Source organism: Pleurodeles waltl, chromosome 5, assembly GCF_031143425.1.
Source record: "Pleurodeles waltl isolate 20211129_DDA chromosome 5, aPleWal1.hap1.20221129, whole genome shotgun sequence".
Lineage (NCBI taxonomy): Eukaryota > Metazoa > Chordata > Amphibia > Caudata > Salamandridae > Pleurodeles > Pleurodeles waltl.
In genome coordinates this window covers 1,373,370,493-1,373,514,671 of record NC_090444.1, presented here as the reverse complement: position 1 = coordinate 1,373,514,671, position 144,179 = coordinate 1,373,370,493, and the positions used below count along the sequence as shown (strand labels likewise).

General features: G+C 46.2%; 1 protein-coding gene across 1 annotated transcript; it reads right to left on the bottom strand.

Moving 5' to 3' along the window:
* Positions 1-55,104: 55,104 nt before the first annotated feature.
* On the bottom strand, positions 55,105-131,668 carry HMGN3 (high mobility group nucleosomal binding domain 3). Its single transcript, XM_069235638.1, has 6 exons — positions 131,532-131,668; positions 107,734-107,784; positions 106,960-106,989; positions 95,539-95,589; positions 55,931-56,032; positions 55,105-55,476 (listed from the first exon to the last, which is right to left on the bottom strand). The coding sequence occupies exons 1-6, from the start codon at positions 131,544-131,546 to the stop codon at positions 55,441-55,443; spliced, it is 285 nt and encodes a 94-aa protein (XP_069091739.1). The 5' UTR covers positions 131,547-131,668; the 3' UTR covers positions 55,105-55,440.
* Between the last annotated feature and the right edge of the window lie 12,511 nt (positions 131,669-144,179).

Below are 144,179 nucleotides of genomic sequence, written 5' to 3'. Positions count from 1 at the left end.
CTTGCCGATTCAAATGCCACCATGTAACTGCCAAGGAATGGTAACGCACAGTGAATATCATGAATTAAACATGAGAAAAGAATTGCGCGTCTTGCCGATTCGAATGCCACCATGTAACTGCCAAGGAATGGTGGCGCACAATGAATATCAAAGGTTAAATGACTAGGAAGCGAATCGCACGTCTTGCCGATTCGAACGCCACCATGAAACTGCCAAGGAATGGTAGTGTACAATGAATATTATGAATTGATCACAAGGAAAGAATCGCGCGTCTTGCCGATTCGAATGCCACCATGAAACTGCCAAGGAAATGGTGGCGCACAATGAATATCATGAATTACGCACAAGGAAAGAATCGCACGTCTTGCCGATTCGAATGCCACCATGAAACTGCCAAGGAAATGGTACCGCACAATGAATATCATGAATTACGCACCAGGAAAGAATCGCGCGTCTTGCCGATTTGAATGCCACCATGAAACTGCCAAGGAATGGTAGCATACAATGAGCGTCAAGAGTTAAATCAATAGGAAACGAATCGCGCGTCTTGCCGATTTGAACGCCACCATGCAAATGCCATGAAAAGTCCAAACGCACATTCACATGCGCAAGAGCAAATTGTTTAGCATGAAGAATTAGGCCCAAAAATTCGAGCGTCCTCGATTACGGGGTTGAGGGCCCAGCCCAACCTCCGTCTTACTGCCCTGGTTAAGGATCACCACTGTAGTATGAAGGGCAGAGGCCTGGAAGATCAAGGTAGGCCTGCGGAACAGGAGCTCAGGAAGTTGCTGCTGCTCTGCTCCGGGGCCTCTGAATAGTGAGCACGTGGAGCTGGGCTGTCTCCCTTTTATAGAGTCTTGGCCCAGCCCACAACCACACCCAGGCATGCTGCAGGGAAAGCTTCTAGAAGGCCCTGGAAAGGGACCACACCCTGACTCACTCTGAAAGCCTGCAGCAATACATTGCAAATGAACAGTATTTATAAGCACCTTATGAATGAGTCTTCGGGATTGAATTCTGCAATGCAAAAGGTTAAACAATAACATATCAGCACAATGCATAAATTACATTATCTTGAGAGTGTTGGGTTTTTGCATTCTAGTCGCCCATAGAGCGCGCACTGTCCTGGTGTTGACAGTACTCCCCTCTCCCAGACGTGCTCTAGGGCCTGGTTTGTCTGGATTGAGACAATGAAAGCGTCTCACAAGTATTGGAGCATGAACATCAGATGCGGAAACCCATGAGTTACTCTCGGGCCATAACCTTTCCATGAGATTAAGTACCATAGGTTACGCCCTCTCTCTTAGAATCCAACACTTTCTTGACTTTGAATTCTTCTTCCCCCTGTACTAGAACAGGAGCTGGATGAGGGTGGACCTTTTGGACTGCCTTTTTTAAGAGGGAAGTATGGAACACTGGATGAATCCGTAATGATCTTGGCAACTGCAGTTTATAGGTCAAAGGATTAATTTGCTGAAGGACAGTGTAAGGACCTATGAATTTGGGGTTGAACATGTGCTTCTTCTTGAAGTCTATATGTTTTGTGGAAAGCCAGACTTTGTCACCTGGTTGATACTGCGGTCCCTCACAATGTTTCTTGTCATAATGCTTTTTGTATTTTTGTTTGGCTTTTTCTAAATGCTGCGAATCAATTTCTGGGTTTGATGCAAATGTTGAATGGTTTCTGACACAGCTGGAGTAAGAGAACTTTCTTGAGGAATTGTGATGGGCAAGGTGTCAGGATGATAGCCAAACAAACCAAAGAAGGGTGTAACGCCAGTAGAAGTGTGGAAAGAGTTGTTGTAGGCTAACTCAGCTAACCAGAGCATTGATGTCTAAGAATGAAGTGCTTTTTCAGCGTAAGCACGTAAGTATTGCTTCAAAGTCTGATTTAGTCTCTCCGTTTGACCATCTGTTTGAGGATGGTGGCTAGTAGATAGTGTAGATGTCACTTGGAGTGTTTTACACCATGTCTTCCAGAAGTTGGAGGCAAATTGCGACCCCCGATCGGAGAGGATCACTTTTGGCAGTCCATGATAACGAACCACTCTATTCAGTAAGATAGTTGCCAGTTCACTAGAGGTGGGCAATTTCTCACAGGCAACTAAATGTCCATATTTCGTGAGACTATCTACTACCACCATAATTACTGAATGCTGTTGAACCACTGACAGACCAGTAATAAAGTCTAAAGAAATGTGCTCCCACGGATGACTTGGGGTTGGGAGTGGGTGTAACAACCCTTTTGGTTTTGAATGACTTGTTTTAGTGCGAGCACAGACTTCGCAGTTGTTTACCATTGTTTTTACATCTTTTCTTGGGGTAGGCCACCAAAAATAGCGTTGGATTAATTCAAGAGTTTTAGGAATACCTGGGTGACCTGCCGTAGGTATACCATGCAACTAATGAAACACTATCTTGCGAAGTTTGGTAGTGGGCACGAACAAATGAGCGGCATGAAAGGGTAGTCCTTGCTTGATTGACCTTTTGGGATCTGCTTGGACCCACATCTGCCATTTTTCAACAGTGAATGAATTGCGGATGTCTTCAAAGAGCAATGATAGCGCTGGAGGTTTGAACTGCAGGCAACGCGGTAGACTCTTGGCAGGACAAGGCGTTAGCTTTGCGATTATCTTTACCAGGCCGGAAGGTTGCCACAAAATCAAGCTCGGCAAAAAACAGCATTCAGCGTAATTGCCGAGGAGTCAAACGTCCGGCGGAACTCATGAATTGAAGATTGCGATGATCAGTATATACTATGACAGTATATTTGGCACCCAACAAATGATGTCTCCATTCTTTAAAGGTGTCACAAATCGCCAGAAGCTCTTGTTCAGCAATGACATAGTTCTGTTCGGCTTCGTTCAACTTCCGAGACATGTAAGCTACAGGATGAAGTTGACCAGTGTCTTTGTTTCGTTGTGACAAGACTGCTCCGATCGCCACATCTGAAGCATCACCTTCCACTATGAAAGGTTGATCCGCATCTGGATGAGTCAAGACTGGGGCAGTGGGGAAAGCTTCTTTCAAAGTTGAAAAGGCTTGATCGGTTTCTGGGGACCATACAAATGTTTCTTTCTTTCTTAATAACTTAGTAATTGGAGCCACTGTCTGGGAGAAATGATTTATGAACCTCCGGTAAAAATTTGCAAACCCTAGGAAACATTGTACATCACGAACAGTCTTTGGGGTGGGCCAATCAGATACAGCTTTTACTTTCTTTTCTGCCATCACCATACCTTGAGGGGTAAGGATAACCCCTAAAAACTCAACTGTAGTAACATGAAACTCACACTTGGTTAGTTTGCAATATAAATGGTGCTTACGAAGGGCTGCCAGAATTTTCTTGACATGTTGAACATTTTCATTGTCTGAATATATCAAAATGTCATCGATGTAGACTATGGCAAATATATCAAGGTACTCTCTAAGAACGTCATTCAAGAAAAATTGAAATGCTGCTGGAGCACTGCATAGACCAAAAGGCATGACGGTGTATTCAAAAAGGCCATATCTTGTTTTGAACGCTGTTTTCCATTCATCACCCTCTCTCATTCTGACCAAATGATAAGCACCTCGAAGGTCAAGCTTCGTGTAGATTTTTGCTTTCTTTACTTGTTCCAGTAAGACCGGAATTAGGGGCAAAGGATATTTGTTCTTGACGGTAATTTTGTTCAAACCCCTATAGTCGATACAAGTTCGAAGTTCTCCATTCGCCTTCGGAACAAAAAACAAAGGAGAAGCTGCGGGAGACTTAGAGGGGCGAATGAAACCATTCTCTAAGAATTGATCCAAGTACTTTCGTAAATGTTGATTTTCATGTTCTGACAGGGCATACACACTACAGTTGGGAAGTATCGCACCTGGGACTAGATCAATTTGACAGTCATAAGATCTACGAGGAGGTAAGTTATCTGCTTCTTTCTCATCAAATACATCTTCATGAGATGAATACTGTTTGGGCAACTGAACTTCTTTCTCTGCGGCAATAGCTATGTAAGAGTTGCGAACTTCCGATTCTTGAGTCCTTTGGAGACATGGTTCTTTACATAGTGCAGATGAGAACACGACCTTTCGTTCTGCCCAATTAATCTCTGGCTTGTGATGAGTTAACCATGGCAAGCCAAGGATAATCCCATACTGGGGAGCATGGATCACGTCAAGGATAAGTTTCTCTTTATGTTTCTTTCTTTGATTTTTATCTTCACAAATCACCGACAAGGGGACAGTCTGAAGAGTTACCGGACCTCCAGTCAAGAGTTTTCCATCAACTGCCTGGATGATTTCTGGGGTCTTCTTTTCAATACATGGGATCCCCCATGCACGAACCAATTGGGCGTCAACAAAGTTCCCAGTAGCCCCAGAATCAACTAGAGCCTTCTTGAAATAGGTATTTTTCTTAACCTGAACTCTTATTCCCAGTTTGAGATGTCTAGATTGTGAAGGGTCCAAGGTGGCACCCAAGAGCAACCCTTCTCTGCATCTTCGGTGTTTTAGTTTTTCCGACTCGACTGATGCATTGGCTGCAACCTTCTGAACTGGACCTCGCTTGTTCTTTGGTTTGATTGCACAGTCTTTGACAAAATGACCTTTCCGCCCACAATAGAGACATTGTCAATTTTTTCTGCGTAGGTCCTTTTCATCTTTGGTCAAAGGTCTCCTGATGGTTTCAATCTCCATTATTTCAAGCGTTCTTTCTTTCGGAGTTCTTGAGTCTCTGTTATCGTGAACACGCCAGGAATATTTTTCAGTCTTTTTACGTGTTCCTTTTCGTTCAGTTAAACGATGATCAAGCCTCAAGACAAGATTTATTAATTCTTGACAGTCTGTAGGTTGCGGGTCGATTTGCGCCAAGATATCTTTTAACTCCTCTTTGAGACCCTTGTAAAACAAGGCCGCTTGTTTTTCCTGTCGCCAGGATGTCTCAGCAACCAGCCGATTAAAGTTGGCTAAATATGACACTAAGGTGGTCATTACAACCCTGGCGGACGGTGTTAAAGCGGCGGTAAGACCGCCAACAGGCCGGCGGTAAAAAAAATGGAATTACGACTGTGGCGGAAACCGCCAACAAAGACAGCCACTTTAACACACCGACTACCACGGCGGTACAAACAAACAGCGCGGCGGTCACCGCCAACAGACAGGCGGGAGACAATGTACCGCCCACAGTATCACAACATACCAATCCGCCAACTTTTCTGGGGCGGATTCACCGCAGACAAAAACACTGCAGAAACAGGACTTCGAAGGGAAAACGCTCACCTCTACACACCCCACGAGGAATCCGGACGCCATGGAACCAGAGCTGCAGATCCTGCCAGCCCTTATCTTCTTGCTCCCCTACCAGGAGCACGAACGCCGGCGGCGAAGACCACGTTGAGTACTGCACCTATGACACAGGGGAGTGGGGAGGGAAAAAACAGGGACACACACATGCAACACCCCCACCCCCACCCACCACAACACACACACTAATACAGTATGATACATTACAGTTACATCCCCAAACCCCCCCGGAAGAATGCAAAGGCAAAAGGAAATGAGTGTAACGATTGTAATATATGAAAATCCAGTACGCAAAAATATACATATATACACTATAAACAAAATATACACCAAGAATAGTAGTCCAGGTAGTGCTCCATTGAAGTCCGTGGAACACTGGGCCCACACGGTATGGCGAGGCCCACACGGTATGGGCGAGGCCCACACAAGATCCCCGACCATGATGGAGAGAACACTGCAGGGGCATCAGATAACAATAAAACAGGCACCTCAGGGGGAGGGAAAGGGGCGGCACCTCAGCCGGTTGAGTGCACAATGCCAAATCCACGAGGGGGCCACATGCCCACTGTTTAATCCTGGGGAGTGCAAAGCCACAGTCTCTCAAGTCTCTACAGTGGGTGGGTTGCCCACTGTTCCATCCTGGGGAGTGCAAAGCCACAGTCTCTCAAGTCTTTACAGTGGGTGGGTTGCCCACTGTTCCATCGTGGGGAGTGCAAAGCCACAGTCTCTCAAGTCTATACAGTGGGTGGGTTGCCCACTGTTCCATCCTGGGGAGTTCAAAGCCACAGTCTCTCAAGTCTATACAGTGGGTGGTTTGCCCACTGTTCCATCCTGGGGAGTGCAAAGCCACAGTCTCTCAAGTCTCACAAGTGGGTGGGTTGACCACTGTGCCATCCTGGGGAGTGCAAAGCCACAGTCTATCAAGTCTCTACAGTGGGTGGTTTGCCCACTGTTCCATCCTGGGGAGTGCAAAGCCACAGTCTCTCAAGTCTCTATAGTGGGCGGTTTGCCCACTGTTCCATCCTGGGGAGTGCAAAGCCACAGTCTCTCAAGTGGATAACAGTCTCCACTGGTTCTGGAGGGGGCTTGGTGCTCAGAGTGCTTCATCCTGCCAAGGACTGAGGTAGTGGATGCCTTTCTCCACTGGTTCTGGAGGGGGCTTTGTGCCCAGGGTGCATCATCCTGCCAAGGACTGAGGTAGTGAATGTCCTTCTCCACTGGTTCTGGAGGGGGCTTGGTGCCCAGAGTGCTTCATCCTGCCAAGGACTGAGGTAGTGGATGTAAAACTCCACTGGTTCTGGAGGGCGCTTGGTGCCCAGAGTGCTTCATCCTGCCAAGGACTGAGGTAGTGGATGCCTTTCTCCACTGGTTCTGGAGGGGGCTTTGTGCCCAGAGTGCTTTATCCTGCCAAGGACAGAGGCAGTGGATGTAAAACTCCACTGGTTCTGGAGGGGGCTTGGTGCCCAGAGTGCTTCATCCTGCCAAGGACTGAGGTAGTGGATGCCTTTCTCCACTGGTTCTGGAGGGGGCTTGGTGCCCAGAGTGCTTCATCCTGCAAAGGACTGAAGTAGTGGATGTAAAACTCCACTGGTTCTGGAGGGGGCTTTGTGCCCAGAGTGCTTCATCCTGCTCGTGGTGGCCTCAGTAGCGTCAGAGCTTTTGGTGCTCATGGGCCTTCGGTGCTTGTTGCGGCAGTGCCCTGTTCAACAGTGCTTGTGGCGGCGGTGCCCTGTTCAGCGGTGCTTGTAGCGGGGGTGCCCTGTTCAGCGGTGCTTGTAGCGGGGGTGCCCTGTTCAGCGGTGCTTGTGGCGGCTGTGCCCTATTCAGCGGTGCTTGTGGCAGCGGTGCCCTGTTCAGCGGTGCTTGTGGCGACGGGCTCCTTTGCAGTGACTCAGCTGCTGGCGGTCCTTCATGGCTCAACGGGGCTGGTGCTGGCGGTACTCTCTGGCCCAGCAGGGCTGGTGCTGGCAGTAGTGTCTGGCCGAGCGGGGCTGGTGCTGGCAGTCCTCCTCGGCCCAGCGGGGCTGGTGCTGGCTGTCCTCTCTGGCCCAGCGGGGATGATGGCGGTGGCCTCTTGGGCAGTAGGGCAGGTGCTGGCGGTCCTCTGTGGCCCAGCGGGGATGATGGCGGTGGCCTCTTGGGCAGTAGGGCAGGTGCTGGCGGTGGCCTCCTGGGCAGCGGGGATGATGGTGGCGGCCTCTTGGGCAATAGGGCAGGTGCTGGCGGTGGCCTCCTGGGCAGCGGGGCTGATGGTTGTCTTCTCCGCTGTGCTGCTCTTCCCAGACCTGCTTACTTTCTTGTGGCCCTTCCCCACCTTGGAAGGTGTCGCAGCTGACTCCACACTCACACCTGGATCCCTGGGAGCGGCTTTGGTGGCTGGAGTCTTCCCCCTCTCCCGCCGGGCACAGGCCAACTTTTGATGCTTCACAGGTGGGGGACTGTCCGTGCTGTGGCTCCGTGCCACACTGGCTGCCCTGGTGGCCGGTGCACTCCATATTCCGGTGACTACAGGCACCACTGGTCCCGGATATGTTGTGGCTGAGGTGCTAGGTTGGGACCTGGAGAGTCAGGCCCTAGGAGACGGACGGGGTGGGGGAGGTGTGGGAAAGAGGTCAAGGTTGGACAGGAAAGGTTTTTGGGAGACACTGAGACGGGTAGCTGGAGGGGGTTTGGGAGTGGAGGAAGAGGTTGTGGTTGTAGGAGGGGTTTGTTTCGTGACTTTGGGTGAAGGTGCATGCGCTGGAGGCTGTCGTGAGGTGGATGGCTGTTGGGTGGGTGTGTGCCTGCGTTTGTGTATCTTGGGAGGTGGCGTCACAGACACACTGGGAGAGGACACAGGGGACAGAATGGTAATGGGGGTGGTGAGTGCACATGAGCGGGGTGTGGTGGTGTGTGTGCTGGTGATGGCAGTAGTGGCTGTAGATGTAGTGCATGCAGGTGTGAGTGTAGACGAGACTGGGAGGGAGGAGGGAGACGAGGAGGAGGGGGACACAGTGGAGGCAGTGGATGTTGGTGTGTCTGCATGTGTCTGATGCTTGCGTGAGTGCCTGTGGGATGTGTGGTGCTTATGTTTGCCTGAGCTTCCCTTGTGTGTGGACGTGTGTGCATGCTGGTCTGAAGGTGTGCTTGGGATAGGCTGAGGTACAGGGGATTGGGTCTGGGTGGAGGAAATTGGAGGGGGGAGGCTAGACACAGGGACAATGGCTGCCATCAGTGCTGAGGCCAGAGTCTGAAAAGCTCGCTGAAGGGCCACCTGACCAGAATGAATGCCCTCCAGGAATGCATTTGTTTGTTGCAAATGCATTTCTGCACCCTGGATGGCATTCAAAATGGTAGACTGCCCAACAGTGAGGGACCTGAGGAGGTCAATGGCCTCCTCACTGAGGGCAGCAGGGGTGACTGGGGCAGGGCCTGAGGTGCCTGGGGCAAAGGTGATGCCCACTCTCCTGGGTGAGTGGGCACGGGGCAAAGGCTGAGGGGCTGCTGGGAGGGCGGTGCTGGTACGGGGGCGGCTGTACCTGTAGATGCCGGGGGCACAGATGTTGCCGCCACCACAAGGGAGCTCCCATCAGAGGACGAGTCCGTGTCACTGGTGTCAGCTCCTGTCCCCGCCGTGGAGCTCCCCTCGCCCTCCGTCCCACTGGTGGAATCCGACTCTGTAGTGTCGCCCTCCTGGGCCATGTGGGATGCAGCTCCCTCCTGCTCCGGTGCCACTGCTCCTTCGCCTGATGATACTAATGCACACAAGAACAGGGAGACCACAAAAAGGGGGGGACGACAGAAGAAAGACATGTTGAGTGCATGCATTACCGCTACCGTTGGCGGACACGACAGACACAGAAGCCCCCTGCACTACGCCGCGCTCTTGGGTCCACTGTTCAATCCCTGGGACAAGGCCTACAAGGCTATGGACGACATCTGCACACATGGATGACACAGGAGCATGACTAGGTGTACTTGGCACTGTACACAGGTGGGGTGCCACATGGCCTGCCTTACGGAGGGACCTTGCCTACTAAACTCGCCATGGCCTAGGGAAACCCACAGCCCACCTCCCCCACCCAGACACCTCCACTGCATGCAAAATCAGCAGGATGAGAGTGTACTCACCCCCTTGTGGCTGCTGTGATGTCCCCAAGTGCCCATCGAACTCCGGGTACGCCACCGCCAGGATCCTGAACATCAGGGGGGTCATGGTGCGTCGGGCACCCCTCCCACATTGGGAGGCCATCCCCAGCTGAGCCTCCGCCGTATTCTTGCTCCAGCGGCGAAAGTCCTCCCATCTTTTCCGGGAGTGGGTGCTCCGTCTGTGGTAGACCCCCAGGGTCCGGACGTCCTTGGTGATGGCACGCCAAATATATTTTTTTCTGGTGGGCGCTGACCTACATGAATTGTAAAGGGGGAAAAGAAATGTTATTACCAAATGCACCGTCACAGTCATTGGCCCCCATCCCTACCCTTGCCATGTGGCACATGCACTCATCGTCGTTTCATGCACGCCTCAATCTCCCGCCCCCATCTTTCATCCACCCCACTCCACACAGGCATAGCCCATACAGCATGCTCCCAGTGTACTTACCTGTTTGTCTGGAGGACCGTAGAGTAGCGTTTACTGGGGGAGGACCCCATCCACAAGTTTCTCCAACTCCTCCGATGTGAAGGCAGGGGCCCTTTCCCCAGACACTCGAGTCATTGTCTCTTCCAGACCGAGGTCACAGGAGCACTTGCAGTGTAGGTCCTCTCCTGTCGAAGATCAAGTATCGAGTGATTGAACAGATAGAAATTGGCGGTCACGTCCGCGGCGGTGCATACCATCACCTCCGGCGTACATCGTCATTATAGCTCCTGGGACCCACAGTGTCTGCTGTTAACCAATGCAGCATTGCTCCGCGGTCTTCGACCGCCTACGCGACGGTGTACAACGCCAGCGCAGTTACCTCACATCCCATTTCCCACTTTACAGGTCAGGCAGCCGCCATTTCAGGGGCCCACATGGCTTAAATTTTAACTGCGTCACACATACCTAGGCCTAGCCTCAATACACATACAGGCCACTTTTCGGATTATGATTCGTGTTCTGTGTAAGCTGTGGGTACGTACCTCTGAGTTGGTTGACTCTGTGCTAGCTGTTGTCCTTCATAGGCACCGTCCGCTGGGACATGTGAGGAGATGGCGGCATCCTCCGGTGTACAGACCGCTGGTGGACCTGTCGACAATGGAGGAAAGACATCACCTACAGGCTTGACCGTGCCACAATCCAGGAACTGTGTACCCAGCTGGAGCCAGACCTGATGTCAGCTGTCCGCCATCCCACAGGAATCCCCCCCTCAAGTGCAGGTGCTGTCAGTACTCCATTTCCTTGCAAGTGGGTAATTTCAAACAACAGTGGCCATAGCATCAGGGTGTCCCAGCCTATGTTTTCAAACGTGTTGTCCAGAGTATTGTCTGCCCTGCTGAAACACATGCACAGCTACATCGTTTTCCCTCAGGTGGAGGATTTGCCTACAGTGAAAGGTGATTTCTATGCCTTGGGACATAGCCCCAACATCATAGGTGCCATTGATGGGACACATGTGGCTTTGGTACCCCCCCCGCAGGAGCGTCCAGGGTGTACAGAAACCGGAAGAGTTATCATTCCATGAATGTGCAGATGGTGTGTTTGGCAGACCAGTACATCTCCCATGTTAATGCCAAGTTCCCTGGCTCAGTGCATGACGCCTACATCCTGCGGAATAGCAGCATCCCTTATGTGATGGGGCAGCTCCAGAGGCACCGTGTGTGGCTATTAGGTGAGAACCTGGAAGCAAGACAGTGAGAATGGTTGTCTGGGTCTGGGGATATCCCTACAGGTTAGTGTGTGTCTAACAGTTGTCCCTCGCCATTTGCAGGTGACTCTGGTTACCCCAACCTGTCATGGCTACTGACCCCAGTGAGGAATCCCAGGACAAGGGCAGAGGAACGCTACAATGAGGCCCATGGGAGTACTCAGCGGATTATAGAGCGGACCTTCGGCCTCCTGAAGGCCAGGTTCAGGTACCTCCATATGACAGGTGGATCCCTATTCTACTCACCAAAGAAGGTGTGCCAGATCATCGTGGCCTGCTGTATGCTTCACAACTTGGCTTTGCGATGACAGGTGCCTTTTCTGTAGGAGGATGGTCCAGAGGGCGGTGTTGTTGCAGCTGTGGAGCCTGCGGACAGTGAAGACGAGGAAGCAGAAGAAGAGGACATGGACAACAGGAACTCAGTGATCCTGCAATATTTCCAGTGAGACACAGGTAAGAATACAGACCTGCCTACTACATGTACTTTAACACTTCTACCTCTCTACTGTCTGTCATTTTCACCAAGTGTATGGCCACTGAGTTGTCACTTTCCCTTACGATTTCACAGATGTGGGTCCCACTGTATGACTTCTGCTTTGTTTCCTCATGGACTAGAGCTGTGTGACATAGGTATGTTGACATTACAATTGAAAGAGCATTTTGTAACTGTAATTGCTATTACACTAATTCGAAATCACAGACTGACTCCAGATTGTTTTGTGCTTCAAGGGTGTTTATTTAAGTGCTCAATATTGGAGGGGGTTGTAAAATGGTGAGGGGTGATGGTGGAGGAATGTTCATGGCAGAGTCCAGTCTATTAGTCTCACAGGTGCATTGCCCACATATGCATAGGAAGTGGAGCTGGGGCAGTTTGAGGATGGACAGGGTGACAAAGTGGGACAAAAGGATGACATTCAGGGTGGTCTCATTTCTTGGCGGGGTCTTGGCATCGTTCTCTGTCTTTGGCCTTGATCTCAGGGACCGCTTGCGGGGTGGTTCTCCCTCTGCAGGGGGTGGGGTGCTGGTGTCGTGGTCCTGTGGCGGGGCGTCCCGTCCACTAGCGCCGGCGGAGGTGGTGGCCAGTTCATCGCCCATGCTAGTGTCAGGGGCCCCTTGTTGTGCCACAGTGTCCCTCCTGGTGTTGAGTACTTCCTTCAGCACACCTAAGATGGTACCCAGGGTGGAATTGATGGTTCTAAGTTCCTCCCTGAAGGCCAAATACTGTTCCTCCTGCAGGCACTGGGTCTCCTGAAACTTGGCCAGTACCGTTGCTATCATCTCCTGGGAGTGGTGGTAGGCTCCCATGATGGAAGAGAGGGCCTCGTTGTAGGAGGCTGTACTGGCTTGTAGTGAGTACCAAGGGGTACTTACACCTTGCACCAGGCCCAGTTATCCCTTATTAGTGTATAGGGTGTCTAGCAGCATAGGCTGATAGATAATGGTAGCTTAGCAGAGCAGCTTAGGCTGAACTAGGAGACGAGTGACGCTCCTACAGTACCACTAGTGTCATATGCACAATATCATAAGAAAACACAATACACAGATATACTAAAAATAAAGGTACTTTATTTTTATGACAATATGCCAAAAGTATCTCAGTGAGTACCCTCAGTATGAGGATAGCAAATATACACAAGATATATGTACACAATACCAAAATATGCAGTAATAGTATTAGAAAACAGTGCAAACAATGTATAGTTACAATAGGATGCAATGGGGACACATAGGGATAGGGGCAACACAAACCATATACTCCAAAAGTGGAATGCGAACCACGAATGGACCCCAAACCTATGTGACCTTGTAGAGGGTCGCTGGGACTATTAGAAAATAGTAAGGGTTAGAAAAATAGCCCACCCCAAGACCCTGAAAAGTGAGTGCAAAGTGCACTAAAGTTCCCCAAAGGACATAGAAGTCGTGATAGGGGAATTCTGCAGGAAAGACACAAACCAACAATGCAACAACGATGGATTTCCAGTCGAGGGTACCTGTGGAACAAGGGGACCAAGTCCAAAAGTCACAAGCAAGTCGGAGATGGGCAGATGCCCAGGAAATGCCAGCTGTGGGTGCAAAGAAGCTGCTACTGGACAGTAGAAGCTTAGGTTTCTGCAGGAACGACAAGGGCTAGAGACTTCCCCTTTGGAGGACGGATCCCTCACGCCGTGGAGAGTCGTGCAGAAGTGTTTTCCCGCCAAAAGACCGCCAACAAGCCTTGCTAGCTGCAAATCGTGCGGTTAGTGTTTTTGGATGCTGCTGTGGCCCAGGAGGGACCAGGATGTCGCCAATTGCGTCTGGGGACAGAGAGGGCGTCGAGCAAGACAAGGAGCCCTCTCAGCAGCAGGCAGCACCCGCAGAAGTGCCAGAAACAGGCACTACGAGGATGCGTGAAACGGTGCTCACCCGAAGTCGCACAAAGGAGTCCCACGTCGCCGGAGAACAACTTAGGAGGTCGTGCAATGCAGGTTAGAGTGCCGTGGACCCAGGCTGGACTGTGCACAAAGGATTTCCGCCGGAAGTGCACGGAGGCCGGAGTAGCTGCAAAAGTCACGGTTCCCAGCAATGCAGTCTGGCGTGGGGAGGCAAGGACTTACCTCCACCAAACTTGGACTGAAGAGTCACTGGACTGGGGGAGTCACTTGGACAGAGTTGCTGGATTCAAGGGACCTCGCTCGTCAGGCTGAGAGGAGACCCAGGGTACCGGTGATGCAGTTCTTTGGTGACTGCGGTTGCAGGGGGACGATTCTGTCGACCCACGGGAGATTTCTTCGGAGCTTCTAGTGCAGAGAGGAGGCAGACTACCCCCACAGCATGCACCACCAGGAAAGCAGTCGAGAAGGCGGCAGGATCAGCGTTACAGAGTTGCAGTAGTCGTCTTCGCTACTATGTTGCAGTTTTGCAGGCTTCCTGCGCGGTCAGCAGTCGATTCCTTGGCAGAAGGTGAAGAGAGAGATGCAGAGGAACTCGGAAATAAATAGCCAGAAAAGATGGTTTGGCTACTTAGGAGAGAAGATAGGCTAGCAACACCTGAAGGAGCCTATCAGAAGGAGTCTCTGACGTCACCTGCTGGCACTGGCCACTCAGAGCAGTCCAGTGTGCCAGCAGCACCTCTGTTTCCAAGATGGCAGAGGTCTGGAGCACACTGGAGGAGCTCTGGGCACCTCCCAGGGGAGGTACAGGTTAGGGGAGTGGTCACTCCCCTTTCCTTTGTCCAGTTTCGCGCCAGAGCAGGGCTAAGGGGTCCCTGAACCGGTGTAGACTGGCTTATGCAGAAATGGGCACCATGTGTGCCCATGAAAGCATTTCCAGAGGCTGGGGAGGCTACTCCTCCCCTGCCTTCACACCATTTTCCAAAGGGAGAGGGTGTAACACCCTCTCTCAGAGGAAGTCCTTTGTTCTGCCATCCTGGGCCAGGCCTGGCTGGACCCCAGGAGGGCAGAAGCCTGTCTGAGGGGTTGGCAGCAGCAGCAGCTGCAGTGAAACCCCGGGAAAGGCAGTTTGGCAGTACCAGGGTCTGTGCTACAGACCACTGGGATCATGGGATTGTGCCAACTATGCCAGGATGGCATAGAGGGGGCAATTCCATGATCATAGACATATTACATGGCCATATTCGGAGTTACCATTGTGAAGCTACATGTAGGTAGTGACCTATATGTAGTGCACGCGTGTAATGGTGTCCCCGCAGTCACAAAGTCCGGGGAATTGGCCCTGAACAATGTGGGGGCACCTTGGCTAGTGCCAGGGTGCCCTCACACTAAGTAACTTAGCACCCAACCTTTACCAGGTAAAGGTTAGACATATAGGTGACTTATAAGTTACTTAAGTGCAGTGTAAAATGGCTGTGAAATAACGTGGACGTTATTTCACTCAGGCTGCAGTGGCAGGCTGTGTGAGAATTGTCAGAGCTCCCTATGGGTGGCAAAAGAAATGCTGCAGCCCATAGGGATCTCCTGGAACCCCAATACCCTGGGTACCTCAGTACCATATACTAGGGAATTATAAGGGTGTTCCAGTAAGCCAATGTAAATTGGTAAAATTGGTCACTAGCCTGTTAGTGACAATTTGAAAGAAATGAGAGAGCATAACCACTGAGGTTCTGATTATCAGAGCCTCCGTGAGACAGTTAGTCATAACACAGGTAACACATTCAGGCACACTTATGAGCACTGGGGCCCTGACTAGCAGGGTCCCAGTGACACATACAACTAAAACAACATATATACAGTGAAAAATGGGGGTAACATGCCAGGCAAGATGGTACTTTCCTACACTCGTGGAGAGTGGGTTCCCTTGGCCTGTCCTCCCCCTGTCGCACAGCAGCCCTCCCAGTTCCCCTGTGTTCCTGGGCCTCGGTCCCCTGGACCGTGTGCCCACTACCACTGCCCCCAGGTCCCTATTGTTGTTGGGGTGGTGGGTTAGCCTGGGTTCCCTGTAGTGGTGGACACACTGCTGCTTGACATGTCCTGGGGACAGAGGTATGGGCCCGCTGGGTGGGTGCAGTGCTGGTGTTTCCAGAGGGGGGAAGCTCTGTAGTGGCCTGTGACTGTGTGAGGAGAACCAACTGTCCTGAGGTCCCGATGGGCCGGGCTGGTCATCTAGATCCAGTTGGACAGAGCTGCTGTCATCACTGTGGGCCTCTTCTGTTGGTGGTGTGGAAATGTGTGGACCCTCCTGTCCGGTGACGTTGGGTATGGGTCCCACAGGGGTATAAAAGGATGTTTATTACATCTGTGTGTGCCATGGTGTGCAATAGGTGGGTGACCGTGTACCCCAGTGCTTGCATTCCTGTGTGGGACCTTGTGTGATGGTGGTTTAGGAGGGTGTATGGGTATGTGCAGTGGCCATGCTTTGGTGATGGGTGTCCATGCTTTGTTGTTGCATGCAGGGCTTGGTGTTGGGATGGGTGGGTTGTGATGTTGGGACATTTGTGAGGAGTTGGAATGATGGGCGTGAGGGTGGGGGTATGTGATGGCATGCAGGTAGGGTGGGGGATGTAATAGTTAAGATTTGACTTACCAGAGTCCATTCCTCCATCTACTCCTGCGAGGCCCTCAGGATGCAGAATCGCCAAGACTTGCTTCTCCCATGTTGTTAGTTGTGGGGGAGGAGGTGCGGGTCCGCCGCCAGTCCCCTGAACCGCAAGGTGGTGTCTTGAGACCACGGAACGCACCTTCCCCCTTAGGTTGTTCCACCTCTTCCTGATGTCATCCCGATTTCTTGGGTGCTGTCCCACTGCGTTGACCCTATCCACTATTCTTCGCCATAGCTCCATCTTCCTAGCTATAGAGGTGTGCTGCACCTGTGCCCTGAATAGCTGTGGCTCTACCCGGACAATTTCCTCCACCATGACCCTGAGCTCCTCCTCAGAGAACCTGGGGTGTCTTTGCCGTGCCATGGGGTGGTGTGGGTGATGTGTGGTGTGGTGTGTGTAGTGATAAGTGTGGTGATATTTAGTGGTGTGTTGTGTGAGGTGCATGGATGTTTTGTAAGTGATGATATTGTGTGCCTGTGGATGCTTGGTAGTAGTTTGTAGTGTCTCTCTCTGGCCTTCTCTCTGTAATTGTGGTCGTAAGGGTTTGTGGGTGATGTGGGTGTGTGTTTTATATTGTATTGGATGTGTGGGAGTGGTGTGTGTATGTGTATCAGGTGTGTGTATTTGGAATTGTCCAATGTGGCTGTGTTTTGTAAGAGTGTGTGTATTTTGAGCGCGGCGTGTGTACCGTCAATAGAATACCGCGATTGAAAGACCGCCGCGTGGATTCATGTGTCGTGATAGTGTGGGCGCATTTCTGTTGCCGTGACGGTGGAGGATTTGTTTTCGCTAGTTTATCACTGACCTTTGGTGTGGCGGACTTGTGTAGGTGTCTCAATTTTGGCAGATTCCGTGTTGTGGGTTATAATAGCTGTGGTGGAATTCCGCGGCGGTGTTTTGGCGGTCTTCTGCACGGCGGTAAGCGGTTGTTACCGCCATTGTTGTAATGACCTCCTAAGTCCTGATTCCCCTGGCGTAAGTCTTATAGTTCACGATCTGCTGACAGTGTTACAGTTCTACGATCAAAAACTCGCTCAAACTCACAAACAAAGTTTCTCCAGTTGTACAACAGGGGACTATCTTTACGCACAAGAGGAATAGCCCAGGTAGCTGCATCTCCAGACAGATATGATAACAAGAAAGCTACTTTGGACTGGGCATCGGGAAAAGTATGTGGTCTGCAGGTGAAGTGTAGTTCCACCCCAACCAGGAAAGATTGTGCTTTCAAGGGGTCACCTGAGAAACGTTCTGGGGGAGCTAAAGGAATGGCTGAAGGAACATTGAGGGAAATGTTTGTCGGATTATCTCCAGAAGTCTGAGACGAAGTACCTGGCCAAGACACACCTGTGGAACTTTGTTCCTTCTTCTCTACCTTATCCTGTAACTGACTCACTCTCTCAGCTAGGCTGTTTGTCATATCTTTTGATGATACCACTTCTGACTGGAGCTGGGTGATAGCCTTGACTAGCTCGTCCAGTGTGGCCATCCTGAGAACATACACAAACCAGGAGGATAATAATTTGTGGGCTCACTATTCTGTCAGAGTCACCAGATCCTCGGGGTCTGTGAACGTTCCCAACACTTCCACCACTAGACAGCTCCAATACTCTGATTAGATTTGTCACAGAGTCTAAGAGAGTCCAAGTGGGGAAAAGGGGATTAGGAAAGGAACAGCTGGGAAGGAGACCTGTAAGAAGCAAAAGGTAAAAAAACACACAACATCAAAATAACATCTCATGAAATCAGTACTATACTATGACTCTATGCATCATAATTCGGAAAACATGAACAACCTAAGAATAGTTTTAAAATGTCTAGACTTGTAGATGACTGAATACATGTGAGGGAAAGCAAGAGAGGTTAGATAAAACTTTCAGATTCAAGTACTTCCTTTAGCATGAGAATCAGGAAACAATCTGAGTAATTTCTGAACCATCATATGAATCTTATTTTAAGAATACATACCAGGAACACACAGCATTACATCTAGAACTCTGGGCTTTTTGTGTTCTCTCAAAAACGTTGGAAAGTGAATTGTGCACATTGCAGGTTTTTATATAAGTATTAAACACCATAGAAGGATTGTGCACCATGAATACACAACGTAGATTCAAGGAATAAATCACACGACTTGTCAAACTCGAATACTACCAAGTAAATGCCTTAGAATGGTAGCGCACAGTAAATAACATTAATTAAGCACGAGGAAAGAATTGTGCGTCTTGACGATTCGAATGCCACCATCTAACTGCCAAAAAATGGTAGCGCACAATGAATAACATGAATTAAACACAAGGAAGGAATTGTGCATCTTGCTGATTCGAATACCACCACGTAACTGCCAAGGAATGGTAGCGCACAATGAATATCATGAATTAAACCCGAGAAAGGAATTGCGCGTCTTGCCGATTCGAATGCCACCAAGTAACTGCCAAGGAATGGTAGCGCACAATGAATATCAAAGGTTAAATGACTAGGAAGCGAATCGCGCATCTTGCCGATTCGAACGCCACCATGAAACTGCCAAGGAATGGTAGCGTACAATGAATATCATGAATTCATCACAAGGAAAGAATCGCACGTCTTGACGATTCGAATGCCACCATGAAACTGCCAAGGAAATGGTGGCGCACAATGAATATCATGAATTACACACAAGGAAAGAATTGCGCGTCTTGCCGATTCGAATGCCATCATGAAACTGCCAAGGAAATGGTAGCGCACAATGAATATCATGAATTAATCACAAGGAAAGAATCGCGCGTCTTGACGATTCGAATGCCACCATGAAACTGCCAAGGAAATGGTGGCGCACAATGAATATCATGAATTACACACAAGGAAAGAATCGCGTGTCTTGCCGATTCGAATGCCACCATGAAACTGACAAGGAATGGAAGCATACAATGAGCATCAAGAGTTAAATCAATAGGAAACTAATCGCGCGTCTTGCCGATTCGAAGGCCACCATGCAAATGCCATGAAAAGTCCAAACGCACATTCACACGCGCAAGAGCAAATTGTTTAGCATGAAGAATTAGGCCCAAGAATTTGAGCGTCCTCGATTACGGGGTTGAGTGTCCAGCCCAACCTCCATCTTACCGCCCTGATTAAGGATCACCACTGTAGTATGAAGGGCAGAGGCCTGGAAGATCAAGGTAGGCCTCCGGAACAGGAGCTCAGGTAGTTGCTGCTGCTCTACACCGGGACCTCTGAATAGTGAGCACGTGGAAATGGGCTGGCTCCCTTTTATAGAGTCTTGGCCCAGCCCACAACCACACCCAGGCATGCTGCAGGGAAAGCTTCTAGAAGGCCCTGGAAAGGGACAACACCCTGACTCACTCTGAAAGCCTGCAGCAATACATTGTAAATGAACAGTATTTATAAGCACCTTAAGAATGAGTCTTCAGGATTGAATTCTGCAATGCTAAAGGTTAAACAATAACATATCAGCACAATGCATAAATTACATTATCTTGAGAGTGTTGGGTTTTTGCATTCTAGTCGCCCGTAGAGCGCGCACTGTCCTGGTGTTGACACTCTTTGACAGTATTCATGTGTGGCTAAAAGGGAAGAATCTGCAGCTGCACTTGTCACTTGACTGGAGACCATTGCACCCTCATTAACTGAAATCCTCTCTTTTGTCTCTGGGCAGATGTTCTGCCAAAATGCTGGATGGTGTCCCAGAGGGCTCTGCGTATCTGCCCAGAAAAGCAGTTGCACTAGTTGCTTTTATTGTTGCTGCAGCAGTGCTGCAGACTTTGCGACCTGCATAGTCCAGTTTTTTACTCTCCTTATTAGATGGAACAGATGATGATGGAGAAGTGGAGTGGTGCTTTATTGCCCCTAAAATTACCACTGAGTCTGGAGGAGGATCAGAGTGTAGGAACAACGGATGTTGATCTGAAGGCTAGTATTTCTTTGGACCCTTGACGGAGCAGGCTTAGCTGTGGCTGGTGTCAAAAACAGCTCCATGGCTGGCTCTAGGAAGCCATGGACCAGAGGTAGTAGTGGTCTTGAGGCTCTCTGTTGATGTAGTGTTTTGAATAGTACAGATGTGGAGAGTGTTCGTACCAATATCTGTATATTAAGTTTGGCCGCCCCTCGTACAAGGACCTCTTGGAAGGTAGAAATGTCATCCACTGGGGAGGTATAAGGCAATGGAGAGTAGGACTGAGTTGGAGAAAATACTCTTGTAGACGTGGAGTAAGTATCTCTAGATCTATGATGGTATCTTGTGTAATATCTAGATCATGTTCTTGAGAAACGTGACCTATGTCGCCATTGAGAATGGCGTGAAGATTTTGATGAGCACCTGGAACTATGGTGTCTGTCATAACGATAGCAGTGGCGCATTTGGGAGTGCGACCAGTGCCATGGAGTTGGAGTCTCCATAGGTGGAATTGGCGTCATTGGAAGAAGTGCTGTCTGTGGAGGTGGTGGTGGAGGAGGTGATGTTGGTTGTGGTGGTGCAGGAGGCAATGTCGATGGTGGCAGTGGATGGAGGTGGTGGAGGCAGAGAAGAAGGTGGAGTAGGTGGAGGAGACGAAGATGAAGATGGTACCCTAATGGGAGAAGGCAAATACATTCTTCAATATTGAGAATCTAGAGATGAATAGATTCTTCTCCTCTTCTTCCTTGAGTCTTGGTCTCTCCTGAACGTCAAAAAACTCCTTGATGTCAACATTCTACTACAAAGCCTCAACACTGATCTGCTCCTCGAGGTTGACCTCAATGCCGATCCACTCCTTCCTGATGACGAGACACTCCGACGTCAGCCGCAGTCTGCATTCCGAAGGTGTATGGGCCTGCAATGTCCGCTGGTGTTACCTCTATGGTGACTGACGTTGTTTTCTAGCTGTCGACATAGTTCTTGATGGCAAACAGGTAAGAGTCGTACTTTGCCTCCACGTCGACCCTTTCAACATCGATTGGGACCGGTGCCATGTTTGCGTGGGAAACCATTTTTTTCGGACCTCCCATGTCCTTCAGAGACTGATGGCAGAGGCGTCTCCTCACTCTGAGGTCCCACCTCCAGCCTGTGTTTGTTGCTGTTGTCTCTCCTCAGTCCCATGGAGGCAAATCTTCTCCCTTTCTTGTAAGGTGCATCATGAAAAGTTCTTGCAGTGATGGCATGAGTCAGGAACATGGGTTGCTGGAAGGCAGATGATGCAGACTTCATGAGAGTCTATTTTGGCCTTCTTCCTCCCACAGGCTGAGCACTTGTCAAGTAAAGAAGGTATTTTATTTGACAAAACACTTTACTTTTCTGTCAGGAAAAAAACCCAGAAAAATGCAGGGAGAGCTGACAAACATTGAATAAAAGTGTTGTCACCATATTCTACTGGAAAATGTTTATGAGGAAAAGTCTTAAAAGGCTAAGCACAATGATCCAAGATACTGTCAGCAGGAGCCAGAAAAAAGAACTGAATCAACTGCCACCTGCTAAACGTGATGGGATACTGGTAGTCTCTGGGTTCTTTCAGGCACAATCTCTTTTTCTAACTCATATAATGACAGCATATGGGTCTACAATGTCCTTCTTTACTTCATCTCTATATTCTTTATAAAAAAGGGTTTGTGAAAAACATTTATGCTGTTTTACTAAAACATCATGAAATATATATATATATATATATATATATATATATAACATTCTCCTGGCCCCCTTTTTAAGTATAAGATGAAGAAAAAATTGGGCCACTGTAGCCGAAAAAAGGCAAATATCTACAATTAAGAAGATATATTATGAAAAAGTGCTCTGTGGTCCACGCACGTGGGTGGGACTAATCAGTGCTTATGACTATCAATGGAGATCCCCTATGAGAGAACTACAGTTCTCAAAAGTCTCTGATACTGTTTCCTAGATTCCAGTTCCTTCCACTGGGCAGTTTTCAAAACGTTTTGCATTGCCATATTCACGAGGTTTTGCTCATCCACACCGTCTCTTCTGGAACACCCTTACTGCCTACAGTGACAGTATACCTTCTTTTGATGCTAAGAGTAAGTGGGAGATAAATCTTTTTTCTACCATACAAGGGGTAAATTTCCTAGGAAGTGGATCCAAGCGGGACAACCACAGGGCAGTGCATCAATTGGGAACTCGTTGCCTTCTCAATTTTTTTAAGAACAGATTGCCAGAAGGACTGCAGCTTCGGGCAAGACTTAAGTGATTGAGCCCAGTCCCTTCACATTATGTCCAGGAGTGTGCAACTTTTTTAGGGAACCATAGCTTCCAATTAAGTGAGAGTGTAATACCACCAATGTAGTATTTTCAAGAGAGTTTTTCTATTGCCAATGTGGCTACTTGTGGGACTCCCACCTACCCACAGTTATTTTATCTTCCCACTGGGCAATATCTAGTTTGGCCAATGCAACTTGGAAGGAAAGTTTCTCACCTGGCTGCAGTTTATTTAGTAACTAGTATAACCCACTCTCATAGCTGTCCTTTTTATATGTGTCTGGAGGCCCCAATTTCCCATTCTCCTTCCCACTCGTTAAGGAAGACTCTTCTATCTTGGCGTGGGGATAAATCCTTGTTGCCCCATAAGGGTGTGAATAGGGAAGGGAAGGGAAGGTGGACAGGCCTTTCCGTACATCTATTTTATCCTAATCTTCAGGGCAGATTCTGTGATTGTGGCGATATATAAGTTAAATGTCAGGCTGAGGTGTCCATGGGACCTCATATAGGTCACTCCCACTTAAATTAAGTCCATTCATGCACCAAATTTTGACTCTATCTCTCTTTGTCTAGTCAATGAAGAAACGGGGGTCTGCCACGTAATAACAGTTAAGGAAATTAAGGCCTAGATTTATCAAAAATCCCAAAAATCACAGAAGGCTAATGACATTCCTTTGCGCCATCCGTGCATCGTATTTATAAAACAACACACCATGGCGCAAAGGAAAGGTTAGCGTAAAAAAAATACGCTAACCATTGCAACACACTGTAAATAAAAATGACGCTAATGCTGCAAAAGTGGTGTTAGAATGCTTAACAGCACATTTTTTTACGCTAAGCGTATTAGCACCATTTTTGCAGCATTAGCTTAAAAAAAGCCTGTGAGTAAGGAAAAAACAACAAGGACCCAAGATGGAGAATGCAGGCTAGGAGAGACGCCTGAGAAATCCCAATCAGCCCAGTACAAGCCAGGATGGACCAGCAAAATCCCAAGAGAAGGAGAAAAGGAAGCAGAAGTTTTGCTTCAGTGAGAAGGAGAATGGAATCTTGGTTCGAGAGGTGACGGAACACCAACACCAGCTTTTTGTCACCTCCAAATTGCCAATAGGTTGGAAGGAGGTTACATAGCAGACAATAGTAGATAAAGTCAACAGTGGCAGAGGTGAAGAGGACTGTCACCGATTGCAAGAAGCGCTGGCACGATTGCAAGCACAGAATTGAAGAGAAACTGGCCAGGAACTGAAAGGCAGCACTGCAGAATGGAGGTGGAAGTCCCGCACCCCAGGAGGACCTGGATGGCTTGGAGGAGATGGTGGCACCGATCATCCTGGAGGAACTGGTCACTGGAATTGCAGGACAAGACAGCACAGACTTCTAAGACCTACCACAAATGCACGTTAAGTTGCAGTGGGGGACAATCTGGAAATTACCAAATGGCAGAAGGGGGAGGCACATGAGATCTCCCTGAATGCATGCAAAAGGGTTGCATTGGGACACATAGGGCCAGATTCAAAAGGCCCTATTGCCACCGGAACGTCACTGTTAGTGATGGTCCGGTGGTGCTATTCACGGCGCCATATTTACACTGTGTCGTTAAGCCACTTTTTGTGACTTAAGGCTACCTTGTAAATATGGCCCCTTCGTATGCAGCACTTTGTGTGGAAGGGGTGTGCAATGGGTGTTGCTGTGGGCATGCTACCCTATATTTACGAGTTTTTGTAAATCTGAGGCTGCACCAAAATCTAACACCACCCCAGGGGTGCTGCTAGCATGGCACAATGAGGAGAAATGCTTCCTCCTCGTTTCTTGCTGGTCCTATGTGTGCTGCACCCTGCAGCACACATATAAAGTGCAAATGGCCATAAAAGATAGTTTTTGTGCAGGAAGATTTCCCTTCCTGCACAAAAACAATCTCCACCACAGCACAGCCATCCTGCACCATGGCTCAAAGGTGTTTGTGTTGGCGCTTGGCAGCAAAAATACCACCAGGCAGGGGGCAACACAGTGGTGCGCCGTATACCATTTAAAACTGTGAATCCCTGTGTATTGAAAATGACAGAGTGTGGCACTGCCAAATGTGGCGCTGCATTGCACTCTGACATTTTCTATGAAACCTGGGCCATAATAGCCAAACACTTCAAAAGCGCACACACCTTCCCCCTATATGCACTGACCACACAGCCATCGCTTCACTGTTGCCACTGATCTACCTGCCCATGTGTCACACTCAGTCGGCAACATGTACCACACTTGTTGCACAGGGTGGGCCAACAAGAACTGCCACAAACCTCCATGCACCATTGGGAATGGACACAAAAGTGAACAAATACAACATATTGGGCACGTCTTTGAACATCATCTGTGCAGCTGTACAATTTGCTTCCATTTCACCATGTAGCAAGATTGTCTGTGTAGTGGGGATGGTTGGGGTCATGATCAAAGGGACACCTTCATGCATAACAACAGCAACAAATGGGCTTATTTTCGCACTAGGGGTCCAACTGTACAAGCCTGTAATGCAACATTAGCATCATACCAATTGTTGCTAATGTGGATGCAAGCTGCCCACTCCCCTTGTGCTGCATTAGCAAAGTCACACAATGCATGCATAGATCCACATTGTACATCCTTCCATCACTATATGCCTAGCCAGATATGACGTATGCAAGGAAACATCCCTTATGCAGGGAGGGAATAACTAATGGGGCTGACAAATCACTAAAGGTTGCACTATGCTATCTGATAACCTCATGTGTGAGGCCTGCCAAAGGCAGATGGTAAAGTGACACAAGCATTGTAAGCAATGGACCTCCCTGTGCTTTGCTGCACTAGTGCCATCATTTATGGTACCAATGCAGTAAAGCACCACTACAGGGACAAAAATCATTAGACTACTGTGGGAATGTCCACCATCGTGACCAGGAATGTAAATAACATGCTTCCATGGTGTTGGTGGGTGGGGCAAGGGGCCTGCAAGGAAAATGATGCTGTGGGATCAATGCACCAAATACATTGAATGTTTGCCCTATGTATGATGCACAATGCAAGACACCGTAAACAACTATAATCTGTAGAATTACAAACTTGTCACACACGCACTTGTCACTCCCACACCATCCTGAGTTATTGGACTACACTGAACCAAATCCAGATGTACAGATCTTTACAAAGGCATTAGAAGCTGGGTGGGCCATAAATGTGTTGCATGGGAAGATCACAAATAGATAAGTGGAATGCCTGCTACATGTAGTGTCAGGTGTGAGAGGGGCACATAGAAAATATGGCAGCATAAGGTATGCAAGGTGCTTTACCTTGGCATGTTAAGTATGGCCTATCACTATCCACCGCTGGAGTAGAAGTAAGAAAAATAATGTTTGGGTAGAGCACAATGATGTCTGTGTCTGGATATACTTGCACATTATTACCCATTTATGAAGAAACATGCAGTGCAACAGCTCAGCTTGCCCCGCTGTGTAGCATCAATTCAAATGTGCAGGGATGTGTACTTGTCACAGAGTCAATACATCCATCTACTAAACTTGGTGGTGCCTAAATATGTGGTGGAGAATACCAACTTTGTCACACAAGCTGCATGGTGTAGGGGTGTCCCTCTTGCTGGTCCTAATGCACATCTGCAGGAAGGAACACATCCTGCTAAATCTACTAACAGGAATTCTGTCTGCCACTTACAACGTTTGACCATGATAGCAACACTCATTGAAAGTAGTCCACAATAGGATTACTACAATGCCAGTCCTTAGGACCACAACTACAATGCCACCCCTGATGTAGTGCCACAACATGATGCATCCACACATCAACAAGCCCCAAAATGTATCAGGTCTGCCTTCCACCACACATGTGTTGTCAGAGTGATGGAAGTGGGTGGGCTTTCCACATGCATCCCCCTTCCCACTTAGAGTGTTCAGCATCCTGCACCACACAACATAACAGTGAACCACCTTATGTGTATGCGTGCAAACAGGAAGGTCTACCTTCCACCAAAACAACACTCAGTCCAGCAATGCAGCCATCCTTGCAGCTACACAACAAGGAAAACTGAGATGCACAGATGAGCGTTGCCCTGCAGGAAGGGAGAAAATGTGTTTGCACACATACACACAAGGTGGTTGAATCTCACAATGGGTGGTGCAGGATGTCGGACACACCACTCAAAGTGGCTAGGAGGATGCATGTGGACAGCTCACTCCCTACCATCACTCCAACAACACACGTACGGTGGCAGAAGAGTCAGTTACTTACTCAAATATCTATAAAACCAAAACTTAGTATTTTTGTATATCTCCACTTGTGAGGTGAGCACAAATCCAGAACAACGTCCATGGCATGCAAAGTTAACACAGTCAAGGCAACAAAAGGTGCACATATGTCGCAGACCATGATTAAACTATCAAGGTATGTGTAACACACGGAGAACTGTGGACTGGCAGATTGTGCAAATGGCGACTCCACAGAAATGATGATCAGGTAGCACAGTGTGCCATTAATGTGTGCCTTGATGTGGGGGTCAGCACCATATCACTGAGCTACCAGTAGCAAGCAAATGATGAACTATGTCAACAGCCACTACTATCAAAGATTGACCTTTCACTATCCCATTGCAGAGGATGATGCCTTACCTCCTGCAGACATGCCTGTCCTGGATCTTACAGATGATATGGATGACCAGCTGCCGACCATCAATGCTGACACTCTCCAGGATGTTCTGGATTCCTTCCAGACACCATCTTCAGTCACAGGGAGGACACACAGCGTTGCAGGGCCTCCACATGAACCACCCAATTACCAACATACAGCACCGACCAATCCTGCCATAGCCCTGTACTCTGAGGAACCAGATGCTTACCTTTCACCGGACAGCGGTAGGAGTCCAGTGGGAGCTGGCACAGCAGGTGCAGGTGGGGATGGAGATCATAGCTGGCAGCCTAGAGGAAGTGCAGAGGTGCCTCAGTCCTAATAAGAACAACTCTGCTGCCATTGGAGGGACCCACTCCCTGCAACGTGGACTCCAGCAGTCCCTAGCCAACATAGCTGCTGTCATGAGGCAGAAACTCGACCAATTGCCCTCCCAAAGAGCCAGCAGCATGATTTTTCTTTAACTGAGTTTTTATCAGGATCCACCAAGATAACACAAAGAAAAAATACATTGCAATTCCAAACTTTGTCATAAATAATTTACCTAGTGGTTCCCAGAGAAAGAACTCTAAACAGAAACACTAAGGCTTGGCAGCTATGCAAATTCATTCAATATGTGATTCAAGAACAGATTTACCCATGATTGCCTAAAAGGAATTCGCCCCAGATCGAGGAAAGTTTTTTACCACTTCCTATTCTACTAGCATATCTAATTTCTGACTTGCATCATTTTGCTCTGCCATTCTTGAGGGGTGGGAGATAACGCTGAACGCCAGTTTCTTAACAAGAGAGCTCTGGCAACCACAGTGGCGATAAAAATGAGTTTCTCCCACCTGGAAGGGAGCCTTGCCTCGGGTCGAAGCCTAAGCACAACAACTGGATACTGGGAGTTATGATAACCTGAGCCATAGTTGCTAACATCTTGAATATTCCATCCCAGTATTCCTGTATACATCGACATGTCCCAATCACATGTATCCAACCCGCCACCCCTACTGCCTTACAGCAAAAACAGAGATCAGGACAGCTGGGCACCACACGGGATAAGGCTTGCGGGGTTCGATATAACAGCCATTTACTGAAAAATATCATTCGATGCAAGTTCGCGCCTCTTTGAACTGAGAAATGTAGGTGATTAATTCTCTCCCAGCACTCACTTGAAAGATCAAAGTCCTCCTGATGAGCCCATTTTCTTTGTGCCTTTGCCCCAAGATCGACCTTATCCCTGTCTACCAATAACCTTCTCCACGACCCAGCACTCCTTATTCCAGGAGGATCCACCAATTCTGAGACGAACGCCTGGGCGTTAATGATTAACTTGATATCCAGATCCCTTAGACTGTATAGTATAGTATTATAGGATCCCACCAAAAGAAAGTAATTTTTGACAACCATCTGGATGTTTAAGGGAGTTTCCCAGTTGTCATTGATGCGAAAATCCCTGATTTTACTAAATCGTGCATGCCCCCACCTCCTTACTAAGTCTGCATTGAGCTGAGTGCCAGAGCGTAACATGAACTGTGTAAGGGGGGTGTTGAAATGCAAATATGGGATTGAATATTTTCTAAAAAAAAATCTGATTTTCTCTTAAAGAGCCATTTAAGAATCTTATAGCTAACTTTTTTGGGAGATTTCGTGAAACGTGCTGGATTCCAAATATCATGCTCCCTACATATTAACTCACGAAAGTCATTAGAGAATGTACAACCTACAGATTGTTCTGCTTTAAAACTAGTGAGATAATGCACAAGAAAGGCAAAGTAATAATCTTTAAAATTGGGCAAAGCTAACCCCCCCTTTTCTTTATCCACATATAATGTGCTTAATGCGGCTCGAGCTTCTGATTTTGCCAAATAAATTGACGAAACACAGACTCCAGGTTTTTGAAAAAGTTTTGTGTTAAAACACATGGGGTGGCCGAGAACAGAAAATTAAATGATGGTAAAACTGACATTTTGATAAATGCAATTCGACCTAGTATAGAAAGGGGGTGAGACCCCCATTGGGTAAGCAAAGCCAGAGTTTTCGAGAGCAGTGGGGCGTAATTAAGGTAATACAGGTCTCCTATATCGGCTGAAAAATAAATCCCAAGGTATCTCTTTGGCATAGTATTCACACAATGTCTTAATTCAGGGAGCAGTTTAATAGAAGAGGTGCCACATAGAATAATATCGGTCTTACTCATATTGATCTTGTAGCCACCAATTTGCTCAAATTCAGCAAAAAGATTAAAAGCCGCTTCCTGAGAAGTACGTTCTTCATCCAAAAACATAATGATATCATCAGCGTAGAGTTTAATCTTTCCTATTGACTTTAAAGGGGGTTGAATCTGACTATTTTGTCTAATTTTAATGGCTAAAGGCTCAATGAAGAGAGCAAAAAGTACAGGAGATAAAGGGCAACCCTGCCGAGTCCCCTGTTGTACTTGAAGTTGACCAACACACGCGGAATTAATAATATTAGCTTTAGAGTTTGAATGCAACCTTTGAATTAGTGTAGAGACTTGAGAGGGCACCTTATAGCTAGCCAATACTGCGAAGAGTGTATCCCATACAACCAAATCAAATGCTTTTTCCGCATCTAGTAAAAGAACGATGGCAGAAATCTTATTAGAGGTGAAATAGTCAAGAGCCTCAGCCAAAAAATGCGTATTGGTTGCAAGTTGTCGACCGGCTATGAACCCGTTTTGATCAGGATGCACAAGTTTATTGACGACCCCGTTGAGCCTATTAGCCAAAAGTTTCGTAATAATTTTATAATCTGTATTTAGCAAAGAGATTGGACGATAAGCATTAGGATCTTCCCTGTCCTTATTCTGTTTGGAAAACTAACCACATTCCCTGAGTGCCAAGGATTGGGAATCTGTTTGCCCCTAAGTAGGCCATTAATTAAAGACAAAAAATCATCAATGAATGTTTTAATGAAAGCTTTATAAAATCCAGCCAGAAAATTATCAGGTCCACAAGCCTTCCCCGTAGGGAGGTTCTTGACAACATCAAGGAGTTCTAACTTCATAAACGGCTGTATTAGAGCATCGCTGTCCTCTTCTGTAAGACTGGGAATATCCAGTTTCCCCAAGAATTCCTTAATAGACCTAGGGTCAATATACAGAGCATGGCTGTAAATTTGCCTATAATGCTCTAGCATAATTTCATCCACAGCTCTGGGGTCAGTATGTCTAACCCCAGTGATAGGGCATCTCAAGGCATGTATGATATTACCAGACATTCGATCCCAAGCCTGCCATGCCAAAAATGTGCCTGTGCTGTGAAATTACTCTCTTCATATACCTTTTGTTTATAAGTCTGATATCCTATATCAACCTTCTTAAGAAAATTGTTGGCCGGTACCCTTTTAGCTAACTCAAAAGAGTGTCTATTGTTTTCCGAAGGAGCATTTGCACTGCCTCTTCCAGGGCCCTGGTTTGTTGTCTCTGAGAAGATTTTTCTGCTGCCTCCTTGGCGATTACCAAGCCCCTGAAGAAGGCCTTAAACGAATCCCAGATTACAGCCGGAGTTGAAGATCCCTGATTACGTTTGAAAAATTAACTTATTTCATTCTTAGAAATCTGCACCCATCCCTCATCTTGAAGAAGCTGCTGGTTAAAGACCCGCCTTCTAGTCTGAAACTTGGGGACTTCCGAATAAAGAGACACTTCCAGCATCAGGGAGGCATGGTCAGATAAGCCAGAGTGCCGCACCGACTGGCTCTTGAAGCGCAATGTTTTAGATATCAGAAAAAAATCAATGCGGGAGGCGCTTTTGAACCGGGTTGAGATGCACGTATACTCTCTCTCATGGGTGGCATTCATTCTCCATGGATCACAAAGCATCAACACTTTGAAATAGTCTTTAAAGATTTTGGCAACTCTAGGCTTATTTTGTTTCTTAGCCCTAACAGTGGTATCCAAAATTGGATCCTGAAGAAAGTTAAAATCCCCTACAATAATAATTTTACCTGATAATTGCTAAAAGGACTGGAACAATCCTACATAGGGAGCTGGATCATCTAGCAAGGGTGCATAAGAACTAACGAAAACAAATCTTTCTTTGGCAATTAAACAGTGAACCCAGCACCCTCGTCCTTCGGGATCGCAAAGAAAGTCAAGTGGCCGTGCATTGAGGCCTCTAGCTAGAAAGACTGCAACGCGTCTATGGGCTGCTGAGGATGTGGCAACCACCTTGAAATCGACCATCTCTTTAAACATATGGAAGCCTGCAAATTTTTTAACTGGGATATGAGTTTCCTGTAAAAGAATAACCAAGGGATTTAGGGCAGCTACCCTTTCTTCGATTACAGACCTTTTCCTCCGATTATTTAACCTATTGACATTCCAGGAAGCTATTCTTAATGAAAAATTCAACCTTGCCATTGAGTTCTCATAGAAAATCGCTGAGGAAATAAATGATCTAAGCCTAGTCCAATTAACATCACTCCCTCTATAACCTTAACCATTCTGAAATAAACGTAGCTACTATTTAGTGTGGAAAACCAGGATCCTGCACCCCTACCAACCCTCCTGATACCCAAACCCCAACCCACACCCCCACCTTTGGGTGGCCTAAGCCTGGGGCCCTCCCGTCTGAGCAATCTGGGGCCACCCCCAAACCCCACCCTTCTTTAATAAGGTGTCTTGACATGGCACCCTACACCATAGACTCGAAAAGGACTGAAGTGTAAGTACCATAAAGACGCATTTGATTTACACTCTATGAAATCCATCTTTCTGAAGGAGCATTTCCCCTCCCAGTGCCAGGTCTATCCTCCTTCCCCCTCTCTTAATCATATTTCCTCCCCCCCGTCCCCTACACTCTGCCCGACTGCTTCTGAATTGAATGCAACAAAGTCTTAGCAGCATCAACTGTATGAATTAAATTAGAATGTCCCTGAAAAAACACTTTAAGTTTAGATTGCTGTACAAGTCCTGCCGGAGCACCGGCTTTTTGGAATGCTGGAATCATCCCTTTCAATTCTCTCCTCCACTGTGCAGCCGCCACAGACATATCTGAAAAAAGTTTGAAGGTGAAATCGCCAGGAACCGGATGTACTTTACTCTTAAATGCTTGTTGAAGAATACATTCCTTGGCCCGAAAATCACCAAAATTGACGAGGATAGTTCTAGGGTGACTGTACTGCGGGAACCCGATGGGCCTGCATGATGGTAAGATCCAAATGTTTATCGACTGGTTCAGAGAGAACATGCTACAGGATAAGGTCCGTGATTAAGTTTGTGAAAGTCTGTGTATTTTCACGCCCTTCAGGGATTCCTGTAAATCTCAAGTTTGATCTGCGTGAGCAATTCTCAGCATCATCTAGCCGGATCTGTAAGTCTAACAAATCAGCTTGACATTTTGTCAGGTACATTTTCCTCCAGGTCAGATACTCACTGTTCAATCTTCTTAATGCGTGAGTTAAGTTGCTGTATATTACTCGAAATTAAATTCAGTTGTGATTCCGTTCTCTGACTTGCCTCGTTTTGTGAGATTTTCAAGGCTTTTAACTCAGATAAGATCTGAAGGAGCAAATTTTCCGAAAGGATATCGGAGCTTGCCTTGTCTCTGGGTGCATGAGAGAACAAGCCCATTTGAGGGTTCAGCTAATCCTGGACTGATTCAGGGAATCCATTAATGGAGGAGTTTGGGGAGGGGGGGGGGGTAGCTGTAGTGCTTATCCCTGACGCAGAAACTGACTCGCAGGACTCGTGAGAGGGATCAAATAGAGAGCTGTTTGCCGGAGGAGCAGAGGCAGAGGCAGAGGCAGAGTTAGTAGTCAATGCAGGAGCACCGCCCTATTGGCCCTTCACTAGTCCAGAAAACAGAGGATAGAGCATTTTGGAGCCTGCGCCCATATCCAGAGCACGGCTGTGAGTAACTTCGGCGCTACAGCTCAAGGCTGATTGATTCAGAGGTGGGCTAGCCTTATTCATTGACTGTGAATTTAAATCCAAGTCCAAGTCCGGGCTCCTAGCCTCTGCCAGCGGAGAGTCAGAACCAGCATTTTGCGAGCTAGTCATGGAGGGCGGTAAGCTGCGAGGAGAAGTGTCCCTAAGAGCTAAATCGACAGTTGGTGGAAGGATGTTATTGGAAGACAAATCCACATTCAGGTGATTGTCGGATGGGGCTGGGTGCTTTGTTTTAACAGTACGAGCAGCTTTAGGAGCCCTAGAAGCAGGGTGTCCTTTTCCCTGAAGATAGTGCGTTGATCAGGGCATTATACAGCGCTGCTCCTTGCCCTTACAAGCGACATGCAGCCTCCTTACTCTCCCCACCAGCGCAACAGGCTTAAGAAAAAGAAACTGGCCTCGTGCCAATTTGCACTAGAAAAAAGTTTTTTGCAGGGGGGCAGTGTCCTTTTAACCAGCCACTTTCCCGCACTCACAATGTGTAAATGCGCAAAAAATGTACAAAAATGTACTGCACCAACACCAGACAATGCTCACAGCAAAGTAACTTATTTCATGTTCAGTTTGAGAAAGAAAGGGAAAACGTCCCTCAGTGAAAAAGAGTAATGCCGTCCATAGCCCCCACCTCACCTCGGTTTCCAGTCCTCCTCTCCTGAAAATGAAACTCCAAACATGCTGCCTCAGGCCTCTTCGGGACTACAAACGGATTCCCCTGACAGCCAGAAGAATCCGAGGGAAAATTCTCTCAAAACGGCAAGCGGCGAACAGCGGGGGGAGAGGAATTCAAACTGTCTTCCCGTGTTTCAACAACGCAGCGCCGGCATAAACGCGTCTGCCTTCAAGCATGCGTCCTTCCAGAGCCGGTGTTTAGCCGCGGAGCATGACGTGAGCTCCTATGCGGCCGGCCCAGAGCCAGCAGCATGATTGATGACAGGCTAGGGGCCATACAAACTATCCTGGAGTCCATGCAGCCAGATCTGGCTTCCCTCATTGAAAACATGGCTGCCTACCACTGTGATGCAGCAGCTGTGTTGCCAAACCAGCAGTTCCTCCTTGCTGCAGTGATGCCTTATGCATTCCCACAAATGGTAGCTACCGGGACCTTTGATTCCACATCTCTATCCCCCAATGTGTGTGTGTGTGTGTGCCCCCTGCACTTCAACAATAGCACCACCTATGGCACAGGAGGCACCACACACATCTGAGGATGAAGTTGTGGAAGGAACAACATTCACACCAAAAAAAAACTCCTGGTAGCTACTGTTTGTGCCACATGCACAGTTTCTCTTTAGTTCTGTGCTTAAGAGCATGCCAGTGTTGTGACAGCCGGCAACCTGCCCTCTTCATTCTACCACTGTTGACTTATCATATATGGACTGTGATTGTCTCAATCCCTACCTATTGTCAATTTGGACACCTCCTCACTAATGCTCACCACTCCTTCACATGTCTCATGACATATCTCTCACCCTTGGACTCTGACTGGACATTCAATTGCATGGGATCGCTCATGGGGTCAATGAACAGTATATTGTACATCATTGGAAACAAAACTTGCACATGTAAATAAATCACTATATTTACATGTGCCCTGGTTTATTTTAATGTCCATCAACCCCTATAAATGTATGCACTGTGTGAAGCTATATCGATGATTACAGAACCAAAGGAAGTGTGGCTTTCTGGCACACACAAAGGCACACTCTAGGACTCAAACATGATTAAGGTGACTGATAGTATTGTGGACTACAGCCACCTTTCTGAGGCTTCAAAGCATGCACATAGACATATGGCATGCATCGTTCAGAACACAAATGTCTGGAAAGTTCATTGGTGATTGTGTCAGTACAACATTGATGTGAGAAACAAAAGAGGCATATGCAAGTCTGTTAGGGGCAGCTGTTAGTGTGCCAGTATCCATTCCCCAAATAAGGTGGAGTTTAATGTGCTAAAGATTTCAGGAATTATTGTTACAGGCCTTAGCAATAACAATTGATGTTGCATGGTTACCTGTCTAAGAATTTGTATCTATACACAATCTGCGTGTCAGGAACTGCAATGCAAAGTGTCTTGAGTAGCTGACGTCATACCGCTGCCAATCAGAAAGCTCCTTAGTCACATTAAAGACCTAAGCTACACACTAACCTACACTAAGCTAACCTATACTAATTTAGCTAACCTATACTAACTTATCTTAACTTATCCCTACAGCTATCTATCCTAATCAAAACGTATCTTATACATGTAATGCCACACAATAAACATGTTCCCCCCCCCATCCCTCTTAAGAGACAATAGACAAATAGGACAACATGAACTAATGCTACATATGGGCTAACTAAATCTATTGCCTAAACAGTATTTATTTTATTTTTCATTTGTATATATATTTCTTTATGTTTTTTTCGATAGAGCCCCATACATAACCCCCAACACCCACCCCCCAAAAGAAAATACTCCCAACTATACTAACTATGTCCTACAACTAACCTAATCTATGCTACCTAACCTATGCCTACCCACCTAAGAAGGGCTTAACAATTCCAAACACACAATGAGAAGAAATCATAGGTTGATCATAAGCGAGTGATGACTCTTGATAGTGAGATAGTGCATTAGACAAAATATTCTTAGAACTAAGTATAAAACTGTTAGTGTAATCATACTTCAGAAAGTACAGTACCCCATTTAGTTTGCAAACTATTCCTCCATTGAGGATGTTACAGATGTTTGGTTCATATTTCACACGGTTCTCTTGTGCTCAGCAACAGATGCCTCCATTCAGTACAAGACGTGATCATGGCTAAAAACCCTCTTTCAAGAACAGAGTAATTCCATTCACTCTCTGATAAAACATGAGAAATAAGAGACAGGATGTTCTTGTCCTTCATCTTTATTTACTACGAAAACTATTCACACCGCTTTTTTAAGGGTATCTAATTTCACAATAAACTTCTAAGAAGTACTAGGATGACAAAGGCAGGGGCAATGACAAAGGCAGGGGCACCTCATAACCCAAATGACATTACACAATATTCAAAATGCTCAAACTGAATGAGGAAAGCCATATTTCCTCCTTTATATGTAGAAGATAAGCACCTCACAGATCAAGTTAAGTGAACACATGTACTCTTTGTACTGACTTCAAAATGTGTTTGATGAAATAAAGGATATCGATCCTTGATCGCAATTTGATTTAAACCACAGCAAGCGATATAAAGACAATGATCTTAATCTTCCTTTCGTACAAAGACAAACAGGTCCCAGCTGATGAGAAAAATAGTACAATTGACCCACTGCACAAATAAGCCTTTAGTATCTTTCTCGATTTCCAAAAATAAAGAAATGCACCCAAAAGGAACAATAGTGCCAAGTTCACTTGCTTTGTGCAATCGTCTTGCCAATAAAAGGTACTTTTCTAAATGAACTATATGAATTAATGTAAAAATAAAAACACAGACAAACCACATAAGAGGAAGACAAATCATGGCAACCCTGTTTTAAAGTGAGATGATTTTAAGGAAATACAAAAAATGAAAATTACATTAAAAACAGAAAAAACAGAAAGAACTAAGGCCCAAATTTAAGAAAAGTGGTGCTGCATTATATGCAGTGCCACTTTTCTGCGTCCATCAGCACCCCCCTAATGCCACCCTGTGTGCGCTGTATTAAACATATGGTGCACCATGGCACAGGTTAGAGACAATAGCGTCAACATTTTTGACGCTATAGTCGTACACTGCAGGATTAGCGCCCAAAATTGTGGTGCTAATCCTGCACGGTACATAGGGGCCCATTATAAATAGTGGTGTGCCCCCTTTTAACGCCTGCTCTGTGCAGGCATGAAAAATAGGTGCTAAAAATGGTGCAGTGGAATCTCATAGCTTCCACTGTGCCATTTTTGTGGTCCCCTAGCGGGGCAATGCCCCCTTGCATACATTATGCCTGGTGCAGGCATAATGTGGCGCAAGGGGATACTGAGTGGTGCAATGCATGCTTTGTGCCACTTTGTAAATCTGTTGCTGCGAATTTGGCCTGGAGACACATTAGCGTCATAAAACATTACGCTAATGTGGCGCAAGGAGGTGCTAGGCCCTCTTAAATTTGGGCCTGAACATTTTATTGTACTTAGAAGTTAGAATGGACATTAGATATGCTACCAAATGTATGTTAGAAACAGGAAACAGCAGTGCATCCCATATTAAATCAGCTATGGAAGAAAGGTTTTAAAAATGTCAAAGCATACCAAATTTTACTACAATAACTAAAATGAATGACTTCTCAGTAATGGTTTTCTAATGAAATTGTTTTTCTGTTGGTATAACACAAACAAATTAGTATACATACACACTTTCCATAAAAAGGAGGTCAGGGAGGATATTTAGTCCAAAGAGCAAGAAATGTGTTAGAAATAGGGTCTCTAGTTGGCAGAGGTATACACCCTTTTCCAAGTAGGGACCACAATCCTAGTCAGGGTGAGTCACACACAATCCAAATTATCCTGTGCTCACCCTCTGGTAGCTTGGCACTGAGCAGTCAGGCCTAACTTAGAAGCCAATGTTTAAAATATTTGTGCAATAAATCATACAGTAACAGTGAAAATACCACAAAAATACACCACACAGTTTTAGAAAAATAGATAATATTTATCTGAATGAAATAAGGTAAAATACAACGAAGTTCTAATGAGCACCAGTTGAAATATCACAGTTAAAAGAGTTTCAATCATTAGAAATAAACAGTTGTTACACACAGTACCTGGGATGCGTAAAAAATAACGACGCACGGGGACCGCAGAGGAGGAGATGCATGGATAAATAAGGTGTTGCGTCGGATTGTCTAGTGCGCCACAAACAATGAGTTGTTTCTTTCCATGCTGCAAGGGGTTAAGTTATTTTTCATACGCACAGTCTTGGTTCCTCACTGTGATAAAGGGATATTTTGAAACCCAGGAACAATGTATTGAAAATCCTCGATGCGCTAGTAGAAGCAGGCACTGCGTCAGTCCAGTAGGGGATGCGTCAAATTTTCCGTCGCAAGGCAGGTGGTGCTTTAAATTTTCTGTCTAAAAGTCAGTGCTGCTTTGTTCCGGTCAGCAGTGCGGCGATTTTCCAGCCGCAATGCAGGTTTTGCACCGATTTCTGCAGGTGTTGCATTGATTTTCAACTCACAAAGATTTTCTTGGAAAAGTGAAGTCTTTGTTGGCCCGGAGACTTCAGAAACAGGAGACAAGATGAATTCAAGCCCTTAGAGAACACTTCAGAAGGAAGGCAGAGTTCTTCCAGCAGAGTCAGAGGCCAGCAGGGCAACAAGCAGGACAGCAGTCGTTCTCATCAAAGCAGTCTAGATGAGTCTTTTGGGTAGCCAGGCAGTTCCTCTGACAGAGTGCAGGTGTAGGTCCAGACGTGGCTGATCTGGTGGGGTCAGAGACCCAGTCTATATACCCCAAAATGCTTTTGAAGTGGGAGAAGCTTCAAAGAGTCGTTTTGAAGTGCTCAAGTCCCCCTTTCAGCCTAAACCTGTCTGACAGGATCCGTGTGGGCAGTTATCAGTACTTTGTATGAGGGCAGGCCACTGGCCTTTGAAATGTGTGAGCACCTCCACCCTTCCTGCCCAGGAAGACCCATTCAGTATGCAGATGAATGTAGATGTGACTGAGTGTCCTGTGTTTTTGGTTGTCTGGGTGGAATGCACAAGCGGAGCTATCAACCAGCACAGACCAGACGTGGACTGGAGACATGCTACAAGGCACAGATGGTAGTAAGTGCAGAGAAATGTCCCCTTTCTAAAAGTGGCATTTGTAAAATAGTAATATTAAATTCAACTTCACCAGCAAGCAGGATTTTCTATTACCATTCTGGCAATATCAAATATGACATGGATACTCCTTCCAGATCAGAATCTACCACTTAAAAGTATATGGGGGCAGTTCTAATGCTAGTCTATGAGAGGAGCAGGCCTCACAGTAGTGGGAATTAATGTATGAGTTTATCACTACAAGGACATATAAAACACATAGGTACATGTCCTGCCTTTTACTTACATAGCACCCTGCCTTATGGGTTACCTAGGGCCTACCTTAGGGGTGACATATAGGAAAAAGGGGAGGTTAAGGCTTGACAAGTAGTTTTAAGTGCCAAGTCAAAGTCACTGTGAATCTGCACATACAGGCCTTGCAATGGCAGGACTGAGACATGGTTAAGGAGCTAGTTATGTGGGTGGCACAATCAGTGCTGCAGGCCCACTAGTAGCATTTAATTTATAGGCCCTGGGCACATGTAGTGCACTTTACTAAGGACCTACAAGTAAATTAAGGAACCGATGTAACAGAGACCATATGCACTAAGACTGACAAGTCTAACGGAATGTGTGCAAAGGACAGTTGTTAGTGAATATATATATATATATATATATATATATATATATATATATATATATATATATATATATATTCACTGAAAAAAGGTTACGGGCGTTATAGTTAGGCTCACATTTCACTTGTACAAAATCATTGAAACTAAGCAGTTCTAGTTACCTGAGTTTACTATAACTTTTTAAACACGCTTTATTAAATTTTAATAATACAGAAGGGCCAACTGAACTCATTCGTATAACATCTTTGCATTATATAGCTAAGAGCAACACTACAATGAACATATTGTTCAATTCTTTTACTTCCACTTATATTTTTGCGTTTGTTACTCCTAATGTCCATTGTGAGCCTTCAGTCTTAAATAAAAATAAACAGACCACCCCATCTAACCCCACCCCCACCCTCCATTGATTGCATCTACAATGATCCTTAATACCAATAACCCTCCAGGTATGTCTTCAGGTTACACACTACATTCAGACCCGAGCTGCCAGTGTCATTCTCTAAATGTGTCCCTGAGGCAGGAAGAGTCAGCTAACCATGGGCCCAATAGGTACAGCACAAGTGCAGCATTTCACTTTTCGCAGTTGATACTTCATGCCAATGCGTCCTCCTCTGTAGTGGCCACCCTAAAGTTGGCCACTAGAGCCCCCATGCATGTGCCACCTACACTGTGCCAATCCCTCTCTTTGCCTCCCTAAGCAACACTTCTCCCTCTATTGCTGCCCATTTTGCCAACTCATTACACCACTTCAGTAGTCGGGGTCCTCCCACTGCTTTCTGGTTCCTGGTTATTTCGCGATTCGCCAGTAAGAATGGCAAATCTTGGAACCTCCTGGTAACCTTATTTTTCGCAGTGTGCGGGAACCTGCTCAGCAGACAGTGCCCCAGTTCGCATGGTATTGCCTTATCTAGGACAGTAGCCAGAAGTTCTGTGATCCCCCCAGTATTACTGGAGCTGGTGACAGCTCCATAGCATATGCATTAGTTCTGCCCCATTATCCCCACATCTGGGACATCCCGCATTCGCAACCCGAAAATATCCCTGAATACGCTTGGGGGTGAAATATGCACGCTGCAACACAAAAAAAATGATCAACCTGAAGCGGGCGTTGCGGGACACCTGTGGAGTCTTATCTAGTATGGTTGCCCAGGCCTCCTCTGTTATCGGAGTCTCAAGATCTTCCTCCCAACTAGTTTTCAGCTTTCCAAGTGGGCGGCGACTGTCCACTCTGAGGGCCCTGTACAGGCAAGAAATCACTTGGACAGTGCCTGAGAAAAGGTCTATATACCGACAGCTACCTAGGGCCAGAGGCTCAACAGTACCATTTCCCTATGTCTTATCATCGCTGTAACTGCCCTGTACAAGAGGAAATGCCCCTGCGGCACGTCAAATTATGCTCTGAAGTCCTCAAAGGGGAGTTACTCCCTGTCCTTAAAAAGGTGTCGCAGGCTAGAAGCCCCCGCCTCCACCCAATCCGTTAGGCTCGTCCAGTCCCCTCCATGTGGAAGAGCTCTCATCATGGTAATCTGTAGGACCGGTAAATATGGGTCCTTGGTATGTCCCCTCCTTAAGCATCTAGCCCAACATTTAGCAATCACCTTGAACTCCTCAGTATCTGATATGGAGATGCGCCTAGCCCTCAACAGGGTTCACAGCATTTCAGTCATCCCAGGCACAAATGGACCTACACCCCGCTCCGGTTTTCGCCTGCCCTCCACCAACTGAACAAACCACTGGAGCTGGGCTGCCATGTAGTACCCTACAAAATCCGGTGCTGCCCATCTCTACCGGCAGTGGTCAATTCTATCAGGCTATGAGCTGAACCCTAGACGAACAATATGATTGTTGAATCTAGTTCTCTAAATGTCACCCGAGGTATTCATAATGGGAGTGCCCCAAAAAAATACAAGGGGCGGGATAAAGCAATTATTTTCAACAGAACAATTCTGCTTATAATTAACAGCAGGAGGGTCTTCCATAAATCTATACTAGATTTCAGGGTGTGCAGTGCCCCCCCTGTAATCCCATCTAAGAGGTCTTTGCGATCGTGGTAAACCTTATCCCCCAGGTAGGAGATACACCTAGGGGCCCACTGCAGGGGAGCGAGAATTTCTGATGGTGCCTGGCCCGGACATTAGGAACACCCAGGATTTCTGCCAATTTACTTTTAGTCCTGACATCCATCCAAATACATCTAACATGGCCCTAACTCCAAGGAGTTCACCCCTAATATCCTTTAAAAATATCAACAGGTCATCAACATGTAAGGCTATCCTATGACAATGCTCCCTCACTCTCAGTCTCCGGTAATGAGTTCCAAGGCAAGCTTGGGCCGATAGTGGCTCCATCGAAAAATCAAAGAGCAGGGGTGACAAAGGGCATCCCTGTTGTGTACCCCTCTCCATTTTCTAGCTCTGTGAGATCACCCTGTTTGTTTGAACTCGTGCTGTTGGACCTGCATATAGTAGGCTAAGGTCTGCCCGCAGAGTGTCTGTTTTGGTCTTCAACACCTCCTTTGTGGCTGTTATCACTTGTAGTAGATCATGCAGTGTTGGACCTTACGGGCATGGTCATATTTGCCACCTCATCTGCCGGTGGTGTAGTGTCTTTCCTACTCATGGCCTTCCCCCATTGTGCCCACACCCGATCTTGAGCAATTCATCCTCCAATTTTACTCCTAACCCTCCAGCAGATCCTCCTCGGAGATCCCCAGTAGCCATGCTGTCTGTGTCTTCTGTCTATGTTTCCCCCTCACGCTAACACACCTATGCCATTCACATATGTCACCTATGTAGGGTCCAGGCTGGGGAGTCCCAGGCCCGGGGTCACCCCATCACTCCCCTCCAGGGGGCCTCACTGCAGCTTCCGTCTCCAGCACCAACCTCTAGATATTGCCCTCTACCGCTGGTGCCTATCAATCAAGATGCAACAAGCAGCCGCAGCCACAGCCAGTACAGCAGGGGGAATGTCCACCGCTCAATTGCGTTTTGTTGTCTCCCCAATTACTCCTCCTTCCACGCTGCTACAGGACTCTAAGACTCCTCTCTCTTTCCTCCCCAGAGGGGCCAAGTCCCCAGGAACCAGTAGACCTGAAAATAGTCGACAGCATCCCAGTCTTCGCTGCTTAGTCATGGGGGATGAGGGCCCTCCAGCACAGGTCCCTTAGTACAGAGGCGTGGGCTGCTGGTTCCCCTGCAGCTCCTCTGCGCTCAGGGCCCCATCAGGTAAGCATATAACAGGGGGGGCAGGATGGAGCACACCTCTCGCCGCTGTCTCCGCAGTCCCCTTCGTAGCACCCCCCCGTCAATCCCAGTGGCATCTCAGCTCCCACTTCCCCAGGGCGAGTCAGTCTGTTCGCTCCTACGTATCAGTGTTGCAGCCCAGCCTCCGTCTTTCCCCCGTAGGCACCTATGTCTACCCAGGGCAGCTCCATTCCTTTCCTCGCCTCTGGGCAGGACCATAAAGCTTCACGGCTCCTCTGTTGGAGTCTGGGCAGCACCTCTGCCCTCACACCTCCTTACCGCCGGAGTGCGGCCCCAACCCTCACCGCCTCTGGTGATCGGGTCCTGCTCACCTCTTCATGCCTTTCACCTCCCTTGTAGGAGCTGATCTCTGGCACTGCCGCAGCTCTTACATACCTCCCGCTCTTAGCGGCCAGTTCTTCAGCAGGCCCCCGCTGCTGCCTCCACGCTACAGGGCCTACTCACTTGGCCCTGGCCTCAGCCATGGCAGCTGCCATCTTGTGCCGCTTCATCTAATCCATTGCATCTGTTTGGCCCGCACCACTGCTTTTTCTAGCTCAGTTGGGGGGCCCCCTTACCCCTGGGAGTCTCCCACCTCCACAGGTGTATTTTGGGCCAGGTGCACTGCAGGATGTTCTCGGGTTGGGGTCTGCAAATCATGAGCTTTGCAATCTGCCGCAATCTGCCACTATCTGCCACTCCCCCCACACCACTCATGACATCTTAAATGACATCACTGATTATATCATCCAGTGGGTGTGAGTGTTTTTTAAACGTTTATGAGTGGGAAATGTTTATGAGTGTTAAGACACTACAAACGTTACAATAGTATGCTTTCTGTACTACTAACGAGTGACACTATTTCTAACATATTGTGTTACTGTGTGTATTCATGTGAGTGCCTGTATGGGTGTATAAGTAGGTATGTGAGTAGCTGTGCGGAGAGTGACTGTGTAAGTGGCTCTATGCTATGGGTGAGTGAATGGATGTTTGAGTGGCTGTATTGAAGAGTAAGTGTGTGTGAATGGATGTATGGATGAGTGAGCGTGTGAGTGCTTGCATGGGTGAGTGGCTGTGTTGAGAGGCTGCATGGGTGAGTGGGTGTGTGAGTGACTGTATGGGTAAGTGTGTTCTGTGAGTGGCTGTATGGGTGAGTGTGTTCTGCGAGTGGCTGTATGGGTGAGTGACTGGTTGTATGAGTAACTATGGGTGAGTGAGTGGGTGTGTGAGTGGCTCTATGGATGAGTGTGGTTATGTGAGTACTTGTATGGGTCTGTGAATGGGTATGTGAGTGGCTGTGTGGGTGTATGAGAGGTTGTATGGGGTGCGAGTGCTTCTGTGGAGGATGTCATCAGTGATGTCATTTGAGATGTCATCAGTAATGTCAGTGGTCACATAATGAGTGATGCAATATCTGAGGGCATAAGCAGTGCACTGTAGAGGAGTAAGTTATAATTAGCTCAGGTAACTATAACTGCTGAATTTCAGTGGTTTTGTACAAGTGAAATGTGAGCCTAATTGTTGGAAATGGCTCTTTGTGCAGGGTTGTCCCCAAACATGTTGCATCTGACCTCCAGTTTTTGACTGTGTGCTGCATTTAGTTTTTGCTGGCTTTAGGAATCTGGGTACTTTACCACTGCTGACCAGTGCTAAAGCACAAGTGCTCCCTGTCTAAATTGTATTGGTGATTGGACTTCTGGACTGAGGAAATTCTGCCAGGAAGAAGAGTTCGATGCTGTAGTAGGGACTGCAACTCTGCCTGTTGTTTTGTTGTGCTGACCTGCTGCTTCTATCCTGCGAGCAAAAGGACTGAACGTTACTTTCTACATCCTGTTTCAAAGGTTCTCCAAGGGTTTGGACTGAGCTTACCTCCTGTTAGGAAGACTCAAGGACATCAAGGTTTCACCTGCTAGTGACCTGCCAAGTGGTACCAAATCCAGTTCCTGGGCCCTTGGGATGGAGTTCTGGTACAACAAGGAAGAAAGTAGTGCTTCAAATTTCCAGAATGACTTTGGAACTGGCACCGTTCTCTGACCCTGTGCTGCTTCCTACACCGGAGCCATGGTCCCTACTGAGTGCAATGACCATGACCCAAAATTCAGGCCTGACACCGCTGCAGCACCTCAGAAGTCCCACCAGAAAGTGATTCTAGAATTCTGTGTTACTTGACTTCGGTGCAGCATCTGTGGCAGCCTGTGGTGTGATTGCGACACCGCAAAGTCGATTCCTTGCGCCTTCACCTACTGGATTCATGGATCCCGCATGGTCACTTTGCTGCCAACACCGCATCACCTCCTCTGCAACCGTAAGGATCTGATGCCGCACCTCTCCTGTCTAGCAGTAAGGAACAGACACCTCACCTTCCTAGTGGCAGTAAGGAACCGATGCTGCACCTGCTGCAGTGACACCTCACCTCCCTGACTGTGCAACATCTTTGTTTCCGCATCATTTTTCAAGGTACTGTTACCGGGGTCTATGTGACCTCATGGCCACCCGCGCTCCATCCCTAGTGGCATCGGACTGTTGCAAGCGACTTACTTAAGCCGTTTTGATAGCCTCATTTTGAGCTACTGTGTTTCTAAGAGATATTCTACATTTAATCTGTGAAAATGTGTCTTTACTTGTGTATGTTGGATTTTTGTCAATTTGGTTTCACTCAGATAAATATTTGCTATATTTCTAAACTGGTGTGGAGTACTTTTGTGGTGTTTCCATTGTGTTACTGTGTGGGTGTACAAATACTTTACACATTGCCTCTGAGATAAGCCTAACTGCTTGAGCCCAGCTACCAAGAAGATGCGCAGGGTTTAGCTGTGCGACTCCCTTAACCTGACTAGAGTGAGGGTCCCCTACTTGGACAGGGTGTAAACCACTGCCAGCTAGAGACCCCATTTCTAACATTAGTGAACAGCAGAGAGGATAGAACTTGCATTTGTACTTTACATACAGTGATTGCTGTACACTGCTTCCATATAGCAGACCATTACACCCCAACATACTGGTTTGATTTTTCTCCGTTTGCAAGTTTTGAGTTTTAGTCACAATCATGTCTCAGTCTGGTGAGCCATCAGTTGGAGCTGCAGATTTGTTTGAGCAGGAGAGGTTGGAGACCTATTAGGTACCTCAGCTCAAAAAGTTCTGAAAGGAGCTCAAATGTCCTATTAAATGCCTCACTAGGAGGGTGGAGTTGCTGAAGGTGTGGAGGGCCTGGCTAGCAGCAAAGGAGACTGGTGAGCACACAGAGGTGGAGAATGCTCTTGTGGATAGAGAGGAGCAGAGCCTTCATGAGGATTTTGTGAATCAGAATCTACCTAGGAGGAAGGCAACTTCCACGGCGAGCAGCAGTGTTTTTTTGAGAGGTTTGTCCCCAAATGAACTGGAGGATAGATGGGAGGCTAGGGAGCTCCAGTTGGAACTGGCCAGGCTCAAAAGAGAGACAGAGAAAGAAAAAATTGCCTTGGAGAAGACAATTATTTTAGCTCATGAGCTGAGCTTGAAGGAGCTGGACTTAAAGAGCAGGTCCAGCACAGATGGCAGCAGCAGTTCTACAGTGCCCTTTGAAGGAAAGGTGCATATACCCAAGGATGTGGTGAAGGATTCTGTTGTGAGGGATGACCGGGCAGTAGTTTAGGGGCTATGAAGTGGCTTAGAAAATGAACAGGGTCCCTGAAGGACTGGGGGCAGGCCTGTGAAAGTACTTCTCAGTAGAGGGGAGGGACACTTTGTTGGCTTTAGAGCAAGGAGATCAGATGAGGTACCCCGCCATGAGCCTTAACCGGGGGATATGGTCTTACCCAAATACAGTTACAGGGTAAAGTTAAGGGAGAGTATTAAACTTGGGTGGAGTATGTTGACTCCTTTTGCAGAGCACTGGATGGTCGAGAGAAGGGCAGCGAAGTAACCGACTATCAGGGGCAGTGCAATTTGATTGCATGGGAGCACTTGTCTTGTTGTTTTCCAGAGCTGTGCCAGCACTTTATAGACAGCAAGCTTACTAACCCCCTGGGAGCTTGCTGAAGAGGTGGACCTTTGGGTCAGCACCAGGGTCCAAAATAAGTTGTATGTGGGAGACGCAGCCAAGGGTGGGCAGAGTCCCCAACAGAAGGAGGAGATGGCGGAGGTCAAGGGAAATACAGACAGGTCTCAGGATAAGGGGAGAGAAAAAGGTTCCCATGTCCCTTTTGGCAGGAAAGAAGGATGTTCTGGTGGGCAATGGCCCAGGATGCCCCATTTTCAACCCCGTTGCTTTGAGTGTTTCCAGCTAGGATACAAGAAAGGGGACTCTGTCTGTCCTAAGACACCCCCCACTAGTGGCCCCTGTACAGGGGTGGCCAATGTGGCCTTAGAGGGAGGTTACAGATCATGCCTTAATCTCCCTTAGTTGGAAGGTTAACCCAGAAGATGCGCAGATGATTCCAGAGGATGGGAGTCATCACTTCCATCATGTGAAAGTGGAAAGGGTTCTGAGTCACTGCTCTGAGGGACACTAGGGCTTGCCGAACCATGGTTGTGGAAAGGCTAGTTTCCGCAGAGCAGTACACTGGCCATTTGTGTAGCGTGGCTCCAGCCCATGGGCGGGGGCAAACCTTTTTCCTGTGGGTCTGGTGTCCCTAAAGTGGGGTGGGGAGGTTACCAAGAGAAGGGTCATAGTTAGTCCCCGGATGTCTGTAGACCGTTCTGGGGAAGAGTTGCCGCTGGTTTCAGGGAAATTGGGAGGGGCAGCCACCAAAGTTCAGTTTTCTGGGGGGGGTACTACTCCAAAATGGAAGGTACAGGACCCCAGCAACAAGGACAGGAGGAGGCAGAGCCTACCCCTGTCTCCTGCTGATCCTGAGAATACAGACCATAAGTTGAGTGATCAGTCTCAGAATACCACCCCTGAACTGGTGGGAGGTTTCTTACCGTTTGCGGTCTCTGTTTTTATATTATGTCCATTGCATCTCCTGCACCTAGTATTATTGATGCCTTTTTTAGACGCCATTGTACACCACATCAAGAATGTACTTGTTACATATGACTATAATGTGTACTGTTTATATGTGGAGAAGTGTGAACAATAAAATCACAAAACAAAAAATCACAAAACAAAAATTCACATATGGCCATAACACCCTCTTCAAATTCTGGGCAGGGTGGTGCTGTTCTAGATGATGGTCCTGCCCAATTTCCTTTATATCCAGCAAAACGTTCAGCTGATGATCCGTACTCCATGGGTTTGTAACCTCTCAGCTCTGCTCCTTCCTATGGGCCAGACAGCCATCCTGAATTGTTCTGGATAAATGCTGCCAGTTGACTTATGACAGAGGCTTGGGCATGGCAGACATACGGCTTTAATACTGGGCATCCCAACTGTTGGTAATCAGCAATTGGTTAAACAGGGGTTTTGGAGACCCAGCATACAGATTAGAACTGTCCATCCCAAGCATACATAATGTTCTCCAAGTCATTTAAAGAGGCTCTCTCCAGCATCCCCTCCCTGAACCCACCAGTGGTCATTTTCATATGACAGTCTCTCAACATATGATGGGGTAGGAGAAGAAACCAATGCAGCAGACCCTCCTCTGAAGAGGAAGTTTACATGTGTCAAAGCTACAGGTATTTGTCAAATGGGACAGAATAGGCGTCAAATACCTGTGAGATGTATGGCAGAGATCTTCAATGAAATCCTTCCAAGAACTTCAATCCCTATACGTGATGCCCACCACATAGTTCCACAGATCTCTACAGCCGAGACATGCATTGTCTGGTCACCGAGAGGTCTTAGTTGAACCCCCTAATACAATCCACTTGAGGCCAAACTCCTACAGGATGCACTGGGAAAAGTGTAGGGGGGGTACTTGCAGAAATACAAGACACTATTACATGATTCATCAGACAAACTTAACCTGAGTGGGATCCTGGGTGGGATCTCTGGAAGATGAAGATTAGAGAGATGCACACATGAGCTTCCGTTTCATGTCCATCTCTTTCCAGTTGAGGCTTATTCACCTCAACAACCTGCACACCACTTATCTAACATCTCAAAGTTTATGGAAAGTGCATGGACGTGCAACCTAAGAGTCCGTTCAGTGCTTCGCACCAGAGCCAGATTTCTTTCATGTAGTCTGGCCATGCCCAGTGATAATGCACTACTGAAAACCCATTGAGAAAACGCTGACTGAAGTGCTATAACACCCTGTGGACCCCTCCCAAAAAATAGCTCTGTTAGTCATCCTAGCAGATCTTGGGGTACACCACGGGAACATATGCTAGTTGGATTGCTACATTACTGGCAAAAAGTGACATTGCGTGCCACTGGAATGCTAAGCAGCCACCAAGTATCTCTGCGTGGCTTGACGGAATAGACTGGTGTGCTAAGATGGAGAAGTGTACGTACCTGGCCATAGGCTCTCGTAAACACACTGCAATATGGGGACGCTGGTGGAGTTTTTTTAAATTTTTTTTTTTTTTAGACTATTTAATGGTCAAGGGGGATGGGTCAACAGAGGGTGTTGCACCCCTAACTGGGGGCACAGTAATATAACATCTGGGCTAGATATTTCCGTTCTATTCTGCTGCAGTTTCTTAAAACAAATAAAATTAGGTTTTAATAGGAGAGAACAATAAGAACATCTTGAATGAACACCAATAAATCATCAAGGAAGCTCCATAGAGAATCATAACTTCTGGTATTATTTCATATCCTATGGACATGCAGAAGCGATGAGACACTGGTGCACGTGCCTTGTCATTCTGTGAAGATATCTGGGTGCACAGTATTTGTGCCTGTAAGTATAGCTATGAAAATAAGTGGTGCTTCATGTGATGTCCAAGAGATCATTTCAGACCATGCATATTTTGAAAGAATATTCGGCTGCAGATTTAAATTAACCTTCACGGCCACAACCTTCCAACTATTTCTACTTATAATGTTGACACTCCCATATATCAGTTCCCAATCTCATTACCAGAGTAACTCTGATTCACACACGCACACCAAGGAGGCCAGCAAAGCATGATGTCAGCCAATATTTTCACAGACATTACATTTATTTATAGTGTAATTCTTTCTCAACAACTGTGATTGAAATACAGATAAAGAACCAGGCTGCACACCTGGTTTCTGTATGGTCCAACGGTGAGGACAACTTGCACCCTGCTAAAAGGCAGTTCAGACGTGTTCAATAGCAACTTGAGAAAAACTCAAATGTGAATGACAGCATACCAAATAATGTAAGTGTTAAAGGCTCACCAATGAGAGAATATATTGATAATGTGTATTTGTAAACAGAAAAAAGATTTTAAAATCCTGTGTACCATTTTAATAGTGCAACATTAAGATTGTCAGTCAAACTACGGTTTCGAAATTGGAATAAACTAAAAACTAGGACTTACCTGCAACCTAGATACATAATCACCACTACGAACGCTTACTTTCTTTAACAAATGCCTTTAGATTAAAGTCTTGACAAGCCTATTAAAGGGAACCAAAAAGTACCCAAATACCCACTGGTGTGGTTCACGCACAAGCATTGTTTCCATCAGGGATATTTCTTAAGCAACTCGATGGAACTAATTGGTGCTTGAGTACTGTAGGACTTGCAGGACATATACTTGCTTCAGAATAAACTACAGATCTGTAACCTCCTTATTAGCAGGATGTGGCAACCTGAAGCTCTGTTTACAAATCAAGAGGGTACTAGTGCTAATATCCATGCTGTGGGGTAGAGAAGCAATGTGGGTTCAACTGCCACAAAAGATTTAGATAGGCACATCTGTTGCAGGGCTCCCAAAGCCCCTACCAAGTGTGTACCCTGTTGTGCAGTCTCTTTCAATATTTAGGCCCTGATTTATAGTTTTTATGTGCAGCATTACCATCATTTATTGACACAAAAGCAGCACAAACTTACAAAATACATTTGTATTCTGTAAGTTTGTGCCGCTTTTGCGTCAAAAAAATGACGGAGATGCGGCCTGTGTGAAAAAAGTATTTTTAATATGGCCGCCAAATAAGTGCTCATTCGGTATATATTCCACTGCAAAAAGCAGCATGCTGTCCACCAGCAGTGTGCAGGAAGCTGCCGGTCACTCACAAAAACAAGTACACCTAAGAAGACTAATCAATGTTTTTGAAAAATATATTTTTTTTAATGACATCAGTTCTATCACTGAAGGGGGGCATTCTTATGGTGGATATACAGTCAGTGTACAAACAAAATGTGTCACTGAGTGAAGGGAGCCAATGGCTAAAGTGGGCTGACACATTGCCCCGTGCTGTATGGTATCTGGATGTGTGTGTGGAATCAAGACGTGAATGACACATAACAGACCAATGGATGAAGATGTCTGAAGAACAAGTTACATACCTTCTTTAACACTTGGGAGAGACCAACTGGAGCTTCCTCACCTTTTGAATATTCCCTAGTCGTCAGACTGGATATGAACTTTTTCAGCAGTACCTTTGTGCTTCTGTAGGTGGTGCAAAGCGCTTCCGCACCGACGCAGCTCCACACCAGAAATGGCATATGGGGCCCATATTGGCTCCACTCCCGTGCAGACGTCAGTTGCTTTCAAAGCTGTCCCTGCCCGCAGCCCCAAAAGCAAACTGGTTGTGACCAGTGTGCAGATTTCTAGACTTGGGGTTTTAATATGGACAGCCCTCCATTCACAGAACAGGGGCAATAAGAGGGTTGGTGAGGAATCTGCAGCTAGAATTTCTACTAGAAAGAGCATCACTGAAGTTAAGTAACTTGTTCTTCTGATAAGAGTTCAACCACAGCTTCCTCACCTTTCAAATAGATCGCTGCTACAGCAGAACCTGTTAGGAGGTGGGCCTGTCAATGCAGACCAAGGGGTGGGGTGAAATGCTCCTTTCAGCAAAACATGCTGTCCAGACAGTAGTGCTTCATCAATGTATGGATTAACACCCACACAGCTGCTAGGTAGATGTCCAGGACAGGAACTCCACAAGCTAATGCAGAGATAGCAGCCTTGGCCAGTGCTTAGCAGATCTTTATGCAGAGCATGATCCAGCTTGATATGGTCGGTTTCTGCACAACCTTGCCTTTTTTTTGCTCCAGAGAACCCTGTAAAGAGCTGGTCGTCCACCTGAAGTTCTTTGGTACAATACAGGTAAAAGCACATTGCTTTTGTGGCTTAAGCGCTGAAGCCTCATCCTCCTTAAAGGGAAGAGGCAGAGCACAGAAGCTGGCAGGGTAATGGTTTGGCTGATACTGTACAGAGTCACAATTGTTAACAAAAAGAACTAGCTTGTCTTGGGAAGAAGGTGGTGTATTGTAGGTTAAAACACAGCTTGAAACACTTGCTTGCTATGCCAAAGTGATAGTGATAAAACTACAGTCTTGAGGGTGAGCACCCATAAAAGACAGCTGTGAAATGGGTCAAAGGAACTGCACATCAAATATGCGAGGACCAAGTTAAGGTTCCACTGTGGCATGTGAAAAGGAGAGGGAGGAAACAAGTGTTGCAGGCATTTCAACAAACGCATCACAACCGGTGATTTAAACAATGAACCGAAAGAAGGCTGAAAGAGCCAAAACCTATCTTTAATTGTGCCCAAAGCAAAGACTTGCCAAGCGAGAGACAAAACGTCAGATAACTTCCCCTGAAGGGGGTCAATCTGGCATGTGTGGCACCAAATCACAGGTTTGTCCCAATGAATGGGGTATACAGTTTGTCAAGGAACGTGGCTGACATGATGACACCAGCCACCTCCAGAGGGAGGTCAAAGGTATTCTGTTGTCGCACTCATTCTACATGCAAGAAGGCGGAGATTGCTAAGGCCCGGGCGCAGAGCTCTGTCCTGTTGCTGCCCAGCAGCCTCAAAGTCAACTTCACTGAGAACCAGGACTGAGGATGTGCTCTAGAATCATATCCTGAATGTTCTGGACTCTTTTCTGGGGGAAGGCAAAAAAAAACAACCATATCCAGAATGGCTCAGTTGAAGGGAAACATTTGAAAAGGAGTCAGGTGGGACTTTGGCATGCTGATAGTGAACCCCATAGATGACAGGAGGTTCACTGTAGTCTGGAGGTGGTTGACAAATGCCTGGGGCTAACCTGCCTTCACCAGCCAGTTGTCAAGGTAGGGGAAGAATGGTACCCTGACCGCCGAAGGTATGCTACGACCACGCAATCACTTTTGTGAACACCTGAAGTGTGAGGTGGTGTCAAAGCAGAGCACATCAAACTGAAATTCTGCTTCTTACGGAATTCAAGAAGAGAAGAACTGCCTTTTCAATGAATCGACCTACAAGACGAAAAGCTAGAGCTTTACAAATGCACATAGCATACAGGGAAATACTTTTCTTATAGATGTAAGCCATCATTCAATCTCCACGGTCAAGGGCAGACAAAACCTGGCCCAGTGTGAGCATCTTGAATTTTTTCTTCCCTAGCAAGGTGTTGAGGGAAGATGTCTAAAACAGAACAAAGGTCTCTGTCCTTCTTTGGCATCAGGAAATAGTGGAAATAAGAACCACAGCCTACTTCTCTTGCAGCCCCCCTCCTGACAACCCCTCTGGCCAAAAGCTCATACACCTTCTGCCATAAATTGGACAGGTGGTCCTCAGTCAGTGCTTATCGGGGTGATGGAAAGTGCGCCATGGTTGCAAGGAAGGGCAAGGTGTCCCCTTGATTATCTGCAGGACTCCCCTGCCCAACATTATCAACTACCAAGTCGGGAAGAATCGTTCGGTCCTGCCTCTAAACAGGTGGCTTTGCTCCACCATAGGCATGCTAGAGATCTAGCAAGTGGGGCAGTGGAGTATATGGCTCGCTGACCTCAACTGCGAAACAGCTGGGCATCCTGCTGCAACTGAATTGGCTGCTGCTATGAGGTACCTCTACTGAAACTATGAAAGGAACAGTACGTTTGGATGGTGTGGCTAGGCAGGTAAGCCCAAGAAGTGTGCTGTGGCCCTGCTTTCCTTGAACTGCTCCAGAGCAGAGTTATACCTTGTACCCAAATAGGTGCGTCCTATCAAAGGGCATATAATTAAGGGATGATTAGATAGCACCTGAAAAAAAAAAAAAAAAAAAACACAACAGCTGACAGCCGTGGTGGAGAATGGCAACACTGGTGCCAATAGCTTGTCCAATGGAAATCGGTGATGTCCAAGTCACAACGAATTGTGGCATCACAACCATCCTCTACGGCTTAGTTTAGAGAAGGTCGGAGATCTTTTGGGACACCTGGGAGGACCTGAGCCATCATATCCCAAAGAGCATAGAATAGTGGTCCAACAAGCAGCTGGCATTCAGATCCGAGTGCCAAGCTGGTGGAATCAAATACTCTTCCCAATGTTCGCAACTCAATTGAACTATCAGGGGGAAGTAATCTGAAAAGTATTCTGGTTCATCCAACAGGAAGACATCTGCACCACCAAGCTATGAGGTGAGGGGCAGTAAAACAAAAACATGGGGTCATCAAGGGCATGGTGTTGGCATCTCGCAATTTGGTGACTGACTATGCGGCCAGAGCAAGGTTGGCATAAGATGCAATCTCCTCAGTGCCAGGGTGGTAAGAGGAGTCCCGACTCAGGGCAAATGTCAAGGCCACTGGTTTCTTAAGTCAGACTAATTTTATTTGTGGTATGGTTGCTGAATCTCATCACCCAGATCATAATTGTTGTCTGAATCTGTAACCAGTAAGGAGTGCAACGTTTGTGTTTTGGAGGAGGCACATCAAGCTGGTTGTGGAGCTCCAACACAGAGCGCAACCTTGGTCTGAGCTCATGGCAACTCAACCTAATTGTCAGACAGCACAATGGGTACCTTTTCCTCCAATGTCAATAGAGTCGGCATTGGTGTTGAGGTTGACGGAAGCGGCATGAGCATGGCGTTGGAGGCACAGCTGGTGCAGGAGCCGGGTTCAGTGGTGGACTCAGAGGGTTCAACTGGTGCAAAAGGTGAACCCACTGGCAGTATCCCAGGTGGAAGGCATATTGGTGCGCCAGAAGAAGTTGCAAAATTCAGAAGAGTCGGAGTATTGCCTCACAGAACTCTTCGATCTGCCTAGGTGCACCATAGGCAAACCTGGTGAGGATTTGTTACAGTCATTTATAAACTACAGTCTTTACAAGGCTTAAAATGTGTTGTTTTGTGAGGCAATATTTTCATTGCACACAAAGAAATTTGAGGTAGTTGTCTCAGAGACATGAGGTATCTCCAGTTCCGCCTTTAATGGCACAGAAAGAAAAGAACGGACTTCAGCACACAGGTGTGGTGCAGGAATAAAATAGCACAGGTACGATGTAATCTCAGATGAGGACTATACATAAGCTGTCAAAGGGACTGGAAGATCACACATGAAATGGTCAGTTAAAACCACAGAATTGCTTCACATAGGTATAGCCTGTAGCTCTTCACAATTCCTTCTAGTGGACAGTAATGGAGTAAGCGAACACTTGTGGTACATTTTCCCAGCTTATAAGAAAACCAGACATGTTAAACCCACTGGGGACGCATCAGTGGCAGGTAGGGTAAGAACCAAAGGATTGGCACCCAGAACAACGTGTAGTTGCCTTTTAGATTTTTGAAGGTGAGCGTTTAATTGCAATACAAGCACCATAGCGGATGAATAAATCAAGCACAGTAAAGATTAAAATCCGTCCAGGCTTTAATTAAGACCATTAAAAGGAAACCATGGCAAGTGGTCACATCTATCTTTTTTAAAATCACATACAAAAGCACCATTGTTTCTTAACAGGATGAAAATAGGGCATGCAGAGACCAATATGAAAAGCCTAAAAGTAATGGTCAGAGCAAAGTAAAAAAAAAAAAAAAAAAACACCAACTGAAAGCAGTTTAATGACAACGATCTGAAAGCATGATCCTGGTAAAACGACACTAGTCAATATTTTTGCATTTACAAAATTTGATAAAAAATATTTTACATGTTCAAGAGGTACTTAAAACCACTTTAAAATCTTGAAGGTCAATCTTTGTCTTTGCCAGATTCAATTTTCTGTTCCTGCAGAAAGAAAAAGTTACAATTAATTAAAACGATCGTTATAAATCTACTTGTACCCGCCAGGGGGATGAACCAAGCCTGTAAACTCGGAAGCCTAATTCTATATCAAAGGCAATAACTGAAGAAATGTCCCCTATGATTTACACCAATGGAAACATCCCCTGCAACTTTCTTTAACAAATATAATTTAAAAAAAGCCACACTATTGTTTTCCTAGTCACTGCAAACAATAACACTACCATACCCTTAACTTTCACTGTTTCAATCTGCCCTTTTACTGAATGTGTGCTTGGAGGGAACCATCTGGACGTTGAAACATTAACAGTGGGCCGAGAGACGCGAATCTGAAATAACATCATGGGTAATAAAAAGAAGTGTTATCAACATGCACTGAATGGCGGGAGACTGAACACTGAAAAATGCAGATGCCACCAACTCAGTGTACACCAAGTACCTCTTCTGTTTTAGTTTCACCATTTTCAGAAGGAGCAGTACCTTCCTTTCCAGCATCTTTCTTGCCTTTTGCACCATGATTACCCTTTGCTGCAGATTCTTTCTGAAAAAGAAAAGTTCATGATTCACAATCACTTAGGAAGATACTCTGTGCTCAAGAATTAAGTTGTGTAACATTTTGATCAGAAATGTATATTTTGCTATGTTCACATTGTCGAACATACGAACCGTAGATGGACTGAGTTCCTAAAACCAAGGCGGACACAGCTCACAAGGGTTACATCAACTGCTGCATGAAAAGCAACAACAGCAAGGACAAACAGGCATTTTAATACTATAAAACAAAGTATATAGAGTAGATCAACACAGTGGCCACCTGTATATATATATATATATATATAAAAAAAAAATCAATCTATATCTATATTTATAGACGGGGTAGTTTGAGCAGGGCTCCGGTTGCCCTTCCAATAATGCACACAACTAACCCCTCACGAAAAGGAGGCTCAAACAAACACTCCTGAAGGTGCAAACACCAGTTTATTATGGGCTCTCTCAACGCGCTTCGGTCCCAGTGGATTTTCTCACGGGTAACAGGAGTAGAGTGACCAAGTGAATATATTTTTACAAAAATAGTGAACGGACTAAGTCAGTGCCGGTGCTGTCGGTGACATATTGTAACAGTGTTACCGATATAATATGCCCAAATTGCAGAATATAATATCACCACAGATCATTCCAGTCCATATATATTAGAAACAATAATCAAAATATATTAGTAGTGCATAAGCAGCAATTCTGGTTATTACACGGGTATAGACTGGACGTGGGACAAATGCATCTTCAAGGAAGGTAAAGGAGAGAATCCAGAAAGTTTCATAATAATACAAATGCGTTTAACCAATAATTAGGAATGTAGTGCCCCCATTGGTGAACAGATGCTGAATAAAGTATATAAAGACATGCATGGGCATGTTAATTCAACTGCTATCCCGCTCACCAAGCTGCAGCTCTGTTAATTTATGATATGTATGATAAAAAATATTGATTGACTAGGTAACGAGCTATTGACTGAAATTGCATGTGTTTATGTTATACGTCAAGTCTATACCTGTAATTATCCGAATATCTGTGGTGATATTATATTCCGCAATTTGGGCTGATGATATTGGTAACACTGTTCCAATATGGTGCCCACAGTACAGGCACTGAGTTAGCCTCTTCACAATTTTTGTAAAAGTATATTCACTTGGTCACTCTATCCCCGTTCCTCCTGAGAAAAGTCTGATGCAACAGAATCTCATTGGGAGAATCCATAATAAATAGGCGTTTGCACCTTCAGGAGTGTGTGTATATCTCTCTCTCTCTATAGCACGGCCTGTTTCAGGGACATTATAGTTAGGAAATAGAATAAAAATAAAAAAAAATAAAAAAAAGAAATTCAAAGAAAACAAAGGTTACAGGGACATAATAGGCTCACATTTTAAACGTACAACGTTATAGAACTTCACCTGTTATAGTTGGCTATCTTAAATAACTATATCTTGTGCCATAACGTAACTATAACTCGTGCCCTCGCCATGCACTGCCAATCACCCAACAAATTACAGCACTCATGACATTTGATAACATCAACGTAATACTTGCAGTAAAAAAAGAATTACGGAGAAACTTGCATGGCAAGTGCACGAGTCATATTTACTTAAGATAACTAACTAAAACAGATAAATTTCAATGGTTTTGTATGTTTAAAATGTGAGCCTAACTAGAACGTCCCTGTGACGTTTTTTTCCAGTGTGTGTGTGTGTGTATACATATATTTTTTTGTTTGTTTTTTTTGCAGGCGCTTGGCTTTTTTCGTGGCTAGAAATATACACATTTGTTTTCCATTTAATATTTCCAAAAGTCCTGAATGGATTTACACCAAAGCAAAAGCACAATCTGCGTACCGAAAGCTAGCTTTCTGCCAAATGTGTTATAATTCCGTCCAGTGGTTCAGGCTGTAGTCCTATCCAAAGGTCCCATTGGGATTAACATGGGAAACGCAACTTTTTTGCCCCGGCTTGTTAGAGCACCCTGAAACTTTCCACACACAGTTTCTGTACAGTTAGGAAGTGCTGATTCTCTGACTAAGTTGCATGCAGAGATGTATAGGGCTAAATTATTAAAAAAAAAAAAAAAAAAATGGGGCTAACCCTTGAATGGCTTTAAAAGATAGTCTTGACAGTTTGCAGAGGGCCCAGGGTGGATAAAAAGGTTGAGGTCTACAGAAGGATAGCATTTCTATGGAGATTGTTATTATCTGTCAGGCCCTATTCTGTGGTTCATAGGCCATAAAAGGACTACAGGGAATTGGGGGGGGGGGGGGGGGGGGGGGACTGAGTTTGCCACTTTTGCCTACTCTGGCTCACAAAATTGAAACACTTACAAACCTTTACACGTGGGACTCTCAGGTTAGTGAACAGTTATAAAATTCTCTCAGTCAGGGTGGCACAAGCTCACAACTCAAAAGAGCAAACAGACACTAAGTTGAATGTCCGGCACAGTGTGCCTATTTTTTTTTTTTTGGGATGTTTTTTAATCTCAATACTACACAATGAAATATTTGCTAGCTATTGTAATGAAACGTTTCAATTCTATTAAGGGCATGGAGGTGAAGATTATGGTATTCTTTCTTCACCACTTTATTATAGCAGCCAGTTAACAAAATCTAGATTTCCTAGAACCACTTAGGAAATCCAACAATTAACAGTAACACAACCTCCAATCCTCAGTCCATGGGCCATAGATGGTTCTTCACCCCTATTGCCACCTCCTCTTTCTTCCTGTGACCGACCATTTCTTTCAGTCATGCTTGGACTCATTAGATCTTAAGTGAGAAGAAACATACCCCAATGACTTTCCATACTTTCACCAGCATACAAGGTTATGTGAAATGCAGATGACAGTAAACAAGAAACACAATATTTCAATAAGGGCAGATATTAATGACAATACCATGTAATTTATCCTCATCTTTACGAAAAATGTCTCCCAGGGTGGGGTTAGGCTTGCCAGAATGGGTGGGTTAATTCTCGCCTATGTGTCCTGAATAGAATTTAAACTTTCTATTAGGAAATTTTTCATTCTATGTCAGGACCAGAGGTGAGGATTATGCTAGTTTAAAGCTTTCACACCACAAGCGATGCCATGTTAAGGACCAGTTTAAAGTAGAATCTCTTAAAAGTAGAGCACGAAGACCAATCCGCTGCATTGACGATATTCTCTAGACAAGCCCTAAGAGAGAACCTCTTTAAGGCCAGGGCCCCCAATCGGGTGGGCCCCAAACATTTTGGTATCAATACCAGCTTCTTGTATGGCCCAGCAGACCCATATAGCAATAGTCATAGAGGACTGTCCGAAAGGGATTCAAGAGGGCGATCAACTATCATCTCTAAACATGGGGGTGGAGGTACGCCGTCATAGCCTTGTAGCATATGATACATCTGACCACACAACTTTGGGAAGTCTAGAAAAGAAGGATACAATACTACCTGTGAATTGCATTTGGTCTATCTCGTAATCTGGAATTTAACTCCCTCCGGGGTGAACACCCTACCTGCCTGAGCATCTGATACCCTTCTGCAAGATATGAGACATAACAGGGTGGCCAGTTTGACTGAGTTCTTTAAGCGAAAGATATTTGTTGGTTGGCCAGGATATAAATAGATTGAGAACCTGCTTGACATCCCTCAATGCCAAATACCTAGGTTTTGGGGACAAGGACAAGGGGATACCTCTCATTACCTTCCTCACCAGTGGATGTTCTCCCACTGGGTGATCGCCCACTAGTGTATGTCCTGCCGAGATTGCAGACCTAAAGATGTTAATCGATCTATAGGCTAGACCCTCCGAGGCTAGCGAGGCCAGGAAATTCAGGATATGGACAACCTCTGCCCTCACTGGATCCAGGTATCACTGGCGACACCAGCCCATCCATCGATATCATGCATATCCATAGTGTTTAATGGTGTTCTCTGCCGACACCTTGGAGAGGAGAGCTGCAGTATGTCCTCAAATTCTTGGGACTTTTTCTAGTATTCCCTGTAATCCTCCAAGAAATAAGTGACAGAGACACCCTACTGTACTAGCGGATGGGGATTCCAGTCGAGATTTCAGAGGAGATCCAGAAGGTAGGGTAGAGGGATTAGAAAGTCCCAATAATGTTCCAGTAGAACCTAATTCCAAACTTGCAGTCTGCAGACCAGAGTTATCAGCACCAACTCTGAGGCAAGTTTTCATTGCAAATGGAGGAAAGGCATACCCCGGTTCCAGGTGTCAGTCCTGGAGAAACGCGTCTGGCAGTTGCTCCAGGTTCCAGCTGAAGTACCTGGGCAGTTAGTGATCGAGACATGACACAAACAAACGCACTGAGAAAAGGCCCCATTGGGACTGACTGGCCTAAAAGAGAGGGTTTTGGTTGCCAGAGACGTGTGTCTTTCAGGTGTCCGGATCACCAATAGGCAATCTGATTGGCTACCCCCAGGAGGTGTTGAGCAGTCAAGACCGGATGATAGAAGCAATATTCCCTGGCCAGATCCAAAAGAGCTTTGCACCGCTGCCACATTGTCCATCTTGAGAAGGACACAGCATTTTGACTGGTTCTTGGTCCAACATTTTACCGCGAACGATCCTGCCAGGAGTTAAGGCAGCTCATGTGCATGGATTTTTCTTGAGCGGACCATAGTCCTTTGTGGAGAACGCATCACAGCGTGACCCCCCTGGCCCGAGCCACCGAGATTCCATGACAAGGTCGGAAGTGAGCAAATATCGCTTGGCCATTCCAGGCCTTCGCCCGAGCATGCCACCACTGTATTTTACCTCCTTGTGTCGTCTGTTAATGGCACTACCTGAGAATATGTGAGGCCTCCATAAATGGACAGCTTTGAGACGCTGCACGGCACGGTAGTGAAGAGTGCCTGGGAATATAGCCTGCATTGAGGAAGACAACAGGCCGACTACCCTCACAATCTGGCGGAGTGAAGTTGACTGTTTGACTACCTGCCAATGCAATTTGCGCCTGATCCTATTTATTTTACATGACGTAAGACTGAGCGTGACCTGTACCACGTACACCACAAAGCCCAAGAACACCAGAGATGGGTGTGTATGAGGACAGACTTCAGCCCATTGATAATGAAGCCGAGAGACTACGAGAGAAACTGCCATCTGGAGGTGTGAACGCAGAACTGGGAGGGGAGGAGGGCGGGATCTCATGAAGAGATCCCGCGAGTAGATGATCAACCGGACTCAGAGCTCTGAGAAACTATCACCAGGCACATCACCTTGGAAAAGCACCACAGGCGGAAGACAGGCTGAATGGAAGCGTTGAAAACTCAAATGCTTGCCTCCGCCACTGAAACTAGAGGAACCGGCGATGGGAGAGGGAGGGGAGACCAGGACAGTTAAGTAGGAGTCTATGAGATCGAGACGTACCAGCCAACCGTGGAGTTGGAGGATGTCCTGTAGCAGATGGATTCCCTCCATCTTGAAGTGGCAGTAGACCAGCCACTCACAGAATTCCTCAGATCGATGACAGGATATTGGCCACTATCCTGCTTCTCCACAAGGAATAAATTGCTTATTAATTCTGCCGGATGGGGGATGTACTGAATCATGCCTTTGTGAAGCAAGTCTGATACCTGTGTCCAAAATCAATGGAATGGGAGGTTTTCTTTGGGTAGGTGAGCCCCAAAAAAAAAAAAAAAAAAAAAAAAAAAAAAAAAAAAAAAACTTGATGTGGACACCCTGTATGGTTTATAGCACCTGCACATCGAAGGTGACAGACGCCCAGTTGGGAAGAACATTTCAAAGTCTGCCCCCCAATGTGTGAAGTGGAAATGATTGGACACTCACTTGGGACAAGCCATGGGAGCCTCCACCTCTGTGTCCACCTCTTGCGCCCCTATACTTGGGAAAGGGTCTGGTGGGGTAGAAGGCTCTCAATTTGGAAGCGTCCTGGTACCATCCATGCTTCCGACTGGATAGCCGATTGCCCCCTGCCTCTACCATCACCAGTGAAAACCCAAGCATAAAGATCAGTTTAACCCCTTCGCTGCCAGGCCTTTTCCCCCTCAGATGCCAGGCCTTTTTTTGGCAATTTGGGGCAGGGTGCGCTTAGGCCCTCCTAACCTTTTGTCCACATAAGCTACTCACACCAAATATGCGTCCTTTTCTCCCCAACATCCTAGGGATTCTAGAAGTACCCAGACTTTGTGGGTTCCCCTGAAGGAGACCAAGAAATTAGCCAAAACACTGAACATTTCGTTAAAAAAAAAAAAAAAAAAAAAAAAAAAAAAAAAAAAAAAAACACAATGCGGAAGGCTTGTGGTTTTTTCCCCCTGAAAATGGCATCAAAGGGTTTGCGGTGCTAAAATCACCAGCTTCCCATCTTCCAGGAAACAGGCAGACTTGAATCAAAAAACCAATTTTTTTTTTTTAAACACACTTTTGGCATTTTACTGGGACATACCCCATTTTTACGATTTTTTATGCTTTCAGCCTATTTCCAGTCAGTGACAGAAATGGGTGTGAAACCAATGCTGGATCCCAGAAACCTAAACATTTCTGAAAAGTAGACAAAATTCTGAATTCAGCAATGGGTAATTTGTGTAGATCCTACAAGGGTTTCCTACAGAAAATAACTGAAATAAACAAATATTGAAATGGAGGTGAAAAAACAGCCATTTTTCTCTATGTTTTACTGTAACATTTTCCTGCGATGTCAGATTTTTGAAAGCAACATACAGTTGCGTCTGCTGGACTCTTCTGGTTGCAGGGATATATAGGGCTTGTAGGTTCATCAAGAACCCTAGGTACCCAGAGCCAATAAATAAGCTGCACCTTGCAGTGGATCTGCATTCTATACAGCAATTTATTTGCTGAAATATAAAGATTGAAAAATAGTTAAAGAAAACCTTTGTATTTCCAAAATGGGCACAAGATAAGGCGTTGAGGAGCAGTGGTTATTTGCACATCTCTGAATTTTGAGGTGCCCATACTAGCATGTAAATTACAAGTCATTTCTCAAATAGATGTCTTTTTTTACACACTGTCTTATATTTGGAAGGGAAAAAAAATTCGAAAGACAAGGGGCAATAACACTTGTTTTGCTATTCTATGTTCCCCAAAGTCTCCCGATAAAAATAGTACCTCACTTGTGTGGGTAGGCCTAGCGCCTGCGACAGGAAAAGCCACAAAACACAATGTTGACACATCACATTTTCCCAAAGAAAACAGGGGGAAGCACCTGCGTTTTTGGTCCTGGGCTCAGCAGCCATCTAGGGAAACCTACCAAACCCAGACATTTCTGAAAACTAGACACAGAGGAGTCCAGGGAGGTGTGACTTGCGTGGATCCCCCAATGTTTTCTTAACCAGAATCCTCAGCAAACCTCAAATTTAGCTAAAAAAAGAAAAATCAAAACTTTCCCACATTTGTGTGGGATCACCGCACCAGGACAAATTTCCTGCCACCCAACATTCCCCTCAGTCTCCTGGTAAAAAAGGATACCTCACTTGTGTAGGTGGGCCAAGTGACCGACAGGGAAGAGCCAAAAACATGTTGAAATTGAGGGGGGAACCAAAGTGGGTCCAAAAGGGCAGTTTGAAAAAACATTTTTAGGCTGACAAGTGCAGCAGCATTTTGATCAGTATAGATGAGAATGCTGGGTGGTAGGAATTTTGTGGATTCCTGAAGGTTCCATCAAAAAAATGTGGGAAAAATGTGTGCTTTCTAGCAAAGTTGGAGGTTTGCAGGGCTTTGTGGGTAAGGAAATGGTGCGGGGTGCATGTGAAGCACACCACCCTGGAATCAACCAGATGTTCAGTTTTCAGATGTGTCTAGGTCTTGTGGATTTTTCTACATGGCAGCCTCCCAAAGTAAAAAAAAAGAATAATGAAAAAAAAAAAAAAAAAAAAAGTTCGGCCCTCACCATTCCAAGTAGGATGATTTTGAGAATTACCAAGCTCTCATTGCCCAAATGTAAACCAAAAACCAAAAATAATCAAATGTCCTCTTGCTTGCCATGGGATAAGATGTTTTAGTGTGCGGGGGAGAGCTGAAAGACTGTTAACCCCTTCAGTTCGGGTGGTGGCATAACCAGGCCACTATTTTCTTTTAGTTTTTGTATTCCCTGGAATCTAGTAGACTTTCTGTCCCCCTGGGGTGTGGATCAAGTGTAATTGCCCAATCTGCCCACTGATGGGCAGAACAACTTTGGCCCCATTTATTTGGGGTGGGGGTATGGCCGTACCCCAACCTCTAAATTTCGGAGAAAAAATAAATAAAAATAAAAATAAAAAAAATCCCTGGTCTTTGGTGGGCTTTCTGCCCCGCTTGGGGGCAGATGGGCCTTCCAAAAATAGGTCAATCTGCCCCCAAGAGGGGCAGTTATGGCCAGCAGAAATGCTGTGAGAGACAAGAAAGGATAGGAAAGGTATTTCCTTTCCTTTGTCTCTCCTGCCCCACCTCTGGTGCAAAAGCATTTCTCTTCTGGGATCGCGCTGGAAGATCCAAGGTGACCTCTGATGAGGTCAGCACGCCATTTGCACGCTGACATCAGCGGTCACTGGGGGGGGGGGGTGAAAGGGGAAGCGATTACCCTTTCATCCCCGACAGAGGGGTGGGGGGCCCATGGAGGAGAGCGCTAGCGCCTCCCCCGTGGGCCCAGTGCAGGACAAGCTGGTCTTGTCCCAGGCACACAGCAACCATGTGCCTGGACGAGACCAGCTTGTCCCGGGCATGGGAGGGGTTAATGAATGTCTGGATGAACTTGCTCAGCTCCTGAACAAAAGGGCCGCCGAACAATCCTCCTTGAGCGACTGGACCCGCCTCTGTTGCAGCGAGGTCCCCTAATTTGGGGTCAATCTTGATGAGGAGCCAACAGCGCCTCTTAGTCGATATGGTGCAACTGGCATTCCCCAAAAAGATAATACTCCTCTTGGCCCTGGCTGGGCCCAGCCTGAAAGAAGGCCCCCCCGACACCTTCACCTCTTCCGCCATGTCCAGGACGCGGGTTAGTCACCCTGACACATCCAATATCTTGTCTTGGCAGGCGTGCCAGGACCGGTTGATCCCTTTTTTGGACATTGCGCATAAACTTTCCCATGAAAGTCACTATGTGCTCATCTATCTCGAGGGTCACCGTCACTCTGTCACATAGAGAAGGGCGATGGCAATCGGCATGCAAGCGATTACAGACCTCCCTATCGAGTGGCTAGCGGAGTCAGTCCGCAATATATGTCACAACCTTAACAGGAGTCCACACCGTCAAGCGTGGATGAACCAGAAGCTATGGTTTGAGCAGGTCGAACGTCTCTTGGGGTGCGTCAGCAGGTGAGCCATCAGAAGCTTGGGTTTGGGGTGGGACAGCACCATGGCTGGGACCCCTTGTCTTGGTTTCCTCCAAGCTGGATTGAGAGTCACTGTCTCCAGTGAGGGGGGGGGGGGGGGCAAGCTAGGGGGGAGGGTGGAAAGAGCCTGAGAGGCCCCTGAAGGGCCCAGGGCTTAAGGGTCTGCTTTCATAGATAGGCTAAAAGGGGCCTTTATGGCCCGGGACCTATCAAACGCATCCAGGTCAACACCTGGGCTGGGGTCCCTTTTCAATTTAGGAGGTGGTGCAGGTTGGGAAGCTTGACCCGGAGGAAGTGGGGGCGTGAGCTCACAGGTGTCTAACTTCACTGGGAGGGGTTTGCTGCAGAGTTCTGCATACTGTAGTAATTTCTGCTCCAGGGGGGCCACTGCCTGCATAACTGTGCTCCACATGGAGGTGCCAATGATCTCACAGAAGTGCTCGTCAATGGGCGGGTAAGTAACATTTTCCTCCTCTGCCTAGGATTTCTCAATGTCACTCAATAGTGGCATTTATGCTTACTGGGGTCACCAGTGTCAGGGTGTGGGGTCTGGAGATACCAGGGAGGTGCAGAAGGCAAATTATAGGACCTGGGGTCACCAGGGCAGTATAGCAGGCAATAGCAGTGGTGGGGGTTTCCCAGCCAAACTGAAGGCCCAGGGGCCAATGGCAAGGAAAAGGCCTGTAACTCAAGAGGCCCAGGGGGGCAATTATGGGATACAGAGGCTTACCGGGACACCAAAACACCCTCTATCTTGTGAATGGCACTCCTGCCCGGGCCGGTGTCCTAGACAGAAGAGTGCGTTATGTGCTTGTTACAGTTTACTGACCCCGGTGAGGGGCGTAATGCTCCAGGCGAGCTGGAGGTAAGGTATAGTGTCAGGCACCAGTCAGTTGCATTGTATCTCTTTCTTTAGTTGATGACTTGCACCAGCCAGGGAGCCTGAGGGGAAAGCATGAGGGTCGTGTAGTCATTGCAGTGCCCTCTTCGAGCACCGGATGAGCCCCTGAGCATTGCAGTGCATTACAGCCAAGTTAGTGGAGGAGTGGCAGGCATTCCCACGGCTACGCTAGAAGAAAAAGATTAACACCCTCATAAACAGTAAAAACAGCATATTTAAGTACACAGCAAGCAGGATGAATCAGTAAAGAAACAGCCTGGGGCCATAGGCACTTATCTCAACAGTGGGAGCAGCGAAGAAAGAAAGTGGCAATAGCGGTGAAGGACTATCTATGGCCCATGTACTGATGATTGGCTGTCATTTTACTGTTAATTGTTGGATTTCCCAAGTGGTTATGGAGAGGAAAATGTTACTTATCAGTAGAAATCTGTTCGTGGCATGTAGTGCTGCAGATTCACATGCTGTGCATAAGCTCGCCATCTAGTGCTGGGTTTGGAGTGGTACAACTTGTTTTTGTTTTAAGAAAGTTTGAGTCACAGGATTGAGTGACTTCCTCTCAGTAATACTAAGCATGTACATCGAGTTCTTTGTTAGATTGTTTCCCTATAGGAGGGAGATTGAAGTAGTGAAAAAATGGATAGTAGGAAAGAAAAGATGTCCATGCAACAATGTATTTACATATGTACTATATAGATCGAGGGACTCCTCCCCTTTCGGCTCCATTGCGCATGGGCGTCGACTCCATCTTAGATTGTTTTCCCCGCAGAGGGTGAGGTAAGAGTTGTGTATTATAGTAATAGTGCCCATGCAATGGAGTAAATATGTATGTACATAATGTGGTTTAAAGTGATATATTTACAAATGTTCAAGATCAACTTCGAAACGGCTACAGGCTCCCGGGGAGGCGGGTGGACGCATGTGAATCTGCAGCGACTAATGCCACGAACAGATGTACACTGGGTAAGTGACATTTTCCGTTCAATGGCATGTGTAGCTGCAGATACACATGCTTTGCATAGACTAGTAAGCAGTTATCTCCCCAAAAGCGGTGGCTCAGCCTGTAGGAGTTGAAGTTGTTTGAAATAAAGTTCGTAGTACTGCTTGTCCTACTGTGGCTTGTTGTGTTAACACATCCACGCAGTAATGTTTGGTGAATGTATGAGGCGTAGACCATGTGGCTGCCTTACATATTTCAGTCATTGGAAGGTTTCCTAGAAAGGCCATAGTAGCACCTTTCTTCCTAGTTGAATGTGCCCTTGGTGTTATAGGCAGTTCTCTTTTTGCTTTGAGATAACAGGTTTGAATACATTTAACTATCCATCTGGCACTGCCTTGTTGGGATATTGGATTCCCTGTATGAGGTTTTTGAAAAGCAACGAACAGTTGTTTTGTTTTCCGTATTTGTTTTGTTCTATCAATGTAGTACATTAAAGCTCTTTTGATGTCTAATGTATCTAGTGCTCTTTCAGCTACAGAATCTGGTTCAGGAAAGAACACTGGTAGCTCTACTGTTTGATTTAAGTGAAACGGTGATATGACTTTTGGTAAGAACTTTGGGTTAGTTCTTAAAACTACTTTATGCTTGTGTATTTGAATAAAGGGTTCTTGTATGGTAAATGCCTGTATTTCACTTACTCTTAGAGATGTGATGGCAATGAGAAACGCTACTTTCCATGTTAAATATTGTATCTCACATGAGTGCATGGGTTCAAAAGGTGGACCCATGAGTCGTGTTAAGACAATGTTAAGGTTCCACGAAGGAACTGGTAGCGTTCTTGGTGGAATAATTCTTTTTAGGCCCTCCATAAATGCTTTTATGACTGGGATCCTAAATAATGAAGTTGAGTGTGTAATTTGCAGATCAGCTGAAATTGCGGTAAGATGTATTTTAATGGATAAAAAAGCTAGCTTTGACTTTTGTAAATGCAGTAAGTAGCTTACGATGTTTTTAGCAGATGCGTGTAATGGCTGAATTTGATTATTATGGCAATAATAAACAATTTTTTTCCACTTATTTGCATAGCAATGTCTTGTGGTTGGTTTCCTTGCTTGTTTTATGACCTCCATACATTCCTGTGTAAGGTCTAGATGTCCGAATTCTAAGACTTCAGGAGCCAAATTGCTAGATTCAGTGATGCTGGATTTGGATGCCTGATCTGTTTGTGTTGAGTTAACAGATCTGGTCTGTTTGGAAGCTTGATATGAGGCACTACTGAGAGGTCTAGTAGTGTTGTGTACCAAGGTTGTCTTGCCCAGGTTGGTGCTATTAGTATGAGTTTGAGTTTGTTTTGACTCAATTTGTTTACTAGATACGGAAGGAGTGGGAGAGGGGGAAAAGTGTATGCAAATATCCCTTACCAGCTCATCCATAATGCATTGCCCTGAGACTGATCTTGTGGGTATCTGGATGCGAAGTTTTGGCATTTTGCGTTTTCTTTTGTTGCAAATAGGTCTATTTGTGGTTTTCCCCATCTTTGGAAGTAAGTGTTTAGTATTTGGGGGTGAATCTCCCATTCGTGGATCTGTTGGTGATCCCGAGAGAGATTGTCTGCAAACTGATTCTGAATGCCTGGAATAAACTGTGCTATTAGGTGAATGTGGTTGTGAATCGCCCAATGCCATATTCTCTGTGCCAGGAGACCAACTGTGTCGAGTGTTCCTCCCCGTTTGTTCAGATAATACATCGTTGTCATGTTGTCTTGTTTTGACAAATGTGTTTGTGTCTTATTATGGTTTGAAATGCCTTTAACGCTAGAAATACTGCCAGTAGTTCTAAGTGATTTATGTGAAACTGTCTCTGCTGAATGTCCCATTGTCCTTGGATGCTGTGTTGATGGAGGTGTGCTCCCCACCCTATCATGGAGGCATCTGTCGTTATTACGTATTGAGGCACTGGGTCTTGGAAAGGCCATCCTTGGTTTAAATTTATATTGTTCCACCATTGAAGCGAGGTGTATGTTTGGCGGTCTATCAACACTAGATCTAGAAGTTGTGCCTGTGACCATTGTGATGCTAGGCACTGTTGTAAGGGCCGCATGTGCAACCTTGCGTTTGGGACAATGGCTATGCATGAGGACATCATGCCTAGTAGTTTCATCACTATCTTGACTTGTATCCTTTGTTTTGGATACATGGCCTGTATCACATTGTGAAATGCCTGTACCCTTTGTGGACTTGGAGTGGCAATCCCTTTTGTTGTGTCGATTGTCACCCCTAAGTATTGCTGTGTTTAACACGGCTGAAGGTGTGACTTTGTGTAGTTGAGTGAGAAACCTAGTTTGTGGAGGGTTTCTATGACATACTTTGCGTGGATGTATCGGTATATGGAAGTATGCATCCTTTAGGTCTAGTGTTGTCATGTAGTCTTGTTGTTTGAGCAATGGGATTACGTCCTGTAATGTCACCATGTGAAAGTGATCTGATTTGATGTAGGTATTTAATGTTCTGAGATCTAATATAGGTCTTAGAGTTTTGTCCTTTTTGGGTATGAGAAAGTACAGCGAGTAAACTCCTGTTCCTCTGATGAATTGGTACCAGTTCTATTGCATCTTTTTGTAACAACGCTTGGACCTCTAGTTGTAGAAGATCCATGTGTTTTGACATAGTGTGTTTTCGGTGGGACATTTGGAGGGAATTTGAGAAATTCTATGCAATAACCATGCTGGATAATTGCTAGGACCCAAGTGTCTGTTATTTCCTCCCAATGTTTGTAGAACTTGTTTAGTCTTCCCCCCCACAGGTGTTGTGTTGGGGATTTGTGACGTCAAAGTCACTGCTTGTTTTGAGGAGTTTTGGGACTTTGGAACTTCCCTCTACTCTTTTGGAATTGGCCTCCTATATTGTCCCCGAAAATTTCCCCGCTAATATTGGCTCTGATAAGTGGGCCTTGTTTGTGAGGTTGTGGGTTCTGTACTTTGTCCTCAAAACCCCCCTCGAAACTGTTTTACAAAATGTGCCTCTGCTCTGTGGGGAGTAGAGTGCGCCCATGGCTTTGGCCGTATCAGTGTCCTTTTTAAGTTTTGATAGCAGTGTAAACCTCCAGCCCAAACAACTGCTGTCCGTTAAATGGCATATTCAGCACGGGCTGTTGTATTTCCGGCTTGAATCCTGATGTACGCAGCCATGCGTGTCTCCTTATGGTCACTGCTGTATTTACTGTCCTAGCAGCTGTATCTGCTGCATCCATTGACGAGCGTATCTGATTGTTCGAGATACTCTGTTCTTCCTCCACCACCTGTTGTGCCCTTTTTAGGAACTCTTTGGGCAAGTGTTCAATGAAATGTTGCATTTTGTCCCAATGAGCCCTATCATATCTCGCCAACAATGCCTGTCAGTTGGCAATGCGCCATTGGTTAGCCGCTTGTGCTGCAACCCTTTTTCCTGCAGCGTCGAACTTGCGACTCTCCTTGTCTGGAGGTGGCCCATCTCCTGAGGTGTGTGAGTTCGCTCTCTTGCGAGCTGCCCCTACTACCACAGAGTCTGGTGTTAATTGCTGCGTGATGTATACAGGGTCTGTTGGCGGTGGCTTGTATTTCTTCCCCCCTGGGGTTATGGCCCTGCCCTTCACAGGCTCTTGAAACACCTGTTTGGAGTGTTTTAGCATTCCAGGTAGCATAGGGAGACTTTGGTATTGGCTATGTGTGGAGGATAGTGTGTTAAATAAAAAGTCATCCTCAATAGGCTCTGCATGCAGGGTGACATTATGAAACGCCGCTGCTCTTGACACCTGTGTGCAGGCTGTACTGTCCTCAGGTGGCGACGGTCTCGCTGGATAACAGTCTGGGCTGTTATCTGATACTGGCGCATCATAAAGATCCCATGCATCGGGATCATCTTGACTCATTCCAGTATGAGTTGGGGACTGCATCAGTGGTGGAGTGGCTACCGGTGATGTGTGCGTTGAGCGTGGTGGAGATGGTGGCGGGGTTACTTGTCTTGCCACCTTTGCCTGTGGCTGCTTGTCTTTCTTGAAAGGCAAGTCTTCTTTTCATCCTAATTGGGGGAAGAGTACTTATCTTCCCTGTGTCTTTTTGGATGTGGAGCCTTCCGAGTGTAATCTGGCTCCATTGACTCTAGTTCTTGTCCGAACCTATGTCCTTGCATTTGTGAGGACAGTCCTTGTTCCTCTGTGTAGGAACTTGTTTTCGGTTCCGAGGCCGGATGTTTCGGAATGGAAACTTTTTCCGTAGTCTTTTTCGGCTCCGATGACACTAATTTTCGGCGTTCCCGTCTCTCGGTGCCGACTCGTTTCAGTGCCGCCCTCTGTGCCGAACTTGCGCTGACCCGCTGTCGAGTCTGCTCTGTGCCGGTATCTCGACCGGAGTCTGATGTCTGACACATGCGTGCCCTTTTTCGGTGCCGATGATCGGTCACCTATTTTTCGGGTTAAGCCATGGCCTGCTGGCGTCCCCTGGGCTTTAGTGGTCTTTCCGTGAGCTTTGCGTATCGACGTCTTGCTCACGGTTTTTCGGCGTCTGCTCGGGTTAGACCTCATCCGAGTCCGAATCCTCAATGGAGAAGGTTTCTTCTTCCTCTAACTGTTTTTGTCCTGTCGGCGCCGACACCATCTGTAGTCTTCTCGCTCTTCGGTCTCTTAATGTCTTCCTCGACCGAAACGCTTGACAGGCTTCACAAGTATCTTCTTTGTGTTCTGGAGACAAACAAGTGCCAGACCAGATGCTCATCTGTATAAGGATACTTGTTGTGACATTTGGGGCAGAAGCGGAATGGGGTCCGTTCCATTAGCCTTGAAGAGACACGTGGTCGGGCCGACCAGGCCCCGACGGGGGATCAAAAACCCCGAAGGGCCACCGGAGCTCTTCAAAATTCGGTGTCGATCTGTTGTAACTTAACTCAATGCCGAACGCAAACAATACCGTCGAATTTTCCGAGATTCTAACTATCTTTCCGAACCGAAACACGGAGCGAAAAGGAACACGTCCGAACCAGATGGCGGAAAGAAAACAATCTAAGATGGAGTCTATGCCCATGCGCAATGGAGCCGAAAGGGGAGGAGTCCCTCGATCTCGTGACTCGAAAAGACTTCTTCGAAGAACAACATCTTGTAACACTCCGAGCCCAACATTAGATGGTGGGATGTGCAAAGCATGTGCATCTGCAGCTACACATGCCATCGAATATATATATATATATATATATATATGGAAAATGTCACTTACCCAGTGTACATCTGTTCGTGGCATTAGTCGCTGCAGATTCACATGCTGTGCACAGTCCGCCATCTGGTGTTGGGCTCGGAGTGTTACAAGTTGTTTTTCTTCGAAGAAGTCTTTGAGTCACAAGACCGAGGGACTCCTCCCATTTCGACTCCATTGCGCATGGGCGTCGACTCCATCTTAGATTGTTTTGCCCGCAGAGGGTGAGGTAGGAGTTGTGTATGCTAGTAATAGTGCCCATGCAATGGAGTGAATGCGTATGTACATAATAAAGTTTTAAGTAATATATTTACAAATGTACAAATGTTTAAGATCTACTTCTAAACGGCTACAGGCTCCCGGGGAGGCGGGTGGGAGCATGTGAATCTGCAGTGACTAATGCCACGAACAGATGTACACTGGGTAAGTGACATTTTCCGTTCGATGGCATGTGTAGCTGCAGATACACATGCTGTGCATAGACTAGTAAGCAGTTATCTCCCCAAAAGCGGTGGTTCAGCCTGTAGGAGTTGAACTAGTTTGAAATAATGTTCTTAATACAGCTTGACCTACTGTTGCCTGTTGTGCAGTTAGCACATCTACACAGTAGTGCTTGGTAAATGTATGAGGCGTAGACCATGTTGCTGCCTTACATATTTCGTTCATTGGAATATTACCTAGAAAGGCCATGGTAGCCCCTTTCTTTCTGGTGGAGTGTGCCTTTGGTGTAATAGGCAGTTCTCTTTTAGCTTTAAGATAGTAGGTTTGAATGCACTTACGTATCCATCTAGCAATGCCTTGTTTTGAAATTGGATTTCCTGTATGAGGTTTTTGAAAGGCGATAAATAGTTGTTTTGTCTTTCGAATTAGTTTTGTTCTGTCAATGTAGTACATTAGTGCTCTTTTGATGTCTAATGTATGTAGTGCTCTTTCGGCTACCGAATCTGGTTGTGGGAAGAACACTGGTAATTCTACCGTTTGATTTAGGTTGAACGGTGAGATTACTGTTGGTAAAAATTTAGGATTGGTCCGTAGAACAACTTTATTTTTGTGTATTTGAATAAATGGTTCTTGAATGGTAAATGCTTGAATCTCACTCACTCTTCTTAGAGATGTGATGGCAATTAAAAATGCAACTTTCCACGTTAAGTATTGCATTTCACAAGAGTGCATGGGCTCAAAAGGTGGACCCATGAGTCGTGTTAGGACAATGTTGAGGTTCCATGAAGGAACTGGTGGTGTTCTTGGTGGTATAATTCTCTTTAGGCCTTCCATAAACACCTTTATGACTGGTATCCTAAACAATGAAATTGAGTGCGTAATTTGTAGGTAAGCAGAAATTGCCGTAAGATGTATTTTAATGGAAGAGAAAGCAAGGTTAGATTTTTGCAAATGTAGTAAGTATCCTACTATTTCTTTTGCAGATGCGTGTAAAGGTTGAATTTGATTATTATGGCAGTAATAAACAAATCTTTTCCACTTATTTGCATAGCAGTGTCTAGTGGTAGGTTTTCTAGCTTGTTTTATGACCTCCATACATTCCTGTGTGAGGTCTAAGTGCCCGAATTCTAGGATTTCAGGAGCCAAATTGCTAGATTCAACGATGCTGGATTTGGATGTTGGATCTGTTGTTTGTGTTGTGTTAACAGATCTGGTCTGTTGGGTAGTTTGACATGAGGTACTACTGAAAGGTCTAGTAGTGTTGTGTACCAAGGTTGCCTTGCCCATGTTGGTGCTATTAGTATGAGTTTGAGTTGGTTTTGACTCAACCTGTTTACTAGATATGGAAGGAGAGGGAGAGGGGGAAAAGCGTACGCAAATATCCCTGACCAGTTCATCCATAGAGCATTGCCTTGGGATTGATCTTGTGGGTACCTGGATGCGAAGTTTTGGCATTTTGAGTTTTCTTTTGTTGCAAATAGATCTATTTGAGGTGTTCCCCAAATTTGAAAGTAATTGTTTAGTATTTGGGGGTGAATTTCCCATTCGTGGGTTTGTTGGTGATCGAGAGAGATTGTCTGCCAACTGGTTCTGAATCCCTGGAATAAATTGTGCTATTAGGCGAATGTGGTTGTGAATCGCCCAATGCCATATTTTTTGTGTTAGGAGGCACAACTGTGTCGAGTGTGTCTCTCCTTGTTTGTTTAGATAATACATTGTTGTCATGTTGTCTGTTTTGACAAGAATGTATTTTTGGGTTATTATGGGTTGAAATGCTTTCAGCGCTAGAAATACTGCTAACAGTTCTAAGTGATTTATGTGAAACTGCCTCTGATGTATGTCCCATTGTCCTTCGATGCTGTGTTGATTGAGGTGTGCTCCCCACCCTGTCATGGAAGCATCTGTCGTTATGACGTATTGTGGCACTGGGTCTTGGAAAGGCCGCCCTCGGTTTAAATTTGTCCTGTTCCACCATAGAAGCGAGATGTATGTTTGGCGGTCTATCAACACCAGATCTAGAAGTTGACCCTGTGCTTGTGACCATTGTGATGCTAGGCACTGTTGTAAGGGCCGCATGTGCAATCTTGCGTTTGGGACAATGGCTATGCATGAAGACATCATGCCTAGGAGTTTCATTACCATTTTGACTTGTATCTTTTGTGTTGGATACATGGCCTGTATTACCTTGTGAAATGTTTGAACCCTTTGTGGACTTGGAGTGGCAATCCCTTTTGCTGTGTTGATTGTCGCTCCTAAGTATTGCTGTGTTTGACACGGCAAAAGGTGTGACTTTGCGTAGTTGATCGAGAAACCTAGCCTGTGAAGGGTCTGTATGACGTAGTTTGTGTGCTGTGAACATTGTCTTAGCGTGTTGGTTTTGATTAACCAGTCGTCTAAGTACGGGAACACATGTATTTGCTGCCTTCTGATATGTGCAGCTACTACTGCCAGGCATTTTGTAAAAACTCTTGGCGCAGTTGTTATTCCGAATGGCAACACTTTGAATTGGTAATGTATTCCTTGGAATACGAACCCTAGGTATTTCCTGTGTGAAGGATGTATTGGTATATGGAAATATGCATCTTTTAGGTCTAATGTGGTCATGTAATCTTGCTGTTTGAGCAGTGGGATTACATCTTGTAACGTGACCATGTGAAAGTGGTCTGATTTGATGTAGGTATTTAGTGTTCTGAGATCTAGTATTGGTCTCAGAGTTTTGTCCTTTTTGGGTATTAGAAAGTACAGTGAGTAAACTCCTGTGTTTTTTGTAGATTTGGCACTAATTCTATTGCGTCCTTTTGTAGCAATGCTTGAACTTCTAGTCCTAGAAGATCTATATGTTGTTTTGACATATTGTGTGTTTTCGGTGGGACGTTTGGAGGGAATTGGTGAAATTCTATGCAATAACCATGCTGGATAATTGCTAAGACCCAGGTGTCTGTTATTTCCTCCCAAAGTTTGTAAAATTGGCTTAGTCTTCCCCCCCACAGGTGTTATGTGATGGGGTTGTGTCACTTGTGAGTCACTGTTTATTTTGAGGAGTTTTGGGGCCTTGGAATTTCTCGATTTCTTGGGAATTGGCCCCCTCTATTGTCCCCGAAAACCTCCTCTGATATTGACCCTGGTAAGTAGGCCTTGTTTGTGAGGTTGTGGTTTCTGTGGGTTGACCTCGAAACCCTCCCCTAAAAGGTGTTTTCCGAAATGTGCCTCTGCTCTGCGGGGAGTAGAGTACGCCCATGGCTTTGGCTGTATTGGTGTCTTTTTTGAGTTTCTCAATGGCAGTGTCAACCTCCGGCCCAAACAATTGCTGTTCATTAAATGGCATATTGAGCACAGCTTGTTGGATTTCCGGCTTGAACCCTGAAGTGCGCAGCCATGCGTGCCTTCGTATCGTGATTGCAGTGTTTGTCCTTGAAGCTGTATCTGCTGCATCCATGGAAGACCATATCTGATTATTTGAGATACTTTGTCCTTCTTCTACCACCTGTTGCGCTCTTTTTTGGAACTCCTTGGGTAAGTGTTCGATGAAATGTTGCATTTCATCCCAATGAGCTCTGTCGTATCTTGCCTGAAATATTTGCTTTGAATGTTTTAGCATTCCTGGGAGCATGGGAAGGCTTTGGAACTGGCTATGGGTGGAGGATAGGGTGTTAAACAGAAAGTCATCCTCAATTGGTTCAGAATGTAAGGTGACGTTGTGAAATTCGGCTGCCCTTGCGACCACCTGTGTGTAGGATGTACTGTCCTCAGGTGGTGACGGTTTTGTGGGGTAGGAGTCTGGGCTGTTGTCAGACACTGGAGCATCGTAAAGGTCCCATGCATCGGGATCATCCTGACTCATTGTAGTATGAGCTGGTGAGTGCATCAGTGGTGGAGTTGTTGCTGGTGATGCATGTGTTGATGGTGGTGGAGACGGTGGCGGGGTTGTTTTCCTTGCCACTTTTGCCTGTGGTTGCTTGTCCTTTTGTTGAAAGGCAAGTTTCCTTTTCATTTTGATTGGGGGAAGAGTGGTGTAGGAAGTTGGCTCTGTATGTGCTATTTCAAAGTAAGGAATAGCATGCACAGAGTCCAAGGGTTCCCCTTAGAGGTAAAATAGTGGTAAAAAATAGATAATACTAATGCTCTATTTTGTGGTAGTGTGGTCGAGCAGTAGGCTTATCCAAGGAGTAGTGTTAAGCATTTGTTGTACATACACATAGACAATAAATGAGGTACACACACTCAGAGACAAATCCAGCCAATAGGTTTTTATATAGAAAAATATCTTTTCTTAGTTTATTTTAAGAACCACAGGTTCAAATTCTACATGTAATAGCTCGTTCGAAAGGTATTGCAGGTAAGTACTTTAGGAACTTCAAATCATCAAAATTGCATGTATACTTTTCAAGTTATTCACAAATAGCTGTTTTAAAAGTGGACACAGTGCAATTTTCACAGTTCCTAGGGGAGGTAAGTATTTGTTAGTTTTACCAGGTAAGTAAGACACTTACAGGGTTCAGTTCTTGGTCCAAGGTAGCCCACCGTTGGGGGTTCAGAGCAACCCCAAAGTCACCACACCAGCAGCTCAGAGCCGGTCAGGTGCAGAGTTCAAAGTGGTGCCCAAAACACATAGGCTAGAATGGAGAGAAGGGGGTGCCCCGGTTCCGGTCTGCTTGCAGGTAAGTACCCGCGTCTTCGGAGGGCAGACCAGGGGGGTTTTGTAGGGCACCGGGGGGGACACAAGTCCACACAGAAATTTCACCCTCAGCAGCGCGGGGGCGGCCGGGTGCAGTGTAGAAACAAGCGTCGGGTTTTCAATGTTAGTCTATGAGAGATCTCGGGATCTCTTCAGCGCTGCAGGCAGGCAAGGGGGGGGTTCCTCGGGGAAACCTCCACTTGGGCAAGGGAGAGGGACTCCTGGGGGTCACTCCTCCAGTGAAAGTCCGGTCCTTCAGGTCCTGGGGGCTGCGGGTGCAGGGTCTCTCCCAGGCGTCGGGACTTTAGGTTCAAAGAGTCGCGGTCAGGGGAAGCCTCGGGATTCCCTCTGCAGGCGGCGCTGTGGGGGCTCAGGGGGGACAGGTTTTGGTACTCACAGTATCAGAGTAGTCCTGGGGTCCCTCCTGAGGTGTTGGATCGCCACCAGCCGAGTCGGGGTCGCCGGGTGCAGTGTTGCAAGTCTCACGCCTTTTGCGGGGAGCTTGCAGGGTTCTTTAAAGCTGCTGGAAACAAAGTTGCAGCTTTTCTTGGAGCAGGTCCGCTGTCCTCGGGAGTTTCTTGTCTTTTCGAAGCAGGGGCAGTCCTCAGAGGATGTCGAGGTCGCTGGTCCCTTTGGAAGGCGTCGCTGGAGCAGGATCTTTGGAAGGCAGGAGACAGGCCGGTGAGTTTCTGGAGCCAAGGCAGTTGTCGTCTTCTGGTCTTCCGCTGCAGGGGTTTTCAGCTGGGCAGTCCTTCTTCTTGTTGCAGGAATCTAATTTTCTAGGGTTCAGGGTAGCCCTTAAATACTAAATTTAAGGGCGTGTTTAGGTCTGGGGGGTTAGTAGCCAATGGCTACTAGCCCTGAGGGTGGGTACACCCTCTTTGTGCCTCCTCCCAAGGGGAGGGGGTCACAATCCTAACCCTATTGGGGGAATCCTCCATCTGCAAGATGGAGGATTTCTAAAAGTTAGAGTCACCTCAGCTCAGGACACCTTAGGGGCTGTCCTGACTGGCCAGTGACTCCTCCTTGTTATTCTCATTATTTTCTCCGGCCTTGCCGCCAAAAGTGGGGCCTGGCCGGAGGGGGCGGGCAACTCCACTAGCTGGAGTGTCCTGCTGGGTTGGCACAAAGGAGGTGAGCCTTTGAGGCTCACCGCCAGGTGTGACAATTCCTGCCTGGGAGAGGTGTTAGCATCTCCACCCAGTGCAGGCTTTGTTACTGGCCTCAGAGTGACAAAGGCACTCTCCCCATGGGGCCAGCAACATGTCTCGGTTTGTGGCAGGCTGCTAAAACTAGTCAGCCTACACAGATAGTCGGTTAAGTTTCAGGGGGCACCTCTAAGGTGCCCTCTGGGGTGTATTTTACAATAAAATGTACACTGGCATCAGTGTGCATTTATTGTGCTGAGAAGTTTGATACCAAACTTCCCAGTTTTCAGTGTAGCCATTATGGTGCTGTGGAGTTCGTGTTTGACAGACTCCCAGACCATATACTCTTATGGCTACCCTGCACTTACAATGTCTAAGGTTTTGTTTAGACACTGTAGGGGTACCATGCTCATGCACTGGTACCCTCACCTATGGTATAGTGCACCCTGCCTTAGGGCTGTAAGGCCTGCTAGAGGGGTGTCTTACCTATACTGCATAGGCAGTGAGAGGCTGGCATGGCACCCTGAGGGGAGTGCCATGTCGACTTACTCGTTTTGTCCTCACTAGCACACACAAGCTGGCAAGCAGTGTGTCTGTGCTGAGTGAGAGGTCTCCAGGGTGGCATAAGACATGCTGCATCCCATAGAGACCTTCCTTGGCATCAGGGCCCTTGGTACTAGAAGTACCAGTTACAAGGGACTTATCTGGATGCCAGGGTCTGCCAATTGTGGATACAAAAGTACAGGTTAGGGAAAGAACACTGGTGCTGGGGCCTGGTTAGCAGGCCTCAGCACACTTTCAATTGTAAACATAGCATCAGCAAAGGCAAAAAGTCAGGGGGCAACCATGCCAAGGAGGCATTTCCTTACACAACCCCCCCCCAAACGAAAGAGGATGAGACTAACCTTTCCCAAGAGAGTCTTCATTTTCTAAGTGGAAGAACCTGGAAAGGCCATCTGCATTGGCATGGGCAGTCCCAGGTCTGTGTTCCACTATAAAGTCCATTCCCTGTAGGGAGATGGACCACCTCAACAGTTTAGGATTTTCACCTTTCATTTGCATCAGCCATTTGAGAGGTCTGTGGTCAGTTTGAACTAGGAAGTGAGTCCCAAAGAGGTATGGTCTCAGCTTCTTCAGGGACCAGACCACAGCAAAGGCCTCCCTCTCAATGGCACTCCAACGCTGCTCCCTGGGGAGTAACCTCCTGCTAATGAAAGCAACAGGCTGGTCAAGGCCATCATCATTTGTTTGGGACAAAACTGCCCCTATCCCATGTTCAGAGGCATCAGTCTGCACAATGAACTGCTTAGAATAATCTGGAGCTTTGAGAACTGGTGCTGAGCACATTGCCTGTTTCAGGGTGTCAAAGGCCTGTTGGCAGTCCACAGTCCAGTTCACTTTCTTGGGCATTTTCTTGGAGGTGAGCTCAGTGAGGGCTGTCACAATGGATCCATATCCCTTCACAAACCTCCTGTAGTACCCAGTCAAGCCAAGGAATGCCCTGACTTGAGTCTGGGTTTTTGGAGCTACCCAGTCCAGAATAGTCTGGATCTTGGGTTGGAGTGGCTGAACTTGGCCTCCACCTACAAGGTGTCCCAAGTAAACCACAGTTCCCTGCCCTATCTGGCATTTGGATGCCTTGATAGAGAGGCCTGCAGATTGCAGAGCCTTCAAAACCTTCCTCAGGTGGACCAGGTGATCCTGCCAGGTGGAGCTAAAGACAGCAATATCATCAAGATAAGCTGTGCTAAAGGACTCCAAGCCAGCAAGGACTTGATTCACCAACCTTTGGAAGGTGGCAGGGGCATTCTTTAAACCAAAGGGCATAACAGTAAACTGATAATGCCCATCAGGTGTGGAGAATGCTGTCTTTTCTTTTGCTCCAGGTGCCATTTTTATTTGCCAGTACCCTGCTGTCAAGTCAAAGGTACTTAGAAATTTGGCAGCACCTAATTTATCAATGAGCTCATCAGCTCTTGGAATTGGATGAGCATCTGTCTTGGTGACAGAATTGAGCCCTCTGTAGTCCACACAAAACCTCATCTCTTTCTTTCCATCTGTGGTGTGAGGTTTGGGGACTAAGACCACTGGGCTAGCCCAGGGGCTGTCAGAGCGCTCAATGACTCCCAATTCCAGCATCTTGTGGACTTCCACCTTGATGCTTTCCTTAACATGGTCAGACTGTCTAAAGATTTTGTTCTTGACAGGCATGCTGTCTCCTGTGTCCACATCATGGGTACACAGGTGTGTCTGACCAGGGGTTAAGGAGAAGAGTTCAGGAAACTGTTGTAGGACTCTCCTACAATCAGCTTGCTGTTGGCCAGAGAGGGTGTCTGAGTAGATCACTCCATCTACTGTACCATCTTTTGGGTCTGATGACAGAAGATCAGGGAGAGGTTCACTCTCTGCCTCCTGATCCTCATCTGTTACCATCAACAGATTGACATCAGCCCTGTCGTGGAAGAGCTTAAGGCGGTTTACATGGATCACCCTTTTGGGGCTCCTGCTTGTGCCCAGGTCCACCAAGTAGGTGACCTGACTCTTCCTCTCTAGTACTGGGTAAGGGCCACTCCATTTGTCCTGGAGTGCCCTGGGAGCCACAGGCTCCAGAACCCAGACTTTCTGCCCTGGTTGGAACTCAACCAGTGCAGCCTTTTGGTCATACCAAAACTTCTGGAGCTGTTGGCTGGCCTCAAGGTTTTTGGTTGCCTTTTCCATGTACTCTGCCATTCTAGAGCGAAGGCCAAGTACATAGTCCACTATGTCCTGTTTAGGCTCATGGAGAGGTCTCTCCCAGCCTTCTTTAACAAGGGCAAGTGGTCCCCTTACAGGATGACCAAACAGAAGTTCAAAGGGTGAGAACCCTACTCCCTTCTGTGGTACCTCCCTGTAAGCGAAAAGCAGACATGGCAGGAGGACATCCCATCTCCTTTTGAGTTTTTCTGGGAGCCCCATGATCATGCCCTTTAATGTCTTGTTGAATCTCTCAACTAAGCCATTAGTTTGTGGATGGTAAGGTGTAGTGAATTTATAAGTCACTCCACACTCATTCCACATGTGCTTTAGGTATGCTGACATGAAGTTGGTACCTCTGTCAGACACCACCTCCTTAGGGAAACCCACTCTGGTAAAGATACCAATGAGGGCCTTGGCTACTGCAGGGGCAGTAGTCGACCTAAGGGGAATAGCTTCAGGATACCTGGTAGCATGATCCACTACTACCAGGATATACATATTTCCTGAGGCTGTGGGAGGTTCCAGTGGACCAACTATGTCCACACCCACTCTTTCAAAGGGCACCCCCACCACAGGAAGTGGAATGAGGGGGGCCTTTGGATGCCCACCTGTCTTACCACTGGCTTGACAGGTGGGGCAGGAGAGGCAAAACTCCTTAACCATGTTGGACATATTGGGCCAGTAGAAGTGGTTGACTAACCTCTCCCACGTCTTGGTTTGTCTCAAATGTCCAGCAAGGGGAATGTCATGGGCCAATGTTAGGATGAACTCTCTGAACAGCTGAGGCACTACCACTCTCCTAGTGGCACCAGGTTTGGGGTCTCTGGCCTCAGTGTACAGGAGCCCATCTTCCCAATAGACCCTATGTGTTCCATTTTTCTTGCCTTTGGACTCTTCAGCAGCTTGCTGCCTAAGGCCTTCAAGAGAGGGACAGGTTTCTTGTCCCTTACACAGCTCCTCCCTTGAGGGTCCCCCTGGGCCTAAGAGCTCAACCTGATAAGGTTCAAGCTCCAAAGGCTCAGTTCCCTCAGAGGGCAGAACTTCTTCCTGAGAAGAGAGGTTCCCTTTCTTTTGCTGTGTTGCAGTTGGTTTCCCAACTGACTTTCCTGTTCTCTTGGTAGGCTGGGCCATTTTTCCAGACTCCAGCTCTACTTTTTCACCCTGTGCCTTGCACTGTGCTCTTGTTTTCACACACACCAGTTCAGGGATACCCAGCATTGCTGCATGGGTTTTTAGCTCTACCTCAGCCCATGCTGAGGACTCCAGGTCATTTCCAAGCAGACAGTCCACTGGGATATTTGAGGAGACCACCACCTGCTTCAGGCCATTGACCCCTCCCCATTCTAAAGTAACCATTGCCATGGGATGTACTTTTCTCTGATGGTCAGCGTTGGTGACTGTGTAAGTTTTTCCAGTCAGGTATTGGCCAGGGGAAACCAGTTTCTCTGTCACCATGGTGACACTGGCACCTGTATCCCTCAGGCCCTCTATTCTAGTCCCATTAATTAAGAGTTGCTGTCTGTATTTTTGCATGTTAGGCGGCCAGACAGCTAGTGTGGCTAAATCCACCCCACCCTCAGAAACTAGAGTAGCTTCAGTGTGGACCCTGATTTGCTCTGGGCACACTGTTGATCCCACTTGGAGACTAGCCATACCAGTGTTACCTGGATGGGAGTTTGGAGTGGAACCTTTCTTGGGACAGGCCTTGTCTCCAGTTTGGTGTCCATGCTGTTTACAGCTATGACACCAGGCCTTTTTGGGATCAAAGTTTTTACCCTTGTACCCATTGTTTTGTGAAGAGGCTCTGGGCCCACCCTCCTGTGCAGGTTTTTGGGGGCCTGTAGAAGACTCTTTACTATTTTTAGTTTTGGTTGTCTCATCACCCTTCTGCTGGGGAGTCTTTGTGACCCCTTTCTTTTGGTCACCCCCTGTTGAAGTCTTGGACACCCTTGTCTTGACCCAATGGTCCGCCTTCTTTCCCAATTCTTGGGGAGAAATTGGTCCTAGGTCTACCAGATGCTGATGCAGTTTATCATTGAAACAATTACTTAACAGGTGTTCTTTCACAAATAAATTGTACAGCCCATCATAATTACTTACACCACTGCCTTGAATCCAACCATCTAGTGTTTTCACTGAGTAGTCAACAAAGTCAACCCAGGTCTGGCTCGAGGATTTTTGAGCCCCCCTGAACCTAATCCTGTACTCCTCAGTGGAGAATCCAAAGCCCTCAATCAGGGTACCCTTCATGAGGTCATAAGATTCTGCATCTTGTCCAGAGAGTGTGAGGAGTCTATCCCTACACTTTCCTGTGAACATTTCCCAAAGGAGAGCACCCCAGTGAGATCTGTTCACTTTTCTGGTTACACAAGCCCTCTCAAAAGCTGTGAACCATTTGGTGATGTCATCACCATCTTCATATTTAGTTACAATCCCTTTGGGGATTTTCAACATGTCAGGAGAATCTCTGACCCTATTTATGTTGCTGCCACCATTGATGGGTCCTAGGCCCATCTCTTGTCTTTCCCTCTCTATGGCTAGGATCTGTCTTTCCAAAGCCAATCTTTTGGCCATCCTGGCTAACTGGATGTCCTCTTCACTGGAGTTATCCTCAGTGATTTCAGAGTTGTTGGTCCCTCCTGTGAGGGAACCAGCATCTCTGACTATTATTTGTGGAGTCAGGGCTTGAGAAGCCCTGCTCTCCCTAAGTAGGACTGGAGGGGGGGAATTTCCCTCCAAGTCACTATCTTCATCTTCTGAGTTGCCATCCTCAGAGGGGTTGGCCTTCTCAAACTCTGCCAAAAGCTCCTGGAGCTGTACTTTGGTAGGTTTGGGGCCCATTGCTATTTTCTTTAGTTTACAGAGTGACCTTAGCTCTCTCATCTGTAGATGGAGGTAAGGTGTGGTGTCGAGTTCCACCACATTCACATCTGTGCTAGACATTATGCTTCTAAAAGTTGGAATACTTTTTAAGAGACTAAAACTGGTTCTAGAATCTAATTCAAACTTTTACAAACTTTTAAACTCTAAAAGAAATGCTAAACAGGATCTAACACAAGGCCCTAGCAGGTCTTTTAAGAATTTAGAAAACTTTTCAAATTGCAAAAATCAATTTCTAATGACAATTTTGGAATTTGTCGTGTGATCAGGTATTGGCTGAGTAGTCCAGCAAATGCAAAGTCTTGTACCCCACCGCTGATCCACCAATGTAGGAAGTTGGCTCTGTATGTGCTATTTCAAAGTAAGGAATAGCATGCACAGAGTCCAAGGGTTCCCCTTAGAGGTAAAATAGTGGTAAAAAATAGATAATACTAATGCTCTATTTTGTGGTAGTGTGGTCGAGCAGTAGGCTTATCCAAGGAGTAGTGTTAAGCATTTGTTGTACATACACATAGACAATAAATGAGGTACACACACTCAGAGACAAATCCAGCCAATAGGTTTTTATATAGAAAAATATCTTTTCTTAGTTTATTTTAAGAACCACAGGTTCAAATTCTACATGTAATAGCTCGTTCGAAAGGTATTGCAGGTAAGTACTTTAGGAACTTCAAATCATCAAAATTGCATGTATACTTTTCAAGTTATTCACAAATAGCTGTTTTAAAAGTGGACACTTAGTGCAATTTTCACAGTTCCTAGGGGAGGTAAGTATTTGTTAGTTTTACCAGGTAAGTAAGACACTTACAGGGTTCAGTTCTTGGTCCAAGGTAGCCCACCGTTGGGGGTTCAGAGCAACCCCAAAGTCACCACACCAGCAGCTCAGAGCCGGTCAGGTGCAGAGTTCAAAGTGGTGCCCAAAACACATAGGCTAGAATGGAGAGAAGGGGGTGCCCCGGTTCCGGTCTGCTTGCAGGTAAGTACCCGCGTCTTCGGAGGGCAGACCAGGGGGGTTTTGTAGGGCACCGGGGGGGACACAAGTCCACACAGAAATTTCACCCTCAGCAGCGCGGGGGCGGCCGGGTGCAGTGTAGAAACAAGCGTCGGGTTTTCAATGTTAGTCTATGAGAGATCTCGGGATCTCTTCAGCGCTGCAGGCAGGCAAGGGGGGGGTTCCTCGGGGAAACCTCCACTTGGGCAAGGGAGAGGGACTCCTGGGGGTCACTCCTCCAGTGAAAGTCCGGTCCTTCAGGTCCTGGGGGCTGCGGGTGCAGGGTCTCTCCCAGGCGTCGGGACTTTAGGTTCAAAGAGTCGCGGTCAGGGGAAGCCTCGGGATTCCCTCTGCAGGCGGCGCTGTGGGGGCTCAGGGGGGACAGGTTTTGGTACTCACAGTATCAGAGTAGTCCTGGGGTCCCTCCTGAGGTGTTGGATCGCCACCAGCCGAGTCGGGGTCGCCGGGTGCAGTGTTGCAAGTCTCACGCCTTTTGCGGGGAGCTTGCAGGGTTCTTTAAAGCTGCTGGAAACAAAGTTGCAGCTTTTCTTGGAGCAGGTCCGCTGTCCTCGGGAGTTTCTTGTCTTTTCGAAGCAGGGGCAGTCCTCAGAGGATGTCGAGGTCGCTGGTCCCTTTGGAAGGCGTCGCTGGAGCAGGATCTTTGGAAGGCAGGAGACAGGCCGGTGAGTTTCTGGAGCCAAGGCAGTTGTCGTCTTCTGGTCTTCCGCTGCAGGGGTTTTCAGCTGGGCAGTCCTTCTTCTTGTTGCAGGAATCTAATTTTCTAGGGTTCAGGGTAGCCCTTAAATACTAAATTTAAGGGCGTGTTTAGGTCTGGGGGGTTAGTAGCCAATGGCTACTAGCCCTGAGGGTGGGTACACCCTCTTTGTGCCTCCTCCCAAGGGGAGGGGGTCACAATCCTAACCCTATTGGGGGAATCCTCCATCTGCAAGATGGAGGATTTCTAAAAGTTAGAGTCACCTCAGCTCAGGACACCTTAGGGGCTGTCCTGACTGGCCAGTGACTCCTCCTTGTTATTCTCATTATTTTCTCCGGCCTTGCCGCCAAAAGTGGGGCCTGGCCGGAGGGGGCGGGCAACTCCACTAGCTGGAGTGTCCTGCTGGGTTGGCACAAAGGAGGTGAGCCTTTGAGGCTCACCGCCAGGTGTGACAATTCCTGCCTGGGAGAGGTGTTAGCATCTCCACCCAGTGCAGGCTTTGTTACTGGCCTCAGAGTGACAAAGGCACTCTCCCCATGGGGCCAGCAACATGTCTCGGTTTGTGGCAGGCTGCTAAAACTAGTCAGCCTACACAGATAGTCGGTTAAGTTTCAGGGGGCACCTCTAAGGTGCCCTCTGGGGTGTATTTTACAATAAAATGTACACTGGCATCAGTGTGCATTTATTGTGCTGAGAAGTTTGATACCAAACTTCCCAGTTTTCAGTGTAGCCATTATGGTGCTGTGGAGTTCGTGTTTGACAGACTCCCAGACCATATACTCTTATGGCTACCCTGCACTTACAATGTCTAAGGTTTTGTTTAGACACTGTAGGGGTACCATGCTCATGCACTGGTACCCTCACCTATGGTATAGTGCACCCTGCCTTAGGGCTGTAAGGCCTGCTAGAGGGGTGTCTTACCTATACTGCATAGGCAGTGAGAGGCTGGCATGGCACCCTGAGGGGAGTGCCATGTCGACTTACTCGTTTTGTCCTCACTAGCACACACAAGCTGGCAAGCAGTGTGTCTGTGCTGAGTGAGAGGTCTCCAGGGTGGCATAAGACATGCTGCATCCCATAGAGACCTTCCTTGGCATCAGGGCCCTTGGTACTAGAAGTACCAGTTACAAGGGACTTATCTGGATGCCAGGGTCTGCCAATTGTGGATACAAAAGTACAGGTTAGGGAAAGAACACTGGTGCTGGGGCCTGGTTAGCAGGCCTCAGCACACTTTCAATTGTAAACATAGCATCAGCAAAGGCAAAAAGTCAGGGGGCAACCATGCCAAGGAGGCATTTCCTTACAAGTGGTTATCTTCCCTGTGTCCTCATGAATATGAAGCCTTCTTTGTGTGTAGTCAGGCTCTACAGCTTGAAGCTCCTCTCCAAATCTATGTAATTGGGAGGTTAATCCTTGTTCCTCTGTATAGGAACTAGTTTTCGGCTCAGAGGCTGGATGTTTCGGAACCGAAACCTTTTCGGAAGTCTTTCGGCTCCGAAGAAACCTTCTTTGTTTTCGGCGTGGTGTCTCGGTGCCGCTGTCTGTGCCGAAGTTTCTCAGAGCCGCTGTCTCGGCTCCGAGGTTGCTGTGTGGCGGTATCTCGACCGGAGTCGGATGACTTAGACACCAGCATGCCCTTTTTCGGTGCATTGGATCGGTCACCTAGTTTTCGGGTTAAGCCATGGCCTGTTGGCGGTGGAGTCCCCTGGGCTTTTGTGTACTTCTCGTGAGTCTTGATTTTCGACGTCTTACTCACGGTTTGGGGTGTTTCTTCGGCGTCGAGTTCAGAATCCGACTCGCGGATGGAGAAAGCTTCTTCTTCCTCCTCGAAACGTTCTTGACCTGTCGGCGTGGACGCCATTTGGGTCTCTCAGCGTCTTCCTCGACCGAAACGCTCGACAGGCTTCACAAGTATCCTCCTTGTGCTCGCGGGACAAGCACAAGTTACAGACCAGATGCTGATCCGTATACGGATACTTATGGCATTTTGGGCAGAAGCGGAATGGGGTCCGTTCCATCAGCCTTGAAGTCGCACGTGGCCGGGCCGACCAGGCCCCGACGGGGGATCGAAAAAACCCCGAAGGGCCACCGGAGTTCTTCAAAATTCGGTGTCGATTTGTTCCAACTAACCCGATACCGAATGCAAACAATACAGACTATTTTTTCTGAGATTCTAACTAACTTTCCGACCCGAAACACGGAGCGAAAAGGAACACGTCCGAACCCGATGGCGGAAAAAAGAACAATCTAAGATGGGGTCGACGCCCATGCGCAATGGAGTCGAAATGGGAGGAGTCCCTCGGTCTCGTGACTCGAAAAGAGTTCTTCGAAGAAAAACAACTTGTAACACTCCGAGCCCAACACCAGATGGCGGACTGTGCACAGCATGTGTATCTGCAGCTACACATGCCATCGAACATATATATATGTAAACTGCAATGTGAATCTACAGCACTACATAACAGATGTCTACAGGTAAGTAATATTTTCGTTTGATGGCATGTGTAACTGTAGATAGACATGCTGTGCATAGACTGTAAAGCAGTCCCTCCATAAAGCGGTGGCTAGTGTGCAGGGGCTGCAATTGTTTGAAAAAGGGTTTTAAGTACAGCTTGTCCAACATTTGTGTGTTGTCTCGCAAATACGTCTACACAATAATGTTTTGTAAATGTGTAGACCACGTTGCTGCTTTCCAAATATCTTCCATAAGTAGGTTACCTAAAAATGCCATAGGTGCACCTTTTTTCCTAGTGGAATGTGACCTAGGTGGTACAGGTAATTGTTTAGCTTTAGTATAGCAAGTCTGAATACATTTGACTATGGTTGTTTTAGATATAGGATCTCCTTTGTGTGCTAAGGAGAAAGCCACAAAAAGTGGTTTTGTTTTCCTAAAATGTTTTGTTTGGTCTATATAGTACATAGGAGCTCTTAACATCTAGAGTATGTAGAGCTCTTTCTGCCACGGAATCTGGTTGTGGGAAAAAAAACCTGGTAATTCTACTGTTTGATTAATATGAAATTGTGAAATTACTTTTGGATTTGTTCTTAACACAATTTTTTCTTTATGAACTTGAAAGAAAGGTTCTTCCAAAGTTAAAGCCTGGAGCTCACCGACACGTCTAGGGGAGGTGATAGCAATTAAAAAGGCTACTTCCCATGACAGGAATTGTAGGGGGCAGGAGTTAAGTGGTTCAAACGGCATAGCCATAAGTCTTGTGAGTACAATGTTAAGATTCCAAGATGGAGCTTGAAGAATTCTTGGTGGAATTATTCATTTTAATCCTTTCATAAATACTTTGATAACTGGAATTTTAAATAAAGAAATATGCTGTCTACTTTGAAGATATAAAGCTATAGCTGCTAAATGTAAATTAAGAGATGCGCAAGCTAAATTTGCTTTTTGTAAGTGTAATAAATATTGTACAATGTCTTGTACTGTTGGTTTGAGAGGGTCAACATTTTTTGTTTGGGAATAACAAACAAAACTTTTCCATTTTGCCGCATAGCATTGTCTAGTTGTAGGTTTGCTTGCTTAAGGATATTCATATATTCCTGTGGCAACTGTAAATATCCCAATTCTAGGACTTCAGGAGCCATACCGCTACGTTGAGTGATTTGGGGTTTGGATGTCTTATTTGGCCCTGTTTTTGTGTCAGGAGATCTGGTCTGCTGGGAAGATATTGATGAGGAACAATTGAGAGTTCCAAAAGTGTTGTGTACCATGGTTGACATGCCCATGTAGGGGCCACTAAGATCATGTTGAGGTAAGATTGTTTTATCTTCGGGACTAGAAATGGTAAGAGTGGGAGGTGGGGGAAAGCGTAAGCAAATATCCCTGACCAACTTATCTATAGAGCATTGTCTTTGGACTGAGGGTGTGGGTACCTGGAGACTAAGTTTGGGCATTTTTTTGTTTTGAACAGATTTATTTGAGGTGTTCCCACTTTTTGAAGTACTGTTGAAGGACTTGTGGGTGGAGTGCCACTTGTGGGTTTGTTGCTGCATCCTGCTCAGTAGGTCTGCTAAATGGTTCTGTCCCTGGAAGATAGTGTCACTATGTGAATGTGGTGACGAAACGTCCATTTCCATATTGTTTGTGCAAGATGGTACATGGCAGTTATGTTTTCTGTACATATCAACACTGTCTTGTGTTGCAATTGTGAAGGGAATGCTTTTATTGCTAAGAATATTGCCTGCAGTTTCAGGTAGTTGATATGAAGAGACTGATGAGTATCGGCCCATATCCCCTGAATTGTGAGGCTGTGGAGATTAGCTCCCCAACTGTTTGAAGCATCTTGTGAGAGTGATCAGAGGCACAGGGTCTACAATGGGGCACCCTTTCATTGGTTTGTGATATTCCACCAATGTAGAGAGATAAGTTTGGCGGTCCAACAACACTAGATCTTCCATTTTACACTGTGCCAGAGACCATTGATGAGACGTTGCTGAAGAGGACACATATGAAGTCTGGTATGGGCTCAATGGCAATGCAAGATGCCATCATTCCCAACACTTTCATAACAGTTCTTAATGTGTATGTTTGGTTCTGTATTAATGTAGCAATTAATGTCTGAAAAAGTTGAACCCGGATTGGGTTGAGAAATGCTATTAGGTATGCTATTGAGTTGCATTTGGAGAGGTTGTAGATCAGTTTTGATGTAGTTTATGGTGAACCCCAGAGAGTATAGGAGACAAATTGTGGTTTGAGTAGGTTGTTGACACTTCGTGAATGAATTAGCTTTGATGAGCCAATCGTCCAAAGGGGGGAAAACATGAATTTGTTTTCTTCTAAGATGTGCTGCAACCACTGCAAGGCATTTTGTGAATACTCTGGGAGCAGTTGTGACTCCTAATGGTAATGCTTTGAATTAATAATGTTTTCCTGCCACTACAAATCTTAGGTATTTTCAGTGTGCAGGATGAATTGGAATATGAAAGTAAGCATCCTTTGGGTCTAATGCCGTGATGAAGTTGCGTAGTTGCAATAGAGGAATAATGTCCTGAAGAGTGACTATATGAATGTTCTGATAGGATGTATTGGTTTAAGGGTCTCAAATCTAATATCGGTCTCAGAGAGCCGTATTTTGGGGAATTAGAAAATACAGTGAGCAAACTCCTGTTCCTTGTATTGTAATGGTACGGATTCTATAGACCCTTTTAGAAGAAGGAAATGTACTTCCTCTTTGAGAAGAGTGAGGTTTATCTTGTGAGAGTCTGAGTGTATGAGGATGAAAACTACCCCCTGTGTGTGCTAGCTTGTAAGGCTCCCATAGCTCTGGCAGTTTGATTATCTTTATTTACATTTTTCAAGTGTGGTATCCACTTGTGAACCAAATAAATGCTCTTTTTCAAAAAGGCATGTTTAAAACTACCTGTTGTACCTCCTGTTTAACCATGAACATCTGAGCGAGGCATGGCACCTTATGATGACACTTGTGTTAATACTGCATGCTGCTGTATCAGCAGCATCAAGCGCACATCTAATGGAGTTGTTGGAAATTGTTTGTCCCTCATTTACAATTTCTACCTCTCTTTTACGATGTTCTTCTGGTAGGTATTGCAAAAGTTCCTCCATAGCATCCCAGTGAGCTCCATCATATCTGGATAGCAAAGCTTGGGCATTTGCAATTCGTCAGTAATTGGCTGCTTGAGCTGCCACTCTTTCCTGCCGCATCTAATTTCTTACTCTCTTTATCAGGAGGAGGTGTGTCTCCTGTTGACTGGCTATTAGCCCTTTTGCGTGCAGTAGAGGAAACAATAGAGTTCGGAGGGATTTGTGTTCTTATAGGAGGATCAGTAGGTGCAGCCTTGTACTTTCTATCAACCCTGGGAGTGATAACCCTTGCTGTAACAGGCTCTTTAAATATTATCTGCGCGTCTAAGCATGTCTGGAACCACTGGAAGGTATTGACTTTCCTTAAGTGTTGCAAAAAAGTGTGTCAAATAAAATACATTCCTCTACTGGATCAGTGTACATATGTACATTGTGAAATGCTGCTGCTATAGCTATAACCTGTTGGTATGATGTGGAATCTTCGGGTGGTGAAGGTCTAGCTGGTTAAAGATCCGGATCATTAAGTATAATAGGATCAGGATCGTACTCCTCCTACGAGTCCTGTTTATCTAATCAATCCCCTATATCTGGAGATCCACCAGGTGGTGAACTAAGTGGTATGAACCTTGGAGGGGGAGATGTTGGTGAAGGAGTATGTTGTGTAGAAGTAGGTAAAGGTGGAGAAGTTGGAGTATGAAAAGAAGCCTTTTCTTTGCTAGTCTTCTTTGGAGGTGTAGAGGAATCAAGACTCTTGGAAAGTTAATTTCCTTTTTAAAGGTGGCGGAGGCGATTTTATAATCAGCACTGTTCCTTGTTGAATTTGAAGTCGGCCCTGCCTAGAGTCCATAACTTGTAAAATTGGTTCCACAAGTGATGCAAGGGTTGTTATAAACTGTCCAGTCACTGAAAGTCTTTTTGTGTTGTTTTTGGTTCCGAGGGTTTTTGTGGATGGAAAATTTTTGGTGCCGAAACATTAATTGACTGCTGTCTTTTTTGGTGCTGAAGTGGTCGCACTGAAGCACAATGTAGTTTCGGTTTTGTCAGTGCTGAAATGGAGGTACTGGAGGTCGATGCCAAAGATTTATCTTTGGCTTTTTTTGGTGTTGGGCTGGTATGCGAAGCATTCAAATAAGTTTCTCTGCTCCGACCTTGGCTGGAAGGCAGTGGCGGACGATGACCTCTTTTGTAGTTATTTTGTCTGATGTTATAGGGGGCTTTTTACTTAGTTTGTGCTGGTTGTAATGTTTGATTCTCAATGCCCGACTGCACATCAGAGTCCAGATCTTGAACGGAGAAGGCCCCCTCCTGTTCCAAGTCTTCTTGCACGTGCTTGTTGCGAAGATGTCCGGTGTAACATCTGGATGTAGAGACGCCATTTCCATCCCACAAGCTCTTCGATCTCGTCTAAGCATTTTCTTTGATCGAAAAGAATGACACTTCGCAGGTCTGGTCATTGTGGTCTGGTGAAAGACACAAATTACACACCTGAAGATAGTCAGTGTGTGGAAACTTTGAATGGCATGGAGGGCAAAACTGAAATCGAGTACGTTCCATTAGGGCTGCATTCTCCGATACCACGTGGAAGAGGTGGGCCAAAGAGGGCCTTTCTGTTCCCGAAAAGACCAAAAAAAATGTGATTCCAAGTATGGAAAGGAACAGAAAATTAAACTATTAAGGAATACGCGATTGGAAACAATACCGACGATGATAGTAAGACAGAAAGAATACAGTTTTAGACTGTTTGGAGCGAGAGGATCACATGTCTGAACCTGACGGTGGAGAAAAACAATCAAACAAAGGACTTGATGCCCATGTGTAGTATTTACCAAGAGGAGGAGTCATTCGATCCCATGACTCGAAAACTTTCTTCAAAACAAAAACAAATTGGACTAATCCGAACCCAACAGTAGATAGTGAGCTTATGTACAGCATGTGTATCTACAGCTACACATGCCATCGAACATGCAGTTTTTTGTTAACTGGCTGCAATAATAGTGGTGAAGAAAGAACATCATAATCCTCGCCTCCAGTCTGACACAGAATTCAATCCAACATATCGGGCAGTGATCTTGGAGACACATTTCAATAATTGTGAAAGAAGCACGAGTAAAACTGAGGTTCTGATTTAGGGTGCCCCACAAATTCAAATGGAAAATTAGTTCACTCCTTTGCTCAAGTCTTTACCCCCAAGGCAGTTGTCACCCTACACCAGGCCAAGAAAAAACCCTTGGTAGTTGTAGCCCTCATTGGGCTGCTGTTATCCCCCTAGCAACTGTAACAATTCGTGCTATGAAGTGCAGAGAGACCAGGAGACCCTTTTCAGCAGGGTTCTCGCCAGGCTTTACTCTCCAACTAAGTGCCTTCTCTGGGTGTGTCTCCAACTAGCAGCACACTGAAATTCTCCCGAAAGTCTCTCCTGCAGGGGCAGGCAGGCTCTTTCCAGGCCATCCACAAAATAGCAGTGTTCTCTAAGAACTAATCAGAAACTCTTTGCTCAAAGTGTTCATTGAATTTCTAAAGGTAACCCTGTCTCCTTTTTCCTCACATCAGTATCTAGATCTCCACTCTCCAGTAACAATGCAGATTTCCATTGTCTGGGGGATCAGTCTTCATTCTCCCTCTTGTGCCAAGGAAAACCAGGGTTATGCAAAAAGGATTCCCCTGGTTTCAGTCTCAAACACAGGCTCCTACTACTGCACATTGACATACGTGCAGGATGTCAGCACAAGATTCTGGGCATGGATCATAAACTTGCGTATATCTCAGAATGTTGTCTGGTCAGAAGGATAGAAGAAAGAAGCAACATAAGGACACAAACCAGTTCATAGACATGGCTTTTGTTCAGGACAAGTGGATAATCACCTTGGACTGGGCAGCTGAAGGGTTTACAAACATGGGGTTGATGGCAGAGACTGAAATGCTGAATGGAAGACACAAGCAGAGAGAAGGGTAGAGATCGGAATATGGGACATGCACATGATAAAAGTAGCTAACAAATCAGATGGCAGGTCACTGGAGACACAAAAACTGATTTAAAAAACAAAGTGATTTAAAAAACATGGAGCAAAGGGGGGAAGTATACTATTTCAGATCAAATCTTCCTTTAAGCATATTTGGCAAGAGAAGTTTGAAGGTGACTATTCTTGTTACCAAAAGACAGCAGGTATGCATATAAACAAAGAACAATAGTTTCCCACCAGTGCCCATTTTCCAAAGTGTGGTTTGGGATTTTCTGGTGTGTCGCGAGCAGACTGTGTTGCAAAGCTCCTGTTCTATCATTATTATTCAAAATGATTAGCCTTGCTTCTGCACCAATGCAATGGTGCTGAAAAATCTGTAAGCAAAGTTTTAAAACAAAGCCTTGTAAGTATTCCCAAGTCAGGCTTCGAGTGAAACCCAGATTGCTTCTGCCGGTGTTTTTACTACTATATGTGATTACAACCATACCACTTGTTTATGACTCACAAATTGTGAAATAAGAATGTGGCCTAATGGCCAGAGCTGCTGCTTTGGATCAGAGATACCAGGTTGGAGTCCAGGAGCTGGCTTAAGATCCTTTAATCTATAGTTTAATCTGGTGCTCATCCAAAGTGCCCACGGGCCGTTTTCGTACTATATAAAACAATATAAGTTGCCCGGAAAGAACCACTGGGTCTTGTAGTAATACAAAAATTGATAGGAGGGCTTAGATCATACTCTGCTATTAAAAGGAGTTCCTCAAGTCTGCAAAACTCAAGGATATCTACACCAAGATTTTTCAGAGGCCTTGTACTTTTTAGTGAATTGATGCCACAGGCCACTAGCCTGAATTGATGCCACAAGTGTTCCAGCTCCAGACTCCAGTGCAATTCACTATGTGCCGCTTTATGGGCAATGACCTAAAGTGTTTGAAAAGGCTAAGGAAACAGTCATCAACTAAAATAAGACTGGGGTAATGGCTTCATCATTATCTTCTCATTGGCACGTATACAGAAGAAACAATATAAATAAAATGTTTAGGGAGATCACCACAAACTCTTACCTTTGCTGCTGTTTTTTTCGGTTTCACTTCAGGCTTTGGTGCAGCAGGTTTCTAAAATAAAGTAGAAGTACTCAAGTCAAAACTGCCCCACGTTTCAAGTCTAAAGCAAGATTCTTAGCTACCAAGTTTTATTAGGTTTCTTTCAATACTTACTATTGATTGCATCCTTATCACTGGCATCCAAAAGAAATTGATCATATGACACTGACTAACTAGAGTTTACCTATACTGTGTGCAAACATATTAACCAGAATCCAAAATCATGGTCAATAGAAAGAGCATAGAAGAACAATCCAAAAGCACTGGAGTAAATATGGCCCCCGCTACCAACACTTCAGACTCAAGTACCACAGGATCCCTCACATTGCATTGCACACAGGTACCATATACCATCATAATAGGTCACAAGTGAAACCTCATCAGCCCAGACTATGTTTACATGAACTCCTTATCTCCACCCCCTAAATTCAGATACTCCTAATAGTCTAATTAAGCACCACATTATTTGACAGATAATTAGTGGATTAGTTGCAAATAAGCCGGGGTATCCCACCCAATTGTCCAAGTTTCCTAAGCAATATGTTATGAGAGGGAGGCCTATAGTACTGCAGCAGTTTAGAACTGTACTATTCAAATAGGAAGCTGTACATGGTAAATGACCACAATGAAGTGTAAGAGGAAGACCCGAGAAAAAGAACGAGGATGAAAGGCTGTTAACTAAAGCGAGAGAGAAGGAAGCAGTAAGCTGAAGCATGGAATTAGTTAGTCTCCACTTGTGAAAAGTAAAAAAAATAAAAAAAATAAAAAATAATGATAAGTAACAAGAATACTGCAGAAAAGTAAACTTAGAGATAAAAATACAAGACAGTTGGAGATGGTCAAAGAAGAAAGCTTTTTTAATTTAAAAAAAAAAAAAAAAAAAAAAAAAGGTACTTGGTTGTTTAAAAAAAGGGACCATTTCATCTCTATGTGCACCCATTCCAACTTTCTTCTAACCACATTCAGGCCTATGTTTTTGTGCAAACCCTGCATTAATATCTCACTTAAGTTGTAGGATCTAACGAACAAGCACTGGCAAACAGGTCTCACCTTTGACAGGCGCCAATCAACCTTTTGGCTTTGTCAATGCTTATTGCAGTTGGTGAACTGCAATAAACAAAAACACAAAAATAAACCGTGGAGGCACTTGAGGCAGGACAGGAGGGAAGCCAAAAGAAACAAATAAGAGGGAGGGTTGGGGGTACGGGGAGGAAAGAAAGCAACATTGAGGGCACAGAGACTTTGGGCTGGTAAGAAAAGCAACACAAAAGGGGTAGTTAGAAATCACCTACATTATGAGAGTGCTGAAAGAAAACAAAAATAGTTCCATAAGCATTAGCAGGTGAATGATAAATGGGAAAGGGGGGCATGTTCCAGGAGAGGGACAAACAGAAGGATGAGAAGGACACAAAATGCACAAGTAGAGCTGCAGAGAGAAAAGCAAGTAAATGAGGGACAACAAAGGCAAGCAATGGGTTGGTCAAAGCCCTCTAAGTTTTTGGTATAGTCCACAACAGGCTGTCACCTATCAGACACCTAAAAGCAGTTTGGAATGCAACACCTAAAAACTGGATAGAGTAGAGCAACAGCAAAGCAGGGGTGGAGAGTGGAGGAAATAACTCAATGCCAATGAGCAACAGGGAGCAACAGTGAGCCAGGAAGGGCATGGGAGCAAAAAAGAAACTGGAGGCTGTAGGACAAAATAAGCTGAGTTAGATGGGGAAAGGCAGGAGAAAACAATGTTCACACTTGGGGGAGCAATAAGGAGAAAGTGGGGATGTGAAGAAGAAAGGAATACATGTAGGAGAGCAAGAACTCCCATGGAATAATGGAAAAAAGTAGTTCCTCCATTTTGCCATAAGAGGATACAAGTCATACAATCAAAAGGACAGCAAAGGAACTATGCTCCTGGGGAGGGAAAAATACAAAATGACGAAGTAAAGCCATTGAAAAAGAACCAATGAAACAAGATTGACAAGGAAGCCAACCAATGATAAAGTTGTAGCTTTACCAGCATCTCGCTGTAAGTATTGGTATTGTTATTGTATGCAGTAGGCCTTTCGAAAAACAGCTAAGACCGTCTGTAGGAGAGAGATAAAAACTGAAATATTTTCTTTTTTAAACAAAACTGCTCAGTATATTGTTGCATTTCTCAAATTGTCAAAGTATGGAACGCTAACCAAGAAAATGTTGCTCTGAATGCCCAGTGTGCAGCAATATGAAATTTATGTGGGTTTTCCTTGGTAACGTAGTCTGCACAATTAGTTATGGATTTTCTGAAATCTTTTGTTCTGTCCATATAGTACATGAGAGCTCTTTTAACATCAAGGGTGTGAAGAGCTCTTTCAGCAACCGAATCTGGCTGAGGAAAGAAGAAGACTGGCAATTCCACTGACTGATATGAAAATGTGAAACCACCTTTGGTAGGAACTTTGGATTTGTTCGAAGAACTAATTTGTCTTTATGGGTTTGAAAGAAAGGTTATTCTAAAGTAAATGCTTGAATTTCGCAAACTCTTAAGAGATTGCTACTAGCAAAGCAACCTTCCATGATAGGAACTGCAGAGTACAAGAATGCATGGGTTCAAATGGTGGCCCCATAAGTCTTGTGAGTACAATATTAAGATTCCACACAGGGGCTGGAAGACCTCTAGTTGAAATAACACTTTTAAGACCTTCCATAAAGGCCTTTATAACAGGAATCCTGAACAGGAAAATATGTTGTCTGTTTTGAAGGTAAGCAGCTATAGCTGTTAAATGAATCCTAATAGATGAATATGCCAGATTTGCTTTTTTTAAGTGTAGCAAATAGCAAACGATATCTTGTACTGAAGCTTTAAGTGGGTCAATATTTTTGGATTGACAATAGTAGACAAAATATTTCTATTTAGCTAAATACCATTATCTAGTTGTAGGTTTGCGTGCTTCTTTTAGAATATCCATACGTTCAGATGGAAGTTGTAAATAGCCAAACTCTAAGACTTCAAGAGCCAAATCGCCAGTTTGAGTGTCCTGGGATTTGGATGTCTGATTTGGCCTCTCCTTTGAGTCAGCAAATCTGGTCTGTTTGGCAGCTTGTGATGTGGTACTACAGGCAGGTCCAGTAGTGTTGTGTGTCAATGTTGACCTTCCCATGTGAGAGTTGTGTATCATAGTGAGTGAGGTTTGTTTCATCTTTATTATGAGAGATGGAATTAGTGGGAGAAGTGGAAAAGCATAATCAAATATCCCTGACCAATTCATACATAAAACATTGCCATTGGATTGACTGTGTGGGTACCGGGATGTGGCGTTTTACGTTTTCTTTTGTGACGAAAAGGTCTATGTCTGGAGTACTCCACATTAGGAAGTAATGTTGAATCACTTGTGTGTGAATTTCCCATTTGTGGACTTGTTGGTGTGTCCTGCTTAAGAGGTACGCTAGTTGATACTCTGCCACTAATTGAATGTGAATTGCCCACTTCCAAATTGTCTTTTCTAAAAGGGACAATTGAGAGGAGTGCTCCCCCTATTGTTTTTGCAGATAATACATTGGGGTCATATTGTCTGTCCGTATTAAGACACTCTTGTGTATGATTTGTGTCTGAAAACCTATGAGTGCTAGGAATACTGCTAGTCATTTCCCATTCCCCTTGTATAGTGAGGTTGTTGAGATGAGCCCCCCAACTTATTAGTGATGCATCTGTTGTGATTGTGGTCTAGTGCACAGGGTCCTGAAAGGGCCACCCCTTTGATAGATTGGTTTAATTCCACCATTGCAGAGAGCAGTGAGTCTTGCAGTCCAACACTAGATCCTGAATTTGACCCTGTGACTGAGACCATTGCTGGAAAGGCACTGCTGTAGTGGGGGCATGTATAGTCTTGCATTGTGGACTATGACTACACATAAAGCCGTCATTCCAAATAATTTCAGCACTAGTTTTACTGTGTAAGTGAGATTGTATTGAAGTTGAGATAGAAGACTGAAATGCTTGGATCCTTACTGGGTGTGGATATGCTAATCCTGACTGAGTGTTCAGAACTGCTCCCAGATACAGTTGTATTTGTGATAGTTGCAGGTGAGATTTGTTGTAATTGATTGTGAATCCAAGATTGTGTAGGATATCTATGGTATATGGAGTATGTGGTTGACAAACTTGAATTGTACTGGCCTTTATGAGCTAGTCATCTAGATATGGGAAGACATGTATGTGTGATCTTCTGAGAAATGCTGCAGCCACTGCTAATCATTTGGTAAACACCCTCGGTGCAGTGGTTACTCCAAATGGCAGCACTTTGAATTGGTAGTGGTTTCCTGCTATGATGAATCTTTGGTATTTTCGATGAGCTGGATGTATGGGAATGTGGAAATAAGCATCTTTGAGGTCTTATGCTGTCATGCAATTCTGTTTTTGTAGTAGGGGAATAACGTCTTGTAGAGTAACCATATGAAAGTGTTCTGAAAGAATGTATAGATTGAGGGCTCGGAGATCTAAAATTGGTCTTAGAGTACAGTCTTTTTTGGAAGTATAGTGAATGTACTCCGGACCCCTGTTGGGATATACTTACTTTTTCTATGGCTTTAAGTAGTAGTGATTGTACCTCCTGTTTCAATAGAGTGGGATGCTCCTGAGTAAGACTGAACAAGGGGGAATGTTTGGTGGAGTGGAAAGGAGTTCTAGACAATAACAATGTTGGATAATGGACAAAACCCACTGGTCTGTAGTGATGTTGTGCCGTTGTGGCAAGAAATTGACCAGTCTTCTTCCCACAGAAGATGTGTGCTCTGTGGGGAAGGTGAGAAAGCCAATGTTTATTTGCGGTAGAGGAACCTCTTGAAGTAGAAGGTTTACCACTTCCTCTATTGTTAGATCCTCTGTAGGAACCTCTAAATTATCCTCGTGTGGAAGTGTGTAGATTGTTTTTGTTGAAAAGTTGCTATGTCTGTGGCTGATGCTCTGAAACCCCCTCTAAACTGTGGCCAATGAAAATTCCCTCTAGTGGGTGTGGTGTAGAACGCACCCATTGCTTTAGCGGTTTCAGAATCCTTTTTAGATTTATCTATAGTTGTATCAACTTCTGGGCCGAAGAGCTGTTCCTTGTCAAAGGGCATGTTTAAAACAGCTTGTTGTATTTTAGGTTTGAATCCTGAACATCTTAACTAGGCATGTCTTCTAATAAGTAAACTGGTGTTGATTGATCTGGCTGCTGTATCAGCTGCATCTGTAGCAGATCTAATAGCGTTATGTATTGCCTGTCCCTCTGTTACTATTTGTTGTCCCCTTTTTTTGGTGCTCTGGTAGAAGGTATTGCAACAGTTATTCCATTTCATCCCAGTGGGCCCTATTATACCTAGCTAATAGAGCCTGTGAGTTGTCTATCCTCCAGTGATTTGCAGCTTGTGAAGCTACCCTTTTACCTGCTGCGTCTATTTTCTTGCTCTCTATCTGGAGGAGGAATGTCTCCTGTGGACTGATTGGTTCTTTTCCTTGCTGCGCTAACCAAAATTGAGTGAGGTGGTGACTGAGTTTTAATAAACACTGGGTCTGAGGGTGTTTATGTTTTTTATCCACTCTTGGAGTGGAAATTCTGGCTTTGACTGGTTCTTTGTAAATATCAGAAGCATGTCAGCATTCCTGGAAGCATTGGGAGACATTGATATTGTTTGTGTGCAGATGCTAATGTGTCAAAGAGGAAATCGTGCTCTATGTGATCTCTATGCATCTGCACGTTATGATAGGCAGCAGCTCTGGCTATAACTTGGTCATATGCAGTAGTGTCTTTTGGTGGGGAAGGTCTAGCACGATACAAGTCTGGATCATTTGGAAGAATGGGATCAGGATCATATATATCCCTTGGATCTATATCCTGCTGGTCATCACTAAAATCATCCCTGCGTGGTGATAGAAAGGATGTGTGTGGTGACACCTGTTTCATGTGGGTGACGGTGGTGGTGTAGAAGGAAGAACAGGAGTATGTAGAGATGAAGGCTGTTTTTGTCTTGTAGCCTCTTCCTGCTCTATCTTTGAAGACTTTTTGGTGGAGGTGCATCCTTTAAGGTTATTTCCTCTTAAAGGACATTGGAGGAGAAGCAGTTATTCTTCCTGTGTCTTTTTGAATGTGTAATTTCCGCTGTTTAGCATCAATCACCTCTAAAATCGGTGATATGTCCAGAGACTCTTGGGTGGCAGTAATATGCTTTTTACTTGTAGCTTTCGACTCCTTTGGGTGTGTCTCAGAAAAAACAGCTATCAATCTTAGTGTAAAAGGTGTTCGATTCAAAGTTCAAATATGGCATGTTCCAATACCCAGGAGCCAGAACAGCAGCAGATGGGAGTTCATCTGAGGAGAAGCATCCTACCCAAAAAAGACATCCATAGTATGGGAGTTTTTTTTAACCATCCTGTCAGGGGAAAAGAAGGTTATTGCCAAACGGGTGCAGTCTGTCTGACAGCATTTAGCCCAGGGGCACTTCAGAAAAGTACTACCATCGTACAAGCTTAATTCTAAAGCATGTAAAAATCATACATCTGCGTCACGTGGCAAGGGCTCAGAGGGACGAAGATTTGCAGCAGTCCTCTATATCACGTGCAGCGCACAGATATTTGCTACAACCTACTGCTCCAGATATGATACCAGCAAGAGCTCCTAAACTCTTTAAAATTGCTACTTTCTGTTCTGAATGCAACAAGGTCCTAACTGTTGGAACAGAGTATAACAGCAGTTCTCAAGGCTGCCAGAAGCCACAAATATTTTTTTTTGTTTTAAAGAGTTGTTGCACAACTTCTTGCATCAATATATATAGTTTTATATTTTTCCTGCTATAAATTTGTTATCTGTTTCCAATTTATCCCATCTGTGCTGCATTGTTGTAGCATTAGAATAAGATACTTTACACTTCTTCGTATACATAAAGTTGACATAAGATCGGAGCAACAATTTCTGCAGGCATTGTTCTATGTAGCTCATTTAAAAAATCTATCACAATTGACAGTTTTGCAATTTGGTAGCATTAAGTAAATTCATCCCTCTGAATCTATTTCTGTACTTGAAGTCAAAGAACAATTTTGACACTAATGGTTCCATGATTAACTAAGTTCAAATAAAAATCCCAGTCTTACTCTTTGCCGATGACACTCTCTTGATATCTAAGACCCCTAGTGGTCTAAGGAAACTCCTTGCGTGCTTCGAGCATTTCTGTTCATCCCAGGGACTCGAAATCAACGCAACGAAAACCAAACTAATGACCCTTAATCCCCACAGATCTTTCAAAGGGAAATTTACTCTAGAGGGCTCCTCACTCGAGAAGGTGGGCATTTTCAGCTACCTGGGCATAACACTCACTGACAACATGTCCTGGAAGCCACACATAGGAAAACAAGCCCTTAAATTAAGACAAACAACTGGGGCTCTACTAAAAAACTTCCACCTCTCACACACAAAACCAATTCGCCCAGCATTACAATTATACGAAGCCCAGGCAGTTTCCTCAGCGCTCTACGGGGCTGAACTTTGGGGTTATACCAAAACCCAAGACCTAACCACCGCTGAAAACAACTTCTTAAGAAACCTTGTGTCCCTTCCGCTAAGCACCCCACTGTTCCCTCTTTTCAAGGACCTCGGCATCAAACGCATTGGTCACAAAGCCCGCCTGCGACCTCTGCTGTACTGGCGGCGTCTCTGGACCACTCCGGAACTTGTCATCTTCACCGAAGCTCTACAGGTCATCCTAAAAGCCGACCACCTGCACAGAATCCCCTGGCTACGATCCATCAAGGATTTACTCCACTCTATCGGGCTCGATGATCTCTGGAACTCACCAGCCACGTCAGTCTTTCCCTCGAAAAGCGAACTAAAGAAACTTTACTGGCAAAGGGCCAACAACGAAGACACTCGGGCTGCACTCCACACTACATTATCTTGTGACTTTGCCAACCTAAAAGAGTCATGCAAGTACGAAACTTTTTGGGACCTAATCACGGCCCCAAGGGAAAGGAAACTGTACTTCCAGCTCCGCATTGGAACACTCCCATTAAGACTTTTCACCAGCAGCTGGTCACACAACGAATCCACCGCATGCCCTGCTTGCAAAGCCCCCGTGGAGAATCTCCCTCACCTCCTTTTTGCATGCCCCGCGTATACTGCCCCCCGTAGGAAATGGCTGGCCCCGGCATGCAGACTACTGGGAGCACGCTGCTCTGCGCTAGCTCTGCGAATCCTTAGATCAGACACCAGGCCAACGCTAGTGATCGCCATCGCCAAATTCCTCGGAGCTAGTTGGCTTATTAGAGGGAAAACTCTCCTGGACAAAGACTCCAAATAAGACTGTCCCAACATCCTGCAGAGTGCATTTCACTTCATTTCATTTTTTCTAATTTCATTCCATTTTATTCTATCTCATTTTTATTCCATTTTAATTTTTATTTATATTTCATTCCCTTTTATCACCATATTTACCTGCAATTTTATTTTATCATGTGCATTTATTTGTATTTATTACTGCTCGCGCTTTTTTGGCTCTTGTAGCCGCAATAAAGCTTCTTTGAATTGAAGTTCAAATAAGACAAAAATAGGTACTGCCTCTATTTTTTGTTGGTTTTAGGACTCTGGGCACTCTACCACTTCCCACCAGTGCTAAAGTGTATATGCTGTCTGTCTAAAATGTATAAGTGATTGGTTTATCCATGACTGGCATATCTGGTTTACTAGTAAGTCCCTAGTATAGTGCACCAGATGTGCCCAGGCCCTGGTGTACTAATGGGCCTGCAGCACGGATTGTGCCACCCACATGAGTAGCCCTGTAAAAATGTCTCAGGCCTGCCATTGTAGTGCCTGTGTGTAGTTTTAAACTGTCATGTCAACCTGGCAAGGGCACCCACTTGCCAGGCCCAAACATTCCCTTTCATTACCTGTAAGTTACCCCCTAAAGTAGGCCCAAGGCAGTCCCATGGGCAAGATGCAGTGTATTTAAAAGGTAGGACATGTACTGGAGTCTTCTATATGTCCTGACAGTGAAATACTGTTAAATTCATTTTTCACTATTGCAAGGCATATCTCTCCCACAAGGTTACATCGGGATTGGCTTAAAATATATTTTAAGTGTAAGTTCCCATTGGGTGCAGACAGAGATATGGTGTTTGGGATCTCTGAACTCACAATTTAAAATGACATCTTTTGGTGAAGTTGGTTTTAGAACGGAGTTTGAAAATGCTTGCTTCACCAGTTTGTGCCTCTGCCTGTCTGCTGAATACACGTCTGGGTCAGGATGACAGTTGTGAATATGTGTATTCACTCTAGACAGTCATACAAAGGGAGAAGGTGTGCCCTGCATATCCTGATGGGTCTTCCTGAGCTGGGGTGAGGGGAGGAGCTGATACTTACACCCTGAATAGAGCTGTGCCTGTCCTCCCCACAAAGCAGTCCCCAATCCCCTGGGAGTGTCTGGGGAAAGGGCAGGGTCTTCTGAACTCCAAAGATTTCTATTTGAAGTCTGAGTACTTCAAAGACAGAAATGGGTCAAAATAATGCACCTCGGACACCACATAATTAGAATCCTACTATGGAAATTCTGCCAGGACGAAGAGCTGGATGCTGTAGGAGGGACTGCTACTCTGCCTGCTGGGAGTCAAAGGACTGGACTTTACTTTCTACATCCTGGGCTTAGACTGAGCTTACGTGCTGTGAAGAAGTCTCAGGGACATAAAAGATTTCATCTGCCAGTACCTGGGCTCTCTTGCTGAGAGTCCTGACTTGCCAAGTGGTGCCAAATCCAGTTCTTGGTCCCTTGGCAGTGAGTTATGGAAGCAACCAAGAAGAAACCAAGCACACTGACTCTAGAGCGAGTTCAGAACCGGCACCGCTGTTAGACTCCGCGCCGCTGCCTGCACCGGAGCCGTGGTCCCCGTGGAGTGTGGCAACCAAAGCCACAGGCCCGACACGGAGTCCAGAGATCTGCGTCACCGAAGTCTGTGGCACCTGGCTCTGACACGGTGCAGCATCTGTGGCCCCATGGTGTGATTGCGACACCACAGTCGATGCCTCACGTCTTGACCAGCTGGATTCATGGAACCCACCTTGTTGTAAGGAAACGCTGCATCACCTCCCCTGCAACCGTAAGAAACAGACACCGCACCTCTTCTGCCTAGCAGGAAGGAACAGCTGTCTCACCTCCAAGGTGGCAGTAAAACAACGATACCGCCCTGGCTCCAGCAACGCTTCACCTCCGCGACTCCGCGCAACATCTTTGCCTTCTCATAGTCCTCCAAGGTACTATACCCGGGTCCGTGCGACTCCGAGACCAGACTGCACTCCCTCATGAGTGACTTGACTGTTTGAAATGACTCCATCAAGAAATTGTGATAGCCCTGTTTGAGCTATTGTGTTTAAGCGCTATACTACATTTCTATCTTTACTAGTGTATGTTGGATTTTTGGCGTTTTTATCTTGTTTTTACTCAGATAAATATTGGCTATTTTTCTAAACTGGTGTGGAGTACTTTTGTGGTGCTTTCAGAGTGTGTGTGTACACACACATGCTTTACACATTGCCCATGAGATATGCCTGACTGCTTGAGCCCTGCTACCAAGGGGGTAAGCAGGGGTTCTCAGCTGTGTGACTCCCTTACCCTGACTAGAGTGAGGGTCCCTACGTGGACAGGGTGCAAACCACTGCCAACTAGAGATCCCATTTCTAAAACACTCCAACCCTGCATCTATTGCTTACTGCTTCTTCCTCAAGCCCCAGTATGTAGATCTGCTAAAAGGTGGCAATATAAGGAAGTTGTTAGTATTCTAGCGCTACTATAGTATTAGCCCTGGCACAATCAGAAAAGCTATTATTAGAGGCCTTATGTAATAAGATTGCTCCCATAACTTGTTGCCTCTCTAAATGCCAACAAACGGACAAGAACTTTATTTTGTTTTATTTTCTTTTTACAGGAAAACTAGATTTATAAAGTAACCTGTCCCATGGACAAGTAGATATTTTATTAAATTCCACACCCCACTAGACCCCATTTTCCAGACTAACAAAACACTATACCTCATTGGTGATTCACAATAACAAAGGGGATGCCTGCATAGAAAAGCCCCATACAAGTGTGGAGGATTTGGCAGCAAGGTTGGAGTTAGTAAATTAATCTTATTTCTAGATTATGGGGGGGGGGGGGGGGGGGGGGGGGGGGGAAGTCAAAGGCTTTGGGTAAATGAAAAGTTAAAAATCACCCAAGTAGCATTTGATATTTCAAATAAACCACACCATCAACTCAAGTCTCCTTTTAGATTAAAATTAGGTTATCCGAACACAACGTTTTCTTTGAAGTGAATCTTAAGCCCCACTAGATCTTACCAACCCTATTACGTTTACTGCAGCACCAACACAGTAACATGACAATGACACTACTTACCGCAGACAATCTTTCAGACCTCCTCATAGGCTAAAAGATAGAAGAAATAAAAGAATGTTTAAACTGTTTAAATTAAGGTCATGATCAGCACAATCAAGGGTAATCCTCCTGTAAAGACCTATTTAGGGACAAATAAAACACCACATTTAATCATGTTCACTGTTACATCTAAGATATGTACTTCCGCACAGGTAGGCACTACTGCTGTCAACTAGAATGATGGGGCATTCCGAAGCATCTAGGATGTGTTGCTCTCGCCTAGAAAAGCAACTGAGATATTACAGTTCACACCCAATTAAAAAAAACTTTGTGGAAAAAGAAAAAAGAAAAATCTTTCGACAGATTAGCCCACCAAAAAGATTAGGACCTCAAGTACATAAACTCAACTTGAACAATTATTATGATCAAGTACAATCATGAAAAGATGATCACTTTATGTTAATTTCTTTCCTCACTAAGCCAGTGTCCCAGAGGAATTATGCAAAATCATGAAATTAAAAAAATATATATATAGTTTCAGAGGAAAACTTGACCAAGGCCAAAAAATCCTGATGTATTTTGTGAACAGCCACTGTAAATTCTGAAGTTATCAATTCCCTAGCGGGATAAGACAAGCATGTTACACACAAACTTAGGCTAACATGATAGGAAGAACTTAATAGGGACCAAAAATATGAATCCTAAGCATGTAAGAATCCATATATAGTATGTCTCCAACTAAAAGTTCAATTTCATATACTTACGCACAGAGTCTGGATTTCTCATAATACTTGCCTCTTGTTTACTGGCTTTTGATGCATCTTTTCCTTCAGCACCCTCTGGAGTCTGGTAAGAAAAATTATTTGAGCTATCATCCCAACTGCAGTGTCAAAGACAACATCTCCCACATGTCAAACAAACAAGTCAAGCATTTTCCCCATAAATACATAGTACAAGTATGTAACTTTATACAGTTTGCCACAACCTATAGTAACATCCGGGGTTCTGTTGATAGTCTTGGGTTGGTCGAGACACTAATGGGAAGTTCTAGCCTGCCATTACTGCCAAAGAGCCATGGTCTGCACCTGCCTAAAGTGGTCATGCACAGACAAGTTTTTTTTAACGCTTTGGGGCAGAAAAGGTAATTCCTGGAAAATGTGCCATCTGGAACTCCTTTTCTTTAGTACGCTTTTGTGAGTTTTCTTGCTGAGTTTTCCAGCTGTTTCACCCTCTAACACATGCTCAAGGCATAGTCCCCTGGTCTGTACCTCGATCTTGGACTCTTGGCAGGAAATACCAGCCTTGGAATCCTCTTACATCATCTTCTAGGGTGTCAAAGTGAAGGACTGAGAAGACTTTTTAGGTTCAGCTAATCAGTCCTTCCTCAAGTCCCATTTCTTCACCTAACCTGACAATGAAATTATTTCTGCTGTATTACCTACACTTTTCAGGTGTGCAAAATACTTGATAGTTTGATTTGACTACATTGCGCCTGTGTGAACTCTAAAGAGCTTTTACTCTATCAAGCAAATACTGAAATCTATCTGCCATGTTTAGTGGTTGGCTATAAAAGGCTGAATGAAATTATAAGGGCTAGGCATTAGGCCACACTCATTGATTTGTAGCTGTCTTCTTCCTTTGCAAGTTGTGTAGTTTCATTGGTGTGTGGGCCCATGCGCATAAAGCGGACCTCAGGACTTTGATTCTGCAATATCAAGGTTTTTATAATGGAGAAAGCAAACTTGGCTTTTTCAGAAATGGTGCTACAAACCATGCAGACCAGCTTGGCGGTGTTACCCATGTACAATGAGGATCTCTTGGCTCAGGTGGTTGAGGCATCCAGTTCCCAAAGACACAGCAGGGAGTTATCAACAGGGCCAGACTGGAAACCAAAAACATCTGACAAGTGTTCAAACTAGCCCCACACTGCAGGAGGCTGCAACTAGAATGAGACTGTGGTTGTGTTATGGCAGCATACTGTGGCCTGAAAGCAACCCCTAACTTGTAGTCAATTGGAAAAAAGCCAGACCGACATTTCCATTCCAACCCTCATTTTCACTGTTCTGGGTTCATGAAGACCGGGAGCTCCCACCTCCAGCACATTAGCGTGGAGAGGTCAACAATTTTTTGGTTTGCACAAGCCAGATTGATGTCCACATTGGCAACAGACTCCAATACACCTATCCGGTCATCTAGGTTCTGAGCGTAATGGTTCTTCTCTAAACAAAGGAGTGAGCAGTGGGAATTTGACACTGCAACTTGGATTTGGGTTGTCGTTTCTAGACACTTCCCAGGCAATATACTAGGCTTCTGACTTCTGTCCTTTGTTCCCACAACTCCTCCTTCAAGCTGCAACTAAAAGCAATGTGAAATACCTATCACTAGAAAGAACCGAAAGTTATAGTGATGTTACAGTTAGGTGAAAAGTTTAGTTTAACCATTACATTTTAAACTTTAAAAAAAAAAAAACTGAAATTCACCAGTTAAAGTCAGTTATAGAAGTAATATTTTATTACTATATGTAAATATGCCAACCCCTGCCATACATGATGTTTGGCTGGCTGCGGTGTGGGGTTGGTGTCAGGGCCTAGCTGCAGTGTCCAACCCTCTCTCCCCCACCCACCCCAAATGATGTGCACGCCTTTGGCTGTGCGCAACGTGGGTTAGCCACATGTCCAACTGCCTGTACTCAGCAACTCAACGCTGACATTCAGGCTATGACACCTGTTTTGTTTATAAAAAAAATAATAATAATAAAAAAAAAAAATTAAACCTGATCCTGGCTAACTCTTGGGAGTCAGCACAGACCCTGTGCTCTCGGGACTCCTGCAAGAGTCCACGGGAGCTCTCCTGGCTCCCACGGGTTTCGTAGAAAGACCATGTTTTATTCTTTAATGTTGACCCCAAAGTCCAGCAGGTCAGGGTACTCCCTACTTGTCCCCCTTAGACCATTTTGATCCCATTTTCAGGACACAGGGATGGAGTTCCTGTGTCCTACAATGGCAGCTGTACAATTTCGCCTCATGTTGTGACCAGATAATCACAGCACAAGCTCACATGGGAGCCCCTCGCTCCCTAGGAACTAAATAAGAGAAAGAGAAAAGAAGAAAAAAAATATATATATATGCCAATCACACTGCGCGAATATTTGAAGTTGTGTGATTGTGGGACTCGTGAGATTCCTGCACACGCAGCCCTCCAGATATATACATATTTTGAAACAGAAGGGTGTTTGGGCACTCTGCCTCACATCCCACCACTCGATTTGCCACACTGCATCATGGTAAATGCAGTGCGTGATAACACTTACTTTATTAGTAGTCTTTAATCTTTCACCCGTGTTGGCGCAACTGTGCTGTGCAATTCTAGACATGCGTTACTGGGTTTATTTCTTCATCAGTAGAGAGAAACAAGTTGTTTTGGGGGGTGCTAGAAATGCTGCCCAAAGTCTACCTAGGTCTCAGCACCACTCACTGGGTGCAGGTGCATCAACACAAGCTCATCAACTCAGTAGCTCAAGGGAGCCTTTTCAAACAGAAGGGGGTGGGAGTATGCAGCCTCACATCCCAGCACTTGATTTCATCCAATGCATCATGGTAAATGCAGTGCATGATAATACTTCCTTCAGTAGTAGTCTTTTTCCACGGTTATTGGTGAGCCTGTCCTGTGTAACTGAGAAAGTAGCCTCTTTCTAGCATGGTTACCCCAATTTGTGGCCTGTTTGTCAGTGCTTATGTGCTCTCGGTTTCCAAATTTGTCACTATAGTCTAGGGACCACTTATGTCACTCCAGATTGGCATACTGGACTCTCCTTTTAAGTCCCTAGCATACGGTACCTAGGTACCCACAACACTGGGGCTCCAAGAGATCCTTATGGGCTGCAGCATTTCTTTGGCCACCCATAAAGAGCTCATACAAACACTTCATCAGGAATGACACTGCAGCCTGAGTGCAAGCAATATTTCACAGCCATGTTCAATGCACCAGGTAACTTATAAGTCATCTATATGTCTAACCTTCAGTTCCTGAAGGCTAGGTGCAAAGTTACTGTGTGTGAGGGCACTCCTGCACTAGCAGAGGTGCCCCCAGGTTGTCCAGGACCAATTTTTGGGACTTTGTGAGTGCGGGGGACGCCATTATAAGTGTGCATGACATAGGTCAATACATATATATAGCTTCACAATGGTAACCCCGAATATGGCCATATGAGGTGTCTAAGATTGAGAAACTGTACCCCCAATCTGAATCTGGTATTGGGGGGCCAATTCCATGCTCTCTGGGGGCTCCAACGTGGACCTCCAGTACTGCCAAACCAGCCATGAGGTTTCCACTGCAGCCCTAGCTGCTGCCACCTAACAGACAGGCTTCTGCCCTCCTGGGGCTTGAGCAGCTCAATCCCAGGAAGGCAGAACAATGCATTTCCTTTAGGAGAGGGGTGTTACACCCTCTCCCATTGGAAATAGTTGTTACGGGTATGCGAGGAGTATCCTCCCAGAGCCTCTGGAAATGCTTTGAAGGGCACAAATGGTGCCCTCCTTGCATAATCCAGTCTACACCGGTTCAGGGACCCCCAGTCCCTGCTCTCGTTCAAAACTGAACAAAGGAAAGGGGAGTGACCACTCCACTGTCCATCACCACCCCAGGGCTGGTGCCCAGAGATCCTCCAGAGTGTCCCTGGCATTAGCCATCTTGGATTCCAAGGTGTGGGGACCCTCAGGAGACCTGAGTGCCAGTGCCAGCAGGTGACATCAGAAACCCCTCCTGATAGATGCATACCTGGGTAGGTAGGCAATCCCCCTCTCAGGGCTATTTATAGTCTCTCCTCTGGGTGTTTCCTCAGATTTGGTTTTGCAAGATTCCAGCAGGACTCCTCTGCTTCACCTTCTACTGTCGGATCAACCGCAGAACTGCTCCAGGAACTCTACAACTGCAACAAAGTATCCAAGAAGGCTACTGCAACTCTAACTTCAGCTCCTGCCAGTAACTGCAACAGTTTCCAGGTTGTGCACGCTCTGTGGACTGCCTGTCTTCACCCTGCACCGGAAGAACCGAAGGAATCTCCTGTGGAGTGACGGAGCCACTTCCCTGCTTCAGCAAGCACCTCTCCGCAGTGACAACTGGTACTCTGGGTCCCCTCTCCTGACAACGAGCCTGGATCCTGGAACACAGTTGGTGGACCGAAGTGACCCAGACTGTCTAAAAGGTCCAACTGTGCAAATTTGGAGGAGGTAAAAGCTTGCCTCCGAGCCAGACAGTACCCCTGTGCACCGGGTGTTTTGCAGCTCCTAGGGCTACTGTGCGCTTCTCCAAGGAATTCTCTGTGCATAGCATAGCCCAGGTCCTCCACACTCTAACCTGCGACGATGAGATGTTCTCCAGCAGCATGGGATCTCTTTGGATAGTGCTGCAACAACCGCAATTTGCAACTCCTTTGTCCCCATATCCTGGGACTCCTGTGGGTGCTGCTTGGTCTTCGGAGGGCTCTATGAAGTGCTGAGAACTCCTCTGTCTCCTCAGTCCAAGTTGAGACCCCCAGGTCCCTCCTGGGACAGGTAGTGCCTTTTCCCGCCAAACAAGTCTTTTGCGTGAGCCAAGTCTTGTTTAGTGGAATCCAACGTCGAAAACCAGCCTGCAATCTTCTACTCAATGTGGGACATCTCTTGTACCAAGCAGGAACCCACAGCTGTCTTTGGTGCATTTCTGACTTTCTTCTAACCGGAGAATCCACTTTTGCACCTTCATCCAGGTTAGCAGGGGCTCCTGTTCTTCCCAGTGTCTTCATCTGTTCTTGGATTTGGTCTTCTCTCTCTCCACAGGCCTTCAGGTCATGGAATCTATTGTTGGTGCCTTGCTTAGTTTTTGCATAATCCTTTACCACAACTCCTAGTGTGTTCTGAGGAAACTTGCTGTACTTTACTCCTGTTGTCCTGGGCTCTGGGGAGGGACTTCCGCATTCCACTATTTTAGTATATGGTTTGTGTTGCCCCCTAGGCCCATTCTAGCCTATGGTGATTTTCACTATTTTATGACTGTTTACTTACCTGATTTTGGTTACTAGTGTATATTGCTTACCTCCTAAGGGAGTATAGCCTCTAAGACATTTTTTGGCCTTGTGTCACTAAAATAAAGTACCTTTATTTTTGGTAACAAGGAGTATTGTCTTTCTTGTGTGCGAGTACTGTGTGACTAAAGTGGTATTGCAAGAGCTTTGCACTTAGTTCAGCCTTGGCTGCTCTGCCTACAACTACCTCTAGACAGCCTGGCTTCTAGACACTGCCTACATTTCACTAGTAAGGGATAACTGGACCTGGTATAAGGTGCAAGTACCTTAGGTACCCACTACAAACCAGGCCAGCCTCCTACACTCTGGACACGTGTCTGGATTCATTACAAATATTTTGAACCTTAATTTCTCAACAACCAAGGAATGGAATTACATCAAACCACAAAAATCACTTTTTTTTTTTTGTTTTAACTTTTGCCTCTGCAAACCAATATCTTTTTTTTTTTTATTCTGGAAAGGTATCATACAACAAATACAAATAAGAAAATAAAGCAGATAAAACCCAGCAGGGGATAAACCTTTGGGAGACAAATGTCCATCTCTTAAATGGTGACATACCATTTTGGTTTAAACATTTAATCATTATGAGCAAAAATCCAATCCTGAAATGCCCCCCTTATTACCTTCCCTTTCCTCCTCGCATATTTCCCTTTCCGTTCATACAATGCTATTTCCAAATAATACACAGACAATAATCTGGCCAACCATTGTTGCCAAGTCGGGGGTCGGACATTGAGCCAGGCGGATGCTATACACAATCGAAATACTGCCATAGCCACAAATATAAATGCTTCATAAAGATTGTCCGTATCGCCCATAACCCCTAAAACCATTACCTCGGGGGTTAGGATTAGATCAAATCCCAAAACTTCTTTCAATACAGATTGAATGCCCTCCTTCAAATCCTTCAATTCCCCGCATGTAGCCATCATGTGTACAATATCTATTCCATACATCCCACATCTTGGACAGCTTGTTCCCAATAAACTGCCCCATTTAACAAGATGAGCTGGGGTATGATACAAATCAAACACAGTTTTATAATGTTGCGCTTGGAGGGAGGAAGAGAGTAGAATAGTGTATCCCAATTCTAATGACCTTAAAAAGATTTTACTCCCGTCTTCCAGTTTCCTACTCCACTTTTCACAATTCTTCTCTAAATCATCGGGCTGTTCTAACATTAATAATCGGTAGATTGACCTGATTGATATATTAGGATTAGTCACAATATCATCCAGCAATTGAACGCTCCTAAATCCCTGCACCCCTCCTGTTTTCCTTAAAAGGAAATCTCGTATCTGAAGGTATTTAAAAAAATCCCTACGCTCTAAACCATAACACTTCTGTAGATCAACAAATGCCTTAACCCCCGAGTTATCAAAGAGATTCCCCAACCTCTATACCTGCAGAGACCCAGCTTGCCATACATTTATCCTTAAATATGTCGGGGAGCAATGGATTCTTTTTGATCAAGGTATAACAATTATATCTGCCAAATCCTTTCTTTTTATACCATGACCGCCAGCACTTATAGGCCGCCTCCAATACCTTATATCGAGTTTTCTTGTAGTACCCGGGCTCATGAAAAGTTACCAGACATCCATTAGCTGTTGCACCCATCTGCAGCTCGTATATATTAGGACAATCCTCTTCTGGAATCCCTCCTTTCTTAGAACCCCATAAAGGGCGCATATACTGAAAGGCTGCCGCCATTTGGTATAATTTTATATTCGGCAGAGACCACCCCCCCCTTTCTCGGGAAAGTGACATGAATTTACTTGCTCTTCTACATTTACCATATGCCCAGATGAATCTCATAACCACTCTATCTATCTCTTTAAATCTCAAATAAGTAAAGCTCAATGGTACAGCCCGGAACAAATACAGCAGCTTAGAGAGGAAAATCATTTTTACCATATTACACCTCCCCATGATGGTTAAATGTAAATTATTCCATCTACACATATCTTGTCTTGCTTTAGCAAGTATGGGATCCAGATTTAACTTAACAATTTCTCCTACTTGTGGCGTAATATCTATGCCCAAATATACTGCATGGTCGACCCTTCGTGTATCCTGAGTGCTGGCGTATTAATTAATCAATATCTGTGTTTTATCTCTGTTTAGAAGATATCCAGAAAATCTTCCGAACTTCATTGACACCTTTTCAACCTCTCTCAATGCCGGATCAGGGGTGGGAGTTAGTATAGCAATATCATCTGCATATGCTAGAACTTTTATATCCCATCCCTGCCTATGAATTGGTGGAATCTTGCTGTTATCTTCAATCTGTCTAAGCAAGGGATCTATATATACAGCAAACAGGAGCGGAGAACATGGACATCCCTGTCTAGTACCCCTCTTAACCTGGACACTCTCCGATTGTCCCCCCCATTAGTTGTATTTTGACTACCGGTGATCTATATAGAGCCCTTATTGCTGCAGTAAATTTCTTCCCTAACCCATAATACTCCATTACATGCCATAGATACTTCCAGCTCACCCGGTCAAACGCCTTTTCCGCATCTAATAATGCAACTGCCATCGGCTCCTGGGCCACTTCTGTAGCGTCCAAAAGTGCAATAACTTTTCGGATATGATCGGTAGTATCTCTTCCTGGCACAAACCCATGCTGACTAGGAAAAACTATCTTCCTGATCACACGAGATAGTCGAGCGGCTAATATCTTTGAATATATTTTAGTGTCGCTATTGATTAGTGTAATTGGCCTGTATGACGCCGGGTTTGATGAGAGTTTCCCCTTCTTCAAAAACATTACTATATTAGCCATATCCCATGATGGCGGAATTGCCCCTCCATTCTGTACCTGAATAAACAGTTCTATCATTACCGGAAGCAATATGGCTTTAAATGTTTTATAAAACTCTAAAGGAATTGAATCGGGGCCTGTAGCTTTACCCATGGCTAAATCCCCCAGTGCTTTGTCAATTTCCGAGATATCTATCTGTTCCCCTAGATATAAAGTATCACTCTCCGATAATTTATTGACTTTGATGGGGGTTAAAAATCTCAACATTTCTTCCTCTGAGTATATAGATGTGTCATCATACAATTCCGTATAATATCTGTGGAAAACCCTCCTAATTTGATCCACTTCTACAACCATTTGTCCTTGCCAATCTTTAATCTCTCTAATAGTCCCGGATGCTGTTTTCTGGCTTGCCAGTATTGCTAATAAACGCCCAGATTTTTCTCCATACTCGTATCCTAATGAACGCTGCGCTAGATATTTCTCTGCTATTCTTTGGGTCATAGTTTCGTTAATTGCGGCTTTAGCTATTACAACTTCCTCCTGAACCTTTTTAACATCACCCCCTGTTTCTATCGCCACAACCAACTGTCTTTCCAATACCCTCAGTTTCATTTGAAGATCTTTTACTCTGTTTTGGGTGCTTTTTTATACTAAAACTCAATGTTTCACCACGTATTCCGGCTTTTAAAGTGTCCCAGACTATCTCTACCGGAGCTGTCCCTTGGTTAAACCCCAAAAATTCGGCTATCCACTTGCTCATATGCATACAATATTCCGGGTCCCTAAGAAGCCCTCTTTCAAATGTCCATCTCCTCTCCTTTTGTTCCAACCTGTCTAATTCCAATTCTAGTACTAGGGGATTATGATCTGATACAACCCGCGGATATAACTCCATCTGACCCTGGTTTAATAATACTGGAGAGACCAGAAAATAGTCGAGTCGTGCTACTTTCACATGCGGGGCGGAGTAATAGGTATATCCAGGATCTGGCTTACATAATCTCACCCATGCGTCCACTAATCCTAGTTCTTTCTGAATAGCGACCATTGCATTATATACTCGCGGTTTCCGCCCTTGGTATTTCTTTGTAGGCGCTAAAACATCCTGTAATCCCTCCCAGGATCCATTCAAATTACAATCCCCACAAAGAATATACGGGGGAGCCCATCCTATTAATTCTATAGCCATGGTATCTAAAACTATTGGGTCATCCGTGACCGTGCTATATACGGAACAGAGTGTAAAACTACCATGTCCATAACTACACTCTACAATTACCCATCTCCCTCCCCTATCTGCCTTCTGCCTACCAAAATTTAATTAATTAGTCCGATCTAATATCGCAACCCCTTTAGTTCTAACCTCTTGTTCTGTTCGAGCAATTACTTTCATACCAAGTGTACCCAGAATTCCGGCATTCCTATATTCCACATGTGTCTCCTGTAAACAGTAAATGTCTGCTTTAAAAGTTTTAAGTTCCTCCACTACTCTACTTCTTTTACGAGGGTCATTTAACCCACAAATATTAACTGAAGCGATTCGAAGTCTAGCCATTTTCTATTTTAGGCTCTCTTTCTCTCTTTTTGTCCTCCCAAATTTTTATATCTGACTGCGCTTGCTCTTGAATTTTCCACTCAATTTGCTCCCCTCCTTTTGTCTCTCCTACCCCTGCTTTCAGTTGCTTCCCTTGTTGCACTCCTACTCCCATCCCTTTCCTTTTTACTCCCTCGTTTTCCCTCCTTTCCCTCCCTTGCCTATCCTTCTCTTCCTCCCCAACCCCTCCCTCCTTTCCCCCTCCCCAACCGCCATCCTTCCTCCCTCCCCTCCCCTCCCTGGACCAGTCCCTTCCACCCCCCTCCCGTATTAACTTCCTCCCCGAGACTGGCCCCCCCATCCTGTAGAGCAATCAGACCACTCATGGCCTGAATGTTGGCGTCGTGACAGTGCGAACCCACCCACCAGTTACCGGAGCACTTTTGCTGACCAAGAGACTCTATTTCGCTATCTGGCCCCCATCACATATTCTTTTGCTTTAATTTCTGACGTGAATATCTCTGTTTTCCCATTCAATATTATTTTGAGGCGAGCCGGGGCCAGCAAATACGCTTCCCCGCCTTTTTCTAGAACTGGTTTAATAAGTTGTCGGAGCCGCCATCTCCGTTCAACAGTAGCATGACAAAAATCAGGTCGAGTGAAAAAAGTCACCCCATCCACAGTGCGAGGGGTATTTGGGCGGGTTTTATCCAAGATCTCCTGTCGCAGTAAATAATTCCCAAAATACACTAAAATTGCTCTAGGATATTTGGAATCTGCACGTTGGCCCCCCTCCCGCCGGTTTAGCGGAAACCTATGTACACGCTGCAGTTCATTCTCCCAGCTCCAGTTCCCCAGCTCCGGAAAAGCACCACGCAAAAAATTGATCATATATGTCCGTATATTGGTTCCTTCTAGCCCTTCCGGTATACCCAGAATTCTGAGATTATTCCTTCTTTGCCTGTTTTCAAAATCTTCCAATTTCCACATTACATCTGTCAATTGTTCATCCCTCATAGTATTCTGTTCTTTAAGATTAACAACATCCTCCTCGACCGTTACGATCCTTTCTTCCATTAAGGATAGCTTAGTCCCAATTTTTGTACATGATTTGGCCACTTTACAAACTGTTCCCTGTAATCTCTTCGTGGCAACCCTTGCACGTCGACTTTCGATCCTTGTTTCTGTTTGCAACTCTTTAATTGAGTTATAAATTGACTGCAGCATTCCTGCCTCAGCCCCCAGTGCGGGTGGGCTATAAGTAGGGGGGCCAATATCTGATTCCTTATTGCCATTAGCTGAGCCCTGGTTAGTTAAAGTTATAGATGAGGAATCTGAGTCCAATACCTGCATAGTCCCATTTTAAATTCCTACCGCCCATGGATGACGGGTTTCCTGAGGACCCCTGAGCGCAAGGCCGTGCTTTGACCAATTTACGCTGTCGGCGCAGCTGTCGCACTGTAGGTTCGTTGCTTGAAGTTTTATCTTCCGTCTCCGAAGTTTCACTGTCCTCAGACCCGCCAAGACTGTGATCGCCACTGCTGAGATCAGACTCTGTCAAAGAATAACATTTATCACTATTATCCTTTCCCCATTCCACCAATTGAGAGACTTTTCCTGCTATTTTGCCCAAGGTTTTAGTATTTGAGAAACTCTTATGCAAATTCTCTTCTTCTGTTGTAGATTTTAATATAGACGCACCTCCTTCCCCATCTCGATATTCCAATTGCTCAGACCAGTCGAATTGTTGTGCTTGAGGCTGCTTAATCTCGGTATAAGAGCCAGAATTCTTTTCTCTTACCTCCCTCTGATTGTCTTCTGACTCTGGCATGCCTTGCTTAAGATTCACAGAAGGATCGTTGTTCATAATACATCCACTTATACTACTACTGCTCGGAAGGGGTTCTGTCCCAACCACCTTACTCTCAGAGGGGAGGGTTAAATGTACAGGCCGCATATCCTGTGCCCCTCCTTCAAGAAACGTTGTGATAGTAGATTGACTTTTGCCCTTAATTTCGGTGGGGGGAGTGGTAATACTACTCTCACTTGTCTTAACACCTCAACATATTTTCCACGGCCGGTTTAGCAACCGCTGTCGTCAGGCGTTTGTTTGATCCCGTTTGCTCTCCTTTGCCGCGACCAGCCCGTGTCACTTTCACCCCTTCCATCTTTTCTCCTAAATTCCGGAAGGGTTTGGGAGGCATCTTAGTCTTTAATGCGTGTGCCAACAGCCTAAATAGTCCTTTTACCCCAGACGACACTAAAGCTGTATCTGCTATTATTTGTTTTGTCAAGTTTTTCCAAAGCCATAAGGGGGTTTATAAATGTCGACCGAGATCATCTTGCACACTTAATACCAGCATCAGAGTTCTCAGATATTCGCTCTCCCCCTTCTCTCTTTTTTTCCCCCCCCAAACCACTCCCCTCTGTCCAATATTTTTTACCTCCCCCTCTTACCGCAGTAGTAGAGTAGTAGAGTACACCTGGCTCTCCACCTGTTTGTTTTCTCTTGTTTATTGTTTTTTCCCCCCGCCGAGCTCTTGTCCTTTGTCCTTGTCCTGTCTGCTTTTCTTCTTGATCTCCTCCTAAATTCGCCCTTCTGCTCCTCCAGATAAAAGCAGAGTTTTTAATCCTGGTAGTCCTTTGCAGCTACAAGCATAATCTTTCAAAAAAAAAAAAGGAAGGGGAGCCTCTCCGCCCCATATGCCTTCTTGCAAAGGGATTGTCAAGCTTTGTGCAGCTTTGTGCAGCCTTATCCGTGCAATCTTACCCCAGACGCCAGTGGCTCAATGTAGCTCCTCACTTTCTTCCATGCGGGGTGAAAGAAACCAAAAAAGGCAAAACGACCAGCAAACCAAACTCGGCCCGGTTTCAATTGCCTATCACTGCCGTAATCACTTCGGCCGCCACCGCCCTCCCCCCCCCCCCCCCCCCCCCCGGCAGCTGAACCGCGGGGGAGAGTGAATAATAAAGACGGGCCGAAATTCGGCCTCTATCCGCCGTCGCCCGTTTTATTCCGCCGCGGCCACCGTGGCCGTTTACACTCTTTTCACTCCCGCTGCGAGCACAACCGCGGGAGAGGAAAAACGAACCGCTCCCGTGGGAAGCTCGCAGCGTGTCAGGCTGCTCCACCACGGACGCCTCGGACGCCGTTCCTTCGGCTCCCCTGGTGGGCGGAACTGCGAGAACGCAGTTACGCTGACGCCATGTTGCCCCCCTGAAAGAAAAAAAAAAAAAAAAAAAAAAAGGAACAGTAAAGTGTACACAACTTTGTGTCACACAACACCAACAACAAAGCAACATCACATCCAACAATACAACTGACACCCTCACATTCCACACATGCCATGGACTGTCATCATATTCAAAACACAAATGTATGGATGTGGCATTTAATACAAACACCCCTCCCATTAAACTTCCCTGTAATGGATCCACACATCACCCACATTGCAACACAATGGAAGGACAATTGGATGCACAATAGTCAGAGAGACAAATATCCAAAGCTCACTATGCACACAAAACCTGCACAATAGGGATGGGGGCATCAGAATCACTCAGAGAAGGATGCTGCACTGGGACACATACCACTTTACTCACGCCCTAAAAGAACATTTGCACAGGAATTGGCCCTACATGTAGCTCATCAACAAACAATACTAGAGCCAAGTGACATTAATATCTGTACAAAGTGAAAGTGCAAGTCAAGAAAGCACACACAACTGCAACTCAATGGAACATACATCTAGATGAAGTAGCTGCAAGGTACAGATATCAAAATGGACACATGCATAGTCAAATACAAAGGAACACACTCCATGTCTGCACAAAGAAAACTCAAACTGCCACACATGTGACCAATATACAATCCATATCAGGGGGAAATTCAATACCATATATGCTGACATTGAACCACACAAGATTAAATACTTACCGTACCAAACAGAACACAATGCTATTACACCGCATTTGGATTAACACACACATATTCATACAGTCAACATCTACCTTTGTCTTGGAGGACACCAGCACTGCCCACAAAGTCAGGTATTGCAAACTACAGCAACTGGGCCCACAAGCAGGGTCAAACACACACAATTGTATGCAAACAACACAAGTTATTCAGAAACTACATAAAGGTAGAAATGAAATTGCAGGACAAATGTGTACCCAACAAAGTGAAAACTTGGGTTTAATAATGAAGAATTTCTCAAGAGCAAAGGCCATTGAAGAAAACAAAAAAAAAAAAAACAAAAAAAAAAAAAACACAAAAATCACAATTTCTGAACCAAGATCTATCTTTTGTGGCTAATACAGTGATCAGGCCATTCAGCACCTACAAGTCCCTGGTAAATTTAGGGCATGGGTACTGAAGAGGGGCACCATAGCTGCAGCACAACTTGTGCCACTCAGAGGGACCCAGCACCAACATTATGCAGCCTGACATTACAGGCTGTGTGACAAGATGCTCCCAAAATTGAAAACATGAGATGTTACATAGCTTGTGTGCCATATCCCCTAAACACAGCATGCAATATATGTAAGTCACCCCTCTAGCACAACTTACAGCCCTTACACAGGGTGCATTATATTACATGTGAAGACATATCTGTCTAAGCAGATGTGCCCCTGTTATGTCTGTCGATTCTCATACATAGTAAGTGACCAGGGAGGCCATTTTAAATGCATGTGCTGGACACTGGTCACTATGACTTCCCCAGCTACATGATGGCTTCTCTGAATCCTGGGGTGTTTGGTATCAACCATCTCATAATAAGCGGCAGCTGACCAGGCACCAACCCTTCCAGCCTGCCTGCTGAACTTAACAGACTCTGCACAAAAAGACTTGTCCTGCAGCTGCAGCTTCAAGAAACCCAGGAAGCCTGTCTGCCTTCTAAAAAGACAGACTCCAGTGAGAAGCAGACCTGTGCAGCAGACCTGCGCAGCAACAAAGTATCCAACAAGGGCTCTGCAGCTTGAAGACTTGAAGACCAGACACCTGAAGTGACTTCTGCACCCGACGACCTCAACCCGGTGAGAGGCCCACCAATGGTGCCAGCAAGACTCCCGAGAGCCAGAGTCCACCAGAATGTCACTCCTAGACTCATCCAAGTTGTCTGCAGTCCCCCTCTCCCATAACCTGTGGTGAGAGAAAACCAAACACCCACAACAACTACTGCACAAGTCGCCCATGAGCAAACTGAGTAGGGCCAACAGTGCCAACAACATTCACCGGCTCCCCTGAGCTTGAGCCCACCTTGGTTGACCACCTGCTGGACTTCGACAGCACCTGCAGCCTCGGCACGCAGGACCCCCTGACCACGAGTGCTGCCGGAAGAGAAAACCTGAAGCTTAGAATGCTTAAAGACACCCCTGCATCTGTCACCCCTCTGCACAGGAGAAGAGGACCAAAGGTGCACATATGTCCCCGAGCAAAACAGGTCTACTACCTACCTGCTTGATGTATCTGACTGACTTCCTAGTCAGAGCCTGCAGCTTGCTTGTCACAAGATCAGAAACCCATAAAGAACTATTGGGCACCTGACGCACTACGGTACTTCGGCACTCAGCGCTGCCCGGTGTGACCTGTTGGTGTGGTTCTGATTGGTGCCCAGTCTTACCTTTGCTTCCTGAGCAAGACCGTGCAAGTCAATTTTAACCCTGTGATGGCTGAACACTGTTTTCCTCCATTGGATAACAATGGGAGAACTCTGAAAATTGCACTGTGTTGATTTCTGAAACTGCAAAGTATTTATGCTTAAAAGGCTACTTACCTGATTGCGAAGTTCTTGGGTTTGAAACATATATGAAAAGAATTTTTATTTTAAATTGTTCTTGGATTTATCCAATGAGTGTGCGTCTTATTTATTGCCTCAGTGAGTACAACAAATGCTAACACTACCCTCTGATAAACCCAACTGCTTGCCCACACTACCACAAATAGAGCACTAGTACTATCCTATTTTGCCTCTGCAGTACTAAAAGGGGATCCACTGGACTATCTGCACAGTGTGCTTCATTTAAGTGCATTACATAGAAAGCCAGCTTCCTGTAAGCGCCTTTGAACTGATATTTTAAATGATTTATATCAGCATAGTGAAATGCATGCCAAATCTCAACATACATAAACGATGACTATTGATGCTACTTCTGATGCTACACAACCATGTTATGCTTTGTGGTAAAGAAATACACCAATGTTTGTTGATTTCAAACTAAACATATTATCAGTGTTTATAAAGCCCTTGCAGGAACAAAGTCAAACCTATCACAAGTTATGTTGTGTTTCAAAACCAACCCTATTCCACTGTACACGACCATCACTTAAAACATAAATAAAACAATTAACAGTTCTGCAAGTTATCAAAAAGGCATGGCTTTTTGCAATATACTACTCGACTGCATGTTTGCGAATGCTACATGTTACTACAAAAAAAGTGCAAGACACACAATGATATGACTTGTCACTAAGAAAAAGCTGCAAATCCATTAAAGAGGTGATAATATTTGATTTATGAGGGATAGAGAGGCAAAACACTTACCACTGTTTTAACTACTACTGTGAATGGCAAGGACTCACTTGTGTGCAGTAAAGACACTTCTTGAGCATCAGAGGTTGCACGAACTAGAAAGAACTCACAGAAGACATCCTCACAGTTCCTTAAAAGATCTCAGGGCAATAAAGAATGTCAGATGGAAGCCAGGTAGCCGGTCATCCAAAGGGTCTCATCCTACGTGGAACCCTTCTGCTCTTTACCCGAATGCTTCAAAATCATGTTGTTGAGTTTGCCCATAAGGCACATAGAAAAGTAACATCCACCAAGATGCTCCTCCGACAGAAAGTCTGGTCGTCACACCTGGTAGCAGAGAAAGTGGTTTGTGCTGTGAGTCAAGCGTTAAGTTAAGACATCGCTCCAGACTCACTTAAAATGGCACAGATACCAGCACAAGTCTGGAAGGAAACAGTTGTTGATTTTTTGGACGAACAACAACTTGTCAATACTTCCTAGTAGTCAGAGTGTGCTCCCTATTTCCAGAAGTCATTGTAGTGCCCAGAACTTACTCTGATGTGACTATCCCCAGTGTAAATAAACAGTTTTCCTCCTTTGGTATCCCTGGCGTGGTCATGCCTGAGAATATACCATTGACCCCCTTTTTGGAAAAAGAATTCAAGGATTTTGCAAGAAAACTGGGATTCAGATATTGGAAAATTACTCACTTGTGGCTTCAGGTCAATCATATGGCTAAAATATTCACAGGACCCCTAAAAAGGAATTGCAAGTAGCAAAACTAACACCAGCTGCTATAGGATGTCCTATGCCAAACACTATTTGATTACTGATACACCTTACAGCAGGATGTCTGTGTATCTCCTGCTGAAGTGATGCATGAGTGCAAGGATTTGTGAGCCCCTTTCACATCAAGAGAAGGGCACAACAGCCTGTATTCCTTTCACTAAACAGTAGATGGATGAGGCAGCAAAGGATAAATTGAGGCACTATGCAGGGAAGTGGCACAGAGCTCATTCTTAACAAAAGAAGTAAGCAGAGGAAAGAAGATACTAATTTTGACCCTCACACCCACGTGTGATCAGTGATATCAAGGATACCGTGATTACAGCTTGGAGAGGTCATCATTAGAAATTTGGAATGTTTCAGGCATTTACAAAGAGGGGAGTGAGGTTAAACTTACTGATGGCAGTCAGGAAAAGATAAATGCTTTTTATTTGGAGAACGATGGCTGGGAAGATCTTAAGAGTTGCCTTGCACATCTCTATAAGCATTTCCATCATACCAAGTATTTTACCAGAAGTGTAGTGCGGATGCTTTAACAAAGCTTTGTCTTATGAAAAACAATTAAATGTCTCAAAACAAAAAAACAAAAACAACTTAAATGTCTAGTGCACGCCAGCTGTGACTGGTAACGTGGGCCTAAAGTAGCAACCAGATGCTACCAAATACCTAGGTATGTGGCTTGGTAAAGACATTAAACACTGTCTCAATGAATGAACACAAAACCCTTACCAAAATAAAAGACCTTCTCAAAACATGTCCCCTGGTGGGGTTGGATGGATACCGTTATAATGATGAGGGCACCTCTGGTCAACTTTATTATCAGTATCTCCCTGTATCACTCTCCCCATCCTTTTTCAAATTGGCAGATAATTATATATACACATTTTTATGGAGGGGCAAGAAAGCAAGAATTTGCATGATCACATTGAGATGAGTAAAACCTCTGGAGGTGTAAACCTACCTGACTATCCATCATACCAACAAGCATTCCTGGCATCTCAGGTATCCTGGTGGTTTCTGGTGCATGACTCCTGTCCCCATCCTTGGCTTAGTACAGAGACTCCATTAACATGTCACTTGCTTCTCTCAGCGCCACTCTCTCTATACACAACTTCGCCCAATTTCCTTTGGAACATTCATATCTATAATAATGGATACAATTTCGGCCCACCTACAGCTTGATAAGTGGTTAGACAATCAAATATCTGGCTCAACTACGGCCTCCTTAAGGCACAACTGTAGGATTAAATTGGATGGGAAGATAGTCCTCAGGGAATCATGGGTGAGGAAGGGTATAAACTCTGCAGGCACCCATTCACACCCTATCTGGTTCTCAGCCCTATGCCCGACATTTGAGTTATAAGAGATCACATTTATAAATTCCTGAGACCGAAAAGCACAGTGTAAATTGAAGTTTCCATACCAATCTGACCTACCCGGTATGCTAGGTAATTTAGAGAGAAAGGGCCACTCCACATCACAGGTGTAGGAGGCTGGCCTGTAGTGGGTACCAGAGGTACTTACACCTTGTGCCAGGTCCAGTTATCCCTTATTGGTGTATAAGAGGTGTTTCTAGCAGCTTAGAAGGTAGCTATGGCAAAGCAGCTTAGGCTGAACTAGGAGACATGTAAAGTTCCTACTATACCACTGGTGTCATATGCACAATATCATAAGAAAACACAATACACAGAAGTACTAAAAATAAAGGTACTTTATTTTTATGACAATATGCCAAAAGTATCTCAGTGAGTACCCTCAGTATGAGGATAAGTTATATACACAAGGTATATGTACACAAACCAAAAGTATGCAGGTAATAGTAAGAAAAGTAATGCAAGCAGTGTAAAGTTACACTAGATTGCAATAGAAGTACACAGGTATAGGGGCAACACAAATCATACTCCAAAAGTGGGATGCGAACCACGAATGGACCCCAAACCTATGTGAGCTTATAGAGGGTCGCTGGGACTGTAAGAAAACAGTGACGGTTAGAAAAATAGCCCACCCCAAGACCCTGAAAGGTAGGTGTAAAGTGCACCTACTACCCCCAGAGAGCACAGAAGTCGTGATAGGGGGATTCTGCAGGAAGAACAAACACCAGCAATGCAACAACAGTGGATTTCCGGACCTGAGTACCTGTAAGACAAGGGGACCAAGTCCAATAGCCGCGACAGTGTCAAGAGTGGGAAGGAGCCCAGGAAATGCCAGCTGAGGGTGCAAGGAAGCTGCCACCTGTTGGAAGAAGCTTGGAGTTCTGCAAGAAAGAAGAGGACTAGGAACTTCCCCTTTGGAGGATGGATGTCCCACGTCGCGATGAAGCTTGCAGATGTGTTCCCACGCAGAAAGACCGCCAACAAGCCTTGCTAGCTGTAAGGGTCGCAGTAGAGGTTTCTGGGTGCTGCTGTGGCCCAGGAGGGACCAGGATGTTGCCACTTGGATGAGGAGACAGAGGGGGCGCCCAGCAACGTAGGGAGCCCTCACAGAAGCAGGCAGCACCCACAGAAGTACCTGAACAGGCACTTGGAAGAAGACTGAACCGGAGTCCACGCGAAGTCACAAAAGGGAGTCCCACGACGCCGGAGGACAACTCAGAAGGTTGTGCACTGCAGGTTAGAGTGTCGGGGACCCAGGCTTGGCTGTGCACGAAGGAAATCCTGGAAGAGTGCACAGGAGCCGGAGCAGCTGAAAATTATGTGGTACCCAGCAATGCAGTCTAGCGTGGGGAGGCAAGGACTTACCTCCACCAAACTTGGACTGAAGAGTCACTGGACTGTGGAGTCACTTGGACAGAGTTGCTGAGTTCCAGGGACCATGCTCGTCGTGCTGAGAGGGGACCCAGAGGACCAGTGATGCAGTCTTTTAGTGCCTGCGGTTGCAGGGGGAAGATTCTGTCGACCCACAGGAGATTTCTTCAGAGCTCCTGGTGCAGAAAGGAGGGAGGCTACCCCCAGAGCATGCACCACCTGGAAACAGTTGAGAAAGCCGGCAGGATGAAGCAATACAAAGTTGCTAGTAGTCATCTTGCTACTTTGTTGCGGTTTTGCAGGCGTCCTGAGCAGTCAGCAGTCGATCCTTTGGCAGAAGGTGAAGAGGGAGATGCAGAGGAACTCTGGTGAGCTCTTGCATTCATTTTCTGGTGAGATCCCCAAAGCAGAGACCCTAAATATCCAGAAAAGGAGGTTTGGCTACCTAGGAAGGAGGATTGGCTACCAAGAGAGGTAAGAGCCTATCAGAAGGAGCCTCTGACGTCACCTGCTGGCACTGGCCACTCAGAGCAGTCCAGTGTGACACAAACACCTCTGTTTTCAAGATGGCAGAGGTCTGGGACACACTGGAGGAGCTCTGGGCACCTCCCCTGGGAGGTGCAGGTCAGGGGAGTGGTCACTCCCCTTTCCTTTGTCCAGTTTCGCGCCAGAGCAGGGCTGGGGAATCCCTGAACCGGTGTAGACTGGCTTATGCAGAGATGGGCACCATCTGTGCCCATCAAAGCATTTCCAGAGACTGGGGCAGGCTACTCCTCCCCAGCCCTTCACACTTATTTCCAAAGGGAGAGGGTGTTACACCCTCTCTCAGAGGAAGTCCTTTGTTCTGCCTTCCTGGACCAGGGCTGCCTGGACCCCAGGAGGGCAGAAACCTGTCTGAGGGGTTGGCAGCAGCAGCAGTGGAAACCCCGGAAAGGCAGTTTGGCAGTACCCGGGTTCTGTGCTAGAGACCCGGGGGATCATGGAATTGTCCCCCCAACAATTCCATGATCTTAGACATGTTGCATGGCCATGTTCGGAGTTACCATTGTGATGCTGTACATAGGTAGTGACCTATGTACAGTGCACGCGTGTAATGGTGTCCCCGCACTCACAAAGTCCGGGGAATTTGCCCTGAACAATGTGGGGGCACCTTGGCTAGTGCCAGGGTGCCCACACACCAAGTAACTTTGCACCCAACTTTCACCAGGTGAAGGTTAGACATATAGGTGACTTATAAGTTACCTAAGTGCAGTGGTAAATGGCTGTGAAATAACGTGGACGTTATTTCACTCAGGCTGCACTGGCATTCCTGTGTAAGAATTGTCTGAGCTCCCTATGGGTGGCAAAAGAAATGCTGCAGCCCATAGGGATCTCCTGGAACCCCAATACCCTGGGTACCTCAGTACCATATACTAGTGAATTATATGGGTGTACCAGTATGCCAATGTGAATTGGTGAAATTGGTCACTAGCCTGTTAGTGACAAATTTGGAAAGCAGAGAGAGCATAACCACTGAGGTTCTGGTTAGCAAAGATTCAGTGAGACAGTTAGGCATCACACAGGGCACATACTTATGAGAACTGGGGCCCTGCCTGGCAGGGTCCCAGTGACACAGACTAAAACAACATATATACAGTGAAATATGGGGGTAACATGCCAGGCAAGATGGTACTTTCCTACAATGAACTCCTTTGAAAAATGGAGGAATTTGTTGTGCTCCGTTAGACGGGCAGATATCATGTATGCAACACTGCACAGTAACTGCTGATCCAGATGCCTTTGGGACTTCTTTGATATATATCCACAGAAAATCAAACCACCACAGGTGCTCTCTTGAACAATAGGTTCCTAAATACAGGGCGTGATTGTTGCTTACTGAAATCTACTGCTCCTGCCAATGTCATTGCAGTTAATTGCTGGTGGACCTGTCGGATTGCCATGATGTAGCTCTTTCTTTCCACTCTCTCTTTTCCCACTCTCCTTGGGGCTCTTTCTCTCCTTTATGTCTCCTTTTTCCATGATATGATTTATCGATACCATAGTATGCTTTTGTGATATATCACTGGTTACCTCCGAGCCACAGACCCTTTACCACAGTTTTTGCTTAAACTAACAAGTTAAATCTGGTGGAGTCGTTTTTTGGATTGTGTGAACTCCTAAAATTGTATGTAATCGTAGTCTCTATAAGCATTCCCACCAGACTATGTACTGTAACAGAAGTGTGATGTGGATTCTTTATCATGGCTTGGTCTTATGAAAATCAAGAAGATGTCTTAAAACAAAAAAAATGCAAAAGAGTTGCCTTGCATCAATTGACACATTGAGGCTTTTTATACATGTTCCACGGTTGTGTCTCCCTCCCCATATTATCTCTACTGCTTCTGCCCCAGCCACTTCCTCAAGACCAGTTTCTTCGCCTAGCCTGAGAGAGACCTCGCCAGACTATGTGGCTTCTGAGAGCGTCATCACTATAATGGACTGATACTCAAGTATGTATGTATGTTGCGGGGGATGTAGTCATGATGCGCCCTGATTTTGAGCTGGTCTCGCCCTCTGGCGCCATCTCAGGCACCACACTGAGGTGAGCGAGCGGCTGCTAGAGACGGTTGTGCTCGATCACAGAGCTGAGCAAAAGTACTCGCGCTGCGCCACCGTCTCCCATGCTATGGCATAGTACGCACGCGGCCTCCTATCTTTGGGGATAAACATTTCACAAGTCGTGTTGTTTGTGCGGATAGCCATTAATTACTGTTGACGGATTTTGTGAAAAAATATTTCATAAATAACTAATGCATTCATATTTGCCAAGTGACTCAACAACATTAGAATAGGAGTCCAGACTTTCTTTTTACTGAGCCTTTCCTCTGATAATGTCAGCAGGGCCGGTAAAATCTGTTAAAGAAAATTTGTGAGGACGTGATAGTTGTCGCAGAGCTCGTAATTCTGCTCACTGCGTCAACGTCTGTTAATACACGACTCCGTCTTTACTGTACGGTGTTTAGGAATAAGCTGGTTTGTTGCAAAAAAAATAATAACTCGTAAACATTCTGCGAAATATACTGCTGCTCAGCTGCGTTAAACTGCAGTTTAAAGTAATTAAGCGAGGGGGAAACAAAGGGAGGGAACGGTAGTTCGTTCTACTTTGATTGGACTACGACATTGTGACGTCACGTTTACCCCCCAAACAGACTTAACCGTTCCCGTACTTTGCAAGATATCAGCTGGTGGCGTATGAGCGAGCTGTAAGCGGGCAATGAAGAATTCGGGGCATGTGGCGGCTTTGGAATCTCGCGCCTTCAGTGCAAAGTGTGTGCCCTTGAAGTACGATTTAACACGTTCCATGCGTCTAGGGTGAGACTTGTGGTGTGAGCACTTTAAAGAGTTTTAACCTCGCCACTCCTGTGATTTAAACACTGTAGATGAAGACCATGCCATATGCTATCAGAATAAAGCGCGACCGCGATGTCGCCAACGAAGGCGAAACCTGCGCTTTGAGTACGGTAGCTTCCCACTCCCAAGCAGGCAAAGTGTATGCAAATGTGTACCAACAGCATGAAACCTAGGGCGCGTAGCAACAGTTCACACTGACGTAGGGATGACACGCCAGGTCCAGCATATCAGACAAGAAAACTATGATAATTAACTAATCAATCAAGAAATAAAGATTTCATAGCTCTGGTAGACGAATGACGAACGATTCTGGCTAGCCACACCCACAGCCAATAAAATCACGTTCCCCATGAAACGGGGGAGGTAAGGGGGCGGTTTGGCCGCGGTTGTCTGTATTGTCAAGTAATGCATTTCTTTGTCCTGTGTGGTGGTGGGGGGTTGTCCCGCCCCTATTCGCTATGCTTTGGCCTCTCTGGTCGGTGAGAAGACATACAGGGTGTGGAGAGTTGCTGGGCGGACGGACTGTTACCAATGACTTGCCTATAGGAGCTGCGCGAACGATGGAAAGGCACATAGGCAGCTGCATGTACCGGGTGCGCGCCATCAAAAAGGCGCATTAAGTATACAAGGAGGCTTATGCCCTCTTGCACTTCACAGTTTCCCATGAGGGAGGTTCTGCATGTTACCTCCACGGTCCCTACACCAGTTCTTAGCCCCGCGCAATAAGCTTACGCTGTATAAGCCCACAACAGTGCACTAGGCCGAGAGCACTGTTAGGCGGAGGCCTCACCTTCCTCTTCGGCATGATGGTGACAGCGGCGACGCAGCTGCGTATATAGTGCTGATGCTGCTCTGGGCTCCAAGCACGCTCTGAACTGCACAGACTCTGATCCGCGTTCCACCAGCCGCGCCTCCCATGACGACATTTTTTTAACCCCTGCTTGGGTGACGTCACCTATTCCGCCCCTTCGGATGAAACCAATGTTGTCCATTCAAAAGGCTGGAGGGGGAACGCCTGCCTAGCAAAAGAATGACAAGTATAGGGATTGGTTAGGGTTACAGGAGGAGTCGATAATAAGCGGTATTGGCCTATTAGAACACAGCCGCTGGGTTCAAGCAGAGCTGCTCACTGCCTCAGCAATTAGCATGTAGAAGTACTTGATCACTGAAGCCTTTAGTTGAATGGGGCAAATTTACTCTATATAATCTACATATATTACCTAAAGGCCGTTGCAAGTTGGTATTATTAGGACCTAGTTTCCACAGGGAAAGCGTTTTTTAACTTGCCTATATCTTTGGTACTATTTGATGAATCTTCACAAAACTTTCCAAAATAGTGTCTTATAGGATGTTGTTGCGCATGGAAAGTTTCTAAACGATCTGTCAAGCAAGGTGTCAAGAAACAAATGGGGTAAAAAAAAAAGTGTGTTTCCCATGTTAATTCCCAGAGGGTCTAGACATGACAGTCCGAATTGCTGAACAGAATTACACTCAATTTGGCAGGAAACTAAATCTTGATGTGCAGATCGTACATTTTGTGATTTGATGTAAATCTGTTCAGTAGTTTCTGAGATATTAAAGGTTAAAAATATAGATTTCTCGGGTCTCAGTGTAGGAAGCTGGCTCTGTATGTACTATACCAAGGTAAGGTATGGTGTGTACAGAGTCCAGTGGATCCCCAGAGGCTTGACAGACGCTAAAGTAGGTAATACTAATGTTCTCTTTTGTGGTAGTGTTGTTGAGCAATTAGGCTTAGCAGACGGTAGTACTAAGCATTTGTTGTACACATGCAGTCTAGAAATGAAGCACCCCCTCAATGACTAACTCCAGGCCAATGTCTCTATGTATCAAAAATATACTTTGTTACTTTATTTCTAGAACCAAAAGGATCTTTGTTGCAGGTAAGTACAGTTTCAAGAATGTATCATTTTCAAGTATCAAATGCACTTTGTTTAGAATTCACAGATAAAACAGTCTACAGCTAAGTAATACTTTTCAGTTTTAAAAGTGGACACAGTGCAATTTTTCATACAATGCAATGCAATCATAGGTAAGAAAAAGTAATAATACAATTTGCATGTAAGTACTGACTTACGATCCCAGTCTTCATGGGTTAAGATGTCCACAGGGCATAGTTTAGGAAGACACCAGTAGTGCATCAACAGCAGCATGGGGCCGGCCCATTGCAGAGCTCAAATTTGGCGTCAGGTGCCTGATGGAATCCTATGGAGACAGGGGGCGCTGAGAAATCAACATTTAGGCCCTCATTACAACCCTGGCGGTAAATCCCGCTTACCGCAGTGCCGACGGCCACCAAGATACTGTGCCAGTGGCGGTAATCCACCACAGGTATTATGACCCACACAGAGAATACCTCCACAATACAGATACCTACTCAAGTCCGCCACACCAAAGGTCAGTGATAAACTGCCGATAGCAAAACCAACACCGTCACGCCAACAGGAATACGCCCACAGTATCACGACCCACGAATCAATGCGGCGGTCTTTCAACCGCGGTAAACCATTGGCGGTACACACCACCGCACTCAAAATACACACACATTTACAAAACACCACCACATTGGACAATTCAAAATACACACACCTGATACACATACACACACCCACACTACCCACAACCCCTTACAACCAAAAAAAAGAGACCAAGCACAGAGAGACAAGCAAAGAGCACACACTCAATCAGAGGCACAGAACACCATCACTCATACACCATCCACGCACATCACAGTATACATCCCAACACATCACCCCACACATCACCTCACACATATCACTCACACCACACCCATGGCACCCCAAAGACACCCCAGGTATTCTGAGGAGGAGCTAAGGGTCATGGTGGAGGAAATCATCCGGGTAGGGCCACAGCTATTCGGATCACAGGTGCAGCAGACGTCCATTGCAAGGAAGATGGAGCTATGGCGGAGAATTATCGACAGGGTCAACGCCGTGGGACACCATCCAAGAACCAGGGATGACATCAGGAAGAGGTGGAACGACCTACGGGCTCCAAGCCCTGCATGCAACAACAAAGCATGGACACCCTTCACCACAGCATGCCCAGTAGAGAGACTCACCCAGCCCACACAATCAGCAATCACACAAGACCAAGGCGACAGGGAAAGCACAATTATACAAGGGAAACACACCCATTGCACAAGATGGCACACACAGATATAATAACAATGCATTTGCATCCCAACAGGACCCCTACCCAACGTCACCGGAGAGGAGGTGCCACCAACATCCAGTCCCCCCACAGAAGAGGCCCACAGTGATGACAGGAGCTCTGCACGCCTGGATCACGTTGACCAGCCTGGCTCATCAGGGACCTATGGACAGTCGGTTCCCCTGCCACACCCCCAACCCACCACAGAGCCTACCCCTCAGGAAACACCACCACAGCACCCACCCAGCAGGCGCATGCCATTGTCCCCAGGACACGTCAATCAGCAGTGTGTCCACTACTAGAGGGACCCCAGGCAACCCCACTAACAGGACGATCAGAGACCTGGGGTCAGTGGCAGTGGGCACATGGTTCAGGGGACAGAGGCACAGGACAACAGGGAAGCTGGGAAGACTGCTGTGCGACAGGGGGAGGACAGGACCAGGGAACTGACCACAAGGCACTCTCAAACATCATGGGAGCATACCACCATTCCCAGGAGACCATGGGCACGGTACTGGCCAAGTTACAGGAGACCCAGCGGCTGCAGGAGGGACAGTACCTGGGGATCAGGGAGGACCTCACAAAAATCTACACCATCCTGGTCACCATAGCAGGGGTGCTGGCTGACATGGGTAAGACCATGAGGGAGGCAGTGGCACAACAAAGGGCCCCTGACTCGAGTCAAATGGAGGAACAGCCTTTCATCTCCGCCGGCGCTAATGGACAGGAGGCCCTGCCACAGGATCAACAGGCCACTAGCACCCCACCCCCTGCAGGAGGAGAGCCACTGCGATCCAGGCAGAAGGCAGAGAACATTGCCAATACCCCGCCAGGAAATAGGACTCTCCTGATTATTACCCTTCTGTCCCACTCTGTCACCCTTTCTACCTTGAACTGCCATTATTTCCTTTCTTATTTCCCATGCCCCATTGGACAATGCACCTGTGATACCAAGAGAATGGTCGCTACCATGGACCTTCCTCCATCATCACCCCAGCCTCTTGCACGTACCCCCATACTATTTACCACAAACAATAAACACCATTCAAATATAAACCATACTGGAGTCAGTGTAATGATTGGAAAGATGTATTTTTAATACATTCTCAAAGCATTGCAATGTCTATGTTCATTGAATGAAACCAATGTATGACAGTTGGTGGGCAGCAGTACACATAGCAGAAGCCAGAATGGGGTACACAGATCTGAAAAAAGGAAAACCAAAGGGAACAGTCAGTGGCCATAGACAGAGGGTAAGAGGCTGCTGTGTACAATGTCCTAAAGTATACTGAAATGTGAAGAGGAGTTACAGTGACTACCTGTGTGTCACTGGAAGTACTGCTGTATAATGTTTGTTCTGTTGTCCACATCTTCTTCATCTGCCTCCTCTTCCTCACTGTCCACAGGCTCCACCGCTGCCACAAGACCATCACCAGGCTCATCCTCCAGCACAAAAGGCATCTGGCCTCTAAATGCCAGGTTGTGCAACATACAGCATGTCACAATGATCTGGTACACCTTCTTGGGTGAGTAGTACATGGATCCACCTGTCAGATGGAGGCACCGGAACCTGGCCTTCAGGAGGCCAACGGTCCTCTCAATAATCTTCCTTGTTCTCCCATGTGCCTCATTGTAACGTTTCTCTGCCCTTGTCCTGGGATTCCTCACTGGGGTCAGTAGCCATGAGTGGTTGGGGTAACCAGAGTCACCTGTAAATATTGAGGGACAATTGTTAGACACACACTAACCCTTAGGGACAACCCCATAACCAGCCACCTACTTATACTGTGTGGGGACCTTGGGCTCACCTATTAGCCACACCCGGTGCCTCTGGAGTTGGCCCATCACATAAGGGATGCTGCTGTTCCTCAAGATATAGGCGTCATGCACAGAGCCAGGATATTAGGCATTCACATGGGAGATGTACTGGTTCGCCAAACACACCATTTGCACATTCATCGAATGATAGCTTTTTCTATTCCTGTAGACCTGTTCATTTCTGCGGGGGGGACAAATGCCACATGTGTACCATCAATAGCACCAATGATGTTAGGGATATTTCCCAGGGCATAGAAGTCAGCTTTCACTGTGGCCAAATCCTCCACCTGGGGGAAAACGATGTAGCTGCACGTGTTTCAGCAGGGCAGACAACACTCGGGTCAACCCGTTGGAGAACATTGGCTGGGACATCCCTGATACCATGGCCACTGTTGTTTGATAGGAGCCACTTGCCAGGAAATGGCGCACTGACAGGACCTGCACTCGAGGGGGGATTCCTGTGGGCTGGCAGATAGCTGACATCAGGTCTGGCTCCAATTGGGCACACAGTTCTTGGATTGTGGCACAATCTAGTCTGTATGTGATGATAATGTGTCTGTCCTCCATTGTTGACAGGTCCACCAGGGATCTGTACACTGGAGGATGCCGCCATCTCATATGCTGCCTCAGCGGTTGTAGCCTATGGAGGAGAACGGTGAGCAGAAGGTCATATTTCAACAAAGATAGCACAACTGTGTTTGGATTAATGTCACAGAAGCAGTGTGTGAATTTGAGATTCAGTATTTGTGCCAATATGTGCTGTGACGCATATAGCTTGCATGCCATGTGGCCCCTGAAATGGCGGCTGCCTGACCTGTGAGGAGGGACAAGGGAAAATTAGGTAACTGCGCTGGCGTTGTGCTGTGTTGAGGTAGGCGGTCGATGACCGCCGTGCAAAACCGCATTAGTTATCATTGGGCCCTGTGGGACCCAGGAGCCAATGGCGATGTATGCCGGCGGTGACAGTACGCACCGCCGCGGACGTCACCGCCTTTTTCTACCTATTCACTCACTTGCTACCTGACCATCAACAGGAGAGGGCCTACACTGCAAGTGCTGCTGTGACCTGAGTCTGGAAGCAACAATGGCTAGAGTGTCTGGGGAAAGGGCCCCTGCCTTCACTGCGGAGGAGTTGGAAAAATTGGTGGATGGGGTCCTTCCCCAGTACACGTTACTCTATGGTCCTCCAGACTAACAGGTGAGTACCATGTGAGCATGATGTGTGGGAAATGCCTGTTTGGAGTGGTGTGGATGTAAGCCACATGTTGGGGGGTGCTAAGGCATCCTGGTCTGAATGCTGCATGAGAGATGGTCACTGTATGTGCATCAGGGCATGGGTGGGAACTGGTGGGCAATGTGTATGACGGTCCGGACAGGTGAGTAATTATATTTTCCGCTGTCTTTTCCCTCTAGGTCAACGCCCACCAGAAAAATGGTATTTGGTGTGCTATCGCCAAGGAGGAGCGGACCCTTGCGGTCTATCACAGGCGGACCACCCACTGCCGCAAGAGATGGGAGGACCTGCGCCGCTGAACCAAGAAGACGGCGGAGGCCCAGCTGGGGCTGGCCTCCCAATGTGGAAGGGGTCTCCATCGCACCATGACCCCCCTGATGTTCCGCATCCTGGCGGTGGCCTATCCGGAGTTGGATGGGCGCTTGAGGGCATCACAGCAGCCACAAGGAGGTGAGTACAGTATCAGAAAGCTGACTTTGTGTGCTTTAGGAACTAGCTGGGTGGGGGATGTGGGCTGTGGGTGCCCCTAGGCCAGGGCGATCATGCCAGGGTAGGTCCCTTGTTTGCAGGCTCTGTAGCACCCCTACCCCGATGGTACAAGTGGCTAACTACTACTGGGCAGGGTCCTGTGGGTATCAGGTGTGCAGATGCTGGCGTTAGGCATTGTACCCCATGGGCTAGTGACTACCTTAGTGAGTGGTTGGGTATGGCCTAGTGCATAGGGCAGCTCAGTGTGGGCTGTGTACGCCAACAGTAGTGGTGTTAGTGGTGTTGCTGGCATTGACCATGTGTATCCTCTGTCTTCCCCGCCCTTCTTGTTTTGTCAACTCGTCCTTGTGTGCATTAGCATCATCTGGCGGAGGAGCAGAGGCACCGGCGACAGAGGGAGCTGCACCCCACATGGCTGAAGGCACCAGTGGGACGGAGGGCGAGGGGAGCTCCACGACGGGGACAGGAGGGGATACCAGTGACAGTGACTCCTCCTCCGATGGAAGCTCCCTGGTGGTGGCGGACACCTCTGTGCCCACCCCAACAACAGGTACAGCCGCCACCCCCCCACCAGCACGCACTCCCAGCAGACCCTCAGCATGTTTCCCGTGCCCGCTCACCCAGGAGGGTGGGCATCTCCTTTGCCCCAGGCACCTCAGGCCCTGCCCCAGTCAGCCCTGCTGCCCTCAGTGAGGAGGCTATTGACCTCCTGTGATCCCTCACTGTTGGGCAGTCAACCATTCTGAATGCCATCCAGGGTGTCGAGAGGCATTTGCAACAAACAAATGCATACCTGGAGGGCATTCACTCTGGCATGGCGGCCCAACAGAGAGCATTTCAGGCTCTGGCCTCAGCACTGATGACAGCCATTGTCCCTCTGTCCAGCCTCCCGCCTCCAACTTCCACTACCCAGACCCAATCCTCTCTACCTCACTCTATCCCAAGCACACCTTCAGACCAGCATGCACACACATCAACACACAAAAGTGGCTGAGGAAAACATAAGCACCACACATCATCACATAGGCACTCACACAAGCACCATACCCATGCACACATACCAACATCCACTTCTTCCACTGTGTCCCCCTCCTCTTCATTCACCTCCCTCCCAGTAGCGTCTCCACTCACACCTGCATGTACAACATCATCAGCCACTGCCTCCATCACAAGCACGCCTATCACAACACACCCCTCATGAGCAATCACCACCCTCACAACTATGCACACGTCCCCTGTGTCCTCTCCCGGTGTGTCTGTGAGCCCTCCTCCCAAAGTACACAAACGCAGGCACACACCCATTCAACAGCCATCCACCTCACAACAGCCGCCAGCCCATGCATCTTCACCCAAACTCAGCAGACGTACACCTCCTACAACTACTACCTCTTCCTCCACTCCCACACCCACACCCCCTCCATCTCCCTGTCCCAGTGTGTCAAAAAACTTTTCCTGGCTAACATTGACCTCTTCCCTACACCTCCCCCTCGTCATTCCCCTAGGGCCAGGATGTCTAGATCCCAGGCCAACACCTCAGCCACCAAATCGGAGTCCGCTGTGGTCCCTGCAAGTCTGAGAGGGTCGAAGGGGCCACCCATGAGGGCTTCCAGTGTGCCACCTACCGATGCTAAAGACTGCCCGATTCCGCCACCTGCCAAGGTTAAGAAGGGGCCGGCATGCAGCACGGACAAGACGCACCACCCACCGAGCAAGGCCTCATCCAAAACAAAAGAGGACAGTGCCAAGGTCCCAGCAGTGACTACCAAGGTGGGGAAGGGACACAAAAGCAAGGGCAAGTCACCTCAGGGCACGGAGCCTTCTGGTGAGGGACTGGTGACCACCATATGTCCTGACAGGCCAGCAACCTGTACCACGGTAAGCACCGCCGCAACGACTGCCACCTGCACCACCACCTGCACCGCCTCCTGCACCACCGCGGCTACAATGACAGTCACCAGCATCATCCCCAGTGGGCAGCCGTCTGAGGCTGCAGGAGACGTCCTGGACCCTGCACACACCACTTGAGGCACCACCACCAGCAGTGGCACTACCAGCAGTTTGAAGCCCAAGTCGCCGCAGGATGGAGTGTGGCTCTGCCTCCATGGAGTATCATGCTACCTGTTCCCTGCACATCTCGTGCCTCAGACACCCGGGTGAGGAAATGGGAACTGCCACACCCCAGGTGCAGCATCACTGGGCACAAGGCCCCCTCCAGAACCAGTGGAGAGATGCATCCACTCACCCAATCCTTGGCAGGATGAAGCAGACTGGGCACAAGGCCCCCTCCAGAACCAGTGGAACATGTCACCCACTTAAGAGACTGTGGCTTTGTACTCCCCAGGACCAAGCAGTGGGCAAACCACCCACTTGAGAGACTTGAGAGACTGTGGCTTTGCACTCACCAGGACCAAGCAGTGGGCAGACCACCCACTTGAGAGATTGTGGCTTTGCACTCCCCAGGACATCACTGTGGGCATGTTGCCCCCTCGAGGAGCAGTGGCATAGTACCATCTTCCACATGAGGTGCCCCCCTCCCCTTCCCCCTGAGGTGCCTGTGTTTTTATGACCTGATGCCCCTGCAGTGTTCTTTCCGTTTTGAGGCAGGAGTCAAGTGTGGGCTTCGCCCATGATTTTTTGGGCCACTGGTCCACGGACATTTACAAAGGACAGTGTACGGCCTTCTGTACATATTGTAAATATTTGTATATACAATTTTTTTTATATTCGTTAGCTATATCTGCATGTTGTAAAATATCACTGATTTAACTCACTTCCTTTTGTCCTTGCGTTCTTCCAAGGGGTAACGGGGTGTATCTGTAATGTTGTTGGATGTGTTAGTGTGTATGGTGTTGTGGGTGAGGGTGGGGGGTGGGGGTGTTGCGTGTTGCCTGTGTGTGTCACTTCTCCCCCCCTCCCCTGTGTGCTAGGTGCAGTACTCACCATCGTCGTCGCCGCTGCCTTCTTTCAAATTCTTGGTGTATCAGTAGATACACCAGCACGGGGAGGACCTGCAGTTCGGGTTCCATGGCGTCCTGGTTCTTCGTTGAGTGTTGAAAGGTGAGTGGTTCCCCTTCAGTGCTCTGTTTCCGCCGTGCTTTTGATGTCGTTGGTACCGCTCTGGAAAAGCTGGCGGATTGGCCTCTCATAATACAGTGGGCGGTACATTGTCTTCCGCCTGTCTATTGGCGGTAACCGCCACGGTGTTTGTTGCTAACGCCCTGGTGGTCGGAGTGTTAAAGTGGCTGCCTATGTTGGCGGTTTCTGCTGTGATCCCATTTTTTTACCGCCTGCCTGTTGGCGGTATTACCGCTGCTTTAACACCGACCGCCAGGGTTGTAATGAGGGCCTTAGTTCTTGTAGGTAAGTACCTGTGACTTCAGGGCACAGACCTGGGGGGTTTAGATCAGCACAGGGGGCACAGGACAGCACCAAACACACACCCTCAACAGCACAGGGGCGGCAGGGTGCAAACACAGCATCAGATGCCTATGCTTTTCAGTGTGGGAACCCCGGGGGTCACAAAGATGCTGCAGGCTTTGTCCAGGGAGTTGACTGAAGAAAACCAACTGCCGGACATGTAATTAGAGAGCCCAGTCGACAATGCTGGGTCATCGGTTGGGTTCCCCAAAGCCTGGAGGTTGCGAGAGCAGGGGTACCTTTAGGTTTTGAGAAATCTTCACTGGAGCCAGTTGTGGTTAGGGGAGTCCTCTGGATTTAGGTTGCAGGCATCGTCATGTTGATCAGCAGAGGTCATCCCAGGGTGAACTCGCGGTCAGAATCGCTTTGGGACGTGCTCTGGACTGGTGAGCCACCAAAATATGGGCTGTGGGTGTTGGGTGCAGAGTGGGCAGGACTTGCGGATCCTGGGTGGTTCTGGAGTCCTTTTGGAGGTTTCTTTGTGTATGGGGTGGCTGTCCTCGGGAGATCTTGGTACTTGGGTAGGCAGGCAGTATTCCAGCTGTTTTTAGAGGTTGTTGGTCCTGCAGGACGAGTCCTCTTCTTGTAGCAGGATTCTTGAAGCATTTGTTGTACACATGCAGTCAAGAAATGAAGCACACACTCAATGACTAACTCCAGGACAGTGCTTCTATGTATCAAAAATATACTTTGTTACTTTATTTCTAGAACCAGAAGGATCTTTTTTGCAGGTAAGTACAGTTTCAAGAATGTATCACTTTCAAGTATCAAATGTACTTTGTTTAGAATTCACAGATAAAACAGTTTACAGCTAAGTAATACTTTTCAGTTTCAAAAGTGGACACAGTGCAATTTTTCATAGAAAGCAATGCAATCCTAGGTAAGAAAAAGTAACACTTTCCATGAAAGTACTGACTTACAATCCCAGTCTTCATGGGTTAAGGTGTCCACAGGGCAATGTTTAGGAAGACACCAGTAGTGCACCACCAGCAGCATGGGGCCGGCTGTTTCAGAGCTCAAAGTTAGTGACAGGCGCCTGATGGAATCCTATGGGGACAGGGGGCGCTGAGAAATTGTGGGTGTCGGGTGCAGAGTGGGCAGGACTCGCGGATCTGGAGTGGTTCTGGAGTCCTTTTGGAGGTTTCTTTGTGGACAGGGTGGCTGTCCTCTGGAGATCTTGCTACTTGGGTAGGCAGGCAGTACTCCAACTGTTTTTAGAGGTTGCTGGTCCTGCAGGACAAGTTCTTTTCTTGTAGCAGGATTCTTGAATTTGCAGACAGGCTATACGAAAGTACCCACTTTTTGGCATGTTACCCCCAGTTTCTGCCTGATGTCAGTGTGTTTGACTGTGTTCACTGGGATCCTGCTAATCAGGACCCCAGTGATTATGCTCTCTCTCTAAATTTTGTCACTGCATACTGGTAATTCAGGATTTCACCCAAAATAGGCATACTGGTCACCCCTTATAAGTCCCTAGTATATGGTACCTAGGTACCCATGCCATTGGGGTTACAGGGGATCCCTATGGGCTGCAGCAATTCTTTTGCCACCCATAGGGAGCCCATGTGAAGGCTTCTACAGGACTGCTATTGCAGCCTGTGTGAAATGGTGCATGCACCCTTTCACTGCCATTTAGACTCTACCAGGTCACTTATAAGTCACCCATATGTCAGGCCTTCCAACCCTGAAGGCTGGGTGCAGAGTACCTGTATGTGAGGGCACCCCTGCACTAGCAGAGGTGCCCCCACGACCTCCAGGACCATTTTTCCAGACTTCGTGAGTGTGGGGGTGCCATTGTACGTGTACAATGGACATAGGCCACTACCTATGTACAGCTTCACAACGGTAACTCTCTGAATATGGCCATGTTTGGTATCAAACATGTTGGAATCAGATCCCAAGGCTTTTGCAAGCATTCATTGTATGATTCCATGCACTCTGGGGGCTCCTTAGAGGACCCCCCAGTACTGCCATTAGAGCCTTCTGAGATTTTCCAGGCAGCTCCCAGTGCTGCCACCTCACAGACAGGTTTCTGCCCTCCTGTTGCTTGAGCAGCTCAAGCCCAGGAAGGCAGAACAAAGCATTTCCTTTGGGAGTGGGGTGTTACACCCTCTCCCTTTGGAAATAGATGTTACAGGCATGGGTGGGGTAGCCTCCCAGAGCCTCTGGAAATGCTTTGAAGGGCACAGATGGTGCCCTCCTTGCAGAATCCAGTCTACACGGTTCAGGAAACCCCAATCCCTGCTCTGGCGTGAAACTGGACAAAGGAAAGGGGAGAAACCACTCCCCTGTCCATCACCACCCCAGGGTCTCCAGAAGGCTCTCTGAGTTGCTGAGAGCCCCCTCCTGGTCCGGGCAGCGCCATATTCGGCTCATCGTGAGCTTTGCGTGTGCCAAGGCTCGTTGGCAGAATCCAGCGATGCAAACCAGACTGCATTCATCTTCTGCACAACCAGGAACCCGCATCTGTCTTCTTGGGTGCAAGACTGACTGTTGTTCTTCACCGGTGCTTCTTCTTTTGCTCCTTCATCTGGGTTAGCAGGGGCTCCTGTTCTCCCTGGACTCTTCAGTGCTTCTTGGACTTGGACCCCTTCTTCCACAGGTCTTCAGGTTCAGGAATCCATTGTTAGTTTCTTGCAGTCTCTTCTGGCTCTTGCAATATCTTCTTTCTCGTGTTCTTGTGTGTTCTAGGAAAGTTAGTGTGATTTACTCCTGCTTTCCTGGGCTCTGGGGTGGGTTCTATTACTTACTTTTGGTGTTTTCTAATACTCCCAGCGCCCGTCTACACACTACACTTGCCTATGTGGGAAACCGACTTTCTCATTCCACCTTCTTAGTATATGGTTTGTGTCCCCCCAGGCCCAGTTCTGACTATTGTGATTTTCACTATTTTCAATGTTTTCTAACTGTGTTTACAGCTATTTCTGCATATTAGTGTATTTAATTTGAGTATTACTTACTTCCTAAGGGAGTATAGACTCTATGGTATTTTTGGCATTTGTGTCACCAAAATAAAGTAGCTTTATTTTTGTAACACTGAATACTTTCGTGTGTGAGTATTGTGTGACTACAGTGGTATTGCATGAGCTTTGCATTTCTCCTAGTTAGGCCTTAGCTGCTCATCCACACTACCCCAAGAGAGCCTGACACTGTCTACATTTCACGTATAAGGGATATCTGGACATGGTATAAGATGTAAGTACCTTAGGTACCCACTACAAACCAGGATAGCCTCCTGCACAGGCTGGTAGGGCTGGGGCCAAGTTAGTTGTCATCTGGAATCTTCTC

Coding starts and splice junctions, on each gene's coding strand:
- HMGN3 (XM_069235638.1), bottom strand. Junction 106,990..107,733: donor CAAAAGCCAGTAAACAAGAG/GCAAGTATTATG, acceptor TCTATCTTTTAG/CCTATGAGGAGGTCTGAAAG. Junction 56,033..95,538: donor CGAAAAAAACAGCAGCAAAG/GTAAGAGTTTGT, acceptor TTTCTTTTTCAG/AAAGAATCTGCAGCAAAGGG.